This window comes from Pristiophorus japonicus, chromosome 21, assembly GCF_044704955.1.
Source record: "Pristiophorus japonicus isolate sPriJap1 chromosome 21, sPriJap1.hap1, whole genome shotgun sequence".
NCBI classification, from domain to species: Eukaryota; Metazoa; Chordata; class Chondrichthyes; family Pristiophoridae; genus Pristiophorus; species Pristiophorus japonicus.
The window spans coordinates 9802939-9947117 of NC_091997.1; the positions used below are offsets into that span (position 1 = coordinate 9802939).

At 44.3% G+C, this 144179-nt stretch overlaps 2 protein-coding genes across 2 annotated transcripts; both read right to left on the minus strand.

Annotated features, from left to right (window-relative positions):
* Positions 1-2644: 2644 nt before the first annotated feature.
* etv4 (ETS variant transcription factor 4) lies at positions 2645-116524 on the minus strand. The gene is made up of 13 exons (XM_070864001.1): positions 116167-116524; positions 94802-94914; positions 94384-94471; positions 94200-94247; positions 89593-89646; positions 62633-62759; positions 56066-56245; positions 53245-53498; positions 38760-38828; positions 31188-31256; positions 18402-18571; positions 7946-8047; positions 2645-4001 (listed from the first exon to the last, which is right to left on the minus strand). The coding sequence occupies exons 2-13, from the start codon at positions 94856-94858 to the stop codon at positions 3780-3782; spliced, it is 1440 nt and encodes a 479-aa protein (XP_070720102.1). The 5' UTR covers positions 94859-94914; positions 116167-116524; the 3' UTR covers positions 2645-3779.
* Positions 116525-127404: 10880 nt separating this feature from the next.
* LOC139233685 (THO complex subunit 4-like) lies at positions 127405-128155 on the minus strand. The gene has a single exon (XM_070864094.1). The coding sequence runs from the start codon at positions 128153-128155 to the stop codon at positions 127487-127489; it is 669 nt and encodes a 222-aa protein (XP_070720195.1). The 3' UTR covers positions 127405-127486.
* Positions 128156-144179: the final 16024 nt, after the last annotated feature.

Here is a 144179-nt window from a genome sequence, read left to right on the forward strand (position 1 = left end):
AAAGCCTGTGACCACATTAGCACCTTTTCCTTCAGATGAGCTCGGAAATAGGACCAAGGCAACGACCGGCCATCTTGCAACTAATGTGTCACAGTGCAACATGCCCGAAGTGATTAGTACATTGCTATGTTTGAAGTTGTCAATCTACAATACACCATGGATAATTTATATATTGCTATATCCATTGCTCAACACAAAAGGTGGTTTTAACCATTCCTCTGCCCTCGGGCCACCAGTACTCCACACTCAGCTTAATCACCAATAATACACCACCTCTCGATGATTTGGGCACCCATTACGTGAGCATCAATAAAAGTTTTAAATAAAACCTTCTATACGGCAGAGACTCTAAACTGAAGCTGTGTGACAGAGTCTTTACTCCTTATTTTCTGGTAACACTCGGAGACTGCCGCAGCTTTGCTCCTCGTAGTTTTGCTCCTCAACTTATTTACAACCTGTTGCCTCACTGACTGCTGTGAATGATCCCATTTTCATGCTGCACTTGTTCAATTTCACAAGTAAGTTATTTCTCCCATGAGGCACATGCTGGAATTATTCAGTGATGGTACAGAGAGTGTGGCATGAATAACGTGAGCAACACGTGACTGAGCAACACTACCTCAGGACCTCATAATCTGGAGGCACGGAGGGGCAAGCAAATCGATTGGGGTTCATCCAAACTAAAGTTCAACTTGAACTGGTTGCGTGGGAAAAATGGAAAGCACAAGATAACAAGGGGCCTATACTCATTGGAGTTTAGAAGACTGAGAGGTGATCTTATTGAAACGTATAAGATTCTGAGGGGATTGAACAGAGTAGATGCAGAGAAGATGTTTCCACTCATGGGGGAATCTAGAACAAGGGGGCATAGCTTCAGAATAAGGGGCTACACATTTAAAATGGAGAGGAGGATGAATTTCTTCTCTCAGACTGTTGTGAATCTTTGGAATTCTCTACTCTGAGAGCTGTTGAGGCTGGGTCATTGAATATATTTACGGTAGAGATTGACAGATTTTTGAACGATAATGGAATCAAAGATTATGGGGAGCGGGCAGGAAAGTGGAGTTGAGGCCAAGATCAGATCAGTCATGATCTTATTATGGTGGAGCAGGCTCGAGGGGCCAAATGGCCTACTCCTGCTCCTATTTCTTATGTTCTTATTATGTAACAAATGGGAATGAACACATCCAACGCAGCCAGAAACACGATGGATTTTGCTCTGATCAAGGTAAGAGGTGTGAGGGGGAAAGGAATACTGTGTTTCGAACACCCAGTGCCAGCATCAAGCTTGTCCAGGTCACTGCATACTGAATGAAACTCCCTCCATTCTGTTCCAACAATGGGACCCAACCCCAAACTCAGAAAATGTTATTGCTTCCATTTTGCACACCAGCCATCCAGTTGGTTCTTGGAGATTGTTAATTAGTGCCAAATGTTGTGGAAGTTTTGTGTTGTGGGCCTGCGCTCACTAGGAACTAGATACATAGCGCAATGAAAAAAGTATGGTCAGAATACAGATAACAGCGTTTACATCCGGCTGGATTCCATCAAATCCCTGATATAAGAGCTGTCCCATGTTTGTCCCTAGCCAGTGGACCAGTAATTTCATTTTCAATAATCTGCCGCTCATCATTGTTCTATGCTTAATGTGTGAGCTGTAAAACATCTAACTGTACAGCTACAAGGTAATCACTAACAAATACTGGCAAGGCCACAACCCAGAGAACAGAATTCTAAGGCGAACTAAAGGTACTCACCCCCAAATTTTCTGTGCATTCTAGAGAATAATTACAAAGGCCCGATATTTATACTACATCATTCCTAATTGGGAAAAAAAAGTTTTAAAAAGGTGTGCACGTGTCAAAGGTTGGACTTACTCAAGACCTCGTTACATGAAGTGAAGCAAGCGGATGGCCAGTCAGCTGATCACTGAGAACGTGGACTGGGTGCTCTAATGTCTGGACCTGGAATTCGATCTGATACGAAGTGATTTAGCGCACTCAAATTTCATGCATGGAGTGTTAAGTGGAATTTCCACTGGACTTACACCGTCGGGTTCTCCAGAATAGAAAATCTCCGCGTGGCAACTATAAGTTGCTTTTCTGCTTACTGCAGCAATGCAGCAAAGCAATGCCCCTGCTTTTCAAGTAAATGTTGAGTTTTGCTTCTCCACTTCTGATTTTCCCAGCCTTCTCTTCCATTACAGTCTACTCCTCTTGATTCAAGGCTGCTTAATTCAGAGTATTAGATAATTCATTCTTGTTAAGTATTCAATTTCTACTTTGCTGTTATTCACATTCAAATTATTAGATCATTCATTTTTTTAACAGCTTGAATTTATATAGCGCCTTTAACGTAGTAAAACGTCCCAGGGTGCTTCACAGGAGTGTTACATGACAAAAAAAAAATCGACACCGAGAAATGAGGGCGGATGACCAAAAGCTTGTTCAAAGAGAAAGTTTTAAGGACCGTCTTGAAGGAGGAAAGAGCGGTAGAGAGGTTTGGGGAGGGAATTCTAGAGCTTAGGGCCTGGCCAGCTAAGGCATGGTCACCAATGGTTGAGCGATTATAATCAGTGATGCTCGAGAGGGCAGAATTAAAGGAGCACTGATATCTCAGGGGGGGGGGGGGGCGGAGGGCAGGGGCAGAGTTGTGGGGCTCATGGAGATTACAGAGATAGGGAGGTGCAAGGCCATTGGGGGTATTGAAAATAAGGACGAGAATTTTGAAATCGAGGCGTTGCTTAACCGCGCACCAATATAGGTCGTCGAGCACAGGGGTGATGGGTAAATGGGATTTGGTGCGAGTTAGGACACAGGCAGCCGAGTTTTGGATGACCTCAAAGTTTATGTAGGGTAGAACGTGGGAGGCCAGCAAGGAGTGCGTTGGAATAGTAAAGTCTAGAGGTAACAAAGGCACAGATGAGGGTTTCAGCAGCGGATATTAAGCGCAAAGCCACCTTGTGTTATGAGGATCAGACAGCATCTCCAAAGCAGATTGGCCCTCCCCTTTGAGAATATAGGGAGTAAAGTATTCCTTTCTAAAATCCGTTTCTTCTGGTGTGAGTCCAAATTTCAGATTTTTGGTGAGTGCAACATTTGTTTGCCGGCCAGTTTTCCAGCCAAGTGTCAGCCTTTGTCTGCCACACACAATTGTTTTATACTGTATACAGCAGGAGAATTGCCACAGAGAAAATAACAGGAGACCCCAAATCTAAAAACCAACCCTCCAAATGGCTCTAGTTAATGTTGATTAAAGAAGAGTCAAAGTGGCAATAAAGTAAAGATGCTCCCACTACAGAGGGAAGTGAGGAAATAAGGAGTATCAGTGACGAGCCTTTGAATGTCGGGTATATTTCCTAAAATGTTCTGACGGATTTCACGAGGAAACTTACGTAACGAAACTCAACAAAAAAGCACAAAATAACAGTCTTTTCAAAACATATTGAAAAGAATAAGCAAGAATATTTAACGGGCTAGTGTCTGGATCAACTTGCTGCCTGTTAGGGACAAATGAAAGAGCTAAAAAAACAGCTCTGCCTCAACCTACAAAAGTAAGTTGCACAATGTGTATATGTAGTGGGGTGAGATTTATGCAAGAAAGAAACAGACAAACCAACCAATGTTCTAAAATCATATACGCTATGACTTTATATCCCCAGTTATTTGATATACGTATGTCCGAAGCAATAGATTCTAACTTATAATTACTACCAGTTTCTAATAGTTATTGCAGTGCAATTAGAGAGATTAAAAACCAAATATTCTCCTTGTTGTTGATCAATACATGTATCCTTTGTTGTAGTGCTGTGAATTGACGCAGCCAGTGTCTGGCATATAAGCGGTGTTCTCATCCAGGTGAGACAGGGGTACAGTGTCTTCTTCATTCACATGCCGATCGAACTCAGACTTCAGAAGTGGCCGCTGATTGTCAGGGAATGCCAAAGAGAAGAGCGCTTCAGGTTCACAAACAAACTTGTACACGTATCGCTCGCCAGCCACCTGTAAACAGCAAAGGCCATTGGAGTACACTGGAGGACACTTATCTGTTCTATACAAGGACAACAGCAATGCTTCACTTCAGAGCTCGATGCTGGCTTCAAAGATAAGAACATAAGAACCTAAGAAATAGGAACAGGAGTAGGCCATACGGCCCCTCAAACCTGCACCGCCATTCAATAAGATCATGGCTGATCTGATCATGGACTCAGCTCCACTTCCTCGCCCATTCCCCATAACCCCTTATCCCCTTATCATTTAAGAAACTGTCTATTTCTGTCTTAAATTTATTCAATGTCCCAGCTTCCACAGCTCTCTGAGGCAGCGAATTCCACAGATCCACAACCCTCTGAGAGAAGAAATTCCTCCTCATCTGAGTTTTAAATGGGCGGCCCCTTATTCTAAGATCATGCCCTCTAGTTCTAGTCTCCCCCATCAGTGGAAACATCCTCTCTGCATCCACCTTGTCAAGCCCCCTCATAATCTTATACGTTTCGATAAGATCACCTCTCATTCTTCTGAATTCCAATGAGTAGGGGCCCGACCTACAATCTTTCCTCATAAGTCAACCCCCTCATCCCCGGAATCAACCTAGTGAATCTTCTCTGAACTGCCTCCAAAGCAAGTATATCCTTTCGTAAATATGGAAACCAAAACTGCACGTAGTATTCCAGGTGTGGCCTCACATAGCTGTAGCAAGACTTCCCTGCTTTTATACTCCATCCCTTTTGCAATAAAGTCCAAGAAACCATTGGCCTTCTTGATCACTTGCTGTACCTGCATACTATCCTTTTGTGTTTCACGCACAAGTACACCCAGGTCCAGCTGTACTGCGGCACTTTGCAATCTTTCTCCATTTAAATAATAACTTGCTCTTTGATTTTTTTCTGCAAAACCGTACATTTTTCAACATTCCATCTGCCAAATTTTTGCCCACTCACTTAGCCTGTCTATGTCCTTTTGCAGATTTTTTGTGTCTCCTCACACATTGGTTTTCCTCCCATCTTTGTATCGTCAGCAAACTTGGCTACGTTACACCTTCTTCCAAGTCGTTAATGTAGATTGTAAATAGTTGGGGTCCCAGCACTGATCTCTGCGGCACCCCACTAGTTACTGGTTGCCAACCAGAGAATGAACCATTTATCCTGACTCTCTGTTCTCTGTTAGTTAGCCAATCCTCTAGCCATGCTAATATATTACCCCCAACCCCGTGAACTTTTATCTTGTGCAGTAACCTTTTATGTGGCACCTTGTCAAATGCCTTCTGAAAGTCCAAATACACCACATCCACTGGTTCCCCTTTATCCGCCCTGTTTGTTGCATCCTCAAAGAACTCAAGCAAATTTGTCAAACATGACAAAGATGCTCTGGTTTAATTCATCACGTCATTTAGTTTGCAAGGTTCCTCCCCCTCCTCCCTTGTAGGTTAATGGTGAAATTAATCTTGCGTGATTGCCAGCAGCCATTTTTCATGTGTGAGTTTCGGCATGAGGGCATAATCTTAGAATAAGGGGCCGCCCAATTAAAACTGAGATGAGGAGAAATTTCTTCTCTCAGAGGGTTGTGGATCTGTGGAAGCTGGGACATTGAAAACATTTAAGACAGAAATAGTCAGTTTCTTTAACGATAAGGGGCTAGGGGGTTATGGGGAGTGGGCAGGGAAGTGGACCTGAGTCCATGATTGGATCAGCCATGATCTTATTGAATGGCGGAGCAGGCTCGAGGGGCCGCATGGCCCACTCCTGCTCCTATTTCTTATGTTCTCATGAGGTTTGGCATGGAGTGCGTCACAGAAAGCCTCAGTCAATTTCCACACAAACATGCAATTTCCAGCTGCATCACTGGGTAGTGAACAGGCGTGAAAGTCTGGATAATTTCACCCCTCTCCAGTACAGGAATGCCAAGGACAATTGTCGTGGCTCAGATGAGATCAGATAACAGCACAGAACAGGGATCTAAGCTGACTCAGTTCCACACCAAGTGGTGCACTTACTTAATGGAAGGCCACCCAATGTTTAAAGCAAGCCCTAGAGTGGAAAGGACATCTACAATAGGTTGCAACATTTTGGCACTTGACCTCAGTTCCTGGGCCAGGGAATTGCCTTTTACCCTTTTCTTTACCCATCAAAAAAAATCATTACTGATACAGTTAGGAAGCAGTCTCAATCCAACTACCAGGGAGTCTATGGTAAGTATGGCACGGGCCAGCCCACTGCAATATGTGTGCGCACTAGGTCCGTGCAGCAGAGCTGGTCTCCAGTCATCTTGGTTATCCTTTGCCACTGGACCAAGACCTGGCTCTGTCAAGCCCGTGTGATGGCTGGTGTGCAACGGTCACCACACGTTAAAAAAATCCACGCACTGGCATCTTCCACCCTTCAAGATTTAGTTCAGGACCTGGAATATTAGGTCCTTCATTGAAACACTTGTGAACTTTTTGGCATGAAAGCAAGTTATCCTCGACTTGAGGGACTGCCTATGATGATGATGATGGTAAGTATAGAAAATAAACGCATTCCATCATGTTTCCAATTTATTTTAAAAAATGCATTTCTTCCATTCTTTTCCCCACCTGACTACTGACCATTGCCTATTCCTGCCAATTTCTCTCCTGGACTCAGTCAGGCAACTGTTAGGTAAACGGGCAGGTTAAGAACTCCAAAAGGACATGCAAGGAAATGTGCAGTTCAGCCATGCAAGGACACTAGGCATCCTGATCCCATCATACAAACACCTCTAACTCTGGAGTTTAAGGGAGGGGGAAGGAGAGTGGAAACATGCTTTCTTTATTAAGATCACAGCTAAAGCTATAGCTTTCTCCCCGATATATTTATCCTGACTACATATCCCTGTCCTTTTGTTCTCCCCTAACCCCACCCCTCCTGACAAGATGGATCACTCTGCAACCTTGCTGCACCCCTACATAAAGTCCCAGATAAACCATGCTGAAATTCACTCAATTATGATATAGGAGATTCAAATATGGGAGATTAAATTGAAAGCCAAGACTCACTGGGCTGCAAAGCCAGCGTTCTCCTTGGTGTAAGCGTTGCAGCGGGTCTGTGACCTGGCTCCTGGGAACTGTAGTCTTGTTCGGTGATGTGCAACAGAACATGTTGCAGTCCGAGATGAAAATTGGTGTCAGGAGACCTCCAAAGGTAGAGGGTTAGCTAGCTGGGCAGGGACCAGGAGGCTTAGAGGATTGTCATGCTAGTTGTGGAAGGGGCGGGAGGGAGGGGAAGAATTATTGGGGCTATGTTTATAGACAAGCATTTTTTTCTAAATATTTTATGTAGAATTACACAGAATGTACAGCACAGAAACAGGCCATTCGGCCCAACAAGTCCATGCTGCCATATATACTCCACTCAAGCATCCTCCCATCTTTCTTCATCTATCAGCAAAACCCTCTATTCCCATCTCCCATATATGCTTATCTAGCTTCCCTTTAAATGCAGCTATACTATTCGCTTCAACCACTTCCTGTGGTAGCGAGTTCCACATTCTTACCACCCTCTGGGTAAAGAAGTTTCTTCTGAATTCCCTATTTGATTTCTTGGTGACTATCTTAAATTGATGGCCTCTCGTTTTGCTCTTCCCCACAAGTGGAAACACTCTCTCTGTATCTACTCGATCAAAACCTTTCATAATTTTAAAGACCTCTATTAGGTCTCCCCTCAGCCTTCTCTTTTCAAGAGAAAAGAGACCCAGCCTGTTCATCCTTTCCTGATAAGTCTATCCTCACAGTAAATCTTTTTTGCACCCTCCCCAGTGCCTCTATGTCCGATATTATACATTTTATTTTTAGGGCTATATAGTGGGTCTTCAATGTTTAACTCATAAATAAGAAAATTGACAGTCTCGACAGTCTTGATGCAGACACTAGTCATGATAAGCAAGGAATTTCATCATAAAGATGCTTATTTTAATAATTGTATTAAACTAACCTTTTGCATAATGCCCTTCTCATAATAGTAGCGAAGGGAACGGCTAAGTTTATCATAGTTCATGGCTGGTCTGTTCTTTTGCATTCCCCAAAGCCTTGCCACCTGTAAAATCAAATCAAATCATTGGTACAATGTATGCACAAAGAATGAATGATTCTGGTTTTCCCTATTAAATTATGGACGAGAAGCATCAGAACTGTTCTATTGTTATGTGGACAATGAGTTCTTCTCTGTGGTCCAACTTTGTGAACTCAGAAGTTTGTGTAGGTTTAATCACCTCAGCAACACTGAAGTACTGTCATCAAATAGGATAATAAAGCAGACCACCTGGGGCCTAGCTACAGGCTATAGGAACTAAAACATCTGTCTACATTCACCTGGTAGGTTAGAATTTTGGATCTGCTGAAGAGACAACTCGAAATGTTAACCATCTTTTTTCTTAAAGACGTACATTTATATAGCTCCTTTCACGACCACCGGACATTTCAAAGCACTTTACAGCCAATGAAGTACTTTTGGAGTGTAGTCACTGTTGTAATGTGGAAAACGCAGCAGCCAATTTGCGCACAGCAAGCTCCCACAAACAGCAATATGATAATGACTAGATAATCTGTTTTAGTTACATTGATTGAGGGATAAATATTGGCCAGGACCCCAGGGATAACACCTCTGCTCTTCTTTGAAAAAGTGCCACAGGATCTTTGGAGAGAGCAGATGGGGCCTCAATTTAACATCTCATCCGAAAGACGGCACCTCCGACAGTGCAGTACTCCCTCAGTACTGCACTGGAGTGTCAGCCTGGATTTACATGCTCAAGTCGCTGGAGTGGGACTTGAACTCACAACCTTCTGACTCAGAGGCGAGTGTGCTACCAACTGAGACAAAGCTGATACTGTTGATGTACCTTTTGTATATTTCCAGCCTTTTTTGTTTCCTTTCAGGTTGCCAACATTTGCGGATTTAAAAGAATACACTTGGTGCTTTTAAGTATTGTTGTACCCTGCTGAGCTGGATACCCACGAAAAACTTTCGATAATAAGTGTTGCCCTCACTTTCATGGTATGAGTAGAATATTACATTACTGTCACTTAGGGAAAATATCTGCCTGTGGTGTGACCGACATAACCAACCCACATGACCGTGGGTTTATGAGGCCGAATCGCTTTGAGAATATTTTCTATATCCCACAGATCAATATAGTTAATGTAACAGCATCTGAAAAAAAGGAAGATTTGCATTTAAATAACGCCTTTCACAACCACTGGGTATCCCAAAGCCCTTTACCGCCAATAAAGTATTTTTTAAGTGTAGTCACTGTTGTAACGTAGGTCTGTGCAGAAATCATCACATCTAGATATGATCTGGAGATCAAAGAACCAACAGACTGCTAAAACCACAGCTATTAAAAGCATGGGTGGCCAACAACAAGATATGAATATGAATCTTGGGCAGCAAGACATTCGTTGAGAGGATAAATTATCGGAAGTGTCACATTGAACATTAACATGGCAGGTCAGGTTAATCGTACAAAACTAATGCAAAGGGGCTGTGAGCTAATGTGCCTGGGACAGTAAAATGACGTCAGTGCTGCTGGGTTAGAGAAAAGAGAAAAGCAAATCTGCTGACTCCAGCTATCCATGGCACTTGCTGCAAGTGTGGGTTTGGCTGTAAAATTGTCTGCCGACACTCACTATCAAGGCTCAGCCATAATGAGTGGTCACTTGGGTAAGATACTGGATAGCAATCGACACCTATGGAACCAGAACCCTGCAAGGAGTTGAGACAAGGGAGAATATTAACATGGGGCAACAAATTACAACGGAAGAGATGGCAGGAATCGCTCAGTGGTTGGGAACAGAAGCAGCAATTCAACACTACGTCTAAGAAATGGCAAGTTAGGTGAAGGCAATAGTTAGCGCTCATTGTATGCAAAGAACTGTCTTCAAGATGCTGTTAAATTAATTATATTCATCTGTGGGATATAGAAAATATTCTCAAAGTGATTTGGCCTCATAAACCCATGGTCATGTGCGTTGGATATGTAAGCCACAGCACAAGCAGATATCAAGAATAATTTTCTCCTTCAAATTTTATTCCTTGCTTCCGTCCTCTCATGAAAGCACCACCTGGGGTGCAGTTTGATGGGTTTGCCTAGCTGTCCAATATCTCAGGCAAAGGACCATACTTCAGGTGTGGCCCTGGACAGTGAGTGGTCTTGGCTATTGACCACTAGGTCATTAATATTACCCACAGCTACAATGAACACATTGTAACGGAGTTGGTTACGTTACGGGTGTTTTAACAATCTTTGGTGAATAAACAGGGGTCAGCATTATCATTCACCTCTACCTGTCCCCCTAAAAGAACAGTACAAATTTAGATGTTCCAAGGGTTAAACCATTTTAGTGCATTAACCAGCGTACCATCAAGTATTCGTTTAACAATATGCCCCTGAATGTATGATGTTCTCTGTAAGCTTTGAGCACCAAGGGAGATTAACTTTCTTAAATGGAGTCATCAATTACACATTTGACACTAATGGGCATGTCACTGATCTTATCAGTTTATTGCTTTGATGTAAATGTTATGATTTTTCAACTGTCAGCACCTGGCCCTGGGTAGAGAATGATGCCATTTCTATATCAGCAAATAAAGGTGATGCATAGCCAGCAGAAAAGCAATAGCTCATCATGGGTTATGTGTGGGCCCCAGGCCTAAGTGTAAAGGCAGACTGTGCAATGTTAGCAACTAGTGGTATCTCCGCTATTGGCTTAGTGAGTAGGTGCGGAACTGAGCCAAGCAGCTCAGGAAGGACCCGGGGCCAATTGCCTATGTGCGAAGATAGTTCGGGGGTGAAATTGCCCTTCAGACAAAGACCCGTTAGCGCCTTTAAGAGGCGGCAACAGGGCTGTAAGGCCTTCCCAACCGGGGGTAGGCGGTGGGGCTGACCCATGGCGGCAGGAACGGTTTCCGCTACGGCCCATGTTTCTGCCCCGCCCGGCGCGCCGACTCGTCTTCCTCCCCGCGGGGGAAATTGCACCCCCCCCCCCCCCACTCCCCGGGAGTGCGGCGGCTGTCAGTCAGTGCCCCTGACAGCTTTGCGCGGCAGGAAGCCTTTAAGGGGAGGGCACACCGCCGAGGCTGCCATTTTGTTTTAATTGTCGGCCGACTCGTGACTCGGCCTGACAATGGCGGCCGCCGGTTAACTGGGCCTCGCAGCCTCCTTCCCCTTTAAGCGAAGGGACGTTGCGGCTCGCCTGCGTGACATGGCAACCCGTGTCGCGATGACGTCATCACCGCCGCGCTGATGGACACCGCCTCAGTCCCGACCCGATCCCACACAATTAAAGACCTGGATTTTCCAGCTCGTCCCTCCGACTCCCGCTGGCCGCTAAATTTCTGGCTAATTCCAAGTTCTCGCTGAAGGCAATTTCGGCTCCTTCATCTCAGTAAGGACCCTGTTCTGAAGCCTTGGGCTAGGGAGAAAAGAAATTCCCTGAGAATTCCCACTTCTCCTGGCTATCCAGAAAGTGCATTTGTGCAGACAGAATGAGTCAAGGCTGTGATGCATGCCCACAGTTGAATAGCCTGCCTATGCGCACAGTCTCGGTTCTCACAGTGGCTTTTTTGGTAGAATACCAGCAAAAGCAAGCGCCTTTGGAAAGGAGAAGGGAGAAATCTTCGTACAAGAGGAGGAAGACCCCTTAAATCACAAGTGGTCAGGCATTAATTAATGTGCTAAATGGCAGGCACGTCAGTGATTCCAACATTACAGTGCAGTGTGGACACTTGCCCCGCCGGAAAGCAGGAAAACATTCCAAGGGTACATCGTCACTAAGCCTTTTCTATTGCTTTCCAACAGCCACCTCGGCAGCATCGCAAACAGAGTCTTCGGGAGAATCTGACAACTATATGCATCGGAAATAAGTGGCCTGGTGAGATGAAAATGGGAGAAAAACTAGCGACTGTAAAGAAAGAAAGAAAAAGACATGGATTTATATAGCACTTTTCACGACCACCGGATGTCTCAAAGCGTTTTACAGCCAATGAAGTACCTTTGAGTGTAGTCACTGTTGTAATGTGGGAAACGCAGCAGCCAATTTGCGCACAAGCAAGCTCCCACAAACAGCAATGTGATAATGACCAGATCATCTTTTTTTGTTATGTTGATTGAGGGATATTGGCCAGGACACCGGGGATAACTCCCCTGCTCTTCTTCGAAATAATGCCACGGGATCTTTTACGTCCACCTGAGAAAGTAGACGGGGCTTCTGTTAAACGTCTCATCCGAAAGACGGCACCTCCGACAGTGCAGCACTCCCTCAGCACTGCACTAAAGGACTATCATGCTTGACGCAGTTCCATGGATACCAGTCATCATCAAGTGGCCATTCTTTGGGTCGTGTCACCGGCTGTTCAACCTTTAGGCATCACAGCCGAGCTCAAGCCTATCCTTGGCTGATATCCACACCCCTGTGTTTGCCAGCAGAGACCACTGGATAGACACTAGGACTGAGCTCCACAACTAATTCCTCCCCTCCCTCCTCGAGCCCCCATTAACTGGCTCCCTGCGAGTGTCGCAAAATCAGTGAGCTACTGGAGGACAGAAAATGTTCTTGAGTAGAACGTACTGAGGAAGACTAGAACTAGAGGGTACGATCTTTGAATAAGGGGCCGTCCATTTAAAACAGATGAGAAATTTCTTCTCTCAGAGGGTTGTAAATCTGTGGAATTCGCTGCCTCAGAGAGCTGTCGAAGCTGGGACATTGGATAAATTTAAGACAGAAATAGATAGTTTCTTAAACGATAAGGGGATAAGGGGTTATGAGGAGCGGGCGGGGAAGTGGAGCTGAGTCCATGATCAGATCAGCCATGATCTTATTGAATGGTGGAGCCGTCTCGAGGGGCCGTATGGCCTACTCCTGCTCCTATTTCTTATGTTCTTATGTACAGGGAGGAGCCAAATGACCAGCACAAGGAATTGCATAGCATTCACAGAAAATCAGCTGACACTCAGCGTTTGGGCTGTAAAGGGCCACATGGACGAGGTACTGGAGGAGTGTGAGCAGCTGCGGAACTACGCCCTGAACAGTGAACAATTGTCAGCAGAGGATAGAAAACTGTGCACGCAGCTTTAGGTGGATGGTGACTAATTAATGGGCAAAGGTATCCATATGTGCTTAGCTTTTATAGGCAATCCTGATCTGAGCGGACCATTTCTTGACAAACTACTTAAATGGAATCATTTATCAGAATTTAACTGTGTATTTTATTTCATGGTCTGAAAGTTCCTGCTCGAAAATTCAAATTTACATTCATTAATAATCATTTCAGATATCTCTATGTTCTCTCCTTGTCCTGAAGAAATGTATTTGAAATATTACATTATAATGGGTATTATAAATCAAGTAGAAAGCTAGCTAATCAAGTTGCAGTCTTGGCAAGTCTACCCTCTATAATGAAACTTCGCAAGAGTACCTTTCAGTTGTTCTGTTCTAATCAGACCATCCGAGCTTTAAACAGCACTGCTGGGAAAATCGGCACTGTTGCACGCAAATCCCAAGGTGGGAAAATCAGCGGCATTGTCAGTTCTTAATGGAAATTGGCAGATAATCAAGTCTCCAAATTGCACTGATGAATGTTGCTCTGACTGATGCCGCTGCCTCTCCCCACCCTCCTGGCCCAGGGCGCGTCGAGCAGCACTCAGCTCTGTTACTCCAGCCAGCAAATCAAATGATGCTGCAACAGTTGATCTATCAATGGATCTGCTTCGTAGATATCCCCCAGTGCACCCACCTGCAACACTGACCGATGGGATACATCACAGAATCAATCAATACATTTTATTAATTAAGTGGGGGGAGATTTAGAGGGGAAATTTCTTCACTCAAAGAGGGCGATGGGGGGGTCTGGAACCCACTGCCTGAAAGGGCGGTAGAGGCAGAAACCCTCACCACATTTAAAAAGTACTTGGATGTGCACTTGAAGTGCTGTAACCTACAGGGTTACAGACCAAGAACTGGAAAGCGGGATTAGGCTGGATAGCTCTTGGTCGGCCGGCGCGGACATGATGGGCCAAAATGGCTTCCTACCGTGCTGTAAATGTCTATGATTCTAATAAACCTCCCCTCCCCCGACACCGAGCACATGGGCCGCCCAGCTACGGAGGTGAGCGAATGTGTGACTAATGGCAACACGTAATCAAAGGTTCGCTGTAACATCTGGATCTACAAGGTGGACAACCTGAGAAGATTCCCGCCCCCACCCCCTGCCCGCCCTTTAGCCCTAAATTAAACAGATGCTTACTCTATTTTTTTTGTTGTGCTTCCAAGAATCAGCAGTCTCCATACCGGTTTCCCAGTTTACAATGGAAATGGAAGAATTTGTTTTAGAAAACTGGGAGCCATTAGCAGTGCAAATTGGGAATTTAGGCACAATAGGTTGGAAATCTGGGGAGTGCGTGGCCAAATTCCCAAGATGCACTCTTAGCAGATGCCATTTTGTAAAGTTTGTCTTCGATTGTTTATACAAAGCCTCTGGAACCAGATTTGTTGATTTTGGACCTGCCTCAAAATGCAGAGTAGCAGAGTGTGAATTGCAAGATCAGAGCAAGTGTAATCTATGATTTAGAATTGAACCCCAGAAAGTCTGTTTGTTTAAAAGCTGAATTTTGTACCACTTCTCTTTAAACTATAGTTTAAAATTCAGTTTAAGCATTCTTCCTATACAGTCAGGATTGTGCTCAAATATTTGAGATTCAGGCCAATGATATATGTGAGATATTTGACATTGTCACATTATCTCAGTTGCGATTTTGGCTGACAGTGTGATTTTCATTGTAATTGATTCATTTTCCAGTGCTAAGCTGGTTATAATGGCTCCCTCCTCGAGTCTGTTTTGGCTCTTACAAGGGTGACATCATAACCGAGCAAAAATCAATGGTAAACTTTGAAAAAGGCTTGCTTTTAATTATTCTTGAAAATTAAACAGTTTGAAATTCAAACTACATTTCTTTTTGAGAGAGTGATAGATTGAGCTAGCTCTCTCACATACAGAAACAAACGCCTGGAACAGATTCTGTGCAGGTTAGAGGAGGTTAAAAACTCTGGCGTAATTTAAGAACCAGTTGGCTGCTGTGTGGGGGTGGGAGAACACTATCAGGCTCTTTCCAGATGGATAAGCAAGCACCAGGCCGAATGGCCTTCCTCAACTGTATCTATCTTGCACCTCCCTTTGCAGTGTCAGCTGTGGCTCAGTGGGTAGCACCCTCACCTCTGAGTCAGAAGGTTATGGGTTCAAGTACCACGCTAGAGACTGGAGCACAAAAATCTAGGCTGACATGCCAGCGCTGCACTGTTGGAGGTGCTGTCTTTTGGATGCGATGTTAAACCAAGGTGCTCTCAGGTGGATGTAAAAGATCCCATGGCAGTATTTTGAAGAAGAGCAGGGGAGTTATCCCTTGTGTCCTGGTAAATATTTATCCCTCAATCAACATCACATAATACAGAAAATCTATCATTGCTGTGGTGCAAGTTGGTTGCTGCATTTCCTACATTACAACAGTGATTGCACTTCAAAAAATACTTCATTGCGATCTTTGCATTCTTTCTTTCTTTCTTTCTTTCATCACCTTTCTTTAACTAAGCTACTCTATAATTAGTTGCAAGAAGTTATAGAGAAAGCCCAACATTTTTCGCCACAGACTGGCTTTTGGAATATTTATTTGGAATGATCTAACTGCTCACCGTAATGTTATCAACATAGATAATATATTATGGCTGTTCTAAGTCCCTAATGTACAGCGATACATTGGCAGGTAGTGTGCAAGTGAGCTCTGCCAGGCCCTGTCCAATCATTTCTTTATTATTTCTTTCAAATGTGTATTTTCTTTTCAATCTATATCTGTTTTATTTAAAAGTTTTGCCAATGTGCATGTTTCCTGTAAGTGTCACACTTACCTCCTGTAACGGGGCTTGCTGCGTCCAATCCCCTCAGTTTTTCCACGATGTCTCTCTACCACGTTTTTCTGTCATGCTTAAAACTCTCTCCCAGCTGCTGCTCTTCTCTATCACTACTGCTCCCCCGCTGTAAGCACAATCAGACCCCCACCTCAAGCACCGAGGATCCCACCCAGATACCAAAAAGGGCATTCTCAGTTATTGCTGGAAATCACCTTAAAATTCTTCAAATGTTTAAAAGCAGCGAAAGCACCCGTGATCTATTGTAAGCTGGTTCCTGGTAATCGCTGGCAATGCAGCTTTATAGGGATTGCAGGTGAACAAGTTAGGCCTTCAAGTTTGGGGTTGCGGGTCCAATCTGGGCAGAGTGGGTTCTGGTCAAAGAAAGAAAGTGTGATGGTAGAGAGGTGGCATTGGAGGGGGAGAGGGGATTTACTTATAGGTTTCCACCTGGGGTTGTGTTTTGAATAATACAGGTTCATCCAGGTCATGCTGGGGAAATACTTTAAAGAAATCCACCCCCCACCAATACCATGCCCCTCAACTCAAATACCCATAACGTTCCCAATTCCAAGCTCCCTCCTACTGTCTCTCACTGCTTCTACTCCCGGCTGAGCTCTCATATCGTCTATGCTCCCCTATGCCGACCAACCCTTGAAAAAAAATCCTAGCATCGTACTTTTGACAGCAGAACTCTGTAAACCCCCTCCCCTGCCATCCCATGACTGACATGTCCCAAGTTCTCCCTCCCACTACTACCATGCCCAGTAGCCTCTCCAACACCCTGGGACACCCCTTCACATTCCTCCTGCACGCAAAGGCTCTCCCTGGTGCCACATCCAGACAACCCTTCCACTCCTATCAGACCCTGGTATCTCTTTCCTAGTGCTTTCGTACATCACAACAGCCCCTTCCAATGCTCCTTGCCAATCTCCCAGACCCATACACTCTTTCCAATGCTACCATACCCATAACCCTCAGCCACAAACTGCAGGACCATCCAATTAAACTGTATAGCTCCGTGATGGCCATATGTTGTTCCTATAAACCGGATATAGGCAATACAATTGACTATATAGTTTAAACAAACTTTTAGTGGTGATCAAGGCCAGTGATTTATAATTTCTACACAAATATACACAAAATGATATCTTGAGTTCAATCATTAACACTCCCAGATTACTTCAACAAAAACACAATTTCACTTAAATCACTGGGATAAAATAGCAACTCGCCATAAGCAAAGCCACAGGAGATTTGTCAAAATATATTTTTAATAGTTTAAAATGTTGTCTGTTCCATCTACCCATCTGATGTCTCATACATGAGATCTCTGATTGGTTCAAGGAAGGCTCATGTTGGAGCCATGTCTTTGAATCCCACCGCAAACTCTGAACACTTGCCAACAATTCCCCCTTCGTGGCCACTGTCTCGAGCTGAACCAGACTGTTCACAATCCCGGCGTCCGATTCAACCTCAGGCTGAGCTTCTGACCCCATGATTCTCATCTTCACAAAGACCACCAATAACATCGCCTGTATCCACCCCTATCTCAGCCCATCCACTGAAACCCTCATCCATGTCTTTGTCATCTCCAGACTGACTATTCCAATGTTCCTCTTGGCCAACTTCCCATCCTCTGCAAACATCAGCTCATCCAAAACTCTGCTGCCTGTGTCTTATCCCACCCCGGGTCCCGCTCATCCATTACCCCTGTCCTCGCAGACCTACGCTGGCTCCCAGTCCCACTGTGCCTTAAATTTAAAGATCTCATCCTTGTGTTTAAATCCCTTCCTGGCCTCGCCCCTCCCCATCTCTAACCTCCTCCAGCTTTGCAGCCCCTACCCTGCCCCCACCCGGACCTTGGTTCCTCTAACTCAGGCTTCTTGTGCAACCCCTCATCTCTTTGCCCCATCATTGATGCCTGTGCCTTTCGGCCCCATGCTCTGGAAACCCCTTCCTAAACCTCTCTGCCTCTCCAGCACCCTCTCCTCCTTTGAGCCTCTTTAAAACTCACTTCTTTGATCAGGCTTTAGTCAACCCTCCTAACATCTCCTTCTTTGGCACAGCATTGAAGCTCTGTGACGCACTATTTGATGACTTTCTACATTAAAGGCCAGTTGTTCTTTCCAATGTTTGGCCCAGCCAACACATGAAAGAGACAAGCATTAGCTTATCTGCAGATCACCTGGACGCCCACTGCCAGCCCCACGACCACCTACACTTCCTGCCTCTACCTCCTCAGGCATCCCACTACTACCCTCGATTTTCTCGTGATCTAGAGTTCCCACTTGCACTTGCATGCCGTTAATTCCATGCCCTGTCTCCCTTTGCAGCAGTAGCCACTCCTTGGCCTCATGCTGCTGCTTGATCCCCAGTCTGTCTCGGCTGCTCCTTTGCAATGGCTTCCAGACTTTTGTTCCTTAACCCATGAGCAATGCCTCGGAAAATGTGCTACTTGTCTTCCAAGAAGAAAAATCTTCAACCTATTGTCTCACCTCTTCTGGCTCAACAAGTTTGAATTCCATGCCTCGGCCTGTCCAAGCAATGAAGTTGGAGTTGGATGGATCATCCAGGAGTGCAACTAGGAACTGCCACAGCTGGAGAGAACCCCGACGCTGGTATAAAGGACCCTCGCGATAGGTATTGACTTCTTGTTTGATATCATCTGTCAAATGAAAACAAAATACTAAGTCCACCTTGCTCAGTGAAATCTCCAGACAGACGAACAATATTATATTGTGAGCTGTCATGTAACAGATCAAGTAACATACCAATAGTTGGCTTTTCCTTTGTGTACAGAGCTAGTCTGTGCATTTATTTATTGAGAAACCTAGGTGCAGGGCAAAGGTCCAGAGAGCAAGGCAGCCTATGGTCGAAAAGAACACGAGACAGGACGAGATAAATTAAGCAATAGTGATTAGGTGACACTAAGCTTGGTTGTTTTTTTAAACCATGTAGATTATAGGAGGAGGTATACAGAGGGATGGATGTCAGCAGTTCTACAGTTTTGAGGTCCTAGGAACGAATGATTTAGAGTAGGAGACAACAAGTACTTATTGAATTGATATAGTGCCTTTAACATTGAAAACGTGCCAAGGCACTTCGCAGAGAAATAAAGGAGCCAATGCTGAGCCATGGGAGAGGGGTTAGGGGAGACAAGTTCTGAGAAGGATAGAAAAATCGAGAGGCGGAGCAGTTTTAGGAAGAAGGTCCAGTCAGTGTGGCCGAGGTGATTGAAAGCCACAACACCGATAATGTGACGCAGTGACAGGGATGAAATGCAGAGGAGGGGAGAGGCAGAGGACCAGAAGGTGTGGGGATGGGTGTAAGTCTGAGGAGGTTGCAGAGGTCAGAATTTAAAAACAATAAATTGAATGTGTTAGGGGCCAGGGAGGATGGGAGTGATGGGCAAGCAAGACCCAATGTGGACACAACGCAGGCAACTGCATCTTAAGCAAGTTGGAGTTTAATGAGGATGGGAGGTCAACGAAGAGAGCCTCGGAATGATCTGGTCCGGAGCTGACAAAGAACCTCCAGGGTTACAGCTGCATTGGGTAACCTAAAGGTCACAGCAGCACTGGGGCTGATGTCGGGATCGAGGGGGTTAATGTTAGAGAGGTGAAAGTAAGCATGCTTAGTGATGGAGTGGATGTGGGGCATGGAGCTCAACTTAGGATTGAACAAACGCCCTTTTGTTCAGTCTGAGCGAGGAGCCCAGGCAGGAGATGGCATCGGCTGAAAGTGAGGAAAACCATGGCTCTGTCCATCCCAAAGGTCAGCTGAAGGAAATTGTGATTCTTCCCAGACGGATTGACATTAGTGGCGGAAAGCTAGTGCTGGGTGCTACCAGCATAGAGTGGAAACGGACCTCTGGAGGTGACTGTAGGGGTGGATAGAGAAGCCATCACTAGAGATGCAATGGCTGCATTGGAACAGGCAGTGGAGCCATGCAAGGGCAGCCCCACTGAGTTGGACAACAGGAGAGGCAGTGGAAGAGGATGGCAATGTTGAACCATGTTAAAAACTACAGCCATGCCGAGGAGGACAAATAGGAATAATGCACCATGGTCATAGCCAGAGAGGATGTTTTTCATGGAAAATATAAGGTACAGGGTTAGATCACCAAGAAGTAGTGCTTAGTTGATGCCAAGCTTAGTGTTTTAAAGTTTGTCAGTTGTAATAGGAAAGAAACACTGAAGGTGTGGCATTCCATAATGAATTTATGCACCTGTGAGTATGCTCCCAGGTTTGTAGAGCTGTTGCCATGTGAGCAGTTCCATGCAATAAGTTTTTAAGTCGATTCACAGACTCCCAGGCCATCTGTAATTTCTGCAGTCTGGAAGAGTCCGTGTTCCATGTTTTTATAGAATGCGCGAGGTTGCAGCCCATGTTCAACTATTTAAAGGGACTGCTCCTGAAATTCTGGCTGCACTTCAGTCCCACACTCCTGATCTTTGGCCACCCTGTGCGGAAGGGAGCGGGTAGGTCCGAGGGCCTCCTCGTAGGACTGCTCCTGGGCACGGCCAAGGGTGCCATCAGCCTGTCCAGGCAGCGGGCGGTCGAGGGGGTCGTTCAGCCTGACTGCCTGCCTCTCCTCCGCGCTTACATCTGGGCCAGGGTGTCCTTAGAAATGGAGCACGCGGTGTCCACCGGTACGCTCGTGGCCTTCCGCGAGAGGTGGGCACCGGAGGGACTGGAGTGCTTCATCACCCCTGGCAACCAAATTTTAATTTGATTTTATGTTTTAAAGTTTAATTTGTTTTAATGCCGGGTTTCTGTGTCCCCCTCCCCTTTTATAGGGGGCACTTGTAAATTTTATGATTTTACTGCCCAAAAAAAGCAACAAAAAAAGGGCGGGTGAAAAGATCGGGAGGCACTTGATTTAATGTTTTTTTTTGTTTTACTCCAAAAGAGTTGTAGAGCTGTTACCACGTGAGCAGTCCCGTGCACTAAGTTTTTAAGTCGATTCACAGACTCCCAGGCCGTCTGCAATTTCTGCGGTCTGGAAGAGTCCGTGTTCCATGTTTTTATAGAATGTGCGAGGTTGCAGCCTCTGTTCCATTATTTAAAGGGGCTGCTCCTCAATTTCTGGTTGCACTTCAGTTCCACACTCTTGATCTTTGGGCACCCTGTGCGGAGGGGAGTGGGTAGGTCCGAAGGCCTCCTCGTAGGACTGCTCCTGGGCATGGCCAAGGGGGCCATCAGCCGGTCCAGGCAGCGGGCGGTCGAGGGGGTCATTCAGCCCGACTGCCTGCCTCTCTTCCGCAGTTACATCCGAGCCAGGGTGTCCCTGGAGATGGAGCACGCGGTGTCCACCGGTACGCTCGCGGCCTTCCGCGAGAGGTGGACGCCGGAGGGACTGGGGTGCATCATCACCCCCGGCAACCAAATTTTAATTTGATTTTATATGTTTTAAAGGTTAATTTGCTTTATTGCCGGGTTTTAGTGCCCCCCCAGTCAGGGGGCACTTGTATAATTTGCCTCTCGGTGCCCTAAAAAAAACACAAAAAAACCCCACAAAAAACCCAAAAAAGGGCACTTGAAAATTGTTTGCAGTGTCCCCCCCCCTTTAATCAGGGGGCACTTGATTTAATTGGTTAATTTGATTACAACCAAAAGAGTTGTAGAGCTGTTGCCATGGAGCAGTCCCGTGCAATAAGTTTTTAAGTCGGTTCACAGACTCCCAGGCAGCCTGCAATTTCTGCGGTCTGGAGGAGTCCGTGTTCCATGTTTTTACTGAGTGTGTGAGGTTGCAGCCCCTATTCCATTATTTGATGGGGCTGCTCCTCAAATTCTGGTTGCACTTCAGTCCCACACTCCTGATCTTTGGGCACCCTGTGCGGGGGGGGGGGGGAGCGGGCAGGTCGGAAGGCCTCCTCATAGGACTGCTCCTGGGCATGGCCAAGGGGGCCATCAGCCGGTCCAGGCAGCGGGCGGTCGAGGAGGTTGTTCAGCCCGACTTCCTGCCTCTCTTTCGCGGTTACATCCGAGCCAGGGTGTCCCTGGAGATGGAGCACGCGGTGTCCACCGGTACGCTCGCGGCCTTCCGCGAGAGGTGGGCGCTGGAGGGACTGCAGTGCATCATCACCCCCGGCAACCAAATTTTAATTTGATCCGGTTGATTGTCCAAAGTTTAATTTGTTTAATTGTGTCGGTTTTAGTGCCCCCCCCCCCCCACCTTTAACCTGGGGGCACTTGATTTACAGGTGCAACTTAAAATAGTTGTATAGCTGTTGCATTGCGAGTGGTTAGCCAGTCACGTGATGTTCACAAGACTCAATAAAACCCCAGTCAGTTGGGTTTAGGGGATCCACAATGAGGCATACAGTTGTGAGTCTAGTAGATGAACTGGTAATGTGTAGTGTGATTGTTAAACCTTTGTTAATAAACCAGCTAGTTCTTAATCGCAATGTGTTGCTATGTGTTGCAAAGAATCCATGAAGCAAATACATTATACATAATTTTGGAATCTAGGGAAACTATAGATTAGAGTAGGAGAATGTGAGATGAGTCCTGTTTTCAATATAGTGAGGGTGCAGGAACGAGAGTGTATAGGAGCTTAGGAAGAATGTACCATCTTTTCATCATCAAATTTAATCACCTACTAGCATCGGCAAGTAAATTATAAATTAAATGTTTGCGTTTTAAACTTTTTACTTTAAAGTTAAATCTCAGAAGCAAAGAAACAGACAAAATCAGACCACACATTGATGGTCCAATCCAATAAACTGACCAGCAGAGGCCTGGAGGAAGTCTGAAACAAACACTTCCCTCATAGTTCAGGCAAAATATGGTGTTGGAAGAAAAAGCTGAATATTACACAACACAATAGCTATGTTCACACTTCACTGTGAGGCTCCTGTGTTGGTCTGCATTCAACAAATGGTAATAAACTCCATTCCCACTGGAATCAGGCTGAGCTACTGTTTCCAATGGAAAAATTCACTTGGGTACGTTAAAGGAAATGTGCCCAGCCAGGAATAACTAGGTACAGCTTGGTTTGTGAAAGAGCTGTATTAACAGCTTTCACTTGGATCGCTCACAAGGTTTAGCGATGATGGTGCCAAGGTAAAAATCAACTCTCACCGCCTTCACTCCTCCCCCTCACCAAGATTTATTGTATGGTGTAATTGGGCCAAGTAAAAAGAGATTCATATCGGTGACATCTCCCTCGTCTTCCCACTCCTTCCACAATGACACGAACAAAAATATCTGTACAACTTGATATTGAACTTAGGTTAGGCAAGACACTCATCAAGCTGAACCAATTAAGGGTTTGATTGCATTGGCTGACTTTGCACTGTTTGAACTGGATGGAGTCACTACTCTAGGCCATTCATTCATTCCCACAAATTATACTTGATGTTTCAAAGCTCGCTGTACACGTGGAACACTGTGTAGCTATAGCGCATTCTGGAGAAAATGGAAAATTCTTGTCACCTGTATTGTTTGTGGCGGTGATGCAAGAATCCTACTCTCGTCCTCAATTGGTGAGTTGGTCTTACCGCAGGAGAAGGGTCCACAGCCAGATAGGGAATGGAAGACCAGCAGGAAGAGCAGTGCAAGAAAGATAGTGCAGGGGTCCCCTGTGGTCATCCCCCTGCAAAACAGATACACTGCTTTGAGTACTGTTGGGGAGGATGACTCATCAGGGGAGGGCAGCAGCAGCCAAGTTCATCGCACCGTAGGTGGCTCTGCTGCAAAGGAGGGCAGGAAAAAGAGTGGGAGCGCGATAGTGATAGGGGATTCGATGGTGAGGGGAATAGATAGGCGTTTCTGCGGACGCAACCGAGACTCCAGGATGGTATGTTGCCTCCCTGGTGCAAGGGTCAAGGATGTCTCGGAGCGGGTGCAGGACATTCTGAAATGGGAGGGAGAACAGCCAGTTGTCGTGGTGCACATTGGTACCAACGACATAGGTAAAAAAAGGGATGAGGTCCTACGAAAAGAATTTAAGGAGCTAGGAACTAAATTAAAAAGTAGGACCTCAAAAGTAGTAATCTCGGGATTGCTACCAGTGCCACGTGCTAGTCAGAGTAGGAATCGCAGGATAGCGCAGATGAATACATGGCTTGAGCAGTGGTGCAGCAGGGAGGGATTCAAATTCTTGGGGCATTGGAACTGGTTCTGGGGGAGGTGGGACTAGTACAAACCGGACGGTCTGCACCTGGGCAGGACCGGAACCAATGTCCTAGGGGGAGTGTTTGCTAGTGCTGTTGGGGAGGAGTTAAACTAATATTGCAGGGGGATGGGAACCTATGCAGGGAGACAGAGGGAGACAAAAATGAGGCAAAAGCAAAAGACAGAAAGGAGATGAGGAAAAGTGGAGGGCAGAGAAACCCAAGGCAAAGAACAAAAAGGGCCACTGTACAGCAAAATTCTAGAAGGACAAAGGGTGTTAAAAAAGCAAGCCTGAAGGCTTTGTGTCTTAATGCAAGGAGTATCCGCAATAAGGTGGATGAATTAACTGTGCAAATAGATGTTAACAAATATGATGTGATTGGGATTACGGAGATGTGGCTCCAGGATGATCAGGGCTGGGAACTCAACATCCAGGGGTATTCAACATTCAGGAAGGATAGAATAAAAGGAAAAGGAGGTGGGGTAGCATTGCTGGTTAAAGAGGAGATTAATGCAATAGTTAGGAAAGACATTAGCTTGGATGATGTGGAATCTATATGGGTAGAGCTGCAGAACACTAAAGGGCAAAAATCGTTAGTGGGAGTTGTGTACAGACCTCCAAACAGTAGTAGTGATGTTGGGGAGGGCATCAAACAGGAAATTAGGAGTGCATGCAATAAAGGTGCAGCAGTTATAATGGGTGACTTTAATATGCACATAGATTGGGCTAGCTAAACTGGAAGCAATACGGTGGAGGAGGATTTCCTGGAGTGCATAAGGGATGGTTTTCTAGACCAATATGTCGAGGAACCAACTAGGGGGGAGGCCATCTTAGACTGGGTGTTGTGTAATGAGAGAGGATTAATTAGCAATCTCATTGTGCGAGGCCCCTTGGGGAAGAGTGACCATAATATGGTGGAATTCTGCATTAGGATGGAGAATGAAACAGTTAATTCAGAGACCATGGTCCAGAACTTAAAGAAGGGTAACTTTGAAGGTATGAGGCATGAATTGGCTAAGATAGATTGGCTAATGATACTTAAGGGGTTGACTGTGGATGGGCAATGGCAGACATTTAGAGACCGCATGGATGAATTACAACAATTGTACATTCCTGTCTGGCGTAAAAATAAAAAAGGGAAGGTGGCTCAACCGTGGCTATCTAGGGAAATCAGGGATAGTATTAAAGCCAAGGAAATGGCATACAAATTGGCCAGAAATAGCAGCGAACCTGGGGACTGGGAGAAATTTAGAACTCAGCAGAGGAGGACAAAGGGTTTGAGTAGGGCAGGGAAAATGGAGTACGAGAAGAAGCTTGCAGGGAACATTAAGGCGGATTGCAAAAGTTTCTATAGGTATGTAAAGAGAAAAAGATTAGTAAAGACAAACGTAGGTCCCCTGCAGTCAGAATCAGGGGAAGTCATAACGGGGAACAAAGAAATGGCAGACCAATTGAACAAGTACTTTGGTTCAGTATTCACTAAGGAGGACACAAACAACCTTCCGGATATAAAAGGGGTCAGAGGGTCTAGTAAGGAGGAGGAACTGAGGGAAATCTTTATTAGTCGGGAAATTGTGTTGGGGAAATTGATGGGATTGAAGGCCGATAAATCCCCAGGGCCTGATGGACTGCATCCCAGAGTACTTAAGGAGGTGGCCTAGGAAATAGCAGATGCATTGACAGTCATTTTCCAACATTCCATTGACTCTGGATCAGTTCCTATCGAGTGGAGGGTAGCCAATGTAACCCCACTTTTTAAAAAAGGAGGGAGAGAAAGCAGGGAATTATAGACCGGTCAGCCTGACCTCAGTAGTGGGTAAAATGATGGAATCAATTATTAAGGATGTCATAGCAGCGCATTTGGAAAATGGTGACATGATAGGTCCAAGTCAGCATGGATTTGTGAAAGGGAGATCATGCTTGACAAATCTTCTGGAATTTTTTGAGGATGTTTCCAATAAAGTGGACAAAGGAGTACCAGTTGATGTGGTATATTTGGACTTTCAGAAGGCTTTCGACAAGGTCCCACACAGGAGATTAATGTACAAAGTTAAAGCACATGGGATTGGGGGTAGTGTGCTGACTTGGATTGAGAACTGGTTGTCAGACAGGAAGCAAAGAGTAGGAGTAAATGGGTACTTTTCGGAATGGCAGGCAGTGACTAGTGGGGTACCGCAGGGTTCTGTGCTGGGGCCCCAGCTGTTTACATTGTACATTAATGATTTAGACGAGGGGATTAAATGTAGTATCTCCAAATTTGCGGATGACACTAAGTTGGGTGGCAGTGTGAGCTGCGAGGAGGATGCTATGAGGCTACAGAGTGACTTGGATAGGTTAGGTGAGTGGGCAAATGCGTGGCAGATGAAGTATAATGTGGATAAATGTGAGGTTATCCACTTTGGTGGTAAAAACAGAGAGACAGACTATTATCTGAATGGTGACAGATTAGGAAAAGGGAAGGTGCAACGAGACCTGGGTGTCATGGTACATCAGTCATTGAAGGTTGGCATGCAGGTACAGCAGGCGGTTAAGAAAGCAAATGGCATGTTGGCCTTCATAGCGAGGGGATTTGAGTACAGGGGCAGGGAGGTGTTGCTACAGTTGTACAGGGCCTTGGTGAGGCCACACCTGGAGTATTGTGTACAGTTTTGGTCTCCTAACTTGAGGAAGGACATTCTTGCTATTGAGATAGTGCAGCGAAGATTCACCAGACTGATTCCCGGGATGGTGGGACTGACCTATCAAGAAAGACTGGATCAACTGGGCTTGTATTCACTGGAGTTCAGAAGAGTGAGAGGGGACCTCATAGAAACGTTTAAAATTCTGACAGGTTTGGACAGGTTGGATGCAGGAAGAATGTTCCCAATGTTGGGGAAGTCCAGAACCAGGGGTCACAGTCTAAGGATAAGGGGTAAGCCATTTAGGACCGAGATAAGGAGAAACTTCTTCACCCAGAGAGTGGTGAACCTGTGGAATTCTCTACCACAGGAAGTAGTTGAGGCCAATTCACTAAATATATTCAAAAGGGAGTTAGATGAAGTCCTTACTACTCGGGGGATCAAGGGGTATGTCGTGAAAGCAGGAAGGGGGTACTGAAGGTTCATGTTCAGCCATGAACTCATTGAATGGCGGTGCAGGCTAGATGGGCTGAATGGCCTACTCCTGCACCTATTTTCTATGTTTCTATGTTTCTATGATTCCAAACGCCATTATTGTTGGGTTCCAGTTCCAGGGCCATTTCACATTCAAATTTAAATGCCACAGTCCGCTAGTTAGCCACTGTCTGGGATATTCCGCCTCGGGTACGGAGGGAAAATATTGGCATTTCTACTCTTAACTTTACTCCCTCCTGCTCACGCATGGCTGAACACCATTTCAGGTCACTCATTAGATGATTTGGGGGTTTTCTTTTTGGTTTTGAATTGGGCTAATTCCACCTGAAAAGTCAGCTGCAAATCACACTCAGTTCTTTGATCAAAACTAATTTGAATAATTATTCACAGCTCAATCGGTCTAGGAAAGACACTGCAGGAGGTAATTTTCACCTTTGCCCCTTGGGTGGCAATCTGGCAGAGTGGATCACCTGCACTTTATAGGAACTGCTCAATTTTTATTAATTTCCGCCAGTTTATTGCCCAAATGGTAACGGTGAAAATTCCCCCTCAAGAGATGGGAAATGAGAATTGTGTGTAAAATAAATTTAAAAGACAATTAAAGGAGAGAGTCACAACACCACGGAGGCAAAAATTCAGCAACTTTTTGCAGATCCTTCAAAGGCATCTCAACCCATGACCCACCTTTGCCAGGCCTGAAGGGGCAGACTAAAGTGAAGCGAAAGGGAACCCTAGATATAGGCATGAGTCTGCAGACATGAGTCTGAAGGAGCACCGCAGCACCCGACCCTTGTTTACTGGCTGCTAATGTTGAGGTGGTGCTTGCAAAGAGGGTTGCTCTCCGTGCCACTCCATGACACCACTCCCAGAGGTCATCATTGCAGCATAACTGCAAGGAGGTGCAGCCATGTTTTAGACCACAGCTAACTGTTACTGCTCCTGCATGTGCCAGTCCCGTGCTTCAAGGTTTCTGGAGGTGTTGTGCAGCAGATGGCACACCCTGCTGACCCAGATCCTAAGAAGACAAGTCCCATGGCTCCTCTCGGGTAAGTGTACCAGGTCCTGACGATAATGGATGGTGGCTGTGACAAATCAGGTAACGCTGGCTCTTGATCACTCTGACATGCCCACTTGCACGACATTGCGTAATTGGGATGTTTCTGAAGAAGCTTCATCTCATAGTGCTGCCACCAAGGTCTGCTGGTACAGCTTTCTTTGGGAAGAGGAGCTTCCATCAGCACAGTGTCTGCCAAAGCTAGGCCATTTCGCTTCTCACTACAGATGAGGGAATGCGGGTGCTGATAGGAGGGCTGCCTGACCAGCTTAGCCACCCAAACACATCAGTTGGGAAGATCCCTATTGGCAAATGGAGCTGTGTCTGTTAATAATAATAATAATTATAAATTTTATTTATATAGCGCCTTTAAGGTAATAAAACATCCCAAAGCACTTCTACAGCAGTGTTACAAGACAAAACAGATAAATTTGACACCGAGCCACAAAAGGCAGATAACCAAAAAAGAGGTAGGTTTTAAGCAGCGTTTTAAAGGAGGATAGAGAGGTATAGATAGGCGGAGAGGTTTAGGGAGGGAGCTCCAGAGCTTAGGGCCCAAACAGCTAAAGGCGGCCACCGATGGTTCAGCAGTTATAATGAGGGATGCTTAAGAGAATTTGAGGAGTGCAGACATCTTGTGGGGTTGTAAGGCTGAAAAATGATTACAGAGATAGGAAGGAGCGAGGCCATAGAGTGATTTGTAAACAAGGATGATAATTGTTAAGTGTGTGGGACGAAAAGTAAATAATTAAATAAGTCAAAAATATTTAGAAAGTACTAACTGATTTCTTGTGGTCTAAGTAAGCACATTCTGAGGTCAGCTGGAGGCTAATTGTTGTTGTTGCGGGGGGACGCTTCTCTCAGTGGGCTGTTTGTGAAACCCCACCTCTTCCCTCTGGATGAGACATGGTTATCAAGGTCAGAAAAAAACAGCAGGAATAACTGTATTTTTCCCTCTTTTAAAGTATTTTTTATCAAAAGATTATTTGGTCAAGGTTACCGTTTTACAATGATGATATTTAAACTAGTCAGATGAAAATGTGACGTGTAATTTAGTTGTCTGGCATCAAATGTGATGGATGTGTGTTGGACGCAAGACTATTTAAAAATATACTTTATGTGCATCAATTTAAAAGAAAACTGACAGAATTCCTGTAATTGAACTGGAATGAAAACTGTTTAAAAAGTATAGTAGAATATTCAGGCTGGGTCCAAACAACAATTAGTCTTGTGCTCGTTGGCAGCATAGGTTTCCCTTAATTGAGGAAACACAGTCGACTGCTCCTTATTAATCAAACTAAGGCACAGTGGTGCTGAGATCTTCAAGATAAACTGCCAGGAATTTTTCTGTAACTGAAAAGCCGATCCACTCAATTATATAGTACTTTCTTTTTTCCCTCATAATCCCAATTAGATCCAGACTTGTCCCCACACTACAGCACAAAAAACATTTCTGCCAGAGACTATGGTGTTAAACCCATAATTTTCATTGAAGGATATAATTTCTTCAGTAGATGATCAGTGTTAATCTGAACTCTTCATTCATTCAATTCCTCAATATTTTTGAACAGCCGGTTTCTAATCCAACAGGCGTAGGGTTGGACACCAGTGCCTGCTTTTAGAATGGTTCAATTTTCATCAGTAAGCCATTGGCAGACGTGCCTTCAGCTGCCAAGGCCCTAAAAGCTCTGGAATTCCCTCCTTAAACCTCGCCACCTCTCTACCTCTATCTCCTCCTTTAAGACGCTCCTTAAAACCTACCTCTTAGTCCAAACTTTTGGTCACCTGTCCTAATATCTCTTTATTTGGCTTGGTGTCAAATTTTGTCCAATAACACTCTTGTGTTTTACTATGTTAAAGGCGCTATGTAAATTCATATTTACAACCATAGAAGAGTTTGCATGCAAAACACCTCATAGTTAATGCACTGATTTATGGTTTTCAGAAGAATGGAGAGAAGTGCAGACACCTCAAAACACCAGCAGAAATCTCAGGAATAAAAAATATGGAAATTTGGCCCTGCTTATAGTGCAGGTATTCTGCACAATTTGTATTCTCACAAAGCAACATTTGTTTTGTAATGACACAAGAATCACAGCGTATTCGCAGCCAAACTGGCATCAATTCAACATCAGGTGTGAGACCATCCCCAAGCTTCACAGTATGACAGCACCTGGTACAAAGACAAACTTTTAAATGAAGATCAAAGTTAACCTGAATGCAGATAGTCCATTGGACCATCTTTAAATCGAAAATTTCACCAGCTGGCGGAGACCAGTGAGTGGAGCTCTGTGCATGCGTTTAAATTGAACATGCTTTCCCCTGAGTGGAGAGCGATGTGAGTGAGCAAGTAATAATTTAAAGTTGTATGTTTGAACCATGACAATTTGCATTTATATAGCGCCTTTAACGTAGTAAAATATCCCAGGGCGCTTCACAGGAACGTTATTGGACAAAATTTGACACCGAGTCAAATAAAGAGATATTAGGACAGGTGACCAAAAGTTTGGAACAAGAGGTAGGTTTTAAGGAGCATCTTAAAGGAGGAGATAGAGATAGAAAGGTGGCGAGGTTCAAGGAGGGAATTCCAGAGCTTAGGGCCTTGGCAGCTGAAGGCACGTCTGCCAATGGCTTACTGATGAAAATTGAACCATTTTAAAAGCAGGCACTGGTGTCCAACCCTACACTTGTTGGATTAGAAACCGACTGTTCAAAAATATTGAGGAATTGAATGAATGAAGAGTTCAGATTAACAGTGATCATCGACTGAAGAAATTGTATCCTTCAATGAAAATTATGGGTTTAACATCACAGTCTCTGGCAGAAATTGTTTCTTCAAATTAAGTTTAATTAATATTTAGAAAAATAAATGCTATTGCAAATAGAATTAGTAAAATTTTAACATTTCACACCATAAACCAGAGTTTTGGATTCTCAGTTTATTGAAAGATTTGTCTACCATTCACCCATTGTGATATAGTTAAAGTCTAACCTTCAAGTTTGTCGGGAACCACAGACGCATCGTCGCTGTAAGGTCTCAGCTGTTTCTCATATGAAAAGCCTGGAATATAAAGAAGCAACATTATCAATTTTAGTATTGTGTCTAGGTACCGCAATCCAATGTCTTGTTCATCGCATCTCATTTGAACAGTGAAAGCTGATTGGTGAAAAATCAATCTCAGGGACTGACTGAAGACACAAGGAGAAATTGGCCCGGTTCACGCCTCCCATTAGCACCTGCGGGGGGGGCGATAACGAGGCACTAAGGGGTTACTGACCGGGTGCTGTGAAATCACCGACACCCGTGAACGTTCCTGGCGGTTTTGCACTGGTGCTAACACTTACTGCCTCAGTCTCTTGCGCCCCGTAGATTGTGACGTCATCCGATTGTGCGCAGTGCCCCGTTACAGTCCCGAATGTGATATTCGCTTCCGTCCCCTGCAGCATCATCGGGCATCAACAACAGCAGCTGCAGAAGGCGTTGTCACCTCGGCTGGCCACTTGGGGAGTGCTAATTAAAGGCAGTGTCATTAAAGGCAGGCAGGGCAAAAAAAATTGATATCCCCAGTCTGGTGCCTCCTTCTTTCTTTTGCCCACCCGACACAGCCTGTGGATTCATTCAACGCAGCATTGGCCCTTCCCTTTAAGGGAGGAAAGGAACCTGTAAAACCAGCAATGCTGCCCTGAACATTGCTCAGTGCTCTGCCGATACCGTCTCCTCTCTCCCTTTAGTGCTCTAAGGGAAGTGGTAGCGCTTAACTTAGCACTCCACTTCCCTCTAGGAGCGCTAAAGCGGAAGTTCCCAGCAGAATCAAATCTTTCTAGCCCAAGAGATGTGCTGAGGATAGATTCAGGGTAACACCATGGCGTAGACCATTCAGCCCTTCAAGCCTGTCCCACCATTCAATTAGATCATGGCTGATTTGTACCTCAACTCCATGTATCTCCCTTTGTTCCATATCCCTTGATACTCTTACCCAATAAAAATCTAAGTCCAATTGACCCAACATCCACCGCCTTGTGGGGAGAGTTCCAGATCTCCACTACCCTTTGCATGAAAAATGCTTCCTGATTTCACTCCCAAAAGGTCTAACTCGAATCTTAAGATTATACCTACTTGTTCAAGATTCCACAACCAGTGGAAATAGTTTCTTTGTATATACCTTATAAAATCCCTTTATCATTTTTATCACTGTCCAGACTATACTGTTTTCTATATTCAATACCCAGAGAGTCGAGAGAGTCGGGATAAATGGGTCATTTTCCGGTTGGCAAACTGTAACTAGTGGGGTGCCACAGGGATCAGTGCTGGGGCCTCAACTATTTACAATCTATGTTAATGACTTCGATGAAGGGACCGAGTGTATTGTAGCTAAATTTGTTGATGATACAAAGTTAGGTGGGAAAGCAAGTTGTGAGGAGGACACAAAGAGTCTGAAAAGCGATATAGACAGGTTAAGTAAGTGGGCAAACATTTGGTAGATGGAGTATAATGTGGGAAAGTGTGAGGTTATCCACTTTGGTAGGAAATGAATAGAAAAGCAAAATATTATTTAAATGGAGTGACTACAGAATGCTGTGGTACAGAGGGATCTGGATGTCCTTGTATATGAAACACAAAAAGTTAGCATGCAGGTACAACAAGTAATTAGGAAGGCAAATGGAATGTTGACCTTTATTGCAAGGGGGATGGAGTATAAATGTAGGGAAGTCTTGCTACAACTGTACAGGGCATTTGTGAGACCACACCTAGAGTACTGCGTGCAGTTTTGGTCTTTTTATTTAAGGAAGGATCTACTTGCATTGGAGGCAGTTCAGAGCAGGTTCACTAGGTTGATTCCTGGGATGAAGGGGTTGTCTAATGAGGAAAGGTTGAGCAGGTTGGGCCTGTACTCATTGGAGTTTAGAAGAATGAGAGGTGATCTTATTGAAACATTATTGAATTTAGAACTAGGGGGCATAGTTTCAAAATAAGAGGATGCCCATTTAAGGTGACGAAGAGGAGGAATTTCTTCTCTCAGAGGGTTGTGAATCTTTGGAATTCTCTACCCTAGAGAGATGTGGAGGCTGAGTCTTGAAAATATTCACGGCTGAGATAGACAGATTCTTGAACTATAGGGGAGTCAAGGGTTATGGGGAACAGGCAGAAAAGTGGAGTTGAGGCCAAGATCAGATCAGCCATGATTTATTGAATGATGGAGCAGGCTCAAGGGGCCTACTCCTGCTCCTATTTCTTATGTTCTTATTTTACCTTTAGGCTTATTTACCATATTCATGTCAATACACTATAAGAAAAACACTATTATAACTAATGCTTTATTGTTGTGCCAATACATTTATTTTATGATTATCTTAATTATATCACCTCAATTGCACCCATTACCAATGATAAACCTGTAACCTTCAGCACTTCACCCTTCTGTTATGTGACTAGAAATAGTCTCTCCAGATACAACCCAAATTTGGAAGGACAAAATCTATAATTCTCCTCCTTCATGTATTTCCACAGCTCGAGGAGACATAGAAAGGAAATTTCACATGCCCAGCATTGCACTTCACAAATGCTTGTGAAAAAAACAGCTAGAGTGGCCGTATGAAAATTTCATTTATACACTGTTACACTTTGATGCAATTCTAAAGATCACTTTCCATCATTATATGTATCGACATATTATTCTCCTTTTGGGGCCTTACATGTAGGATCATCTGGAACTCAGTCCCTGTTTAGTCGGAGTTTATATGAAGGGCCAAGCATCAGTGAACTGAGTTGCTGCATTGTGCATTACCACTATAGGAAGTCTTGTAACTTGTCCATTAGTGCCCTGTAAAATTCTTCTAATTTTTTTCCAACCACTCAGCAACCACTGTGAAAAAAGTTATCCTTTGTGTAGTTAAGTAGGAAAAAACTTGCATTTATTTAGCAGTTTGCCAAGTCCTTGGGATATCCAAAACACTTTACCAACAATCGATTCCTTTCAAGGTGCAGTCGCTGCTGTTATGCAGATAAATGTGGCAGCCAGTATGCACACAGCAATGTCTCTCACAGAGCAAATCTACGTTGGGGGATCTAAGGCTTGGAGGCACAGTCTAAAAATTAGAGCCAAGCCTTTCAGGAATAAAGTTAGGAAACAGTTCTACATGATACAAAGGATGGTAGAAATTTGGAATTCTCTTCTGCAAATGGCAATTGCCGCAAGGTCAATTATTCATTTTAAATCTGAGGTGGATAGATTTTTGCTAATCAATGTTATTTAGGGATATGGGGCAAAAGCAGGTACATGGAGTTAGGTCACAGATCAGCCATGATCTCATTGAATGGCAGAACGGGCTCGAGGAGCTAAATGGCCTACTCCTGTTCCTATGTTCTTAGCAAGGAATGAATAAGCAGCTAATCTGATGTTGGTCTGGATGTTGGCATAACTCCCTGCATTTCTTCGCATAGTGTCATGGGCTTTTTTTTACATCCAGTAGAGCAGACAGTTTTAATTTCTCATTCAAAAGACAGCAATTCTATTTGCACCCTTTTGGTTTAATTACCACATCATCAAAAAAAAAACAAGTGACATTTTCTATTGTAATCTTAAAGAATCTGCACTATTTCTAAGCACAACAATTGCCTGGTGGGCTCAGTCACTGCACCTAAACTAGCAACCTGCAGCTATATAAATCAATGGATTAACCACAATCAATTGAATGCGGGCAAATAAAACATCAGAAGAGCAATGAAGACAATGGAGATGCATTCAAGAAGCCTGTTGCATTCTGATTAGATCTCAATAAGCTGGGTGCATTACGTCTTGGTAAAATTATAGATGGTCCGGTTAACCGACTGAGGATCTTGGATCTCCAGTTGGTTCTATAAAATCATTAAACTTATCTTCCACCTTGTGTTTTCAATTATCTTCTGATTGATAACAACCCACCATCTGTGCAAGTGAGGAGGGTTTGTATTTAGGCTGCGAGAAAGAAATTTCAGGTAGCAAAACAAAAATTGCTGCAGGAGCTGATTAATTGACAGGAAGCTTGGACATGTGGGCGAGGTGGCTAGGGGCGCAGGCGAGAGAAGTTACTGCGGGTTCAGAGAGGTTAACGCCAGCGTTGGAAGGGAAGCAACAACCCTCTCGGGAAGGGAAGTGGCAGCCGTGGAGGTGGAAGTTCAGGATGGGTTGCCATGGCAGTATGTGGGGAAGGTAGCAAGGGCCTGAGGCAGGAAGTTGGCTGTTCCCTTGGCATATTAGCAGAGAGGTCGTCCAGGGTCATGGGGACAAGATTCAGTCGGGGGAAATGATTTGGAAGATGCTACACTCTGGGCCCACTACCATCAGCTGTTTCTCAAGTTGCCTAAAGATGGTGCAGAACCCGCATTGGAAACAAGTGCATCCCTGTATTTTTTTTTATTCTTTTCTTCAAGATTCTTACTTAAACAGCTAATGCTGGCATGGCAGGAAGTTGTCAATTAATTCAATGTGTTTAGACAGCTAAAGTAATGACAAATAGTTCATTTTGTCAGTTTTCTTTCATTCTGTTAGGCTCAGCAATTTCACTGCACTAATTTGCCCCAGTGTGGACATCAACAGTCATTCTTTATACACAACAACAACAACTTGTATTTATATAGTGCCTTTAATGCAGTAAGACGGTCCAAGATGCATCACAGGAGTGTTATAAGACAAAAATTTGTCACCGAGCCACGTAAGGAGAAATTACAGCAGATGACCAAAAGCTTGGCCAAAGAGGTGGGTTTTAAGGAGCGTCTTGAAGGAGGAAAGAGAGGTAGAGAGGCGGAGAGGTTCAGGGAGGGAGTTCCAGCGCTCAGGGGCCTAGGCAACCAAAGGGATGGCCACCAATGGTTGAGCAATTATAATCAGGGCTGCTCATGAGGGCAGAATTTGAGGAGCGCCAGAAATGTATAATAAAAACTAAAATGGGTTATTCAATGGGATGCACAACTTTCTTATCCTTTCCCTGTGGAGTTACAACCACTCTTTAATATTTGTTTCTTCTGTAGTTGATCCCCTCCAGCTACCCTAATAGATACACACAACCTTCAAGAGAGGTGAACAACCTACCATCCCTCACCCCGCCCAGTCATGACGCACATAAACTCTGACGTCCGCAGCATGTTGACGTTTTCTCTAGAATATTCTATTTAAAAAAACAATCATCACCCTCTCTAAATTCCCCAAATGCAAGAACATTTTTGCTTTCGTACAAATTATTAGATATTGCTTCAAAAACGGAAGTCCTTCATTTTTAAAAGACACATAACTGGCCCAGTTATAAATATTAACCAACACCTAGGTTGTTGTTGATTTGACTTGTAAGCAAATACCCTTCTGGGTAAACCAAAGGAAATCTTTCTGTCAGCAACAATGTTTAAAAAAAGATTTATGTACAATGAAAGCTCTATTATCCGCTTGCTTTACTTTACCCACCAAAATTTTTGCAGCCTAAGCCTTCTGAGGGAATTCATGTGCTGACATAAATGAACCTCACAACTCAACGATTAAACTCAATCTGTTATTTGTATTATATATGACTTCATTTCCATGCTTAGATTATTGCTGTACCATTCACACAAGACCAAAGTTTGGGGACTTTTGACTTTTCATCAATTTATATTATCCACCGGGGGCCCATTCCATTTGAGCAGGTAATGGAGGTTCCATTATAACTGTTTTTAATATCTCACTGATGGAGACTCTAAGATTATGGCTGAAGGAAAGTATGTAGTATTAAGATTTAAACCATGTCTTGTATTGTGGGTGGTTACTCTGCCTCTTCAGCCTTGTCCCACTCCCTCAGACAGTACTCTGTACTGTGTGGCTGCCTGGATAATGATTTTTGACAAAATAAATGCATTAATTTTGAAGATCGAGTCTAGGATGTCTGTGCTGGTACTTCTGCCAGTTGCAGAGCAGAACAATCTTCCCACTCGACGCCAACAAGCACAACACAGAACAGCACCAGTGGGAGTTTTTGCAGCTCACACTGTGTAATTTTGTTCCAATTGGAGCAGATTGGGGGTAGTTTTGTGCGGTGGACTAACCGGCAGGAACTGGATTGAGACTGACCAAGCTCATTCTGTCAGTTTGGGATTGATTGAACACTAAACTCCAGTGGCAAAAGGCCAGTGCCTAACCCACCAGTTGCCGCAGACTGATATTATTAAAAAGCGGTTCTGCTTGGAGAATATGACTTTCAGGTTCCAGAAGCCAAGGAGAACCGTGGATTGTGGCATCTTTATAGGCTGGTCACGAGCTACACTTTACCATGTTTTTTGACGAGACTAATTCACATAGTAATGGATAATAGAGCAAATTGTGGGCCTCTAACCAGAAAGCACCAGTGATGCTGTGTGCCAGTTCTCCAAGGAGACTTCGATATGATGTCAACAAACTCCACCCTTTGCTGTTAATGTCAGACTGGTGCTGAATGCAGAGTACAAATTGGGAAATGTTGAGAGATATAAGGTCTACTGAATCTGCTGCTCAACAATAATATTCTCCTTTATAATACGTTCACATGCTCCCAAGAAGCTCAGTTGGTAAGTGCACTAGTCATGTAGGAATGAACGGCACAAGGTCCGTGCAGAGTTAGCTCATCTCTGTCGAGATAGTACAATTGGCTTCTTGAGCTTGGGCCAGGGAGGGGAACAAGTAAAGCCAAGGTTCATGCTTCTAATTTATATCCAGTGGGTGGATGCCAAATGAGGAAAGGAATCAGGCTTGGCTGTGACGGCCCCTCAACATCATGTAGTCGGCCAACACTCACATTCTAAATTGACACTGGAAGGCTCATTACTTGGTTATTGGGCACATGAGGCAACTCATTCAAAATGGGAGGGTAGTTGTTTGGAAAATCTTCCACTTCTATACTTAATTTGCTACAGAAATGATTGCACATCTTCAAAAACATGTTTATGATTGGCTGCGAACTATTCAGGAAACCTTATTAATACAGAAGACTCAAAAAGTAAATTCATGAATGAACTGAAAGTCAGTCAGAAGAGTCGCTACACCTGTGCCTATTAGTTTCACAAGTTAGTTTCATTCCATTCCTTCACACATACCAATGCACTGAAACATAGGCAATCTTCTTATTAAATCATATTTTTAAACGAGCACCTCCCTGAACATTGCAATTGTGCTAAATCTTAAATATATATTAGTCACTCTCTAAGAGACAAAATAGAACATACATGTATTGTGGAATAAAATAACAATAATGCAAGCTGACTCTTTAAATATTTACTGAAAGAACTGGGGGGGGCAGGGTGAAGGGAAGAATAATAGGAAAACAATATAATACAGGCACATAGGAATGTACAAGACTAGAACAGTTCATTGTGGTCCATCTGGCTGGTGCCAGTATATATACATATGTATAAATACACACACATATACAAGATATGATGAATAAATGCTGGACATTGAACCCAATTCCCGAGGACAACCTGCACCATTTACAGACTGATACATTGCTCATCTGTGAAATGGCCATTCTGATTTTGATAAGTTAATATTCTGACAGAAAAGTCATTCTACTGAGTCTATGATTTTACCTTCGCGGTTGCTGGAGTGAGTTGGATAACCTTCATTAGGCATGTACATGGAAGGACAGCCAGGAATATCTAGGGGAAAGAGAAAGCATTACTGGTTATAATGAAGTCCTGCAGTTGCACCAGTACATCACAAGCATGAGTAACTTTAAACCTGTCTTCTTTAACAGATTGATCAATACACTGTATTTCAAACTAGGCTCGATAGTAGCTATTAATTCATATCAATCTTAAAGCAGTATAAATATAATGTCAAACACCAGCAAAAGGACAATTTATCATTGACACAAGAGCAGCAGAAGCAAGGTACAAAAATGTAATGTGTAAATGCATTTTATATATAATTCCACCCTTAATAAAAAGCTCCATTATACAAGGAGACCAATTTGAGATTGTTATGTCGCTATTGCATTGTTTTGTTGATGGTGATGATTATTTGCGATTATGTATTTTCTTTAGTTCTGGACTGAGTGCTTTAGATGTTACACTGTGCATAAAATCACCACTGGTGACTCACTAACCGCTATTCTCCCCCTCGTAACCATAGAGATGCAGCTCATGCTCAATGCCTTACCATCTCTTATTCCTCCGCTCCCCCCACGCCAACGACAATGTGACCAATACTAAAACTTGCTGTGTGGGGAACCCACGTGACACAACTGCAACAAGACTGGACACTGTGATTGCACTGCAGGCGGGAATCACGTCAAAAATCTGAATGTGCTGCAAGAAGAAGAAAGCTGATCCCATCCCCAGTCCAAAAAGGCGCTACCTCTGTACCTGCACCGGTACTGAATACCCTCTGCAACTTAAAAAAATTTGCACCTTCCTTATTATAAGATCTGATGTTTATTATTGAATAGCACAAAGCATAATGAGTCTGACTTCATAGAAATTTACAGCACGGAAGGAGACCGTTGCGGCCCATCATGTCCATGCCGGCCAACCAGGAGCTATCCAGCCTAACCCCACTTTCCAGCTCTTGATCCATAGCCCTGTAGGTTACGGCACTTCAGGTGCATATCCAAGTATTTTTTAAATGTAGTGAGGGTTTCTGCCTCTACCACCTTTTCAGGCAGTGAGTTCCAGACCCCCACCACCCTCTGGGTGAAGACATTTCCCCTCATATCTCCTCTAAACCTCCCCCAATTACTTTAAATCTATGCCTGGTTGTTGACCCTTCTGCCAAGGGAAACAGGTTCTTCCTATCCACTCTATCCAGGCCATTCATAATTTTATACACCTCAATCAGGTCTCCCCTTAGCCTCCTCTGTTCTAAAGAAAACAGACCCAGCATCTCCAAACTTTCCTCATAGCCAAAATTCTGCAGTCCAGGCAACATTCTTGTAAATCTCCTCAGCACCCTTTCCAGTGCAAGCACATCTTTCCTGTAATGTGGTGACCAGAACTGCACACAGTACTCCAGCTGCGGCCTAACCAGTGTTTTATACGGTTCAAGCATAACCTCCTTGCTCTTGTATTCCATGCCTCGACTTATAAAGGCAAGTATTTCATATGCCTTCTTAACCACCGAACCTACCTGGCCTGATACCTTCAGGGATCTGTGGACCTGCACTCCAAGGTCCCTTTGTTCCTCTACACTTTTCAGTGTCGTACGATTTAATGTGTACTACCTTGCCTCATTAGACCTCCCCAAGGTAAGCTAGCTAAGACAGTGAATACATGACCAGCAAGGTCCCTGGCTTGTCTTAACTGCAGCAGAAGAGGTGCTTATAATTGACCTCAATACTTTTTGGTTAGAGAATGGCAAAATGAGCCAAGATCTCCTTGATTATTATCCATTGAGCCCAGCTGGATGTCAGCATCAGGTCCTGCTGTGATGCCCCATGAGAATGAATAGCCTGTAATCACTCACTATCTATGAAGAGTGGTAAAGGGTCCCTGGCTTGTGGAATTGCTTGTGGAATCTTAACCCAGTAGAGTCAACACCTTCAGGAAGGTGGGAGCGAGGGTGGAGGTAGGGGCAGGGATGTGTGGTAGGAAAAGAGAGTAGGGGGAAAAAGTGTTTGTAGTCCCTGAATAAACCAAATGCTAATAACAGCGGCATTGACTTTACTGTTATCCATTTTTAAATTGGTTTCCTGAAAGTAAATCAGAATTAAGCATTAAAGCTAATTATTTAAAAAAAGTTGAAATTCTTAAATTAGAATAATAAATGCCTGAATGATCGATTTATTAATCTTAGTTCAGTGATAGCACTCTTACCCCAAGTCAGAAAGTTAAAGCTTCAAACCTCGCCTCAAGTACTTGAGCACTTAATCCAGGCTGGCACTCTGGTGCAGTGCTGAGGAAGGGCCTGCACGATTGGAGCTGCTGTTTTGCAGATGAGAGTTAAATTGAGGTCCCACCTGCCTTCTCAGGTGGACGTAAAATAAATCCCATGGGCACTATTTGAAGAACAGCAGGGGAGTTCTCCCGATGTCCTGACCAACAGTTATCCCTCAAACAGAACCAAAACGGATTATCTGGTCATTATCTTTGTGGAACCTTGCTGTCACGATTCCCTACATTTCAACAGTGACTGCACTTCAAGAGCAGGTCATAGGCGGTGTCGTGCTTTGGGACGTTTTAAGGTCATGTAAGGTTCTATATAAACGCAAGTTTGTTCTTTCTTGTACTGCACCTGCTCCACAGGCTCATCTGTTTGAAGCCTGGCAAAACTCAGTCACATAAAAACTACAACACAGACAGAATAGAACTGAGTTCAAAAAAAACTAATCATAAAAAATTAACCATAAACTGATGTAATAAGTGAGAAAATACATTTAGACACTATGGTATATGTTTTACGAGTCCAGAGAGGAGCTTTGACCAGCGGCAGTGCATATTGCAAATTTATAAGCACTACTAATAATTTCTCAACAATTAAAATTAATGGTCAGAAAATCATTGTCGGCATTAGCCCCATGTTCCAATATACTCTGTCTGCAGGCGATACTCCTCACAAGCTGCATGGACTTGTAAAATCACCGTACGTCTATTTCCCTCCTACTTTCATCCTTTTCCTCATCGACCCCTGATGGCAGTGATTCACCGTGGTGGCCATTTTAATGCCTGAGCTTGGAAAGTGGATGGTGGAGGGCTATTTGAGCGTGTTGAGTGGGGAGAGTACAGTGAATGGTGGAGGGCTATTTGAGCGGGCGGGGAGCGTACAGTGAATGGTGACGGGCTATCTGAGCGGGCTGGGCGGGGAGCGTACAGTGAATGGTGACGGGCTATCTGAGCGGGCTGGGCTGGGAGAGTACAGTGGGACCTTATACTGATCTTGCTAATGCCCGCCTATGCAAGTGCTTCAGTGGCCTTCAATGGATAACAATCAGGAGCTGAATCTTTCTGACCTCCCAACCTGAGGTCAATTATAAGACATCTGCCACTGCTCCAGGTAAGCTTGGTTAACTCAGCACACAACAGAGCTCACAAGCTGAAATTGGCTGTCAGTATGGCCCAGCACAATACATGGTGTATCACTAAGCCATTCGGGGGTTGCATATATATAGTTTTTTTTAAAAAGCTCAATTTACCGCCGTTTTTCAAGAACATTTTATTATTTTTACACTCCCCAGTTTTATCCCCTCCTCTTCCGAAGACCCTAACCCATGCTGGGGTCTGTTTCCATAAGCACTGGACACCTTCCAGAACCTTGCCCAAGTGGCTCCTCTTCAGGTGGGAGAGCTGGATAATGCGTATCAACTGGCTATAAAGAAAGACAACTTCAAGACGTCCCAAAGTGCTTTACAGCCAAGTACTTTTTGGAATGTAGTCACTGTTGTAATGTAGGAAACACGGCAGCCAAGTTGCGCACAGCAAGCTCCCACAAACAGCATCTGTTTTAGTGATGTTGGTTGAGGGATAAATATTGACGGGGACACCGGGGAGAACTGCCCTGCTCTTTGTCGAAGTAGTGTCACAGGGTCTCTTAAGTCACCTGAGAGAGCAGACGGGGCTTCGGTTTAACAACTCATCTGAAAGACGGCACCTGTGACAGCGCAGCACTCCCTCAGTGTTGCACTATAAAGTGTCAGCCTAGATTTTTAACCGTGGAAAGCACCAGAGAGACAAACCTGATCCTGAGCTCAGCCAATGACCACATACCTCCCTGCAGGAGTCACTAGCTAGTGATGAAGAGTGGCGGGACCTATTGTAACACGTCTACTGCTGCTCCTGATTGACATCAACGTGCTCAGCACAGGCCAGTGATCAAACCGAGTACCTTGCCAGTCTTGGGCTCAGTTCCACATAGGGCCGGGCACTTCCTATCTGAGCCATTGGGGGAACCTGAATGCACATCGAGTCAGAAAATAAATACGCCAGCCCTGTAGTCGTTAAAGGGTTAATCAAGCTGTGACAATTGAAGTGTGTGTCCGGGCTAAAGCTCGTGTATAAACAGTTTATGTATCCATAAATTCAGACCATAAAAGGGAATCTATTCAATGCAAAGGTTGCACAATAGGAAATTCCTCTCTAATAGCTCTCCATTCATAATGATTTTTTTTCCACGAAGGCAAAACACTGACCATAAATCAAAAAATCAACTCTGTGCTAGATTTCAGGGAGAATTTGTAGATCGTTACAATAAATTATGTGTACTGAAGTATAATTATAGAATACTGTAGCTTAGTCATCACACAACGATACTATCGGTCCCTTTCAAATACAAGTCTGGAAGTGTTCCATTTGCACAATTCACTCATTTTACTTGGGATTCAGTGAGGTTCTATTATTGGCCTTGCCATTCCTGATGTAGAAAGGGAAAAAGTTGCTAAAGTTTCTATTTTAGGAAATTGGGAAGTGGGGGCGGGCTAGAAGATTCTAAAAACATTTTTTTTTTAATGAAATTTTGCAGGAAATATGTGTCAAATTATTCTCTGCTTGGAAGCTAGTTTGTTGGGCCACCAAATCTTCTTGGGTGACAATGTCATAAGGTCTTTCGAACTTGACGCACAGGGCTAGATTTCCTGATCCGATGGTGGTTCCACCCATTCACTCCCTGGAATGCTGACATGGTGGATGGGATTTCAACATGCCCGTCAATATTTCTGCAGTCAACGGTCCCCAGCACGAGGTAAGTGGCGGGGGCAGAGGGTTGTCTTGAGGGCCCTGAGCAGCATATCGGCGATTTCAGCTTATCCGAATCTCTGCTGCCCGTATATTGACTTGTACCAAGTCCTGTACGCCTATCACCCCTGCCTTACATTGGCTTCCAGTTAAGCAATGCCTCGCCCCTTCTGTAGCCTCCACCAGCCTTACAACCCACTGAGATAGCTGCGCTCCTCCAAGTCTGGTTTCTTGCGCATCCCCGATTTTAATCCCTCCACCATTGGCGGTCGTGCCTTCAGCTCCCGAGGCTCTAAGCTCTGGAATTCCATCCCTAAACTTCTCCGCCGCTCTACCTCTCTTTCCTCTTTTAAGATGCTCCTTAAAACCAAGCTCTTTGACCAAGCTACCCTAATATCCCCTTATGTGGCTCAGTGCCAAATTTTGTTTGAGAACGCTCCTGTGCAGTGCCTACGTTAAAGGCACTATATAAATGAAAGTTGTTGATGTTGTTGTATCTGCCACACTTCCTACCCCTGCCCAAAATTGGGCAACAACAGTGTGAAACATCTACCCATACGGTCTTCTCTATGGGGTTTATGCCTCTTGCATGTTGCAGAAATCTCGGGAGTGCATTTTTACCCTTCCGGTTTTATCGCTCCCTCTCTTGGGGGCAATAACTCATGCTGAGAGTCTGTGAGTGCATGAATTAGTAAATGCAAAAGCAAAAGAAAGCGATTGCACCCATTAATGTGAATGGAGGTAAGTGTGTGGCATCAGCAGGCTATTCCACTGTAGAGAGCAGCACTGCCTACCCAGATCTTGCTATCGCCCACTGAAAAGTGACCAGATGCGGCAACTCTGCCTGATTTTATTGCGCTCTCTAGCCCAGGAGGGGAGGTGAAATCTTTCTTGGCATGGGTTATTTTCCCTTTCTTCCCTTGCAGAAAATGCTATAATGTGCTTCATGTCGTCCCCCACACTCCATCCAAACTTTTACACGCGATCGTGTGCCCGTGTAGGGTTACTACAAGTGGCTTTAGTATCTCTGGACTAAGGAAGGAATATCAACCTGGGTTCCTGCCCCAGGTTGCTATCCAGTGACTCCTGCTGGAACTGTAAGTGGATGGTAGATGAGAACATACTCGGGCTCTGCTGTGAGGCCCCCTGAGAATGAATAGCCTGTAGCCACTCACTGTCTCGGCTCACGGGTGACGAAGGGCCAATTGGATGTGGTGCCAGGGGGTTCCTGGCATCTGTGGAACTGTGCCCCCAGCAAAAGTCAGCACTTTCCAGAGAGAAAAGGAGCAAATTGAAGGCAAAAGAAAAATCTGTTATTTAAAAAGGAAAGCTGAGGCAAATCAGCTCCAGTGGGCTGTCGCTGAACGAACATCTGGTCAAGTCTTTAGTAGCTGGGCTGTTTAGCACCGTCTCCAGTTTCACTGGGCATGCTCATTTAACCCTGGTGAAGTCATGTGCCCTTATAGAGGAAACGTCTGGTGAAATACTACACCGCAGAAATTCCAGCTGGGAATTCTAGTCTTTCAGCCCTCCATTTTATGAATGAAACACTGCTGCCTCCATTCACAGAAAAACAAGCTCGGACTGGCTGGTCCCAGAGGAGGGGCAGTCACTGAGGGCGATGTAAGAAGTCAGTGGAGTGGATAAGTGCTGCAAGCTTCCATTACCTGAAAGGCATCAACAGCAGACAGACAGGCTGTCTGTTAACAGGCTGTCTAATTAAAGTGGCCACGCAAATTTGGCAGAAAACAATGGTGCGCAGTCTCTGAAAGGTGAAAGAATACAAAGAGAACAAGAAATGAAACCACAATCTGTCAGCAACCATCAACCCAAATATGTTTAAACCATAAACGTGGAGGCTTTTCTATGAGCCGCAACATATGGATTTGAAGTTTACCAGTTTTGAGTGCACAGGATGGAAATCAAATCAGAGCCACGTTTCCCCATATTATCGGGACAGATAATGGAGAATTCTGAAAAGAATGACATTAAAAGATGAGAGATCCAGGATAATGGCAGGCTGGCAGGATGTTATAAACAGCAATTGAGCAGAGCCAGGCTGCTGATTTCACAGGTTACAAGAGAGAAGTTTGAGCGTTTTATGTCAGCAGACCCTTGGATCACACTGCCTTTTGTTATTATACGAACAAAATTGACCGGGCATATCAGACCATGCAAGACACTGTTAAAAAAACATTGTAGGTGATTGTCTTGTAGTTGCCAATGGCGCTTTTGTATTGTTTGAAGTCAGATGCATTTAGCACTTATGTTACTACACAACATTATCTGCACTCGCCCCCAAATTCCTCCATGTTCCACCTCGTTTGGCCTGGAGCAAAGCATGTCTGGGCGATGTAGATGCAATTTGCTTCTCAGTATATTATATATTGGCAGAATTGGGGTCCACATTGCTGATTTCCTAGTGGCAACTATAAGACAAATCATTTTTAAAAGCACAATTTTCTGTTCGGGTAATCTCCCCCACTCCCTTTAGTGACAAGATGCCGCTCTGAAATTCTGGGCCGACCCAGGGCCGGATGCCTGGTAATAGTATGTGTGCCCGACCCCTTCAATAACTCTGCGTCCCTGTGACTTAGGAAAGGTTCAGCATCGCGGTGGCTGGGGCAGATATAAGCCTCACCCGCAACACTTTTGTGGCCTACCTGGAATTCTGAGGCTACTTCAGCCGTCAGATTTGTCTCACAGATAGCGCTCTCGCCCCTGACTCAGAAGGTCATGGGTTCAAGCCACATTTCAGGAGCTTGATCTAGGCTAACACTTCAGGGTAGTACTGTGGGAGGTACCGTCCTTTGGATGAGATGTTAAACCGAGGTGCTGGCTTCCCTCAGGTAGATGTAAAAGCTCCCATGGCACTATTCGGAGAAGTCCTGGATTTGTCCTGGTGTCCTGGGCAACATTTATCACTCGCCCAATATCACTAAAAAAAACAGATTATCTGGTCATTTGTCTCATTGCTGTTTGTGGGATCTTGCTCTCCGCAAATTGGCTGCTGAGTTTCCTTACGTTGCAAAGTGACGACAATTCAAAATACTTAACTGGCTGTCAAGTACCCCGAGACATGCTGAGGTATAAGTATCTTAAAAAAATGTTAAAAAATATATATTAACCAAAACACAGGCTGGAGTAGGTTTCACGGAGGGCAAATCTTGGGATTGAGGTGATGGCTCGGACTGTGGTCTCTGCGTTTATGACATCATTTGAAGCACTTGTGTTATTAAGACAAGGGATTAGGTACAGTGTGACATCTTATGATAAATCCCTTATATACTTCTCAGGGCCCCACATAATGGAGCTGAATTGAGGCACCTACGGTTGTGTATGAGGTGTGTACGAGTGTCCGTGGGGGGCCCAGCATGTTCTGGATTTAGGCAGGCACTGCGCATGCGCTGAAACCAGAACTTGCGATCTTTTCACAAATCGTACGAATCTGAAAGAAAGTGGGCCTCCGCGGGTGGAGAGTTGGGCTGTTACGCCTGGTAAAAGCAGGGGCGTAAGGTCTACTTTTACCAGCGTTAAGAGTTTTTAAAAAAAATAGAAAAATAACATTTTAGCACTCATTAATACATTAAAAACCATGTCCAATAAGGTAAGTTATTTTTAGCCCTGTTGAAACATATAGGAGCTGAATTTGCAGCCTTAACAGGTGCTTACTAGGTGTGCACCCGCTCGTAGGGGTACCGCAAGTTACGGGTTTAGACATGCACTGCGCTGAAACCTGGACCTTGCGTTCTGTTAAGAATCATCTTGACAGATTGTACAAATCTGACAGAAGTGGCCATTTTCTTGCGGAGAGTTGGGCTATTTGCCCAGTGAATGCCCTTGAAATTCTTATGCCTGGTAAAAGCAGGTGTGAGGCCTGTTTTTACCAGCGTAAGAGTTTAAAAAATAAAAAATTAAATTTTTTTCGCTCATTTATATACTAAAAACCCGATCCATTGAGGTAAGTTTATTTTTTTAGCTCCGTTAAAACATAACATTTCATAAGTTTTAAATATGTCATGTGTTTTAAAAATGTATTTCATGTGTTTGTGTATTTTTGGAGGTATTTCCATTCATACTTATGGCAGCTCCACAAAACGGAATTACCACAGGTATGAATGGGGTTCCCCTTACTTTCATTGGTTAGGCCGATGCATGTGATCCCAGGGGTGCTTGCAAAGCGCCTGCAGCCCTGGGACACATGGGCCTCTACGCAGGCCTACTCATAGAGCCCAGGACCGCAAGTCATCGAACCTCCCGGACCTCCAGGTAAGTTCGTAGATTTTTTTGCAGGTCGGAGGCATCCGTCCTCGGGAAGCCTCCGACCGCAATTTCTACCCCGGCATCCCTGTATCGGGGACCATTCCACTGCCCCCTGATTTTTTAACAGCCGGGCTGCCACTTCCTGACTGTATTGGTCAGGCTGTCGGCAAGCGGCATGTTAATAAGACCCGGCCATTTAAACTGGCTGAGCTTTCCTGCTACTGCTCCCAGATAGGCTGGCCTGTGTACCCGCCCGGGAGTTAAAATCGGGCCCACTGCAACAAACCCCGCGATGGTTTTTTATGCCCTGGTTATTCTATACTCGAGTGTACCACACTGCATATATCGCAGAATGGAGATGCCTGGAAAGACATTACAGGTCTGTTCATGTTGCTTACAATAAAAGCTTCTCTCAGTGTGTAATCATCTGCAGAACTGTATTTTTACACCGCCTCTCAGATTTGATACTTACTTGGAATAATTCTGTTTCCCACATCCTGAATGTTTACAGCCACAGAAACACACTAGTTATAAAAGCACCTGCTGGTAATGATAGGCTCATCTCCAGCATTGACACTTACTTACAGTACTCTATTAGGAAATCACAGTTCTTTCAGCTTCACCCGACAGTTACATTTACATTTTACAAATAAACATGCCGCAATTTTCAGCTCAGGAGGTTCGGTGACTTGCGGTCCTGGGCTTTATGAGTGGCTGAATGTACACAGCATTAAAGACAGGTGAGTAGTAAATTCCAGAATCAATCCATTACATAGTTATTTATTCAATACTATGAATTTTGCCTACTTCAAAACATATTTGGAACAACATGTGGCTTTAAAAGTCAATGACAGTCATAAGCAGAGAAGCAAAATATCTTTTGCACGATTTTTGCACATCCTCCAGTTCTTTCCCAGCTCTTACAGTTTAAAAAAAAAATCATTCCTGGGATTTGGGTGTTGCAGCACAAACTCATTTTTTAAATTTCTCCCCATCTCTACTGATGGCCTCATCCACCATTGGAGGATTATTTTATAACACTTGGCACCTTGCTCAAATGGACAATTTCACATGAGCTTGGAGAATGTGTATTACCGGGCTATTCAACACTGGGGGGAGTGATCACAAATAAATCTGATCCTGTCAGTGCATAAATATCCACACGTGCACACTTTCCCATCACTGAGCCACTAGATAATGGATCATGGGTGGAAACCCTCACTCATTTTCTCTCTCTAGTCCAGAAACATGGAGGCCAATTATTGTGCTCTCTCCACAGTTGCTTAAGATACAAGTGATCGATCCTGGGAACCTCTCGGCTGAGCACAAACAGGCTGTGCTTGCAGGAGCTTCGTTCAATGTACAAATGTATACAAGCATCAGGAGGATCTTCTTCAGTCAATGCATTGCTGCTTTGGTCTGCAATGCTTTGGGGTACAGTAACATAGAAACATAGAAACATAGAAAATAGGTGCAGGAGCAGGCCATTTAGCCCTTCTAGCCTGCATCGCCATTCAATGAGTTCATGGCTGAACATGAAACTTCAGTACCCCCTTCCTGCTTTCTCGCCATACCCCTTGATCCCCCGAGTAGTAAGGACTTCATCTAACTCCCTTTTGAATATATTTAGTGAATTGGCCTCAACTACTTTCTGTGGTAGAGAATTCCACAGGTTCACCACTCTCTGGGTGAAGAAGTTTCTCCTCATCTCGGTCCTAAATGGCTTACCCCTTATCCTTAGACTGTGACCCCTGGTTCTGGACTTCCCCAACATTGGGAACATTCTTCCTGCATCCAACCTGTCCAAACCCGTCAGAATTTTAAACGTTTCTATGAGGTCCCCTCTCACTCTTCTGAACTCCAGTGAATACAAGCCCAGTTGATCCAGTCTTTCTTGATAGGTCAGTCCCACCATCCCGGGAATCAGTCTGGTGAATCTTCGCTGCACTCCCTCAATAGCAAGAATGTCCTTCCTCAAGTTAGGAGACCAAAACTGTACACAATACTCCAGGTGTGGCCTCACCAAGGCCCTGTACAACTGTAGCAACACCTCCCTGCCCCTGTACTCAAATCCCCTCGCTATGAAGGCCAACATGCCATTTGCTTTCTTAACCGCCTGCTGTACCTGCATGCCAACCTTCAGTGACTGATGTACCATGACACCCAGGTCTCGTTGCACCTCCCCTTTTCCTAATCTGTCACTATTCAGATAATAGTCTGTCTCTCTGTTTTTACCACCAAAGTGGATAACCTCACATTTATCCACATTATACTTCATCTGCCGCGCATTTGCCCACTCACCTAACCTATCCAAGTCACTCTGCAACCTCCTCGCAGCTCACACTGCCACCCAACTTAGTGTCATCCGCAAATTTGGAGATACTACATTTAATCCCCTCGTCTAAATCATTAATGTACAATGTAAACAGCTGGGGCCCCAGCATAGAACCCTGCGGTACCCCACTAGTCACTGCCTGCCATTCTGAAAAGTCCCCATTTACTCCTACTCTTTGCTTCCTGTCTGACAACCAGTTCTCAATCCACGTCAGCACACTACCCCCAAACCCATGTGCTCTAACTTTGCACATTAATCTCCTGTGTGGGACCTTGTCGAAAGCCTTCTGAAAGTCCAAATATACCACATCAACTGGTTCTCCTTTGTCCACTTTACTGGAAACATCCGCAAAAAATTCAAGAAGATTTGTCAAGCATGATTTCCCTTTCACAAATCCATGCTGACTTGGACCTATCATGTCACCATTTTCCAAATGCGCTGCGATGACATCCTTAATAATTGATTCCATCATTTTACCCACTACTGAGGTCAGGCTGACCGGTCTATAATTCCCTTCTTTCTCTCTCCCTCCTTTTTTAAAAAAAATAGTAGTTATGTTACTGGGCGAGTTATCCAGAGCCTAGACTAATGATCCAGAGACATGATTTCAAATCCCACCGCGGCAGCTGGGGAATTTAAGTTCAATCAAATACATCTGGAATAAAAAGCTAGTAATGGTGACCATGAAACTACCAGATGATGAATAAAGACCCATCTGGTTCACTAATGTCCTTTAGGGAAGGAAATCTGCTGTCCTTACCTGTTCAGTTACATTGGAATGAAACCAAATCACGAAAGCACCACGAGTGATGGGTTTGAAAAATAGCACCACCAGTGATTTGGGCGGATTATATTGTACTCTGGAGTTCATCCAACTGGGTCTATACGTGACTCCAGACCCCACAGCAATGTGGTTAACTTTTAACTGTCCCTTTGAAATGGCCTAGCAAACCACTCCGTTCTATTCAAGAAGGTGGTTCACCACCACCTTCTCAAGGGCAATAAATGCTGACCTTGCTGACGATGCCCCCATGCTGTGAATTCATTCTGGTGCATTGTATCTCTCTCCTGATGCTGATGTGGTAAGGCATAAGAAAAAAAATTACCAGCTAGGTGTTTTTTTTTAAACCTCAATGCAAAATGTTGGAAAGTGATCAATGCAGGTACAGATTTGGTGTAATCACTTTGCCAAAATCCTGTTTGTATAAAATCTAATAAAATTAAAAAGAAAAACACTCCATCGGTTTCATGTATGTAACCAGCAGTTAGCTGCTGCCACTTCAGTTGAAGACAGGTTGCTTATAATCTCTCCAAAATATTTAGTGGCTGCTATTGAGCAAGCTACTTTGAACTATAGTTTTACTACTTACATTAAATGATTAAAAATTAATTTGCATTAGGAATGAGATACTTAATTGCCCTGATAGCTCAGAGGGAGAGATTTCATCGCCGAACCACACAGAACTGGAAGGTCCAAGTTTGGTGTGCAGTCGGTGGTGAATTAGCTACAATTGACTGTACTGCCCCTCAGTTAGTGAAGGGAGAGCTGGCCAGGGTTCCTACTCCCGATTGCTACTGATTGCCTGTGGATTTGCGGGCTTGCTGAGGACAGGTTCGGGCTCAATCGTGATGTCCTCACAGTCAGATGGCGTGCTGTCACTCACAGTTGAGGGTCACGCTTAAATATAGACAACTGGGGTGCGGCAGTGGAGGGCAAGCATGGACTGGGAGCTATCGTATTGAGGGAGTCAAGGCCTTCAAGGGAGGAAAGGAAAAAATTAGTGCGGAAAGCAGGATAGATATCAGGGGAGATTAATTTACTCTTTAAAACAGGCGATATTTGAAGAGGATTCTTTTCTGCAAGTCATTTAGTTCTTGAAATACTGCCTAATGGTGTATAAACCAGATAAGGGTGTGGTATCCCAATTCCATATACAGTGGCGTGGAAGTTGGATTAACTCCAGAGTACAATATAATCCACCCAAATCACTGGTGGTGCTAGTTTTCAAACTCATCACTTGAGGTACTTTCGTGCCAGTACTGATTTGGATTCATGCCAATGTAACTGAACAGCAGACTGGATGGCAAATCGTCTGCCTTATGCTTGTAGTGTGCACGACAGTGTCTCTGCCTGCTGGATTTTAAATAACTGTGCCCACATGTACACATATTGACCTGCGGATGCAAGACAAGCGTGCAAAAAAAGGTGTGTGGCAATGTCTCTGAGACCAACCAGTGGGATTGGAAGAAGTGCTGAGAAGCTCACTGTAATCAGTCAACGGGCTGAGGTCAGATTACGATACTGTGTTTCAGTAAGGTCGAGCCACTATTACAAGAATCTTCAGGCAGGGTAGGCTAGACTCTCAACTTTAGTTTGAATGTGGATTCAGTTTCCTAGCATCACTGGTTTGGATGTATTCTTGTATAGCTGGGCAGAGAACGACTTAAATAAGGGCAAATATACCAACTGCTTCCCCCGCTGTATTCATTCTTCTGCAAATTTGCGAGCCCCCATAATTTTTCAGAACTGTCATTTGAATTAACCTCCTCCCCAGTTTCTGAGCTCCCTGTACTCACACTTTACTAAAGAGAAAAATATTTGCATTTATATAGCGGCTTTCACGACCTCATGAAACATCCAGTTGAGGGCTCCTTGCTTTCCATTGGCACAAGAAATGGTTCCACACTATACTCATGCCGAATTCAGCTCACTGCAGTCAATTGCTGTCTCTTGCCACCTTCCTTCCTTACCTCAGACTGGCCGAGATTTGCCAAACAAGTTTTTCATCCAGTTGGTACAAGTCATCGCCTTACCTGGATCATATGCATAATCTGGAGGCTCTTGCTTGATGACCATTGAGTGCGAGAAACGCTGAGCGCTACCACTGCTGATTGGGTTTCCCTGCTCGTATATTGGGTCGTGATACTCCTGCTTGTAACTTTGCTGCGGGTATGGCACACAGGGCTCGGACATTTGCCGCTGGTATCCCAGAGTTGCTTCCCTGTTCATGCCCTGGGAGGAGGGGAAACGATGACAAAGCTCCAACGGCTGTTGTTGAAATTGTGAGCTGAGAACAAATAACAGTTTGACGATTAAATAAAGTACAATAGCTCATTTTGGGGACTGGCTCCCCCCCCCCCCCCCTGCCCTCAGTGAATTCATAGAATCATAGAATGGTTACAGCACGGAAGGCCATTCGGCCCGTCGAGCCGAGCCCATCCCACTCCCCCGCCCTTTCCCCATAGCCCTGCAATTTATTTTTCCTTCAGATACTTATCCAACTCTCTTTTGAAAGATTAGATTGAGTCTGCCTCCACCACCCTTTCAGGCAGTGCATTCCAGATCCCAACCACTCGCTGTGTAAAAAAGTTTTTCCTTACTTTAGGATCATTGTTGTTGCTTTCAAAAACCTTCAACCACCTTGAACCGTCCTATCTTAGCAATCTCCGACGGTCATATGTCCTCACACACATTTCTCGCTTTAACTGCCTCCAATTTTTTTTTAATTGTTCTAAATATGAACCTCATTATGCTGATGAAAGCAAGAACCTGGAAGACTTATAAGACCATAAAGTCTGGAGTAAGCAAATGCCATTCAGCCCATCAGGCCTACTCCATTCAGAGTCCATGCATGATTATTCTTTCATAGACTTTCTCCCTCCAACACCACCTGTTGATCTCCAACGTTTTTGCCTATTTTTGTCAGGCAAGGGTGTTAAGCGTTACAGAACCAAGGTGGGTAGATGGAATTAAGAGACAGATCAGCCATGATTTAATTGAATAGTGGAACAGGCTGCATGGCCTACTCCCATGCCTATGTGAAGGAACTCAAAGTTCCTTTTCCTAACTTGCCTGAAAAATATCAAGTATATGAAAATGCTGGCAATCTCAGCAGGTCAGGCAGCATCTGGCGAGAGGAAGCAGAGTTAACGTTTCGAGTCGATGACCTTTCGTCAGAACTGGAGCGTGTTCAATAATAACAGATTCTTAACAAGCACTGAAAGGGGGAGGGAGGGGGAGAACAAACAAAAGGGAAGGTCTGTGATAGGGTGGAAGACAAGAGAGATTAGAGAGACAAAAGGGATGGTGGCCCAAATTCAAATGGTAATGCCAGGAGTTAGAAAAACATTAGTCAAGATAGGGTGTGAATGGTGGGATAATGGCAACTGCCATTAGAGACAAGGAGTAAAATAGTAAAAAAGAAAGAGGCTCGAGGGAGGGTGGGGGATGGGTAGGTGGGGGGGGGGGGGGTGGTGGGGGTGGGAAGGGAGCCAAAGATCGGCAGTTGGTTACGCTCTGAAATTTTTGACCTCGATGTTGAGTCCAGAAGGCTGTAAAGTGCCTAAACGAAAGATGAGGTGCTGTTCCTCGAGCTTGCATTGAGCTTCGTTGGAACAGCGTAGGAGACCGAGGACGGAGAGGTCAGAGTGGGAATGCAGTGGAGAATTAAATTGACAGGCGATTGGAAGCTCAGGGTCACACTTGCGGACTTAACGGAGGTGCTCCGCAAAGCTGTCACCCAGATTTTATTCCAGATTCCAGCATCTACAGTATTTTGCTTTTGTATGAAAATGATAGGTAAGGATATACCAGCTGGTCTATTGAACATGTTCCATCCCACCATAACGCAATTTAACACCATAATCATCGCCCCCTGCCCTCCCGCGCCCCCAATTGCCTTCACCATCCGCTATGTATTCTGCTGGGAGAGGCAAAGAACTAAGTATTAATCCAGTTATGTGTTAAATTTGTTACAATAAAGTTAGACAAAAGACAAACAATTATCTTTTTGACATGCATCACAACAGCACAGGTATATATGATCAGAAAACAATGTTTTTTAGGCTATGATGCTGTGATACGCCTATTGTGACCTTATAGACGCTACTCTTGAGGTTTTAAAGGACAAAATGAGGCTGTTTATGAATTTACAGCTCTGCTATCCATTCTGGAGCTATCGTCTTCTCCACACAGCTTTTTTCAATGTGTCTAAGATCGAAAATACCAAAGCCAGAAAGAGTCAACACGTAAAGCCTTCCATCAATTTTGTTACTATACAACTGAAGAACAAGTCTGACCTAACTGAGTCTGAAAGAGCAACATTCGGTTTCTTCATGAGATAAGGACCTTCTGCCAGTCTAGATCAGGTGTTCCATCCCATAACCAAGTAGACATTAGGCGAGGGGGACATGTAACATGTAATTCTGCGATCAGTGGAAGTGTCCCATAATAGGTTTTTGTGTAACATATTCTAGGCCTTCTCAAAGGAACTAATACAAACCTTTCGCAGTTCAGAACAAAAACTTAGGAGTCACATACTGCAAACTAATAGAACCAGACATTTTTTACATTAGAAATTCCTAACCTAACTCAAACACAACAGAACTACCTCTAATGACTACTAGTGGATTCACTCCATAATTCATTGTGTTAAATATATCTTCCATCAAACGAATTAAACTACAGCAAATGGTGTTATAGTAATGGAATGCAAAATCAATAGCACCAACAACCCATCATCGGACGAAGAAGCATTTTATCATTAAACTGTACAAGAAGCAATTAAATTGCTCTTGAATCAAGCCTGTAACCAAATAGAAATACAAAGAGGATTGGTTATCGCTGAACCTGTACCTGTGCTCCATTGGGAATCTGCCATTGGGCATGGGCTGGGTGGGTGTGTGGAGATTCACAAAACCGTGATCCCGTCTGGGGTTCACCGCGGATTTATTGCAGACCTGCTGTAATGGAGTATTCGGAGGGGTCCCTGGAGTTGGGGAGTTGAGTCCAACTTGTGGCTTTTTCTCATAGGCACTACATAAAGAGAGGAATAGCATTTTGGTCAGCCAAGAGTTTTCTTTAATACCTCAATATTTGTCTGTTACAGCTGTCCTGCAATTATTCAACACCTAGAATCATCGAATCACAGAATGGTTACAGCACGGAGGCCGTTCGGCCTGTCGAGCCTATCGAAAGGCAGTTCAGTTTTGTTTTGGGGAATTCCTTTAGGCAGTCACAAAAAATATATTCCATCGCCTCTAATAGTTTCTTCTCCTGTTCTCATGGCCATCTCCAAGGCTTCATCATGGTTCCCTCCCCTTCATCATTTATATGGTATTTCTCAATTATATCCTCTGGAGGCATGGGTCCAGCTTCCACAAATACGCAAATTTCACCCAGCTTTGCCTCTCCCTCCATCAATCCCATGACTGCATTCACCAACCAATTGTCCAATATTAAGAACTAGAGAAGATGCAATTTCATCCAGCTCCATGTTGGCAAAGCCTCTATGGCTCTCATTAGCAAATGTATGCTTCTGGGGCCCAAAATTCACTATTAGCTCCATTTTTTTTGAGCTAACAGTGTTTTTTGGAGCTAACTTAATTTTGCAAGTTTCACCAAGGGTATAATGCTGTATTTAACAGATAACGACCGTTTTTTTAAAGTACCGTTTTTCTGACGTCACTCAGGGTCAAACCCACCTGTAACGCCATTTTTGTCCAGTTTTGCGAGTTTTGCCAATAAGGATTTTTTTTAAGTAGCGCTGGGGCCACTTTGTAAGACCTTACCGTACCAAATCAGAGTCCCATCAAAACCGGAGTTACCGAAGCCATCTTCATTTGTTGTGTTATGTTCTTATTGAATGTAGTGATGCAATATTATCTTTGAATTACTTCATTATAAAAGAAAGTTGTTTTATTTTTAGGACTTAATATTTACTGTGATGAAACACTCGGTGGGCCATTTGGTCAGGGATAGGGGCGACCGCGACAGGCCATTTGGCCAGGGAACACCTAACATGCTCAGTGACTGTGGAACAGTAAAACAACAAAGAAAAGTTGAAGGATGTCATATTAGCATTGCACAGTACAGTACTCATTTGCGAGCCTTCGGCAGAGTCCAGTGGCTCGGACGGGGAGTTCACGTTTCAGCATCAAAACACTCCCAGGGTAGGTGCAGCACGGGTTAGCTACAGAGTAAAGCGCCCTCTACACAAATTTTTAAAAGCAGCGCTCAGCCCACATTTCCTTCCTCTGGGAACCGGAGAGAGACAGCTCCTTCCCTCCCATTGTGCCCCGCGTTACCCTGGAAACCTAACTGCTGGGGCATGTGGAGAGAACGGGCCTCACTTTTTCGGCGCTAACAATTAGCTCCACCCTCAAAACCAAGGGTCTTTCTGCGCTGCGCCAAAGTGAAAACTAATTTTGGCGAAAGTTCGGACTTTTTCTGGGGCGTTATTTCGGACAAAATAAACAGCCGTTAATCTGAAATAACACCAAAAAATGACAATGTAGAATTTTGGGCCCCTGGTCTGGATTCCAAGAGTCTCGCCAGCTGCCAACTCATGCTAATTCCAGATGTGTGGGTCTTGGTGTAGTGTTCAACCTTGCACTTGGCATCCTTCAGTTACCAAGACCATTTTTTCTACCTCTGCTACAGCACACACCTTCACTCTACCTCATCTTCTCTGCTAATAAAACTCTAATCCATGCCTTTAAAACCTTAAAAGACGTGACTTTTAAAAGCTTCATGGCTAGTCTTCACCTTTGACAAAATATAACATTCAATTCCTCAGCCATCATCCCCATCAGCTCTACTGACTGCCCCTCCACGTACCCCCCTCCCCTCTCCCCCACCTTCCCACCCCAGTGAATTCACTTTAGAATCCTTGATGTTGCTTTGAAATCCTTCTGTGGCCTTGACACGTCCTATCTTGGCAATCTCCTCTGGTCACACCCTCCATTCCTCGCTTTACTCTTTCTTCACAATTCTTTCTGCTTCACTATTGGTGACCACTCTTTCAACTACTGAAACCTTCTTCATTGGAACTCGCACCCCAAATCCTTGCCTTGCCAATCCTTTCTTTTCAAAAGTCTCCTAAAAACCCGTCTTTTTGATCATGCGTTCAGCCCTGCCTTCTAACGTTTCTGTTTTCCTCCTGCTCAGTGAAGAGTCTGATAGAAATGGTGCTGTTGTTTATAATGCAGTGGCTCCAGACACTAAGTTTATTTCAATACTACCACTTTTACTGTAAGATCTGCTTTATTTGGACCACAAAAGTCTAAGCCAGAATCACTGAGCTCCTCAATTTACATTCCAGCTCTGGCATTCTGAGCAGAGCAGTACATATTGCTGATACAGAGATCATTTCTGGCTTGCATAAAGGAGAGGAATGATTGACCAAATCAAATTGTCACACTGAAGTCTTCATTTTAATTTGTAAAAGAAAGATAAATGTAATCTTTATCCAGGGTCCTTTTTCTGTGATGTGTCAGTGCATAGAGGAAGGAAGCTTAATGAGTCTTGCCTTTGAGAGGGCAACAGCAACAGGAAAGTCTTTTGTGGAGTACAGTCTCTGTCCAATGCAACTGGACCAATAGTTCCTACTTACTAGTAATGAGACAGGCCTGGAATCTGTTAACAATGGGGATTTCAGCCAAAACACACATATAACTGGGACTGCAAGCAAAACACTACCATGCTATTATTGCCCTCACCAACGGGAAGTTATTAATCTTAACTCAATTTTTTGGCCTGCTACAATAATGTGTTATGATATGCATGAAAAATTCCTCATTCATCCGTTACTAATATATCCTGTTGTGGATTGAATCACATTCAGATGGAAGTTCTGTCGGTGATGAGCTCTAATACTGGGGATACAAGAAAATTCAAAAAAAAATACTGACTAAAGCGAAAATATAGGAAGTGTAAGGGTATTTAAATATGATTATCGGTGTTGTCTCTATTCCTAAAGCCATGAGTGAATGCCACTGGAGTAACAGTGCAGGTCTTGATAAGCTCTCTGCCTGTGTATTCAAAGTAGTTAGGATATGAAAAGCAATATGCAAGGCTTGGGGAGGTTACAAGGCTGCAGATAGTTTATAGTACGAACTTTGGCTGAATGAAGTTTTAAAAAAGATATTAATTTCACAATGGTTCATTTTCTCTCAGACTGCATCACCACTTGTGCAGTTGGAGCAAATTTTCACTGAAGACTAAATGCTCAACTAAGTCACAGTGTTATTTCTTGATGCAGTGTGTCCCGCTATCATTCTGTTGCCGAGGCCCCAAGCTTTGGAATTCCCCGCCTAAACCTCTCCGTCTCTCCACCTCTCTTTCCTCGTTCAAGACGCTCCTTAAAAAATACCTCTTTGACCAAGCTTTTGGTCATCTGTGCTAATTTCTACTTCTGCGGCTCGGTGTCAAATTTTTTATCTCATAATACTCCTGTGAAACGCCTTGGGACGTTTCATTACATTAAAGGCGCTATATAAATACGAGTTGTTGTTGTTGTAATGTTTAAAACACTGATCAATGAGGGGATAAGATGCAGGAAGTCTAGGTCACATGATGCTGGATCCCCATCTACACGTGGAATGTGATTTGAGTTTTTTGTAACTTTCTTTCTGTTATTTTGTCTCTGCGATTCCTTTCCCTCCTGCATAGCATCCATTCCACCATCGCTGGTCTGGAATATGAAATGCTTTAGACCACAGGCATCTCCGCAAGTGTGGTCAATGCTGCTCTGAGGTCAACCTGCTAGGAAGTATGCTGAATGATACAAGAAAGTGAATTTTCTCCATGTCCCAAGATGACTCCGATAAACTGTATCTATTGGGAAGCCCGTAGTGTAAGAGTTTGTTGAAACGGAGATTGAATCTTGAGTCTCCTAGTCTAACTGAAGCACCACTTGTGTAGGTACCAGGCTCCATTTGCAAATCTTGTTTAAACTAGTTTTTACAATAAATAAATACCATACATGATAGAATGCCAATACCGATTTATTTGTGTTATGCAGGCATACCCTGGCTCACTTTCTATAACTGTTTACAGATTAATGTGAACAAAGTGGCTTATGTATTAATCCCAAGCTATTTCGAGCAGAATGAACTGCTACCAGGTGAACAACAGAGTTATCTACATGTTCCATTTCCTTGGGAAAAAACAATTTTTAATTATTTTTAAAGCCACTAATATCAGAAATAGTTACAACCACTGGAAATGAATTCCAAGGAAATGATTAAGGAGGCTCTTGTGCGGAAGTGTAAATTACATTTACATTTAGAGCCTGTGTCAAGGTCACCTATTGTTCTTTGATTTCCTTCATAAAGTGAATTTTGTCACACAGCCTGATCATGTGTTTTTATAGACCCAAAGATGGGGAGATGGAGCGATAAACAGAACTAGCCCATTGGTCTCGATGTTAAATCGGATCATGGCATCGGCAACTTCAGTGTTGTGGCTGGCAAATGCAAAGTTCTGAAACCACTGAGAGATTAATTCAGGACATCAGACTAGGTGGAGGTTCCCCACCTCGTTCCTGCTCCAACATTAGGTTCACCCTTTCCTGCTGCAATCCTCAAGTTTTTAAATGCAAAGCCAGCCGGCACAGGTAACCCCTACATCTCTATTTATGTTGCCTTCTATCCCACTCTCTGCAACCTTCCTTTGTGCTGTCTTAAACTATAGGCTTTGGCCCTTTTTCTTAGATTTTGCCATAAGAAAAAAAGTAAGTAACAGCCGTGACACCATTTAATAAATGAATATTAAAATTAAAATGGAGGGTCTAATGGTATTAATGGGCTGAAATTAGTTACAGCTGCTTTTTAACATAGGACATATGGCACAGAGACAGGCCGTTCAGCCCAACCATTCATAACATAAGAACATAAGAATTAGGAACAGGAGTAGGCCATCTAGCCCCTCGAGCCTGCTCCGCCATTCAACAAGATCATGGCTGATCTGGCCATGGACTCAGCTCCACTTACCCGCCCACTCCCCGTAACCCTTAATTCCCTTATTGGTTAAAAATCTATCTATCTGTGACTTGAATACATTCAATGAGCTAGCCTCAACTGCTTCCCTGGGCAGAGAATTCCACAGATTCACAACCCTCTGGGAGAAGAAATTCCTTCTCAACTCGGTTTTAAATTGGCTCCCCCGTATTTTGAGGCTGTGCCCCCTAGTTCTAGTCTACCGACCAGTGGAAACAACCTCTCTGCCTCTATCTTGTCTATCCCTTTCATTATTTTAAATGTTTCTATAAGATCACCCCTCATCCTTCTGAACTCCAACGGGTAAAGACCCAGTCTACTCAATCTATCATCATAAGGTAACCCCCTCATCTCCGGAATCAGCCTAGTGAATCGTCTCTGTACCCTCTCCAAAGCTAGTATATCCTTCCTTAAGTAAGGTGACCAAAACTGCACGCAGTACTCCAGGTGCGGCCTCACCAATACCCTATACAGTTGCAGAAGGACCTCCCTGCTTTTGTACTCCATCCCTCTCGCAATGAAGGCCAACATTCCATTTGCCTTCCTGATTACCTGCTGCACCTGCAAACTAACTTTTTGGGATTCATGCACAAGGACCCCCAGGTCCCTCTGCACCGCAGCATGTTGTAATTTCTCCCCATTCAAATAATATTCCCTTTTACTGTTTTTTCCCCCAAGGTGGATGACCTCACACTTTCCGACATTGTATTCCATCTGCCAAACCTTAGCCCATTCGCTTAACCTATCTAAATCTCTTTGCAGCCTCTCTGTGTCCTCTGCACAACCCGCTTTCCCACTAATCTTTGTGTCATCTGCAAATTTTGTTGCACTACACTCTGTCCCCTCTTCCAGGTCATCTATGTATATTGTAAACAGTTGTGGTCCCAGCACCGATCCCTGTGGCACACCACTAACCACCGATTTCCAACCCGAAAAGGACCCATTTATTCTGACTCTCTGCTTTCTGTTCGCCAGCCAATTCTCGATCCATGCTAATACATTTCCACTGACTCCGCGTACCTTTATCTTCTGTGTGGCACCTTATCGAATGCCTTTTGAAAATCTAAATACACCACATCCATCGGTACACCTCTATCCACCATGCTCGTTATATCCTCAAACAATTCCATGCCAACCTTTGACTGCATCAGAAACTGTTTGAATTTAGAGTGATTGGGATAATAAAACCTTTCACTTAATTTGCCAGATGCTGGATTGCATTAAGTATTCTGTGTTAAGAGCCACCCGTACTTGTCATCATTTTCACTAGGATACAACGTACCTTTTTGCTTACTTTCTCAGCCTTGGTTCTATAAAATTAAAGATCGATGTTTTTTTGGGATAATGTATTGTACATGGCACATTAACTCCTTCTCCCGCAGTATCCTTGTGAAACCTATGATGATTATCCCACAACACCAACCTGGCATAAAGGCACTGCTCCCCATTGCTGTACTGAAACGGCTGCTTGTGACGACAGGACAAGTTTGGATTCGAGATGGGACTCTGTGGTTCCTTTTTAATCTTCAGTGTGGGGCTGTGAAAAGCCACTGTTGGGGAAAAAAAATTAATGTCCATTATAAATTGTCTTTACAATTCTATTCTCTTCGAGTTCTATATGTTCAGCAGAATTCTGATCAATATGTGTCAGCATTACCTTAAATGAATGACTTCCAGAAGCCATGGGAACCTTAATGCCGCTGCTATATATCTCAGAAAGCAATAACGGAAAGCTCCCTTCAGCAGCAATGAGCCATTCAGTTTATTACTGTTGATATTTGAAACCGGAACTACAAAAAGTGAATATGCACAGATACCTCTTTAAGACCACTGCCTCCTGATCTCAGTTTAGACTGAAATTCTACAACGTACCCTTGTACAAGAAACCACGCTGATTTTTTTAGTGTTACTGTTCACTAAAATGTATTTGTACAAGAGGGAAAACAAGCATAACAGTGCTGATTAATTGATTACAGTTAATTGTAAAAGATTAAATGATGCAGTATCACAATTGACAAGAAATTTGCATAATTGGCTAAAAATGAATATTTTGCAGACCCGTACAAGCAGAGGCCACTGATTCCAGACAGATCGGATATGCTTGTTGAGCCTATTATACAGCGCTGCCATAAAACACACAATTGCAAAGTGTACATTCCCTGTCTATTAACCAAATAATTGACATGTGTTCCAGATGAAAATAGAATCCGAAGAAACTGAGCCAGAACATGATGGTACAAGACTCAGCATCTGGGACAATGCCATAATTAGTTGGTAATTACTATGCTTGGGACAAGCCAAATGATATTACAGACAGCACAATACTGTAGCTCCCTTCTCATTCGTATAGGTCAAAGATGTTAGCTGTGGCTCAGTGGGTAGCACTCTTGCCTCTGTAGCCTGAAGGTTGTGGGTTCAAGTCCCATTCCAGGAACTTGAGTGCAAAATCTAGGCTGACATTCCAGTGTAGTACTGAGGGAGTGCTGTGCTGTCTTTTGGATGAAATGTTAAACGGAGGCCCCGTCTGCTCTCTCATGTGGATGTAAAAGAAGAAGAGCAGGGGAGTTCTCCTCAGTGTCCTGGCCACTAGTAATTCCTCAACCAACATCACTGAAATAGATTATCTGGTCATTGTCTCATTGTTTGTGGGAGCTTACTGTGTACAAATTGGCTGTCATGTTTCCTACATTCCAACAGTGACTATCCTTCAAAAGTACTTCATTGGCTGTGAAGCACGTTGGGACGTCCTGAGGTCATGAAAGGCACTATATAAAATCAAGTCTTACTTTTTCTTTCAAGTCCTGTTTACAGTTTCACCCTGTTGAGATTGAATAGATTATTGGTCGGGTTGATTGGAATTAAAGGAACTCCTTGACTGTTTACACTGATAGCTGACTGGAGTTACTTTGTGTGCCAGGAGATAATATATTGCTTGCACTGAGCCTGCTGTTCCAGCTGAATTCAGCAGGCAATCCCAAACAACCGCTCATGCCGATCTTCTGCTTCACAGCTCCAAGTGCTGGGAGCTGTCACCATGTAGTCTGATTGTAGTAATTAACTCTGCAAAGTTTATATTAGTTCAGTTTTCATGATTTTACTGTAATTTTTCAGCAAAACTTGACTTGGTAATACAAATGTGAACAGGTAATTAGCTGGCTGGCAATCAAATCAGGCAAAAGTGGTGCAAATTCAGTTTGTTGGACCTTATCTTACCCACTTACCATGACTTTAATCTGCAGTATACCACTAAAGGGATGGGGACTGTATTATGGTGTGTTTATAGGATAGAACTGCTTCAAGTACTATTCAGTCTTGTAGTACCCTAAACTGCTGGGGCTATACATTATAGCCTGTTTATATTACAGGGTAGATTGTATAATACTGACAGCAATAGACAACCTCACAGTCCCATTAAAGTTTTGATTTACGACTCGATTTCCTGGTTACCACATCTCCCACATGAGATCATTTCCACTATGACATATCTACAGTAAGCCCGCAAGAAGACTGTGTTAAACATTGATTGGTAAGAAGCTGTGAATGTTTGTTTGCAGAATTATACATACTTTGGAATATGAAATAGGTAAACCAATGATCTCAAAGTTATGTCACTTAACTCAATTGGCAGAACTCTTGCTTTGGGTAAGAAGACTGTGGTTTCTATTGCCATACCAGGAATTTAAGCTCATAATCAGAATCATAAACTGATGCTTCAGTACAGAGAGAGTGCTGCACTGTCAGAGGTGCTAAAATTCAGATGGGAAGTTAAAGTGAGGCATTGTCTTCCTATTCTAGTGATTCTGGCAGATGTTAAAGATTCCATGGCATTACTTGATGCAGAGCAAGGAGTTCTGCTGGTGTCCTGCTCAAATTTCCACCCTCAAATACCAAAAAGAGAAAAACTGAGCACTTATTTCATTGCTACGTCTGGGGTCAGAGCCCCTATTTTCGCCACGATTGTGTGCCGTGTTTTGGCGTCCAAACGTTTTTTGGTGTGAAATACTCACTTTCCAACTTTCGCCAATGGCTGGACACCGGCGCCAACCGTGTGCTCCAGTTTAAAAGTTTTTGGTGCCGACCCGAGTCAAAATGGGACCAGGCACCGTTTTTGTGGAATTAATCAATTTTGGCCGTCCACATTTTTTTCAGCGCGGCGCACACTGCCTAAAAGCCCCACAAAAAAAACCCCATACGTTAACTTAAGGAATCAGCGCGGCACACAAGAGGACAGGTGTGAGGCAATAAGAATACACAATACCTTCTTTTTCCACAGGGAACTCTTTTTGGAGCAAGGGAAGGTTACCCGGCTGAAAGGACTGCTCCCCACTGGCTGGACCCGCTGCAATACCGAGCCGAATGGCCCCCCTGCTCTCTCTGCGAGCTGAAGCTCGGGAGCGGAAGGGCCATTCAGCCGGGATTGCAGCGGGTCCAGCCGGGGAGGGGGGGAGCAGTGGCCGCGGGTCCAGCCGGGGGCAGAGGTCCTTTGTGGCCCTTTCGGCAGTGGTGGGGTAGCAGTCCTTTCGGGGGAGCGGGCTTCAGCGTCTCTGTTTGCCCTGGCAGCTTCAGCTTTTTGCCCAGAGAGTTTTTAGTGCAGACTTGAAGCTCCGCACCCCCAGACTAACTACGGAGAGCAGTGCGCCAAATTCAAATAATTCTTTGGAGAAAGTCCCAATTTTTTTTTTCTGGCGCAAACATACACAGAAAAAATTGTACGTTAACATGCGCGAGCGCCAAAAATCCAGCAAGTGGAAAATAGGGGCCCTGCTATGTAAAACGGGTCCTGTGCTTGCTTATATTACAGTAACTATTTCAAAGCAACTCATTGTCTGTGAAGCACTGAGACACATGATAAGGTGCTATATAAGCAAATGTTTTACCTTCCTTTACTGAAAGGCATAGCCTTCAAATGCTGGTGAAGATTGGGGGACTTACAGAACCTGATCCTCTGGCCTGCACCAGTTAGATCTGCACCACACGAAAGAACAGCCCTGCCAATGGTCATTAAAAAGTTAATAATCTGGGCCTTTTTCCCAGCTGAAGAAGGTCGCAAGCAGCTGTGAGGAGGGGAAAAATACAAGAAATGTAAAAGAAATATGAAGAAATGCAGAAAATATAGTGCTAATGTGTTGAGGATGTCTGCTCCCATTTTAATCCAAATTATAACCATCGCTGCCCCAGTGTGTACATAGTGTGGTGTTGAGGCATTCAGACCAGGATGGTCTCAGATTTGATCTCCAGTCTGTGTCAAGCTAGCTGATTTCATCAGGAGCAGTGGTAGGAGTCCTTCAATTGTCTTCAGTACTCCTGGGCTAAGGAGAGCTGGGGCAACAGCCTGTTGCTGATTCCTATGCGGGGACTCCTGTTGGAAAATGCATGCTGTTTTTGACATTGGGTGAGAATGGCAGCAAGCTTCATGGTTCGAAAGGCTTACAGCATTCACCGCCTAGGCTCACTGATGGAGAATAGCCATTTAGGCAATATACCAGGGTGGAACTACTGTCAGGAGAGAAAGTACAATGAAAACAAAAAAAAAAACATATCACACATTATCCCAATGTTCTCGCTGATCATTCCACAGTTCGTCAACTTTTAATAGTAATGTCAAGTACAAAATACATTGTCCTTGGGCCAGTTATCTGGTAAAAACATAATATGCATGTCTTCACTATTTAATAGGCTGGCTCACTTATTTCAAATCTGTTTAATATATTGGTAGCTGATTGATTTGCCTGTCCCTGTTACTCTGCTCAATCAAGAGGAACTATGCATGGCTGGCTCAACAAACCCTATGACTTGGGCTTTGAGATTTAATAAAAATGGAGACAACGATTTCACTTTCGTGCAGAAATGATATTGGCTGGTGAAGATTTATCATTTGGGCCGTTATTAGAGAGGAAAAGGATTAAAACCAAATGATAAACAGATGGATTTGCTTCCTCCTGCAGTTTGGGTCACACAATTAGCCAGTAAAGAATACACTCACTATTCCTACTACCGTACACCTCAGAGTACAAGTAAAGCCCTGGAGAGCACTTATGTCCCGTGTACAATCTTTGCTTCGGTAACATAATCTGGCCAGTGCTGGACTTATTCTAGACTTTAATACAAAGTGAATGTGTAAGCTTGGAGATGCTCTGGACTTTGATATCATGGACTTTCCAGAGAGACCCGTCTGTTGGATGGAATCCCCTACCGCCCACTTTCTCTTCGGCAGTCCCTTGTATCGAGGATGACTTGCTTCCACGCCAAAAAGGGATGAGTTCACAGGTGTTTCAATGAACGACCTGATATTCCAGGTCCCGAACTACATCCCCAAGGGTGGAGGAGGCCTGTGCGTGGATTTTTTTTTTAACATGTGGTGACCGTTGTACACCAGCCACCACACGGGCTTGACAGCGCTAGGTCTTGGTCCAGTGGTAAAGATTAACCAAGACGACTGGAGGCCAGCTCTGCTGCATGGACCTAGTGTGCACACATATCGCAGTGTGGGCTGGCCCGTGCTGCTTCTGGGCCCCGAACTCACGCCTCTCCTGGGCCCCGATCACGTCGTTCTGCAGTCTTTCGCCACTCCTTTGCCCCAACCTCACCGCTCCTGCTATGCCTGCCCATGCACCAATCACCGACCTGGATTATGGTGATGTTCAATCCAGTCGAGCTCTTCACTGCCGTTGCCCTCCTGCACCAGCCCGTGCTGCTCGCTGGAGTGACATGCCGCCTCGCTGCTCAGTTTAAGGCCCCGACCTGCTGCAGATGTTCCTCGCAGATGTTGTTACCACCCGGGGGCAGACTGGTCTCTTGGGTAATCAAGAGATTTCCTGAGCACACAAATGAATGGCTCCATGGCACTGTAATATTGGCGCCCATCCCCTTTTCCATGAGGGGAGAGTCACTTCAATACTGCTACCAAAATATCTCTGCACACATTAATTTCGTTTCAGAGCACATGAGGTTTGAGGGTTGTGGGACTGTAGGGTATATGAATTAAAATGGCCTTGCTCATTCATATCCGTCTCATGTTCTCGTGAAGTGAAGCAGGGCAACAATTCACAGTAACCAGATGGATCCAAACCACCAAAATATTAGCTGGCATCTAGATTTGAAATAGACTGTCTCTATCAGATGGAAATGATACATAAAAGGTGTACTAAATGGCAGACCGAAAAATTCAGCTCTGTAACACCCCATCTTGGCAGACTATGGGTGCCATTCTGTGCCTAAAATGTCGCCCGCACCGTACGCAGACTACTAGTGCCTGTTGCGGCGGACTCCATCTTGGTGAGAGTGATAGGGCGGGCATTAGCAGCTGTAAATATGCAGTGTGCACAGATCGTGATGTTGATCAGCGTGCAATGCTGATTTGACATCAGCACTGCCATTTTCATCATCAACGCTGGAGTTAACGCACTGTGTTAATCTCGCACAGCTGAACATGCATTCAGCAGTGTTATTCAATGAGGTCAGCAACCACTCTAAGCTTAGTAGCTGATTGATTTCTACTGGCTATGTGTAAGTTTGTGGAAATGTTTGGAGCTTTCTCGTGTTGTTTAAAGTTGGTGAGGCGACAGGGAATGGTGCTGCAAGTGAAGAAGGCCTTGCTTTCGACTAAAAGGATTCTGATCAGGCCACTTGCTCCCAGTCATGGGTGCCCTAGGTGTGATCCTCCTTGTCCTGCAGCATGACAGGGAGATGGAGCAGAGGCAGCAAGGAAGAGGACAAGCTGCTCGAAGGGCTCTCAGTAGGAAGCCTTACCTATCTAGGGTCTTCCGAGAGCGATTCTCTTACCTCAGCCTGAGCCAGGAGCAATGTGCGAGGTGTCTGCGCCTTACGTTGGATGTGCTCACAGAACTCTGCCGCCTCTTGCAACCAGACCTGCAGCCTCACACCAGGGCAAGGACAGCGCTGCCAGTGGCTGTAAGGGTGACTGCGGCCCTGAATTTCTTCGCGCCGGGATCCTTTCAGGCTGGAGCAGGCGACATTTGTAACATCTCCCCGTTCGCCGTCCATTGCTGCATCAGAGAGGTGACAGACGCCCTTTATGCCAGGAGAGGGGACTTCATTGTCCTCTCTCTGAACAGAAAGAAGCAGAGGAGTGTGCATGTGGTTTTGCCAGGATAGCGGGCTTCCCCATGCTGCAGGGTACCATGAACTGCAGGTGGCTTTGTGGATACCGCAACTAATACTGAGATGTACCTCAACCACAAAGGTTTCCACTCACTGAATGTGCAGTTGGTGCGCGACCATGCTCAGCACATCATGATGGTGAATACCCGGTATCCTGGCAGCAGTCATGATGCTTTTATTCTGCGCCAGTCCGCTGTTCCCTCAGTCTTTGAGCCCCCAAGACAAACTAGAGGGTGGCTACTGGGCGACAAGGGCTATCCGCTGACCACCTGGTTCATTACTCCGCTCCTCAACCCAACCACACATGGGCAGCATGCGTACAATGAGAGCCATGCTACCACATGGAATCTGACAGAGCAGACCATTGGGGTGCTGAAGCAATGGTTCTGCTACCTGGACCACTCTGGAGGAGCCCTGCAGTACTTGCCAGAGCGAGTCTCAAGATTTGTCGTGGTCTGCTGCATGCTCCACAACCTAGCCATCATGAGGGCACAGCCCTTGTCACAAGGCATATGGTGACCAACTGAGGAGGAGGAAGAGGAGAAGGAGAAAGCAGGAGAGGAGGACGAGGAGGAAGTTGAAGGGTGGAGGCAATCCAGATAGCCCCTTTCTGCCCGGGATTTCCGTGATCGACTCATCCAACTATGGTTCCAGTGAGTGCAACCCCATTTCGCATTCACCAATAGTCCCATACTTTACCATCCCTCTGATACGGACCAACACAATGTCCTCTTGGCCACAAGGCTGAAAGAAAGCCACCACAAAACAAGCATTCCAATTCAACATTATACATCAATCCATCCAATGTTACATAACAAAGTCAACTAATCACCCTTATGCCCTTCGTGTGCCTTGGGTATGGAGAGAAAGCAGGAAAGGGGTACTGAGGTTAAATGATCAGCCATGATCTTATTGAATGGTGGTGCAGGCTCGAAGGGCCGAATGGCCTACTCCTGCACCTATTTTCTATGTTTCTATAACATGGCTGGTTGAAGGCTGCAGGACAACTTCGAGCTGTGGACCTGGAAGGCCCGGCTGTATACTGCACCATGGGCAGCAGCAGTCTGGGCTGGAAGGCAACAGCAAGGGCACTGGTGGAGTGGCAGTGGTGGATGTACGAATGCTGTCATCCTGAGAGAGGACAGCAGGTTCAAGTTCCACAGAGCTATTGCCACTCCCACGGGGCGACGTCTCAGCATTGCTCGAAATCTGTTGCAGGACAGATTGCTGGTCTGCTGCCACACCCTGCAAGCCCCTTTCCACACTGGTAAACGCAGCCACAATGGCAGCAAGCTGAGCCTGTATGAGAGCAGTCTGAGCTTCCACTGCAGCACTCAGACGTTGGGTCACTTCTGCTTTCAGTAGTGATCGGGAATAGGAATCCTGGCACATTATTTCCCTCCCCTAACCCAGGCTGTTCAGACCACTGTGTATATCCCTTACAATCACATTGGCTGCGTTAGCAATCTAAGCATTAATCACAGAGCACACAGTGAGTGCTGCAGTGGAAGGTCAGACTGCTCTCATGTTGTTTGAATGGCTCAGTGCCTTTCCCAACTGAGCCACAGGGAGAACCGGGTTCTCACGTCCTTTTATTCACCTGCGAACTGATTCTAATTTGTGGCTTATACAATACAATAACATTTTGCAAGTCACTGCACTTATATTCATTAGTGTTAATGATGACTGTTAATTGGGGAATAGCTGGGGTGTGGTAGAAATCATTTTCTTACTTTACCCTACAAAGAGATGGTTGAAGATACCTTCACTGATGGGTTTTCTATTGTGTATGTTTAAAACAGATTGATGAGGCCCTGTCTACCTGCTCAAGTGGACGTAAAAGATCCCATGACACTGTTCAAAGAATAGCAGGGAATTCTCCCTCAACCAAGACTACTAAAAACAGATGATCTAGTTAGTCATTCGTATGATGTTTGTGGAACCTCAGTGTGTGCAAAGTGGCTGTTTCCTCTACCCACATAACTGAAGTTCAAAAAATGAATCAGTTGGTTGTGAAGCATTTTTAGGATGTCTTGTGGGTGTGTTAAAGTACTAAATAGAATCATAGAATAGAATCAGAATCTTACAGCACAGAAGGGGGCCATTCGGCCCATCATGCTTGTGCCAGCTCTTTGAAAGAAATGCAAGTTTGATCTTTTCTTTACGAATTTAAGATGTCACATCGGGATCTCCACTAATAAGGTGGAAGTGTGCCTACAGTAACAATAGTTCTCAAAGTACCGAGGAATCATAGAATCTTGGAATCATACAGCACAGAAGGAGGCCATTCAGCCCAATGTGCCTGCGCTGGTCTTTGAAGGAACTATCCAATTCCTGTCCCCTGCCCTTTCCCCATAGCCCTACAAATTGTTCCCCTTCAAATATTTATCCAATTCCCTTTTGAAAGTTATCACTGAATATGCCTCTACCACCCTTTCAGGCCGTGCATTTCAGATCAAAACAACTCGCTGCATAAACAAATTCTCCTCATGTCTCCTCTGGTTCTTTTGCCAATTAAGTTAACTCTGTGTCCTCTGGTTACTGGCCCTTCTGCCACTGGAAACAGTTTCTCCTTATTTATTCCATCATAATTACTATGTTATGTTAATTAATTATTAAACCTGTATCTTAATGAAGTACAGGTATTTGATAAGAAAAATAAGGAGGTCACATATTACTTGGAAAATAAGAATCTAAATGGGGTGGGAGAGCAAAGGGATCTCGGAGTACAAATACATAATTCACTAAAAGTAGCTGTTCAGACCACTGTGTATATCCCTTACAATCACATTGGCTGCGTTAGCAATCTAAGCATTAATCACAGAGCACACAGTGGTCTGAACAGCCTGGGTTAGAGGAGGGAAATAATGTGCCAGGATTCCTATTCCTGATCACTACTGAAAGCAGAGAGTGGTGAGAATGTGGAACTCGCTACCACAGGGAGTGGTTGACGCAATTAGTATAGATGCATTTAAGGGGAGGCTAGATAGGCATATAAGGGAGAAGGGGGATAGAGTGTTATGCGGATAGAGTTAAATGAGAAAAGACAGGAGGAGGCTCGAGTGGAGCATAAACGCCGGCATGGACTGGTTGGGCCGAATGGCCTGTTTCTGTCCTGTACATCTGATGTAATCCAATTTAACTATAAAATTGAATTATTTCATGTTGATTTTCATATATATCTAATTGGATGCACTTTTCCTTTTGTCAATTTTTTCCACCAACTCCCCCGCCCTCTCGAAACACTAACCCTCGCTAGGTCTAGTTTCATGAATGCAAGCTCCAATAACAGATCCAAGTGGCCATTAATTGCATTGTGAGTCGTGACTGGAAGTGGCAGCTGGCTACTTGACTACTTGTGGGCAGTGTAACAGGCGAGCCCTGACCTACCCTCAGCCACTTCCAGCAGGAGTCGCACAAACCCAGACTGATTTTTCCCTTCATAAATCTGAGACATGGAGCCCTCTGCCACTGCTGCTGCTGAGATCAGCGACGTCAGCACAGACTAGGGACCAAAGCTGGACCCTCCCGGTCTGTGCAGTTCAGCAACTTGCGTGTAGACTTGCTGAGCCACCGGGGGAGCCAACTGAATGCATCTTAATGAAATATACATAATAAAATTAGAATGATTGAAATTAACTATATAAATAGAATAATTACATTTTTTTTAATTCATTCACAGGATGGATAAGCATCATACTTGCTCCTAGGAAGCCCATTGCATCAAAAACTCTCAACCAAGCACAACCTTTGTTCCCAGTCTTTGTTCCCATGACTTCGGAGAGGTTTGACAGTATTGACATAGTAATATTCCCAGTTAATATGCCATTGTACCCACCATAAAACTCCAATGCCAATGTAATCTCTGATTAAAGAGTGGTGTTTAATTCCCTCATGTGCATACACAATATAACTTGGGTGGATAATGCTTTCATCGTGCTTGATAATTAGCTTCATCCTTGCTTTTAAATGACTACCTATGCCAGATTTTTGCGAGTGGGTGCAGAAATAGTACAGTAATAAGGGGTTAGCTGCATGAAATTACACGACTTATAAAAGTCTGAGAATATTGGACGTATTTTTAGCAGCTGGGTGTGTCAGAAATAATTTGCCTCCAGCGAAGTAAGAAAGGAACCTTGTGTTGTAAACCGGTTGTCTCTCTGTAGCACCGCATACCTCCCCCACCCTTTAACCACTTCCATGCTGGGTCTCAGGCATTTGGGTTTTTTTCTTGCCATTTGCTGATGTCGACCGACTTTTCAACACATCCCAACATGTCCAAACCTGACCAACAGAGAGCTTGCCAACTGATAGGCAAGCCTTCTCATCTCTAGACATCAATCTCTCTCTTATCTTTAAATTGACAGAACTGTGCTCATTGCTTCTTTGAACGTTCCTTTCTTCTTGTTCCTCAGCTCCACCCAGCTGTTCCTTCTCCTGTATCATCTCCTGTGCCGACTTCAAAACTCACTGTACTGTCTCCTAATTACATTCCTTTATCCCCCACCCCGGACCGCAGAACGGTGGAAACCCTCACCTTCTTCAATCTTCCTTCTTCTTACAATCAATAGTGCTTAAAAGCCAAGCTTGGCATCACTTAACCACACGTCTTGATTTATGTAAGTCTTCTTTCCTATTCTTTTCACACTTGGTGATGTCCTGCACTTTGTTCCTACACCTCAGCTTCTCAATGACTTAAAAAAAGGCTGACTCAGTATTAACCACTTGCACTCATATAGCACCTTTAATGTAACAAAATGGCCAAAGTGCTTTAGAGACAAAACTGTAACCCAAGCAATGAAGAGAGTAAAGGCGCTATATAAATACAAGTTGTTGTTGTTGAGGGAAATGTCAGGGGAGGTGACTGAAGGCATGGTCAAAGAGATAGGTTTTGAGGGAGGGAAGAGAGGTAGCAAGGAGAAAGGGTGAAGCGGTTTGGGAAAGGCATTCCAGTGTTTGAGGACAAGATGGCTAATCATAGGCGGTCCCTTGAACGAGGATGACTTGCTTCCACGAATTCACAGGTGTTTCGATGAAGGACCCGATGTTCCAGTCCTGAACTCCAATTGAGGAGGTGGAAGATGCCTGTGCATGGATTTTTTTTAACATGTAGTGACCGTTGCACACCAGCCACCACACGGGCTTGACAAAGCTAGGCCTTTATTCAATGGCAAGGGTGAACCGGGACGACTGGAGACCTGCCCTGCTGCACGGACCGAGCGCGCGCACACATCGCAGTGTGGGCTGGCCCATGCTACCTCTGGGCCCTCGGCTCTTCTGGGCCCCGTACCCTCATCTATTGCACCTCCGCCACGATCCTCAGATGGCTAAATGCTCTGATTGAGTGTGGAGTGTGGAATGTGGTGGGAGGGTGGGGAGGATGGGAAAAAGGGATACAATAGCAGCCAGAGTTGGACAAGCAGAGGGTGTGCGTTGGCACATAGGACTGGAGGAGGTTACAGAAGTAGGGAGACCATTTGTAGTAATAAATGGGAATTGATAACACAGAGAGTTCAATTTACGTCATTGAGGCACACAAACAGAGAAGGTCCCTGATTTGATGGATGATCTGAGATAAGGTAGCTATGCTTCTGTATTAAGACAGATTTCAGGACTGGCGTAAGAATAATCTAGAAGACACATGCTGCATTTTGAACTGATGTAATGATTTCCCAATTGGTCTCTTAGCTCCCAGGTGCAGTGAGTTGTGTTAGGTGCATTACCAATTTTCCACCATCTTCTTCCATTCAAAATAAGCACCAATAATGCCTTTTGTAACATATAATTAACTCATTTAGAAAAATACTGGTTTATAATTAGGTCGTTAGTCCTTCACTTAATCACTCATCTCTCATAAGGACAATTTAAAGTCATGTACTTCAATTCTGCTGGTTAATGTTTAATGTGGTGTTAAATTGTCCAATTTAGACAAGCAATTAATGGGTCTGCTTAAAAAGGAGCCATTCATCTAATGTTAAAAAGTATGTGGGTTGCAAAACTGCATACTTAAATAAAAAAGACTCATTAAAAACTTAAGTGAAAAATAAATAGAATTAAATTGAATTTGGGAGGGGGAGGAGCTAATGTTTCATAACCACAGTTGGAAGGAAGTGATTAACAGGCTGTCAAGTTTATTGGTATTAAAGGAAAAAAACTGCAAAAAGTTGACAGGGTAAAAAAAATATACCGCAGGTCTGTTAGTTTCTATAAAGATAAAGATAACACATTGTGGGACCTGAATGATAAAAAATAACATTTTATCAGGAACTTCTCTCCCCCCTTTTCCTTTTTTCACCCCATTGGTATTACAGTGCTGACTTCTGTCTCATTTTTCAGATCTAATGAAGGGCAACACCCAATGTTCCTTCCGATTTTTGGGGGCTGCGCGGCCCCTTTAACTGGCTGTGCGGCACTTTCAAATTTTTGTCGTGTGCATTTTTCCCCATTTAAAAGCCGGTGAGTGGCCTTCACGGGATGTCCAGACCGTGAGCAGCCCTGCAGCTTAACGCAAACGCTGGTTACATCCAATATACTCAGTTGTCTTTCTCTTTCCAGATACTGACAGACCTGTTCCATTGTAGCCTTTTCTGTTTTAGTTATTAGCACATAGTGTCAGCTGTGACTCAGTGGGTAGCACTCTCGCCTCTGAGTCAGCAGGTCATGGATTCAAGTCCCACTCCAGGAACTTGAGCATATAAATCCAGGCTGACACTCCAGTACTGAGGGAGCCTGCACTGTCGGAGGTGCTGTCTTTCAGATGAGTTGTTAAATTTGTTCTCTCAGGTGGATGTTAAAGATCACATGGCACTATTTCGAAGAAGAGCAGGGGAGTTATACCCAGTGTCCTGACCAATAGTTATTCCTCAATCAACATAATGAAAACTGGTCATTATCACATTGCTGTTTGTGGGAACGTGCTGTGTGCACATCAGCTGCCGTGTTTTCTACATTACAACAGTGATTACACTCCTAATGTACTTCATTGGCTGTAAAGCGCTTTGAGACGTTCAGTGGTCATGAAAGGTGCTATATAAATGCAAGTCTTTCTTTCAATTAGGCTCAATAGATTAATTCAAACTGAAATTGCCATTTAGTTATAAAGTAATGAAAAGTGCGATGTTGTGCGGAACATAGAAACATAGAAAATAGGTGCAGGAGTAGCCCATTCGGCCCTTCGAGCCTGCACCGCCATTCAATGAGTTCATGGCTGAACATGCAACTCCAGTACCCCATTCCTGCTTTCTCGCCATACCCCTTGATCCCCCTAGTAGTAAGGACTACATTTAACTCCTTTTTGAAGATATTTAGTGAATTGGCCTCAACAACTTTCTGTGGTAGAGAACTCCACAGGTTCACCACTCTCTGGGTGAAGAAGTTTCTCCTCATCTCGGTCCTAAATGGCTTACCCCTTATCCCTAGACTGTGACCCCTGGTTCTGGACTTCCCCAACATTAATAAGAACATAAGAATTAGGAACAGGAGTAGGCCATCTAGCCCCTCGAGCCTGCTCCACCATTCAACAAGATCATGGCTGATCTGGCCGTGGACTCAGCTCCACTTACCCGCCCGCTCCCCGTAACCCTTAATTCCCTTACTGGTTAAAAATCTACCTATCTGTGATTTGAATACATTCAATGAGCTAGCCTCAACTGCTTCCTTGGGCAGAGAATTCCACAGATTCACAACCCTCTGGGAGAAGAAATGCCCATATATGAAGAACATATGTCCATGTAGTCATCTTCCTCATCATCGCTCTCACTTTCCAGTGATGACTCTTGGCTCGACGTCTCCAGGATTTCCAGTGCCGGCTGACACAGTGCCTCGTTGGCAGCAGACTGTGCAGACAGGATGGCAGTCTTTAATTTTTGCTTGGTTTCCTCAGACACACTACCTTTCGGTGACAGTAGGGTTGGGGTTGGCGGTGTGACGGTTATCTCTGGTGGAAACTTTGCCACAGACGATGGAATGAAAAGCAGCCAGACCCTGTATAGCAGACACAGGCTAACCGAACAAACTACATCCACCCAAACAAATGCTTTAAAGATAATGTATACATTGTTGCTTGGTCCTTTTGTGCATGAATACAATGATACTTGGGGGTGTCTTGTCATGTTGCTGGCAGATAAAAGGATTTACCTGCGCTGCTGCCAAAAATGAAACTGAAAAAGAGGAGCCCTAATCCTCAGAATAAAAATCCCCAAATGGATTGCAAATCCCAGTTACAGGGCTGAACTGACCAAGAGCATTTACTGTACTGTTGCTTCACATTCGACTAAAGGCTTAATTCAGGTGCCACCTTTGACTGAGACGATGCAATATGAAAAAAAATAATCAGGATATGTAAACCATACTAAGTTTGGTAACTTGCAGCTGAATTTAATGCATAATTAATTCCAATGCTCTAAGCACATATCAATACAGGATGTACACCTGACAAAGTGGGAAGCCCTTTTCCCTCGGAAGGGGCAAAAGCAAAGTTGAAGAAAAGGGTCTTAAAAAGACTTTTGGAGAGGAGGGAAAGACACATCGTGGCAATGCTGAGGGAGGTTCAGAGGGCGGGGCCACAATGGCTGGAGCGGCCATTACTAATGGAGTGGAGCTTGAAAACTGAAGTACTTTAGCCTCAGCTCTTTAAATTTTATTGTATAGTGTAGTGATTGGCCCAAAACCATCAAGCAGCAGCCTTTTCTAGCCCTACAGGCTCAGGAAGTTTAAAGTGCTACAGGTGAGCTGTAACTGAAATGGATTTATTCTCTTAAAGAAAGAACTTGTATTTATATAGAATCTTTCACAATCTCAAAATATCCCAAAGCACCTCACAGCCAATTAAGTACTTTTTAAGTGAATTCATTGTTGTAATCTATGGAAATGCAGCAGCCAATTTGTGGACAGCCAAGTAACTGACCAGATAATCTGCTTTTGGTGGTGCGGTGTTGTCGAGAGATATATGTTGGCCAGGTTATCAAGAACAATCGCCTGCTCTTCTTTGAATAGTGCTACAGGATCTTTAACATCTACCCGAGAGAGCAGAAGGAGCCTTGGTTTAATATCTCATCCGAAAGACGGCATCTCCGACAGTGCAGCACTCCTTTAGTATTGCACTGAAGTGTCAGCTGAGATTATGTGCTCAAGTCTAGTGGGGCTTGAACTTTCGGACTCAGAGGCAAGCGTGTTACCATTGACCCCCGGCTGACACACTTAAAATAAGAAGCTGGGGTCGCATGAAAGGAATTTGCAGGCTGGATTTGGCCACACTTAGCAGGCTAGACACTCCGGCCTTAGGGCGTAAATGCATCGCCCGATGTGATACAGATCCGTACATATCAGGAAGATCTTCAGTTCAGTCCTTGGTGTCGATCTGAGCAAAGGGTGGTAGTACCCTGTAGTACAATCCTGTCAATGTCCCTTAGCTAGGGGAGGAAAACCCAGCCAGATTCCAGCACCAGCCACCTTTCCATGTGCGTAGATTGTCAAGTGAGGAAATGATAGGAGGCTCCCATACTCAAAGCCACCAATGCTATCTAGCCTGGCACTAAGAACGGCTAATTGGGCAAGATATGAGAGGGCTGCCAGTGCTGGTGGAAACATATTCCAATGTACATCACTGCGAAGGAGGGGAAGGAATTGTGAAGAGGACAAGCAAGAGCAGTCCAATGGTGGTCTTCAGCAGTGATCAGCACAATGGTAATGTTATTTAAACATTAATGTTTCTGCAATGACTGAGACCACATTGGCCCATTTACCAATGGCTGTTTAAATATAACGTTAATCTGGGCTAATGATAAACCTATTGGTTTTTGCAAAAAATAAAATTGGCTGCTAAGTGGCTACTTAATGAAGGTTTTATTCTGTTCATTTTTTAGCGGAAAAGATATTTAGACTTATTGCTGCAATTCATTCACGGGCTTTTCTGAAGCTCCATCAGTGCTGACACAAAGATTATTGGCGGGCTGAATAAGAAGCAGTTTAGGAAACAGTCCTAATAAAGAGGGGGGTTGCTTCTTTTAACAATACAAACAGCCAACATTACAGAGACTGCAGCAGACATTATGGAATTGCATGTTTGACATGGCTTGCAGCCCCAGGAAGTGGGGAGTGGATTGTTAGCGACATGCATAATTAGATACAGATCTGAATATAAAACCCTGGAACATTACTCAAATAACTCATCCCCCGCGCGCAAAGTTTTCCATTGTACCATGCCGAAACAAAACACCATTGTAACCTGAAGCAAACATTGGTTTTGTCCACCTTTCATCTGAATCAATGGGCCTTGCATCCTCACACCCCAGACTTACACATTAGGATGTTGACATAGGGCTGCAAGCCAGCGCCATGTAAATAAGTGGGCATCTTTCCTAATTTTGTTTTCTCTCTGCAGTTTTTGGCACAGCGATGCATCTGGAACCCAGTACTGGAGTTTTGACTGAATTAAGATGTTGAGTTAAAAATGCTAAGCTGCATTGACAGTGAGGATTTAACGTGGAATTAGCATTGCTTCCATTACTGCTGCATTTAAACACCATTCAGACTCAGTCCACAGTCAAAAGCACCATTCATAATCCGGCAGGAAATTATGCTTATGCTACAAGTAGATTTGAGAACTGAATCAAACTGAGTAATGCGCTTTTTTTTGATTGGGGAGCTCCAGAAAATAAAGCTAAATCTGAAATACTGTTGATTTATTTAGGAGTTTACTATTTTGTTGGGACAGAATTTACAAGTACACCGTTGAACAGTTTGACTGGACTTTAAAATCAAGCCTTCTTTCACAATTGTAGTAGTGTTTGTGTATCACCCTGCACACACACTGTGGGGATATGAGAGACATTTGTCTTGAACAGGAAACGGCCATTTTGGTTTAAATTCAGCCAACCAAATCTCAGCTGGCTCACTGTTAAATTTAGACTGAATGCAAGGACATTGTCAATTTTTGTTGTGAAAATTACACTGGACAACAGCACAATTATGACATTTTTGAATATAGATCGCACTTATCATGTCACCAATGTTCTTTCTCCAATGGTCACAACTTGCACAGTAAAAAGGTAGGGTCCACGAATTTAGCTCCACTTTACACAGACCTGGCTTCACATTCAAATCAAAGTGAAACCCAAGGCAGGAAAGGCAAATTTCAGTTCCAATTTATATGCTGATTCCATGCTTTGCATTTAAACTACCCTTAAATCTAATCTAAACCTCAGCTACTATGGCACAAGGGGGCAAGATCCATTCCGAAATCGTCTCCATTTCCTACTATAAGCAAGCTGATCTAATCATTCCTGACTTGCACTGCAATCAATGATACCCTCCTCACCAGTCCTGATTCAGATAAATGATAAAATAAATATGTGCCAGACTCACAAAGCTGAATCCTGACCCTTTAATATTCTTCTTCATTCCCCAAGTTCTGGTTAATGACAGTATTCTTTTTCAATAATAAATTTGCATCTTTATCCATATGCAATGTTTAAAAGAACAAGCCGGCATCAAGATAACACTGGCAGACAAACTGACACCAGAAAAAGGAAACAAAAATTCCCAAATCCTGACTTCCTTTGTTTATAACATGAAGAAAGAAAGACTTGCATTTATATAGCACATTTCACGACCACTGGACGTCTCAAAGCATTTTACAGCCAATGAAGTACTTTTGGAGTGTAGTCACTGTTGTAATGTGGGAAACGTGGCAGCCAAGCTCCCACAAACAGTACTGTGACAATGACCAGATAATCTGTTTTTGTTATGTTGAGTGAGGGATAAATATTGGCCAGGATACCGGGGATAACGCCCCTGCTCTTCGAAATAGTGCCATGGGACCTTTTACTTCCACCGGTTTAATGTGTCATCCGAAAGACAGCACCTCCGACAGTGCAGTACTGCAGTGTCAGTCTAGTTTTATGTGCACAAGTCCTGGGAGTGAGACTGGAACCCACAACCTCCTGACTCAAGAGACGAGTGTGGGGTGGCACTCTATGAACGCAAAGGCACAGAATAACACACAGAGTGAAGATACTGCGTGAAGTTCTCTGAGCAGGTTTGATGAATCAATCCATGTGGATTTGTTAAGAACTAGCAATGACTTAATGAGTTTCTCCAGTAAATAGCTGAGCCATATAGATTAGGAAGTTCCCAGGTTTAATCGCAAGTCTGTACTGAGTTAGTTGATCTCCAGCAGGGTGGCGGTAGAGCTGCTAGAATTAGTGCCGCTGGGTCATGCAAGGGAAAATCAGCCCTGATCACCACCCAACAACCCACGCTGGAAGTGCATGGGGTCAAATTTCGGGCCGCGCCTAGAACGGCGCAGCCCCAACATGGACGCCTGTTTTTCGCGCCTAAATCACCTGTTGAAATCAGCGAGTGCTGCTTTTCACTGCTAAACTTCCAGAACAGGTGCTGCATAGGTGCATGCAAATTAAGGACTGTGTGTTTTGAAAAAATAAGAGTGTCAATTCAATACAGCAATGGAACAACGTCCACCAAGAACAAACAATTTCTTGCACGAGGAAGTGGAGATATTAGTCAACGTCATTGAGCAGAGATGGCAGGAGCTAGATACCAGCAACAGAGGTCGCATAAAAGTGCCACCTAAAGAAATGAAGAAACGTTGGAACCAACTTGCAGAAGATTATTGCGCAGTGGTGCATACCATGAGATCTGGAAGTCAGTGTAAAAAGAAATAGCATGACCTTGGTCAAGTAGTTAGTGTAAGTAATATTTTCATTTTTTAATGTAATCGTAATTGTAACATGACTATCTGTATGTCCCACCCTGCAGCAAGAAGCACTCTGTAAAAAGTTATATTTTACTCTTTGCAGAAGTAATTGGCCCACAACAAAAGGGAAGCAACTCGAACAGGAGGAGGCACGCCCAATCTGCATCCACTGACACCCTTGGAACAGAGGGTAGTCGTACATGGAGAAAAGCAATCAGTACAGCACAAGCTGGGCCCGCACGCGGGGAAGAGGGTAAGTCCTGAAAATGCATCGTGGCCCTTCAAATCAACCTGCTGCCTGGCCAGATACGGACGATCCAGACTGGATTCTGGCGGCGATGACTGAAATGTCTACAGGGGAGAGCTTCCAAATTAATGTTTATGAGCCCCCATTAAGGGGCATCAGAGTTTCAGCCCTTTGCATAGGTTCTGGTTCCACCTTCCATGGTTTTGATTCCGATGTTGCTGGTCCCAATGGTGCTGCTGGTGTAATGCACCAGTTTACAGCCAGTGCACTACCGTCCAAGCCTGCGCTTCCCACTCGCATAGGTTCTGGTTCCACCTTCCATGGTTTTGATTCCGATGTTGCGGGTCCCAGTGCTGCTGGTGATATAATGGGGCAGTTTACACCCATTCACCCACCATCCCAGCACACGGCGTGCACTCGAGTGCTGTCGTCCCAGCCCGTGCCTCTCTCTCTAGTACTGCCGGCTCCAACACCGAGCATCGCACCGTCCCTGCCCGCGCCTTCCAGTGTAGTGGGGCCGCGAGGCAGACCCAGGCAAAGGAGAAGGAGATTGGAGATACGCTCTCCTGAGATGCAGCGTGCAACAGATGCGGCTCAGGTTGTGGCATTGGGTATGAAGACCAATGAGCTTACCCGATCGCTCATCGGTGGTGTCAGTGCAGTGGGTGAAGAGGTAATGGTCCTGACGGGAGAAATAGCAGTAATGACACGGGAACTTAGGGAGGGAATGTCCGAGGGAGTGCAATCCGACGGCACAAGCCATCAGGGAGGGCATGCAAGTGACGGCACAGGCCCTCATGGAGGTAGCTGCTGCAATAAGGGCACACAGCCCCGCCAATCAAATGACACCTCCATGAAGAAGTGAACATTCACTGAGATGTGGATGATAGATGGTTGCAGCCTTTCTTTGCTGCTTTTGTTCTTGTTCTTGATGTAGCTGTAGTAGCGTTTTTCAAATGGAAACTGTTTTGTAACTTTACAACTTATAAGTGATCTTAGGGTTTTTAAGTGATCTTATAGTGTAAATGCTCTCACATTTTGTATCTTATTTAATTTTGCACCTAAAAAGTGATCTTGAAGTTTAAGTGATCTTAAGAGTGTAAGATTTTTCACATTGAAATTGTTCTGTAATTTTACAAGTTTATAAGTGATCTTAAAGTTTTTAAGTGATCTTCAAGAGTCATATTAAAAAGTGAATTTTGATACAACAAATATTTTATTAGTGACGTTAACTTTTCAATAAACTATTTTTTAATTAAAACTGATTCATCTTCCATTAACACAACACAATGTAGGAACAACTGCAAAGAATAAACATGTCCATGCGCAACAGTGGTCGCAGAGCCCTCAGGCATCAGTAGTTGAAGCGTTCACGGATGAACTGCTGGCGCAGGGCTCGAGCAATCGTTAAAGGAGCACGATGGACGGCCCTCCTCTGACCTCGTGCTCCGGCATCAGGCGCTTGCATGCTTTCCTGATCGTCGTCATCATCCTCATCCTGCTCTTCCAAAATACTACCATCAGGCACAGGACCCTCACGTGGGTCTTCTGGTTCCACTACCAGCTCCTGCTGCCTCATGATGGCTAAGTTATGGAGCATGCAGCACACAACAGTGAAGTGACCGACAATCTGAGGAGAGTATTGCAAGTGGCCTCTGGAATGGTCCAGGCATCGGAAACACTGGTTCAATTTGCCAATGGTCCTCTCAATGATGCTGCGTGTCGCAATGTGCGCCATGTTATATTGACGGTCAGCTTCTGTTCGTGTCACACATAGGGACGTCATGAGCCAGGTGGTCAGGCCGTACCCTTTGTCTCCCAGTAGCCAGCTCTACCCTTCTGGCTGCTGCTCAAACATGTCAGATATAACGCTGTCATGTAGGATGAACGCATCGTGGGTGCTGCCAGGGTATCTCGCATCAACTGACATGATGCGCTGCTTGTCGTCACACACGAGCTGCACATTGATGGAGTGGAAACCTTTCCTATTCGTGTACTGCTCAGAATCCTTCACAGGTGCTCGCAAGGCTATGTGAGTACAATCAATGCAGCCCTGTACCTTTGGGAAGCCGGCAATCCTGAAGAAGCCCACAGCCCTCTCATGGATCACTTGTGCGGTCATTGGGAAATTGATGAAGTCATTCCTCCGCGCATACAGTGCAGCCGTGACCTGGTAAATGCAGGCATGTGTTGCACGCTGAGAGATGGCGCACACATCTCCAGTTATAGCCTGAAACAATCCCGAGGCATAGAAGGCAAGTGCAGCTGTTACCTTCACTTCAACAGACAAGGCAGCTGGTGTCCTGCTTCTGGGCTGCAAATCTGCTCTCAGCATATCACAGATCTCAACGACAACTTCTCTGTGGAAATGCAGCCTTTTGACACAATCAGCCTCGCTCATGTCCAGGTACGAGCACCTGGCTCAATATTGCCGACGTGGGTAAGGTCTCCTGCCCATCAACCTACGGACTATGACGTTCCTGGTGCGGTGAGCTCTAATCAATTCTCTCCTATGCAGTGAATTGCTGGCGAACTATTGCATAATCTGTGGTGTTGACAATGCAGCACCCATTCTGCAATTACAAATTTAAGTTTCAAACTGGCTATCTGGCTGCCTCTCCCTGTCCCTGGCCGAATAGCCTCAGCTTCCCTCGCAGCTCGAAGGCTGCTTCCTGTGTCTTTGGCCGCCGTCAGCCACTACCGCCGCCCCTATCCCATGGCCGAATAGCCTCAGCTTCCCTCGCAGCTAGAAGGCTGCTTGCTGTATCGTCGTCTGCCGTCAAGCCACTGATGCCGCCCCTGTCTCCTACATGGAAGGCCTGCCTGAAACACCGCAGCTCGAAGGCTGCTGTTGCTTCACACAGGTAGGAATATTCAATATTTTGTATTTGCTTTGTTCATAATTTTTTATTCAGGATGGATCTTTATTTGTATAAGTAAGACTGTTGAATGCTTGTAAAATTGAATTACTTCCCTTCCCCCCCCCCCTCCCCCCTCATTCCCTACGCCTGATTTGTAACCTATGCCTGATTTCTAAAGTGTAGGCAAGGTTTTTCTGAGCGCACAAAAATCTACACTTACTCCATTCTAAGTTAGTTTGGAGTAAGTTTTCACTGCCTAAACTTTCAAAACGGGCCTAAGTGGCCGTTCACGCCCCCCTTTTGAAAAAAAAATCTGTTCCAAAATGAAACTGTCCTAACTGACTAGAACTGGAGCAAACTAAATGCCGAGAATTGCAATTTCTAAGATACTCCATTCTAAACCAGTTGCTCCAAAAGAATTGGAGCAACTCAGGATGAAACTTGACCCCCATATGTGTGGATGTTGGGTTAGGATAGAAAAAGTGTCAAGTGTAATATTCTCTGCAGCCAAATAGCCTGCCACTCACTGTGAAGACTTATACGTGTATAATAGTCACTTGGGCAAGGTACCAGAGGATGCCTAGTGCTTGCAGAACTGTACCAGCAAAGAGCTTTCAGGAGAGGAGATGGGGAAGTTGGTGAGGACATTAAGCTAGTGTTACAAGATCAGGGACTTACAAGATCACAATCAGCATAACTTGTCAAAAAAATATATACTGAAGGAGCAGAAGATACCTCTGATATTTACAACCGGACAATCAGATGTACCAAACTGAATTCAGCTAAAGGTTTGAAAAACAAAGTTATTAAGAGTGAAAATTGCTGGTGGGAAGTTTGCATCTCCCGTTACCTTGGCCGACTGTCCAGCTTCATGTATACTAAGGTGCAACCATGTTAGCAGCTCTCATGCAGCTGAGTGAAATCTGATATAAATCTACTGGATTCACTAAGGCTGGCCACCAGGAAGACCAAATAAAGGCAGATCCTGGCAGGTTTACTTTGGGTTCCAGCAAGCAATGCGGAGCCTGAATGTTGGGACTAGCATGGGTCTAGCATTGTACAGTTAAGTGTCCTGAATCCGGCAATTTCGGAACCGAGGCGGAGTCGGTTTTCATGCTTTTCCGGACCTCAAAACGTGTTTCTGATGTCCGAAATCTGGAAACACCTGAGCCCAGGTTCGGGTATTTCCGGATTTCGGAATGTCAGAAAGTGTGGTTGAGGGGGGGGGTGGTGGCGGGGGGGGAGTTGCTCTCCGAGGAGCTGTTCGGGTCGCCGGCCCCGCCCAGGAGGTTGTCGGGCGGGACCCTGTCGCCGTGGAGGTTTTTGGACGGACCCCGCCAAGGTTGTTGTCGGGCCAGCGGGGCCCCATCAAGGATTTCGTCATCAGGCGGGGCCCTACCAAGGAGGTCGGCGGTGGGCGGGGCCCCGCCAAGGAGGTCGGCGGTGGGCGGGGCCCCGCCAAGGAGGTCGGCGGTGGGCGGGGCCCCGCCAAGGAGGTCGGCGGTGGGCGGGGCCCCACCAAGGAGGTCGGCGGTGGGCGGGGCCCCACCAAGGAGGTCGGCGGTGGGCGGGGCCCCGCCAAGGAGGTCGGCGGTGGGCGGGGCCCCGCCAAGGAGGTCGGCGGTGGGCGGGGCCCCACCAAGGAGGTCGGCGGTGGGCGGGGCCCCACCAAGGAGGTCGGCGGTGGGCGGGGCCCCACCAAGGAGGTCGGCGGTGGGCGGGGCCCTGCCAAAGAGGTCGGCGGTGGGCGGGGCCCCGCCAAGGAGGTCGGCGGTGGGCGGGGCCCCGCCAAGGAGGTGTTTGGGCGGGCCGGCGAGGAGGCCCCGAGGTAAGGGCGGCGAGGAGGCCCCGAGGTCATACAGCGGCGAGGCCCCAAGGTCGTCAGGGTCATCCGGTCCGGATTTCAGAACATTTTACGGATTCCGGATGACCCTGCCACGGATCGTCCCGGAGTCCGGATTCCGGAACATTCCAGGTTTTGGACGCCCCACCTGTATTAAACCAGCTTTTAACAGCAGACTTTAGCTGGCTACTGCAGAAATATCTCTATGGCAAGGTTGATGGAATGCTACCTCAAAGTCTTGCCTCTAAGACAACTCAACCCCTTTAAAAGAGGTGTGCAGTCAAGCCAATTCATGCCTGTGGAAGGCTGTTGGTAGCCTAACTTCCGCAGCATGCTGTGTACTATGGAGTGTGGTCACAGGCCCTAAGCTCTGCTTCACTGAATTCCCAATGTCAGTGATCAGATCACAGGAAACACTCAGTGGGAGGCCGGGTACTTTCCTACCGGGTGTAGAATAGCAAGACAGAGTGTTGTTCCAAGGCCAATTTTGCAAATGTCTTGGCTGATTCAGACCATCACTGGTGGGCAGTTGCCTGGGCTGCAGTTGGTTGCGGAGTACAAGGTGACCAGGGGGAAAAGGAAAGAGAGAATGTAAACAGAGAAAAGACAGGGCTAGAAATTCGGCATCGCCCGCTTTGAGGCGGTGATGTCGCCAGGACGCTATCTTTAGCGCCGGATGATGTCTAACGCCCCAAAATGCCAGATTCAGTTGCATCACCCCAAGAGGAGAGTGGATGCTAAGGGAAGCTTTGCACAATCCTCTCAGGGCACTAAAGGCCCATTGTGGGGTGGTAGCGCGGAAGTGCTTCTCAAGTTGCGGCGTTACAATACAGGCATTATAGCGCTTAACGAGACGTCAACCATGTTAAAACTTGCAAAAAAAGTGGAAGTTAGGCTACCAACAGCCTTCCACAGGTACGAGAGGTAAGTAATTGTTCAAAATTTGACTCAACATTTACCTCTTCATTCCCTGCGATATCGCCCCAGGATCCTCTGCTTCCCCCTGTCGGGAGTAGCGCCAGGCGAAAGCAGTCAATTTCGGAAACGCGTTGCAAAGGGGGCGTTGCACACTCCTGACATCACCACGTGGGTGGTGCTAGAGTGCGCAGCGCTAAGTGACAGCAGCGCCACTAAACCAGCGGCAAAGTTCGCGGCAGGCTGTCACAGCACGGCGCTCGGGTGGCAGGTGTTTAGCGGCCCCTCTGGCGTTAATGGGGGCGCTAATCAGCCGAATTTCTCCCCCTTAAACTTTTATACAAAAAGGTAAGTAAACTTACAGAAGCTGATTTGAACCAAAACAGCTTTAAATGAACAAAATGCTTTCTTTCCAGATTGGCTATGGAATCGTGGTTGTGTTAATGCATGAACCCGTGCCAAGTCTCTGTTAGTGTTGGTGCTCTGAGACATTGGGGGGAAAAATCAATGCAAAATGTAACTAGAAAACAAATCTGTCAATCCGGAAAACCTCTTGCTGTAGAGCGGGTGAGCTGTAAGGGTAAAATATAATCCATCTGGCTGCGCTTATTAGCTTTTCCTGACAACACACGTTATGCAATAAGTCATTTCTCTAGCGAGAGGCACTTGTAGACCTGTCAACCATTCATCACCAGTAAAACAAACTAATGACCATATATGGAAGCATTTCCTGCTCGTAATGACCTGTTGCAGCAAGCTCTTACTGTTACACATTACAACCAACCCATTCATAAAATGCGAAGGGCTGCCTGCTTTCACTTCATGGGTCAGTGCTGGGGGAGGGGCACTGCTGCTATGGCAGATCAGATGACAAAAATGCCTCCTGATGGAAGAAAACAACTGATTAAGCAGATGTAGACTGGTTGGATGTTTGTCATTTGTGATGCATTTACATTACAGAACGGCTGCAGGGTTCAATTATTCAATGCTAGCTGCAGCTCCTGGTGTAGAAACTCTCTCATTTATAGGTGTATTTTACAACGTAGGAGTACAGCCTCCGTTGAATACACATGGCAAGTTTCTTATCCCAACACCGTTCTAGGCTCAATAAAATGTAGGTTTTATTACACAGTCGCAACTATGGTGGAGGCAGTGGTGGAAGAGGATATCATGTTCCATTCGCTCAATGTTTTTGACTTGAATTATACTCACCTCTTCCTTCCATTCCAAATCCACAGATTGTCCTGACTTTCCCCCCACCCACATACCCCATAGAATCATAGAATGGTTACAGCACAGTAGGAGGCTATTTGGCCCTTTGAGCCCGTGCCGGTTCTCTGCAAGAGTACTTCAGCTAGTCCCACTCCCCCACCCTTTCTCCGTAGCCCGGCAATTTTTTTTCCTTCAGGTACTTATCCAACTCCCTTTTGAAAGCCAAAATTGAATCTGCCTCCACCACCCTTTCAGGCCATGCATTCCAGATTCTAACCACTCGCTGCGTTAAAAGTTTTTCCTCGTGGTTGCATCCGTGGTCTATGGTCGTGATAAGGGAAGGAGTTTTAGTAACGTAAATGCAGGGAAGTGCTTGCTTTCTGTGGAGCCCAATTCGCAAACACTCACTTCCTGAAGAGATGTTTCCAAGTCACCAAATACAGTCAATGGCAAAGAGCAAAGTACTCACGGCTTTCACAGTGATAATCCGGCACAAACTGCTCATCGCTGTCTGGCACCTGAGCTGGAATATGGAGAGAAGGAAAATGTTAGAATTGTAAAAACTGTGCTCCTTTTTTCCAGTCTAAACAGCACTCTGGTTGTACAGGAAACCTATTCTGTAGGTACAACTGGGAGCTTGCCCAATAGCACTGCGGAGACTCCCGTCAGGGTCTGATTCTACAGGTGAGTATTGTCCAAGTAGCCATTCTAGACAGACAATGATGACAGACTATTCGGCAATGGGGATAATCACTATTAAACCAGACTCTGCCCTCTGCCAATATTTGCACGCGCAGCCTTTCCAGCAAGGGCCATGAGTAATCAGGAGAGGGAACCCTTTGTTGACTCACTCTTGCCCCTCAGTCCAGGCTGATTGCAGCGTTCTGGCAGAGATCAGCTAACAGCACAAAGCAGGGATTGTACTGGATTCTCCTAGTCTGTATGGCTTGGTCGGATAATAAGTGGCGCATTTACTCACTGAGTCACTGAAGGAGTCCTGGATGCCTTTTATGCTGCTTAAGGAACACAATTCACATCACAAACTAGCAGCAGCCATGAACACAGAAAAACCTGGTTGTTACTAAGTTTGCAATATAACTTTCAGCTCCTGATCAACAGCTAAAGAAAATAAAAGGATGCACGGCTCGATTTTTTTGGTAGAGATGCTGCCCGGCAGGACCTAGCAGTGGCACGAGCATTGTACAGCACTCTGATAAGACAGCAGCCTGCCAGCAGCTGTATAATGGCCATTTAGTACCAGACTAGTGCAAACAGCCAGGAGTTTGGGAAAAGAGTGACTGCAAAAGAAAAGGTGAAGAATACTTTACATGGAACGTGCCACCCCGCCTCCTCACAGCAACTTACTACTTACATTAATAATATCCACTTGAGACTATATGGGGCTAAATGAAGAGATATTCTTTAAACCAAATGGAGCACTGAATTCTGAATGTACCTAGAAACCAAAACTCCATTTCAGCTCTCTACCAGTGAACATACGTACAACAACAACAACAACTTGTATTTATATAGCGCCGTTAACGTAGTAAAACATCCCAAGGCGCTTCACAGGAATGCTGTAAGACAAAACAAATAAATTTAAAACTGAGCCATGTGAGAAGAAATTATAGTAGATGGCTAAAGGCTTGGTCAAAGAGGTAGGTTTTAAGGAGCGTCTTAAAGGAGGAAAGAGAGGTAGAGAGGTGGAGAGGATTAGGGAGGGAGTTCCAGAGTTTAGGGCCCAGGCAGCTGAAGGCACGGCCACAATGGTTGAGCAGTTATAATCGGGGATTCTCAAGAGGGTAGAATTTGAGGAGCGGAGAGACGTACATGTAGCCCTAGAATAAATATTTAAGTTACAAGCAATTTTCTCTCTCCCCATCACACTACTTTATAATGCAACAGCAGTCACTGTTTATAAATACTTGCTGCAAAGTTACAGTTTGAAATTACAGCACACAAGATACTGATTGCTAATTGATGAAACATTTAGCCCAGTAGTGAGTGTTACTATTTGGCTACGTCTTTGGATTCACTGCCCATATGTATGTCACACCCAACATCTTCGTTCAGTATTGAAACTGCAATCTGTTTTCTGAAGACTAGCAGATTTTCCTTGTACTTGGCAGAAAGGATGGTCCGGGCGCAGTCCGGAGGCATATATTGAGCAGGGACGATGGCCATTTGATATTCCTCCCCATTTTAATTAACAACAGGGAACTATGCCCTTAGATTTTGAAATACCTTAACATGCACTAAATGGAAATAAGAATATGGGTGAACTGTTATGAGACCCACACTGCTGGTGGGATCTCACATGCAATAAACAATTCGTCAGATAATTGTGGATGCACTATTTGCAATTTCTCATCCATTAAAAATCACAAAGAAATTAGAGCTGCGCTTTTCAGCATTTCTCAAATTTCAGATGAAGTTAAGTTTGCAGGTCTAAGTAAATTTGGTACTCAGAAGGTCGGCAAAGTATTTTTTTTTAAATTCAATGAAGATAACACTACTCCAGGGCAACTTCAGGATCATCCATGCTAACTTCCTTCTTAAAGCAATAATCCCTTTCTAATGGTCTGAGCTTTGGCCATTAATTAGTAGAATCACCTATAACTTTTACCCATTCGATCTAACAAAGTTGCTTTTTCGAAGTGCATACTAATAATACAGATAAGCATCTGAAATAGCAGTATACACATAGGAAATACTTGAACAAACATTAATAGTCTTCTCATTTTTACCAAACATTAATCTGTTAACTGTTCAGTGAAATCACCTGTGTTTAAAAGGAATTACTGTCCTGTTGCATTTTATCCAATGTAATATATGTTTAAAATGTTTATGCTGACTGAAACTGAATACACACACAGCCAACAAAATCTTTAGATGTACAAGTAATGATAGAAGAAATCAGTTTTATAATGCAGAGCTAGGTAAAACTCGATCAATAAATAGCATCAGCCGGCGTAAATAAAATGTTGAAAAGGAGCAGCAAGAGGAAAAACTTGGGAATTAAGGACATTTTTTAAAAAACAGATGCTGAAAATCTGAACTAAAAACTGACAACGTTGAAATACAGAACCAGTCTACCAGCAATGGAAAAAAAGGACAGATTAACAGTTTAGATAGAGACCCTTGTCTGCAGCTATGCTTTCAGACACCAAAAGACCTGCTGTGTACGTCCAGTATTTTATAGGAATTAAGGTGTTTTCCTAGGTCATTAAGTACAGCACAGGGAAATGAGATATTGAAAGGTACATCTCTAAGCGGAAGCCAAGCACCATAGGAGCATGCAAGGCAAGAATCGGGGTTCAAATCTAGTTGAAATAATATATTTTCCATCCTCCGGTGCTGAAAGCGCTGGCTCTTGTCGGATTGTATTTCCACAGGCGTTGGCAATTCTTTAGCGCCTGACCCATTCTTCATCTGTGAGCCAAGGCAATGAGCAACCGCAAGCTATTTGGCCATGAGGGCATTCGGAGCCAAACCTGAAGCGGTCTTCACCTGACATCCACTTCCTAGCAGGAGTTCCTGGATATACCTGGGCACTGGGGGCAACTGTCATAGAATTTCACAGCATGGGAGGAGGCGATCATTTGGCTCATTGGGTCCAAGCTGGTTCTTTGGTAGCCCTACCCACTTAGTCCCACTCCCCTGACCTTCCCCCATAGGCGACTATTTTTTTTTCTTTTTCAACTGCAAGGCACAGATTGGGCAGATTAATGATTTAATCCATGCCAAGTAATGTTTTTTTTAAACTTTTAAACGTAACATTTTGTTTCTTTGGCAAAGAAAATCAACAAGGCAGGGCCACACGACTGTATAAATATACAGGTACCAACTTATTTGGCACAGGGTGGGCAAATGTACATAAAGAATTCATTAAAAAAAAGCACAGAAGCAAGCTTGTTGGTCGCCAGCAAAATTCATCATTCAGTGAAAGAGCTGTAAATAAAGACTGACCCAGTGAGTTCTTTTCCTCCCTTTTTGAAAGATTCTGATCCTGATGTAATCCTTTTAAGTAATTCATCCAGAAGAAAGGTATACAGAAATAAATGTTGAGAGACATCTAGGTTTGAAAAGTGATTAATTAGGAGTAACACTCCTTTTAAGCGGGACAGGTTGACTTCTTGTGTTGTCTGAACTTGTGTCTCGTGAAGCGTTTTTTTTGACGGTTTCCGATTACCACCCAGGCAAAGCAACAATAAAGAGGACACTTGTTCCTTTAAACACCCTAACCTTCGCATCCAGACCGTTCGTGCCCATGCACAAAATGAACTCATAGCAAATGGCAAATTTGGAGCGTCTCATCCCTCACCCCCGCCCCACACACACTCTTATAAGAAGCTGTGTATACACAAAGGGACACTTAACGATTTCAGGAATTCTCTGCTATTCCTGTGCACACAAATCAAACTATAGGGGGTGTACTTTTTAAAAAAAAACAGCGATTTGCGTGGTGTCGGGAACGGGACCCACATTTAACTCACATGTTCTCCACGAGTGTAGCCATCCGTTCATTCAACAAAAAACCTCCCCCCCCAAAAAAAAAACTCCGCATATGTTTCCCATTAGTCGTAAACAGTGTGTTGATGTTTTGAAATTCGTGGGCATAAAATCTTGGCAGCACAAAAGTCGATTTCAAAAGTCTTTTGGAAGATGCTAAAGATTAACATGTTGTGAGCTGTCAGTTTCAGCGACTTTGTGCAATTACTCTGTTACTTCACTCGGAACTTTCAGCAGCGCAGAAACTGAACTGACTGCGGATTAAAAACAAACTTTTTGTTGCCACTGTCAATAATAAGGAAGTGTTTCCTACTGGAGGGCTGTACAGTGCACGGGGCAAGTACGAAGCACGGCGGCCGATGCACAGACAGGTCTACCGATGTCCGGGCTGTCATTAACCAATGGGGAAATTATTAATTGGCAAGGAGTAGAAAGGAAGGAAATGATAGCGAGTAATGCAGCAAAGATATTCACAAGTATCAGAGTTTAGCTGTACTTACGGAATGGCAGGATAAAAGATGTAGAAAAAACCCACTAACATTCTTGTTTTGTTTTTAAACTCACCTTCTGCAAGCCAAGTCTCTTGAAGTTGGCTTAAATCCTGGAAGAGATCTGAAAAATGAAGAATTAATAGATATATATATATTAGGATTACGTTTAAAAGTGCAGCTTCCGCAGTCTACTTCTAGTACACGTTTGACTTTAAAAAAAATATTCCCGCAACGCCAGCTCCCAGAGAGTTAGTTACCTTCTGAATCCTGAGTTAATTCTTTGGTGATGTATTTTCTCTTTCTGGCAATCACCGCCCGCTCGATCGTCCCAGTGTCATGTACTTTCTGCAGGTTCAAATAAGCAAGGAGTGTTAACCAGCTCGGCCAACTTTACCTGTCAGTCACATTCATTGACGCCACTCGCGTATTTCAAACAGTTAATATCCCCCCGTCATTTCTTGCTGACTCCTGTTCGCTTTACAACCTTCGGTGCCATCGATGTACAATTGTATCTAATTTCTCAATGATTTTACAGATTTAATCTTCCCCAGACATACACACACACGCACATTCAACAAGATCGCGCGACTAAAAAAAAACCCACTTTTTTTTTAACCATTCATTGTTTTCAAAGCTCAACAGTGGCGCTAAATTTCTCCGAATGACCGTACTCACATTTGGAAATGTGTAAGGCACTTGCTGATCCAAATAGCCATCCATCCTGTGTTCCATTGTTAACCGTTTATGAGCATTTAGACTGGATTTGACAACAACAAGCTTCGATCAGCCTGCGGAGATGGTGGGGGGGAAGATCATGAATGAACGAGCGAAGCATGCATAAATAATAAGCTCCATTCACAAAAAAAATCCAAGAGACAGCCCGCAGGCATTGAACGGCTGGCCTCCCAGAGAAACAGTCTCTTAAAGCGAGGATGTCCCCATTTAAAGACGTACTTGTCTCACTCAACATTCAACACATTTGCTTTTTAAATCGATAGATATCAACTCTCGGGCTTCAATTTTAAATTTCTGCAGCCTGAGCAACTGGTGGAAGTGTTCAGCCATTCTACCAGGTAGAAAGTGTAACTTGTTAGAAACTATTTGAAAGAACGTGCAATAGAGGCTCTGCTAAGAATGTATGTACATTGGTATATCCATGGATTGCATTATAGCAAATTTACAGTAACAATACGTGGCAGATTGCCCCAGTGGTAATACTCTCGCTGCTGAGTCAGAAGGTCATGGGTTCAAGCCCAGTCGAGGAAGTTCAGCACACAATCTAGGCTGACGCTTCATGAAGTAAGTATAAATGAGAGGGTTCTGCACTCTCGAGGTGCCATCTTTCCATCAAGACATTAAACCGAGGACATAAAATGTTCCAAGGGAGTTGTCCCAATGTCCTAGCCAGCCTTTTATCTTTCAATCAGCACTTCTAAAAACTGGTCATTTATCTCATTGCTGTTTGTGGGATCTTACTGTGTGCAAATTGGCTGTCACATTTTCCTACAAAACAACAATGATCATACTTCAAAAGCTGTAAAGCATCTTAGGACACCCTGAGGATGTGAGAGGTGCTATACAAGTAAGTTAATCTGTTTGTGTTAACACACATGCAGCAGAATTACAGCCTAGGGCATGAAGGGGCTGTACTTGAAATGTTAACTTGTCTGCTCTCTGCACAGATGCTGACTGACTTATTGTTGGCAGCATTTTCTGTTCTTATTTTAGAGCCTAGAGTTTGGCCACTACTGCTGAACCCATCTTTACCCACAATTAAATTTGGGGAATTAGCAAAATGTCTGTGACTCCTTTCAAAACAAGGAAGTGCTCTATTTATAAAAAATAATCCAGCATTTCAAAACAAGTTCTCCAAAAGCCAGCCTGTGGAAAAAGTTTAAATTCAGTTAAGTTTCGGTTAACAGAGGGGGAAACACAAATCTCTCACAACACAGGTATTATTGATACAGTGCATTTGGAGGGATTAACTTATGGAAATGGAAACAATGTGCAACAAACATAGACTCAAAAGAGCTTCAATCGAGTAAAGTGAATTAAACAGGTGAGAGGAATGGCTGTTGCATATCTTGATTTGAGCCTCTAAGGATAAGATTTCACGGGAGAGCCCTTTAACAATAGACCAATTTATACCAGATGTATGGGTTGAGTATCACTAGTTTACTTGTGAGGGTTATTGCTGAAGCAGGCGCTTTCTGTGACTCAATGTATAATACTTCATCTGACACAATATACACATTTGCCAGTGGCCGCAGCCTTTTAAACTGTCTTTCCTTGTAGCAATACTCTTTGTCAGTTATAATTATACAATCTTTCGTACATGCCCAATTTTTGAAGATAAATGTAAACTTTCACCACTACTCACTACACTACCACTCCATTGTGTGCATGGTAGAAAGCTTCCACATTAAACCCACCAAACACTGCCTCATGGAGCATCTTTTACAAGTCCCTCCAGAAAAAAACGCTGTAAGGTTATCAATGTGTGATATTAACAAAATATACACAACAGGAATCAGTGCTTCACTGAAAAATAAGATCACCAATGAGTGGGGCCCGCACAACCCTCATATCTCTGTCCCTGCCTTCTGAGTAATTTATTTTTTGATAAGCCACATGCTCCTGTTGTGTGTCCCTTATATTCACCAGTGGCAATAACTAGGTCTTAATAGAGAATGAGGGACTGACAAGAAAAACCCATAATGACAATATTATATATAGAAAGAAAGGACTTGCATTGATTTAGCATTTTTCACCACCTTGGGATGTCCCAAAGCTCTTTACAGCCAATGAAGTACTTTTGGAGTGTGTTCACTGTTGTAATGTAAGAAACCCGTTAGCCAATTTGTGCACAGCAAGGTCCCACAATGAGAAAAGGACCAGATAATCTATTTTGTAGGTGTTGATTGAGGGATAAATATTGGCCAGTACATCGGAGAGAATTCCCCGACACTTCTTTGAAATACTGCCATAGGATCTTTTACATCCACCTTAAGGGTACGGTAGCATGGTGGTTATGTTACTGGACCAGAGACCTGGAATAGTGCATCTGGAGACTGGAGTTCAAATTCCACCATGGCAGCTGCGGAATTTAAATAAATCTGGAATAAAAAGCTAGTGTCAGTAATTGTGACCATGAAATTGTTGTAAAAAAATCCATCTGGTTCACTAATGTCCTATAAGGAAAGAAATCTAACATCCTGACCTGGTCTGACCTATATATGATTCCAGACCCACAGCAATGTCATCATCATCATAGGCAGTCCCTTGGAATTGAGGAAGACTTGCTTCCACTATAAAACTGAGTTCTCAGATGGCTGTACAGTGCAATGCAGGAATTACAGTCTCTGTCACAGGTGGGATAGACAGCGGTTGAAGGAAAGGATGGGTGGGAGCCTGGTTTGCCGCATGCTCCTTCCGCTGTCTGCGCTTGATTTTAGCATGCTCTTGGCGATGAAACTCGAGGTGTTCAGCGCCCTCCCGGATGCTCTTCCTCCACTTTGGGTGGTCTAGGGCCAGGGATTCCCAGGTGTCGGTGGGGATGTTGCACTTTATCAAGGAGGCTTTGAGGGTGTCCTTGAAACATTTCCTCTGCCCACCTGGAGTCTCTGGAATCTGACTTCAACCTTCTGAATCAGAGGCGAGAGTGCTACTAGCTGAGGCATTGCTGACAGAGACTGAATTATATGAAGGAAAAGAAAGGCTAGCCATTAAATAGGGTGTTAATAAGCACAAGTGATACTGACTGGATAACTCATGAGAGCAAAATTGTAAATGAATTGGATTTAGCATCATTGTGGAAATATAAATCATATTTCATATTTTTGGGGGATTCTCTACCCCTGAGAGCTGTGGATGCTCAGTTGTTGAGTATATTAAAGACAGAGATCGACAGATATTTGGATACTAAAGGAATTAAGGGATATGGGAAGAGTGCGGAAAGATAGAGTTGAGGTCGAAGATTAGCCATGATCTTATTGAATGGTGGGGCAGGCTCGAGGGGCCGAATGGCCTACTCCTGCTCCTATTTCTTATGTTCTTATATTCTTATATTGTATTTAGACCAGAAATTCAAAAACTTGTGTTTATATAGCACCTTTAATATAGCAAACATCCCAAGGCACTTCACAGAGACACAAACAGGCACTGAGCAATAATAGGAAAAGAATGAGGAAAGATGACTTAAAGCATGGTCAAATAGGGAAGTTTTGAGGAGGTTGGGGAATGTGGTTAGAGGGGTACAGAGGTTTATCGAGTGCCAGAGTGTAAGGCCAAGATTGATTGAAGGTTCTGACACTGAAGATAGAGCAGAGGGATGCAGAAGAGTCCAGAGACAGAAGAGCAGAGGGTGTGAGCTGGCACACAGGGATGGAGGAAATTGCAGAGCTAGGTTGGAGCAATTTATAGTTTAGGCTGAGGAGTTTGAAGTCAATGCTTTGGGTGGTGAGATTTTGGATGAATTGGGAGTTTATGTAGGATGGAATTCAGAAGCTAGGCGAGGAAAAATGTTGAAGAAATCGAGCCGAGAAGTGCCAAAGATATGGATAAGTGTTTCAGCAGCAGTGGGGCTAGATGTAAGGGCAGATGGACAATGTTGCAGAGTGGAAAAAAGTATTATTATATGTATAGATTTTAATTCATTTGAAATATCCTATTAGCAATATGAAATTATTTTAATTTACTTTCATATTCCATGAACTGTTTCTCAACTGTCTCCTGGGGTGATTAACAGCCTTCTTGAAAATTCTTGTAGAGAGGGACTAAATGCATTACTGTCTCCAGGTGGTCTTACTGTGATGGAGTGCTTTCAATGGTACATTTTAGGATAAGTGAATCTAACCATTGAGGAGAGCTGAACATGGGGAATTTTAGAGTTTCTGTTTGAGTGCCTCTCAGTTGGCACCACTTATATGTAACATAAAAATGCCATCAGAATATTTTTGCCATTATAGATTTTCAGATCTTTGAGTTGCTACATTTCTACTTGCTCTGTGACTCCTGTTTATTTGGGATAGGAACTAAGATACAGTAAGAAATAACACACTGTTATTGCAGCCGAATAATTCACATTGTGAAAATATCAGAAAAAATAAATTGAAGAACAGTTCCCAGACCCTAAATAGAAGCCATGTGATGTCTGAGTGTGAAATACCCATTTATACATCTAAAGAACATTGGAGCAGCAACAAATTAATGGAAAAAAATGAATAAACAAAGGCAGTAAATAAGCAATAGGATCTATAGCCTGTAATTTGCTTTTGATATTAGTTGACAAATATTTAATATGTTTGTAAGATGTTCCTCTTTTCACGAACTCATTTAAATAAACAAGCTAATCCCGCTACTAAAATAGCACACAGACCATCATGTGAATTAAGCATTTGCACGCTAATATCACAAGCAGTCATTAAGCATTTGTATGTTAATATCACAAGAGGTCATTTCAGTCCTTCGCATGAGACGTCTGCTCTCTCAAGTGGACGTAAAAGATTCCATGGCACCATTTTGAAGAAGAGCAGGGGAATTATCCCCGGTGTCCTGGCCAATATTTATCCCTCAATCGACATAACAAAAAAACTGATTATCTGGTCATTTATCACATTGCTGTTTGTGGGAGCTTGCTGTGCGCAAATTGGCTGCCGCGTTTCCCACATTACAATAGTGACTACACTCCAAAAATACTTCATTGGCTGTAAATTGCTTTGATACGCCCGGTGGTTGTGAAAGACACTATATAAATCCAAGTCTTTTTAATATCACGAGCAGTCATTAAGCATTTGTATGCTAATATCAGACCTAGCTCTGTCAAGCTGGTGTGCAACAGCCACCACACATTAATAAAATCCACACACAGTCATCTCTACCTTTCAAGATGTAGTTCGGGATCTGGAATATTAGTTCGAGATCTGGAACATTGAAACACCTGTGAACTCATCCCTTTTTGGCGTGGAAGCAAGTCATCCTCGCTTTGAGGGACTGCCTATGATGATGGCTAATATCACAAGCAGTCATTTCTAGGGTTATATTTGAAATATTTCATTTTAATTTTGGGAATTAATAGACCAGAGTCTTTATGTGTGAATGCTGGATGATGATAAGATTATACTCCAGTGTGATGCCCCGAGAGCCAAATAATCTGCTAGAAAGTCATCCATTGTCCATCGTAGGCAGTCCCTCCAACAAGGATGACTTGCTTCCACACCAAAAAGGATGAGTTCGCAGATGTTTCAATGAAGGACCACATATTCCAGTCCTGAACTCCAGGGGTGGAAGATGCTTGTGCGTGGATTTTTTTAACATGTGGTGACATACATAAGAACATAAGAATTAGGAACAGGAGTAGGCCATCTAGCCCCTCGAGCCTGCTCCGCCATTCAACAAGATCATGGCTGATCTGGCCGTGGACTCAGCTCCACTTACCCGCCCGCTCCCCATAACCCTTAATTCCCTTATTGGTTAAAAATCTATCTATCTGCGATTTGAATACATTCAATGAGCTAATCTCAACTGCTTCCTTGGGCAGAGAATTCCACAGATTCACAACCCTCTGGGAGAAGAAATTCCTTCTCAACTCGGTTTTAAATTGGCTCCCCCGTATTTTGAGGCTGTGCCCCCTAGTTCTAGTCTCCCCGACCAGTGGAAACAACCTCGCTGCCTCTATCTTGTCTATCCCTTTCATTATTTTAAATGTTTCTATAAGATCACCTCTCATCCTTCTGAACTCCAACGAGTAAAGACCCAGCCTACTCAATCTATCATCATAAGGTAACCCCCCTCATCTCCGGAATCAGCTTAGTGAATCGTCTCTGAACCCCCTCCAAAGCTATTATATCCTTCCTTAAGTAAGGTGACCAAAACCGCACGCAGTACTCCAGGTGCAGACTCACCAATACCCTGTACAGTTGCAGCAGGACCTCCCTGCTTTTGTACTCCATCCCTCTCACAATGAAAGCCAACATTCCATTCGCCTTCCAGATTACCTGCTGCACCTGCAAACTAACTTTTTGGGATTCATGCACAAGGACCCCCAGGTCCCTCTGCACCGCAGCATGTTGTAATTTCTCCCCATTCAAATAATATTCCCTTTTACTGTTTTTTTCCCAAGGTGGATGACCTCACATTTTCCGACATTGTATTCCATCTGCCAAACCTTAGCCCATTCGCTTAACCTATCTAAATCTCTTTGCAGCCTCTCTGTGTCCTCTACACAACCCGCTTTCCCACTAATCTTTGTGTCATCTGCAAATTTTGTTGCACTACACTCTGTCCCCTCTTCCAGGTCATCTATGTATATTGTAAACAGTTGTGGTCCCAGCACCGATCCCTGTGGCACACCACTAACCACCGATTTCCAACCCGAAAAGGACCCATTTATCCCGACTCTCTGCTTTCTGTTAGCCAGCCAATTCTCTATCCATGCGAATACATTTCCTCTGACTCTTCTGCAGTAACCTTTTGTGTGGCACCTTATCGAATGCCTTTTGGAAATTTAAATACACCACATCCATCGGTACACCTCTATCCACCATGCTCGTTATATCCTCAAAGAATCCCAGTAAATTAGTTAAACATGATTTCCCCTTCATGAATCCATGTTGCGTCTGCTTGATTGCACGATTCCTATCTAGATGTCCCGCTATTTCTTCCTTAATGATAACTTCAAGCTTTTTCCCCACTACAGATGTTAAACTAACCGGCTTATAGTTACCTGCCTTTTGTCTGCCCCCTTTTTTAAACAGAGGCGTTACATTAGCTGCTTTCCAATCCGATGGTACCACCCCAGAGTCCAGAGAATTTTGATAGATTATAACGAATGCATCTGCTATAACTTCCGCCATCTCTTTTAACACCCTGGGATGCATTTCATCAGGACCAGAGGACTTGTCTACCTTGAGTCCCATTAGCCTGTCCAGCACTACCCCCCTAGTGATAGTGATTATCTCAAGGTCCTCCCTTCCCACATTCCCTTGACCAGCAATTTTTGGCATGGTTTTTGTGTCTTCCACTGTGAAGACCGAAGCAAAATAATTGTTTAAGTTCTCAGCCATTTCCACATTTCCCATTATTAAATCCCCCTTCTCATCTTCTAAGGGACCAACATTTACTTTAGTCACTCTTTTCCATTTTATATATCGGTAAAAGCTTTTACTATCTGTTTTTATGTTTTGTGCAAGCTTACTTTCGTAATCTATCTTTCCTTTCTTTATTGCTTTCTTAGTCATTCTTTGCTGCCGTTTAAAATTTTCCCAGTCTTCTAGTTTCCCACTAACCTTGGCCACCTTATACGCATTGGCTTTTGATTTGATACTCTCCTTTATTTCCTTGGTTATGCACAGCTGGTTATCCCTTCTCTTATCGCCCTTCTTTTTCACTGGAATATATTTTTGTTGAGCACTATGAAAGAGCTCCTTAAAAGTCCTCCACTGTTCCTCAATTGTGCCACCGTTTAGACTGTGTTCCCAGTCTACTTTAGCCAACTCTGCCCTCATCCCACTGTAGTCTCCTTTGTTTAAGCATAGTCCGCTCGTTTGAGACACTACTTCCTCACCCTCAATCTGTATTACAAATTCAACCATACTGTGATCATTCATTCTGAGAGGATCTTTTACTAGGAGATCGTTTATTATTCCTGTCTCATTACACAGGACCAGATCTAAGATAGCTTGCTCCCTTGTAGGTTCTGTAACATACTGTTCTAAGAAACAATCCCGTATGCATTCTATGAATTCCTCCTCAAGGCTATCCCGTGCGATTTGATTTGACCAATTGATATGTAGGTTAAAATCCCCCATGATTACTGCCGTTCCTTTTTCACATGCCTCCATTATTCCCTTGATTATTGTCCGCCCCACCGTGAAGTTATTATTTGGGGGCCTATAAACTACGCCCGCCAATGACTTTTTCCCCTTACTATCTCTAATCTCCACCCACAATGATTCAACATTTTGTTCATCAGAGCCAATATCGTCTCTCACAACTGCCCTGATATCATCCTTTATTAACAGAGCTACCCCACCTCCTTTCCCTTCTTGTCTATCTTTCAGAATTGTCATATACCCCTGTATGTTTAATTCCCAGTCTTGGCCACCCTGCAACCACGTTTCTGTAATGGCCACCAAATCATACCCATTTGTAATGATTTGTGCCGTCAACTCATTTACTTTATTTCGAATGCTGCATGCGTTTAGGTAGAGTGTTTTAATACTAGTTTTTAAACCATGATTTTTAGTTTTGACCCCTCCTGCAGCCCCTTTATATTCATACATATTGTCCCTTCCTATCACCTTGTGGTTTACACTTACCCCAGTGCTACTCTGCTCTGTTGCCTCCTGCCTTTTGCATTCTTTCTTGGGGTCCTGTTCATCTGAGCTCTCACCCACTCTAACGAGCTCAGAGCCCTCTCATGGGTTCCGAATACTCCTCGCATTGAGGCACAAAGCTTTCAGGCTTGCCTTTTTATTACACTTTGACCCTTTAGAATTTTGCTGTACAGTGGCCCTTTTTGTTTTTTGCCTTGGGTTTCTCTGCCCTCCACTTTTACTCATCTCCTTTCTGTCTTTTACTTCTGTCTCCATTTTGTTTCCCTCTGTCTCCCTGCATTGGTTCCCATCCCCCTGCCATATTAGTTTAACTCCTCCCAAACAGCACTAGCAAACACTCCCCCTAGGACATTGGTTCCGGTCCTGCCTAGGTGCAGACCGTCCGGTTTGTACTGGTCCCACCACCCCCAGAACCGGTTCCAATGCCCCAGGAATTTGAATCCCTCCCTGGTGCACCACTGCTCAAGCCACATATTCATCTGAGCTATCCTGCGATTCCTACTCTGACTAGCACGTGGCACTGGTAGCAATCCCGAGATTACTACTTTTGAGGTCCTACTTTTTAATTTAGCTCCTAGCTCCCTAAATTCGTCTCGTAGGACCTCATCCCTTTTTTTACCTATATCGTTGGTACCAATGTGCACCACAACAACTGGCTATTCACCCTCCCTTTTCAGAATGTCCTGCACCCGCTCCGAGACATCCTTGACCCTTGCACCAGGGAGGCAACATACCATCCTGGAGTCTCGGTTGCAGCCGCAGAAACACCTATCTATTCCCCTTACAATTGAATCCCCTATCACTATCGCTCTCCCACTCTTTTTCCTGCCCTCCTGTGCAGCAGAGCCAGCCACGGTGCCATGAACTTGGCTGCTGCTGCCCTCCCCTGATGAGTCACCCCCCCCTCAACAGTAATCAAAGCTGTGTATCTATTTTGCAGGGGGATGTCCGCAGGGGATGACCATTGCACATCAGCCACCACGCAGGCTTTATCCAGTGGCAAGGGTAAACCAGGACGACTGGAGTCCTGCTCTGCTGCACGGATCTAGCGCGCACACATATTGCAGTGTGGACTGGCCCGTGCTGCCCCTGGGCCCTTGGCTCTTCTGGGTCCCGTACCCCCATTTGCCACACCTCCGCCACGATCTCTCGCTGCTCCTCTGCCACAGACATTCGCCGCACCTCTGCCATAATCTCTCATCGCTCCTCCGCCACAATCTCTCGGCGCTCCTCCGCCACAAAACATTCGCCGCACCTCCACCGCGATCTCTCACCGCACCTCCGCACCAAACATTTGCCGCATGTGAGAGGACACCACCGCAGGTCGGGCGTATAAGGGCTGGTGCCTACCACTAAAGCTTCTAGCGTGAGCCGCTCCAAGTGTGCGAGTGCCAGAAACATAGAAAATAGGTGCAGGAGTAGGCCATTCGGCCCTTCAAGCCTGCACCACCATTCAATAAAATCATTGCTGATCATCACCTCAGTACCCCTTTCCTGCTTTCTCTCCATATCCCTTGATCCTTTTAGCCGTAAGCCGTATGGATAAAATGGATAAGAAATTGGCATAAAGCTGCAGGTATTTGTCAGTGGACTTATATTGGGGTGGGAGGAGATGCATCAGGGATCAGTAATGGGACCCCTATGTTTCTAATGTACATTAGTGACTTGAGCTCAGAAACTCAAAATCAAATTGGTTAACTTTGAAGCTAACACCAAACTCGGTGAGGCAGCTGATTCTGAGGAAATGGTTCAGCAACTTCAAGATGAGTTGGGCAAAATATACAAGTGGGCAGAACAATGGCAAATGAAAATTTAATATGTTGAAGAATAATGTACTGCATTTAGGAAGAAATACATTAGTGGTAAAAAATTCCCCATGAATAGTGTCGAAAGAGATCTGAGGATTTAAGTAAATTCAATGTTCAATATCTGTGCAGCAACTATCAACAAAATAAATACAGTGCTAATCCAGATAGCTAAAGCAGTATAGCATTTCAGAGGAAGTCATGTTCAAACATTATAGTGCTATGGTCAGACCACACCTTGACTGCAGCCTCCAGTATTGAAGGGAGACATTCAGGCCCCGGAGGCAGTTCAGAGAGGAGCTATGAAGCTGCTCCCTAGCCTCAGAGGATTGAGTGATGAGGAAAGAGTGGGCAAATCTGGGGGTTTCAGCCTTGAAAAGAGGTGACCTTATAAAGGCTTGAAAGATAGTAAAAGGTGAATTCAGAAAATCACTTCCTTTTAAACTGAGAGTGGGTCAAAGGAACATGGGTGCAAACTACTCACTAGGATGGATGTGAGGAGGTTCTTCACCTAAAAAGTGATCAACATGTAGAGTGGACTTCCAGGTAAGTGGTGGAAGTGAAAACCCTATCATTATTCAAGAAACAGTTGGAAGCCATGATAGGAGATTTTCTGGAAGCACGAATCAAGATAGGCTGAATGGCTTAACTCCTTCATATTTATCCTGATCTTGTTATGTATCAATCTTATGGGCAGTGGCACTGTTTAACGTGCAGATAATAAAATATAATCCCTTTTTTAACACAATAATGCTCTGGAAGGTTAACAATACAATTTACAAAAGTTTGTTCTCGAGTGATTGTTCTTCACCCCCACAAAAAGTCTGTCCATTGATTTCATGCTGGTAAAATGTTGGCACAGTGTAAGAGTGGCTGTGGAGTGACAGCAACATTCGCTGTTGATTTGTGCCATCACCAGGGAACAGGAAACACCAGAGCGCAGATATGATTTATCCACATTGCTATGTCTCTGGGCAGCAATGTGACTATATTCTGAGGTTTGCTATCTGTAATTGTAACCTGTAACCTGGTGCAAGCTCTATCAGAGGGGCACTGGTTACAATTGTAATGCAGATATTACAGAATTCAGAAATCAGGTCTCCCAGATACTGCAGGGATAACATTTGCCCTGCACAGGAACAACCTTCATATGGCCAGTTCCAGGCAGTTTTTTTTTGGGTGGATGCAAGACCTCCAACTCAGGAGTTTCACTTGACTATGAAGAGTGAGTTTCTGTGACACAAGGCAATGGGGTAAATATTAATTCTCATAGTGCACAACACAAATAAATATAAACCCTACACAAACTGTTTAAAAATAGTGAAATCTCATTTGTCTGTACTCCAATTATCTGCTTTCCCAACTATCTGCTAAAGCTTTTGCATAATAAAAGCTTCTGTGAAATTTTCCGTCATTGCACAAACCACCAACACTAATATCCTTTTGTCTGATATCAGTCAACCTCAACCAAGAAAGATTCAATTCAGTTTCTGTAATTTGTATTGCACTTGTCTTCATTCCTGTGCATAGGATACTACTGTATTTGTGTACGACCAAAATCTCTGGACACTCAATTATTCATCAGCTTCCATTATTGGCGGGAGGGGTCTCATTTATTATGGCAGATACATTTATATAGCAACTCTAACATAACAAAATGTCCCAAGATGCTTTCTAATTCCCATGGAGCTTCCACAGTAATGGGAATCCTATAACTCAGTAATCAGTTTTTATTTTTTAATAGCTTCCCTTGCTGATGGTTTCTTTAATGTTGATACGCTAGCATTTAAATAAAAGTGCTCAAGAGATTTATTTAAAAAAGGATGATTACAAGATCATAAGATAGCTTTGGATGAAGAAGGCTCTTCAACCATTTGATCTCATTTTCAGAACACCACCCCGCCATCATCCCATTACATTATTTAGCTGTCCAGTGTTCTGGCCATAGCCACTCTTAGGCATCTCATTCTAACTGTTAATGCCTTCTATGTAATTAATATTTCTTGATTATGGGTCTTAAATTTGCCCTTCACAACCTTGAACTTGTGACCCTTGCCCTGCTGCCATGCCATGTCTGAAAGTATTATTTTGAATTTACTTTATCCAGTTATGGTATCTATATACTTCCATATGATTCTTTCTGAGAAGTCTCTTTTTATAGAGATTTTAAAATGCATAGTATATAGCACTGCGCTAATTCTTGGTAATGGATTGTAGTTAAAGCCGACTAAACTTGGTGATTATATTACAAGCATTAATCTTGCAGTAAATACAACAGCATACCTCAACTGGATGGAATATTAGGGCACCGACATCTGCCATAAAACCAATACCAGCAAAACAAAACAGAACAAGAAAATAAACCAGCCCCCACCCTCTCTGTGATTCATTTATCAAACATAATAGATATACCTGGAGGGTTTCCTCATCAGTAATCTCAGCAAGGAGTTCACATGACAGTTATAGGCCAGGTGAGCTTCAATCTCTGATGTCACCCAAACCCCTCAGTGGGACTGCTGACAATAATGACTCTCTCAGGTATCCATTATTCTCTACGTTATGGGAAACTACAGAAAGCTCCTGAGACACATGGAGAGTTGCAATTTGTCTTAACTGCACGGGGATGGAGTGTGGGGCAGGATTCAGCAAAAGCATGTGGTCTCTTTGGCCTGGTACCAATTACAATCTGATGTTTTTTTCCCTTATTTCCTCCTCGTGTTTACTTCATGTGTTAAATTCAAACATTTGTGAGGATGTTGACTTGAGTTCAAATCTAACAAAGCACCTGTCTGGGCAGTCGGTACAGTTCTTCTTTTTTCAGTGACTTATGGGTTAAAGGTCCCCCCCTTAAACCCCATGGTTAGTGTGTTGAGTAACTAAACCTCACAGACCGGGAAGGTCCCAGTTCAATCTCAGGTCTATGCCGCATTGGTTGATCTCAACACAATAGCAGCGAGGATGTTGCAACTGGCTTTACTGGATTAGGGAGCTTGAAAATAATACACCAGATTAGCCACTCCTCATCAGGCCAAGACTTGGCTTTCATGGGTGAATAGCTTGCTAATATTGTCTAGGCTCACACTTGGGTGAGATGTTGGAGGGTAACCATGCAACTGTATGTACCACAGCAAGGAGTCAATGGCTTCAGGAACTAAGCGGAGAAAATTGGTGGAATAAATGATGGGTGGGGGGAGGGGAGGAATGTAAAATTCTCTTCATATCTATTATCAGGCTCTAGAATTATTCTGCAAAATTACAATTATTTTTTTAATTGATCTTTTTTTAAGGAATGAGAGAAACTGATGGGAACTAATCGTGATAATATTTTTGTTGCCTGCTGTTAGTTAAGTCAAAGAATGCCTGCTGTGAATAAAGCAGCAAGACAAAGCACAAATTAGAATATTGCATTCTTTTTTATTGGATCTAGAGAACCCCTTCATGCAGTTTCCCTTGTGGAATTTTATCGCCCTTTAAAGAGTAAAATAGTTTATTCCCCTCTTGTTCAGTAGGATATTCTTCAAAGCAGAGTGATGAATTATTCTACAAAAGCTGAAAAAAACAATATTCAATGTGTTTGCACATTTATACGGCCTACTGATAAACAGATTAAAATAATGTGAGTTAATTAGCACCACTGCAACGTTCGAAGAGAGAATCTGAAAATTGTCTGACAGTTGTCAAATGTTTTCCTCAGCTCTCCTTTCCCTGTTGCAGTATGGAATGTGTGGGAACGTCTGTTATGATCATTGTAATGTATGCATACTCACAGGTTTGTAGAGTTGTTGAGTTGGGAGTGGCTTAGCCAGTCACGTAATGTTCACAAGACTCAATAAAACCCCAGCCAGTTTAGATCAGGGAGATCCACAATGAGGCAGGTGGTTGTGAGCCTGGTGGATGAACTGTAACGTGTCGTGTGATTGTTAAACCTTTGCTAATAAACCAACTAGTTCTTAACAACAATGTGTTGCTATGAATTCTTAAGCAAAGAACCCATGAAGCAAATACATTACAATAATAGATAACAGTGATGAGTGGACTGAGCAGCAGATAGGGCTTCTTCTTCTTCTTCTTCTTGTGTCCTCTCGCCGTTCCCTTTGGGGAATGGTGTGAATTAGTGAAAGGACTGATTAACATTCTGACCGGCTGCGTTAATGCTCCTGCTATGGCCATATCATCTTTATACATAGGGTGGTTAGTGCTCGACAGTGGAGGATTTTATTGACTCCCACAACCCATACGATAAGGGGGGGGACACCCACCAGACACGAGTGCCCCACTGCACGTCAACCAGAATTCAGAGCCGCAGCTCCGACTCTGGGCTTGTCTGGAGTGGGGTTTGAACCCTATACCTTCTGGCCCAGAGGTGGGAATGCTACCACTGCACCAAAGGCTCACTCCAAGCAAATAGGGCATTAGTGCATAATAATATCAGATGCACGCTAAAGGCGCTATATAAATGCAAATTATTGTAGTTGTAGTATATGAAAAACTCCTGTAAATGAATACTGCAGTAGGTCTTAAAGGACCTGCACACCATTGCATTCTAACGAAAAATCTGGAATTTGCAAAGAATTAGAGCACAACATCCACTCTTTTCAGCTTAAAATACTGCGGTACTTTTATTACAGCTAAAGCATATTCACCTTGTGAGTCTATAACAAAGCAACAACATTTCTTCTTGCAAATCAACATTAATGTGTCTTCAGTGGTCAACCCTTTAGTGCCACAAGTCTGCAAATACTAATGTGAAAGCAAAATACTGCGGATGCTGGAATCTGAAATAAAAACAGAAAATGCTGGAAATCTCAGCGGGTCAGGCAGCATCTGTGGAGAGAAACAGAGCTAACGTTTCGGGTCGATGACCCTTCGTCAGAACTCAATACTAATTCATCTGAATTCGTCAGTTCTGATGAAGGGTCATCGGTCTGAAACGTTAAGTCTGTTATTCTCTCCACAGATGCTGCCTGACCCGCTGAGATTGCCAGCAATTTCTGTTTTTAATTCTGCAAATACTAAAGCTGAATAAAATGTATTCAGAAGGTAGGTTCTGTAATACATCTCTGATCTCCTCCCCACACCTGAAGCACTATCTATCTTCTGTGCCTTAATTTACATTCTGGGTCTATGTGGCACACTGACAAGTGATAAAGATCAGAGACTGATTTAAAATGAGTACTTAAAGTTTTCAATATAATTTTACTGTTTACTAATGCTTTGATACAAATATGCCCTCCATGGGATATAACTGAAAAAAATGTTGTTGTCAACACAGTGACGTGAATGGTCTTCTTTAATTTAGATCTGTTGACATTAATATACCTTCCTCTCCTCACCCACCTATCGCAGGTAGTAGGACTCTAGTTTGTTATGCTGCTGTGTTAATATTGTTAAATCTCCTAAAATGATCAGAAACTCATGAAAGTTTGGCATTCAGTTTGTATATTTTACACAACAGTCCCCTTTTTGAAACAGCTATAATCATTGCTTTACGGTGATTCCATTTATATTACTGGAGGGCGGGTATTACTACAGCCCTGTAGACCATGAGCTTGGTGGTAGGTTTGAGGGCCTGGTCTTCGAACACTCTTTTCCTCAGGCGGCCGAAGGCTGCACTGGCGCACTGGAGGCGATGTTGAATCTCTGCATCAATGTCTGCCGTTGTTGACAAGAGGCTCCCGAGGTATGGGAAGTGGTCCACGTTGTTGAGGGCCGCGGCGTGAATCTTGATGACTGTGGGGGGGGGGGGGGGGGGGGGGAGTGCTGTGCGGCGAGGGACAGGCTGGTGGAGGACCTTTGTCTTACGGATGTTAAGCGTAAGGCCCACACTGCGAGCATGAAGAGGTCAGGCGCAGGCAGCGGAAGAAGCGTGTGGTAAATCCCCCCACCCCCTTCCCCCGACGAATGTCTGTCCCACATGTGACAGGGTCTGTGACTCACGTGTTGGACTGTTCAGCCACCAAAGAACTCACTTTAGGAGTGGAAACGAGTCTTCCTCGATTCCAAGGGACAGCCTATGAATTAAAATATTACATGGGGAGTCGGGATTTGTACAGGTGTTTTGGGATCACATTCAATGAATCTGTCCATCTTTCTGGAAAAATGCAAATCAGTGATGGGCAGTGAAATACAGAATACAGCTCCAGGCATCAGAATACAGGCTGCACGCAGAGCACAGTCTGGGCACAAAGCTGCAGGATATGGAACACTGGATTGCTGCTCCATTTTGGTTAATTAACTTTAGTAACTATCGATGACCATTGGGGCAGTAACATTCATCGTAAAACTCATCTCTAAATTCCTGATCCTTTTCCTCATATGGTTGAATATAATCACTGACAATGAACAGCAAGAATTTCAAAAATATGCTTAAATATTATTGTTAAAAAAATGATTTATTTGGATAATTTAATTCAAAGTAAAACAATTGTCAGTATCATTTTCTGGTGACTTTTAGCAGGCTTTTCAAACTGGCCCTCCCAAAAAATATTAATATTTATTATTATACATGTGGCAAGTTATTTTTTGTCACTCGGCCCTGTAGTCTTTCTCAGATATTAATCAGAAAAAGTGACCCTGAACATATTCATTGATTATGTAACTTGATCAAGGCTAAAAAGACCCACAATGGCAGAAACAGAATTGTAAAGAAGCCGCCTATAAAACAAATAAATAATAATAACAACCTGTATTTATATAGCACCTTTAATGTAGTAAAATGTCCCAAGGCGCTTCACAGGAGTATTATAAGACAAAAAAAAATGTGACACTGAACCATATAAGAAATGACGGCAGGTAACAAAAGCTTGGTCAAAGAGGTAGGTTTTAAGGAGCGTCTTAAAGGAGGAAAGAGAGATAGAGAGGTGGAGAGGTTCAGGGAGGGAGTTCCAGAACTTAGTGCCCAGGCAGCTGAAGGCGCGAAAATAAAAACATTTATTCAAAAAAAGTAGGCAGATATTTAATGGAACTCAGAGTGAACAGTGAGAATATTTCACTTGATGTAAAATCCATGTAAAATCTTTCACTCTACAGTACTGGTGAACACTTGAACCTTTCACACCCATGGGGAAAAAAACCTCCCATCAGATTTATCCTCTATCTATTCAGCTCGGTTTGCAGCTTTCCTCCTTTACGGAATCAATACGATCTCACAGACAGCGCAGATACCGTTCCCAAAAACTTAACCAGAAAGTCTGAAAAACACAATTACGTGACAAGCTAAGAAATGTCAAACGAGAATGTAACTCCTCATCAGTCAGAATCCAACGATCATGCCCAGAATCTCTGTGATTTAACGTGCCAGTGAAGGAGTTAGAAATGGCTCTCCCCAAGCAGCACAGTAAAATGATGAACATGGAACTTTAATTAACATGGCCTGATAATATATGAGCAAAAGGACATTATTTTATATTAGAAATTTACATGAACTGTCAAAAGCATTTTCTAATGTAGTTCTAAAAGATGGAAAGGAGAAACATTGAGCTATCGGCTAACACAGACATAATTAAAAAGAAAGGGGGAGTATTTAATTTAGGGAGTATTACATTGTTTATGAGATTTTATATTTTACATTGGCAATTAGATTGTATTTTATGAAGTCCTGACAGATTGAAATTACTGGCAATGTCCTATAAATTTTTTTAAAAGCTCAGTGGGTAAATTTGCCACAGAATGTGGCTCTGAGCTATGTAGATTAAGAAGGTCCCAAATGTAATTATTGTCTATGCTGAGTTAGCTGATCTCAGCCAGTGGAGGGGTTAAACTGGTCACAGTGCCCAAGGACTAGGGAGTGGGAGAAAGATCGCAGAGCTCCTGCTCTTTATGTCTATTCAGTGACCTTTGCTGGAAAGCACATCCATGTAGATATCAGCTGACGATGGGGGTCAGGCTTAGCTGTAATGCCCTGCACAGTGAATTGGCTTATAGATACGCATTGTCTGAGTTAACATATAAAGAATGGCCACTTGTGAGAGGTAGCATAGGGCTGCTGGCACCCGTGGAATCATCCCTGAGCATGTCAGCAGCTTCAGAAAAGGAGAGTAAAAAAGAGTAGAATGTTTCTGCTGATATGCAACAATTAGCATTTATATAGCACCTTTAATGTAGTAAAACATCCGAAGGTGCTTATAGCAATATGGTGAACCTTCCTATATCTAGATATAGCAATATAGTTGACCATATCACTATATCTAGATATAGGAAGGTTGACCATATCACTTTATCTATCTATAAATGGTCAACCTTCCTATATATATATCCTATAAGGTTGTGGGTTCAAGTCCCACTCCGGGGACTTGAGCACAAAAAAAATTTAAGCTGACACTCCAGTTCAGCACTGAGGGAGCACTGCACTGTCGGAGGTGCCATCTTTCGAATGAGACATTATCTCGGACGCTCTCTCAAGTGGATGTAAAAGATCCCACGGCACTATTTCGAAGAAGAGCAGGGGAGTTATCCCTGGTGTCCTGGCTAATGTGTATCTCTCAATTAGCATAACAAAAAATAGATTATCTGGTCATTATCACATTGCTGTTTGTGGGAGCTTGCTTGTGCGCAAATTGGCTTCCACGTTTCCTACATTCCAACAATGACTACACTTCAAAAGTACTCCATTTGCTGTAAAGCGCTATGAGATATCCCCACTGGTCGTGAAAGGTGTTATATAAATCCATGTCTTTCTTTCTTTCTTTCTTTCTTTCTTTCTATTTATCTAGATATAGTGATATGGTCTACCTTCCTATATCTAGATATAGTAACTTTCCTTTCCTTCCCCCAAATATTGTATGCAATCGGACTCTAATATACTTTGTTTGAGCAGGCTGATAGGAGCTGAATGCTCTCGTGACACCTGGGAAGAACACTTAAGGTACGATGCTCAGTGTAGGATTAACCATTGTCAGGAATCAGCATTTTGCAGAAAGAGCAATTCCTGTTTATAAACAGGGCATCCTGCTGGGATCATTGGCTGACCAATACGTCTGAAGTACAGGAAGAAGAATTATATGAAGACTGCATCGTTCAAATTCATCTAAAAAAAAAAAATGACTATTAGGATCATAGAGAAAAATTGACAAGGGTTACCACTCCTGATCACTGCCCACCATACCCTGCTGGAAGAAGGTATGTGTAGATTTCAGGTGAGGACAAGAGTGGGTTTGATGCCTCGACATTCACCATGAAGAATAAGGAGGGAATAATTGTTAGATTTGGTACCAGAAGCTGACTGGTGCCCAGCAAAGAAAATTACAGCAACAAAAATTGGTGAGACAAAAAAAAAAGATTGTCACAAATTTCCATTTCCATGACCATATTGTTTAGCAATTTGACCCTGTCTGCTAAATGAGGCAGCCTAGTCAATCCAAAGTAATTATCACACAGCAACTGGCACCCAACCATGTTCTACTGAAAGAGGTAGGTCCTTTAAGACAGTGTTGAAACAATGAGCCCATTTCATGCTAACATCAGCACTTACGATAACATCCACAAATACACGAACAAAGCTTTTACAGGACTTATGCTGCACTTTCAGGCACTCTTAAAAAACTGCTTATGTTACTGAAGACAGGGCTGTTTAAGATCCCTTCGAGACCACTGCTAAAATCAGTCTGTTTCACATCATGACAGTGCACTTTTCCATCACTTGTGGATTTATTACCCCATGTTTCCTATTCCAAACAGAACACTTGTTCATGAAAAGAATAATTATGGCTAAGGCCTGATTTTTTTTTTTACAGCCCTTGAGCATTCTTCAGTGAAACATTTGTACCTTAATATTTCCTGCCACTTTGCTCCTTTATTGGTCCTCTTACTGGTTTCTAACACATCCAGGTCCTAACTAAAAAAATAATTTCTGCAGGCACCTCAGTATCTGCACAGTGAGACATCAAAAGTGGCACAGAGATTGAGGAAGAGAGAGAGAAGTGCTGTGTGATCTGACTGAACAAATGTAGCTGTGAGGTTTCAGCAACATAATCATAAAGGGGTAAGGATTAAAAATTACTTTCAGCCCCAATAACAGTAAAAGAAAGCAACAAAGGCCTGTTCCTGCCCTAATAAACAAGTTTTATTTTAATGGCTGGGAGCACAATCTTTCGTCACCAGATTCTCTAATCAGACCACAGCCGGATAATATTAAAAGTTATATTTAAATTCAATCTACAATCTGTATTGTTTTCCATCTGTATGAGTTTAGAACTGAATGACTAAAAAACGACGAGCTATTAATCAAATTGTCCTGAAAGTATGAATGAGCTTGTGGTAGCTAATAACAAAACAGTAAGAGAAAAGGAGTGGCGTTCATAATTCCTTCACTCTGAGCATCGCATCTGACTATACCTTGAGTCGCTTTGCGATAGTTCTAAACTAAATAAATACACATAAGGTTTTATTGGAATATTTGGGACAGTTGTAATAGGTAGGCGTCTCAAATCAAATGTAAAAGGTAATTGAGCTTTGATTAAATTTACAGTAAATTGTAATCGGGAGGAGGAATGGGTAACTAGCTCCTAACAATGTATTTGCAAACATGAAGTCTTTTAAAAAACATAATTCGTTATTTCCTTTTCAGTATCGTTACAAAGGTGGGGGTGGGGGAATTCTAACAGTGGGTAACCTTAAATAAAGATATAGACAACATTGGAAATATACAGAGGGTTGAAGGTGCAATGTTGCTTTTGGGGGAGGGGGGAATTGAAATGATAATTGATTTTGGTACGCGGTGTGTTTCAGGGACAGTGCAGCTTTAAGAGCTTTCAGTGTCTTTTGCCCAGCGCGGTTGATGTTTGCTCGGATCAGACTAATAAAACAAAGCAGATAGATCATCGCGTGATAAGCATCAAACGTCAGGGGTGGAGGGGGGCTGCTGTAACAAGAAATTAAACTTAATCTAAAAGTATGATCTCACCTGATTTATGGAAATACTTTGGGTGATACAACATAAATCCCCGGAATCGGCAAGCTGCATATGTAAAGTTTTCCTTTAATAAGCCTGTGCAGCCGACTTCAGTTTCAAAAGACTTGTTTTTCTTGCTTCAGTCAGTTGTTTGCCCAAGGGATTCGCCGATTGGTTCATTTCCTCTTTCACGGGCTCAGATTTCTCTTTTTTTTCTCTTTTTTTTTAATGAATGACCTGACTCAGTCAATGACATGACATTAGCAAAGATTCCAGCCTATGAGAGGTGAGAATCGAGGTGTTATATTACCTGGAGGTGGAACACCCACCCCAGCTCAGGAGCCAATCAAAATCCAGGCGCTCTGTTCCATTCATAGTTCTGATCCTCTGCCATGGCCTCTCATTCACAAAAAAAACCTTCAAGGGATCATTCATAAAATCTGGAAGCAGTGGAAGTGAGTATTTACTCAGACAAAATATATTAAACCATCTATTTTTTTTAGGGAGGCCTAACTGGGATTTCTTTAGAATGGCATTTTGCAAAACAGAGTTTCTATATCAAGTTTCTTAGTTATAGTTTCTTCAATAAGTTAATAATCAGTTCACAGGTATCCCAAGCTATTTGCTGCAGACCTGTCCCCAACATGCATACACACTGGAGTACTGTTTACAGAGAAAATCTGGAGTCAATTTGGATTAAGCCTTAAATTACATGGGGTTATGATGCATATGCACCAGGCATGCATAAGAGTTGCATCATACAAACATATCTCCTCCTCGTTTTCCACAGGCTGTACTTGATACATAAGCCGTGGCAAGGTTAACCCTTTAAACCATCCTACAAACATGGATTTGTGAATACGTTTGTGAAGGAGTCTTTTAAAGTGTGTTTTCATGGTGACTTAGTGGCAACATTACTGAAACATAATACTGATAGAGCAATGGCATATTAACAAAAGTCCCTCGATTCCGAGGGACTGCCTATGATGCTATGATTAACAAAAGTGATTCCTGTACATAGATAATGACCCAGATTTTGCAGTCAGCAGCAAAGTTTACTCGGAGAAAGCTGCACACAAGTTTTAGCTGATTCTGTGGCGTCAATATCTCTTTTTTTCTGACATGACTATCTATCTGACGCCATCTATAGGGGATCTGTGGTATCCAGCAACAGTGTGAGCAGCCAATCACATTGAAGCATTCTCACAGACATCAAACCAGGAAATAAAAAGCAGGTTTTATCATTCACTTTTAAATAATCTTACAGAAAGCAAAATAAAGATTGGGACAGACACATAGGATTAAGGTAGAAGTTGAAATATCATAAACAAACTCTAAAAAAATAAATTAAATTAAATGTTATTATTTTTAAAATCTATGGAAGTTTTATCATGGAATGGAGGAAATGACACACCACAATATAAAATTCATTTTTCAGGGCTAGAGAGGTTGTTTAGTAGTAATTTATGGCAGTATAGTATTAAAAACTCAGTTACACCTCATTCAACAAGGTTTAACTTTATCAAGGGTTTTTACAGTGCAAATAGTGCATAAAAAGTTGACGTTCATGTTAAATCAGTGATTTCTAATTCATCCCATCTGCAAAGACTGCAACAGTGCATCTTGTGGAGGAGTAAGGTATCACTGACAGCAGCTTCTGGATTTCCACGTTTAACTGCGCATGTGTGGACGCCAGAGGTTGCTGTCAGTTTTACACAGTAATGACAGCAAATGTTGACAGTTTCACTGTCACTACAACCGCAATTAACCTCAATACCGGTTTAATAGATAATCTATTCGAGATGTAACAATTTGGGTACAGAGATGGGAAATATTTTTGTTATTTATGTTTTGAAGCAATACACTTCAGAGAATTAGTTTTAGTGCAGTGAACAGGGAATTCCATGGGATAATTTTGTTTTGTTTAGGGGTTAGAAATGCCCTCAGAGCAAGCATTAACTCTTCAAGTGCAAGTTGCAACAACAACTTGATTTGTGAAGTAGTATTGAGCTCACCCTAGTGGACTACTGCACCACCTAGTGGACTACTGTGGTAATGCAACTACTGCTGTAGATAATAAAAGAGTCATGTGATATAGTCACATGATGTTTTGGCACCATCTCGTGTCGTGTGTGTGTTTGTGATGTTGTAAAGAATACATCACATAAAGAACATCCCAATTCTCTTCGCAGAGAGGCTTAAGGAAAACAAACACTGCACCAGGAAGACAGCTGAGAAAAGGTGACCAAAACCTTGGTTGAAGAGATGAATTTTGAGAAATTATTAAATGAACGTGAGAGAGAGAGAGAAGAAGAGGTTTAGGAAAAGAAATCCAGAGATTAGGAGCCAAGCAGCTGAGGGGTCTGCCATCAAAGTTGGGATGAAGGGAGAGGGACATACAAAAGGTCAGAATCACAGAGTGTTAGAGGGGAATACAGGACTGGAGGCGAATGCAGAGAAAAGGTGGGACATGATTGTGGAGTGATTCTGTGGATTAGTATTTTAAATTTAGTACTTGGGGAACAGGGAGCCTATGTGGGTCAGTGAGGCCAGGGTGATGGGAAAGCAGGACTTAGAATGGGACAGGATGAAACTGAGCTCATGGAATAGGACACCGAGATTGCAAATGGTCTGATTGAGCCTAAGACATTGGCCAGGGAGGGAAACAGAAGCTGTAGCAAAGGAGTGGAACTTGTAGTAGGGCCTGAAGTTTATGGCTTCGGTTTTCCCCATTTTGAGCTGGAGCAATTTACGACTTGTCCACGTCTAGATGTCTAGCAAACCGTTTGACAGCACAGAGGCAGTCGAGGGGATAGTGGAGAGGCAGAGCTCAACATACATGGGAAAGCTAACCCCAGGTCTGTAGATGAAGTCACCAAGTGGCAACATGTCAATGATAAAGAAGAAAGAGCAAAGGATAGGTCCTTGGGGATTGTGAAGTGTCAGTCTGGAGGAGCAAAGGGAAGCCATTGCTGGTGATCCATTGGCTACGCTTGGATAAATAGCAATGGAATCAAGCTAGGGCTTTCCCACAAAGCTGGATGATGGAGGAGTGGTGTTCAGAGGAAGATGACATGGTCAACTGTGTTAAATGCTATGAAGAGGTAGCGAGGATGAGATATGTATTGTGGTAACAATATGAAGTTCCGATTTATTCAGCAGGGGCAACCATACTTTGTAGTACTGATGGAGCACTGCAATGTCAGAAGTGCTTTCCTTCAGACAAAATGTTAAAATTGAGGCCCCTGTTCAGGTGGACGTCAAAGGTCCCATGTCACTATTCAAAGAAGAGCAAAGGAGGTCTTTTGGTGTCCTAGCCAACATTCACCCCTCAACCAACACCACCAAAAACAGATTAACCGGTCATTCATCTCATTGTTCTTTGTGGGATCTTGCTGTGTGAAAATTGATTGCCTGCAAAACACTAGTGATTGAACTTCAAAGCTTTCTGAGACATGATAAGATGCTGCATAAATGTCTGTCTGTCCTTCAGTCTTCCAGGTGAGCATTGATGCAAAGGAAATAACTCTGATTGGAATCCTGCGGCACGGAACAATAAAAGATGGTCTACATTCGGGAGGCTAGCTTGAAAAGCCTGAACTTATAACTGTAATTCTGAGAAAGGGAATATTTATCAGACTACTCCTTAATAAGAGGATGTAGGGTTATCTAGTTATGATGAATGCTATCGGTCAGTTATGTGTAATGTACGCAACGGCCATGAGGGGCAAAGTAGTCAGTGAGTACAAATAGAGAGGAATCAGTGCAGACTGGTGGGGACTGGGTACAGGGAGAATGTACAATCCTGGGAGACAGGTAGAAACTGTAAAATTACTTTTATAGTGTTACTTATTTAAGTAAGAATTCAGAAGACCAACATCTGTGGACTGGCTTCCGGCCTTTACACTTTTAAATCTGGTTTTCTTATCCTGGCGGTGAAAGATGCATAGACCCAAGGAATTATGTACCTGGTATTGTAACTATTGGGAGTGAACTCACAGAATCCAAACAAAACAAGCACAGTATAAAAACAGCATAAGAGAAGCACACTGGAATAAAATACTGCTTTTTATATCACATATCTGAGTCTATTCTATTACAACAAAAAACCCTGTTCCCTCCTGAATGTATTTCCAGGTTTTACCTCTCCCAGACTAGTTAAGTCACCCTCACGACATTGCTTTGGGTCCTCTCTGTCTTCCTGGGTTTCTATTCATTTGACTCCAAAATATTGTTCCAAGTACCCTTTCTGAGCCTGCGATTTGCTTTGAGTCTCTTTCCTCCCAGCAGTCCAATGTACCTTTATACACTGCTCATACCTGCTCTTGCTTTTAACATGAAGGATTTGAAGAATAGTATTAAGAATCAAGGAATATTCCACCCTCCGCATGCTCTGAAACTGGCCTCTTCATACTCCAGTGAATAGGTTGCTCAATTAGCTTATTGACCAGTTTCCATTATTTGTTGACCCATTGGAGAGTTGCAAGTCATAGGGGGGGGGGGAAATTGGGGGTGGTAACACTTGCGAGGCGTGAGACTTTGCGGCAGGCACAGAAGTCTCGTCTCACGCGAGAAATTGGGGTTACCGACTCGGAAAGAAAATGGAGCGCAAAATAAAGTGCTCCACTTCCTTTCAGGGGCAGTAGTGGGGCATACGTGTCAGGAGCAGAGTGCAGCTTTCGGATGAGACGCTAAACCGAGGCCCCGTCTGCTCTCTCAGGTGGACGTAAACGATCCCATGGCACTATTTCGAAGAAGAGCAGGGGAGTTATCCCCAGTGTCCTGGTCAATGTTTATCCCTCAATCAACACAACAAAAACAGATTATCTGGTCATTTTCGCATTGCTGTTTGTGGGAGCTTGCTGTGTGCAAATTGACTGCAACGGCTACACTCCAAAAAATACTTCACTGGCTGTAAAGTGCTTTGAGACATCTGGTGGCCATGAAAGGTGCTCGATAAATGCAACTCTTTCTTTCTTTATATCTGTAACTTTTCCCGGTTCGGGCGAAAAGTCAGAGACCTGAAACGTTAACTCTGTTTCTCTCTCCACAGATGCTGCCTGACCTGCTGAGCATTTCCAGCATTTTCTGTTTAATATTTCAGATTTCCAGCATCGGCAGTATTTTGCCTTTCCCTTTTGAAAGTATTTAGTTTAGTTATTTATTTTCTGAATTTCTCAGGAAATGTCAAGCAGTTTCTCAGTCTGGCTAATCTGCAAACTAATCAGCAAATAAATTTCCTTCTGTCATCGCATTGCTCAGTAAAATAAGTGAAGTACTGGACAGACGTGTTGATGGTAAGCATGCCACTGCACATTTTCATCGAAATTGCACAACTGGGAAAATCCATTGGTAACAACAGGAATGCAAGTCAGCTGCAGTATTTGTAATGATGATTTTAGTGTTTTTCAAATACTGATCTTTCTGATTAGCAACTCAATAAAGGCTGGACTTCCATTTCGCTCCTGAAATTTAGTTCCAACGATGATCAGGGGTAGATGGGAGTGGGCTGAATGGGGGTGGTGGGGCGTGGGGGGGGTGGGGCACGGAGGTAGAAGGCAGGGGAGGGGTGCAAGACATTCCACCGACATCTCTGTTTGTTTGTAGAGCTAATTTTTTTTTGTTGTCACATTTTTTGCTTGCCAACAGGAAGTCCCTGGCAATCCTCAGACTTTAATGACTTTCTGCAAACAAAAAGCACCAGTAATATTACTATTTGACGAGCTATAAAAACATATAAACATAGAAAATAGGTGCAGGAGTATGCCATTCGGCCCTTCTAGCCTGCACCGCCATTCAATGAGTTCATGGCTGAACATGCAACTTCAGTACCCCATTCCTGCTTTCTCGCCATACCCCTTGATCCCCCCAGTAGGAAGGACTACATCTAACTCCTTTTTGAATATATTTAGTGAATTGGCCTCAACAACTTTCTGTGGTAGAGAATTCTACAGGTTCACCACTCTCTGGGTGAAGAAGTTTCTCCTCATCTCGGTCCTAAATGGCTTACCCCTTATCCTTAGACTGTGTCCCCTGGTTCTGGACTTCCCCAACATTGGGAACATTCTTCCTGCATCTAACCTGTCTAAACCCATCAGAATTTTAAACGTTTCTATGAGGTCCCCTCTCATTCTTCTGAACTCCAGTGAATACAAGCCCAGTTGATCCAGCCTTTCTTGATAGGTCAGTCCCACCATCCCGGGAATCAGTCCGGTGAACCTTCGCTGCACTCCCTCAATAGCAAGAATGTCCTTCCTCAGGTTAGGAGACCAAAACTGTGCACAATACTCCAGGTGTGGCCTCGCCAAGGCCCTGTACAACTGTAGCAACACCTCCCTGCCCCTGTACTCAAATCCCCTCGCTATGAAGGCCAACATGCCATTTGCTTTCTTAACCGCCTGCTGTACCTGCATGCCAACCTTCAATGACTGATGTACCATGACACCCAGGTCTCGTTGCACCTCCCCTTTTCCTAATCTGTCACCATTCAGATAATAGTCTGTCTCTCTGTTTTTACCACCAAAGTGGATAACCTCACATTTATCCACATTATACTTCATCTGCCATGCATTTTCCCACTCACCTAACCTATCCAAGTCGCTCTGCAGCCTCATAGCATCCTCCTCGCAGCTCACACTGCCACCCAACTTAGTGTCATCCGCAAATTTGGAGATACTACATTTAATCCCCTCGTCTAAATCATTAATGTACAGTGTAAACAGCTGGGGCCCCAGCACAGAACCTTGCGGTACCCCACTAGTCACTGCCTGCCATTCTGAAAAGTACCCATTTACTCCTACTCTTTGCTTCCTGTCTGACAACCAGTTCTCAATCCATGTCAGCACACTACCCCCAATCCCATGTGCATTAACTTTGCACATTAATCTCTTGTGTGGGACCTTGTCGAAAGCCTTCTGAAAGTCCAAATATACCACATCAACTGGTTCTCCCTTGTCCACTCTACTGGAAACATCCTCAAAAAATTCCAGAAGATTTGTCAAGCATGATTTCCCTTTCACAAATCCATGCTGACTTGGACCTATCATGTCACCTCTTTCCAAATGCACTGCTATGACATCCTTAATTATTGATTCCATCACTTTACCCACTACCGATGTCAGGCTGACCGGTCTATAATTCCCTGTTTTCTCTCTCCCTCCTTTTTTAAAAAGTGGGGTTACATTGGCTACCCTCCACTCAATAGGAACTGATCCAGAGTCAATGGAATGTTGGAAAATGACTGTCAATGCATCCGCTATTTCCAAGGCCACCTCCTTAAGTACTCTGGGATGCAGTCCATCAGGCCCTGGGGATTTATCGGCCTTCAATCCCATCAATTTCCCCAACACAATTTCCCGACTAATAAAGATTTCCCTCAGTTCCTCCTCCTTACTAGACCCTCTGACCCCTTTTATATCCGGAAGGTTGTTTGTGTCCTCCTTAGTGAATACCGAACCAAAGTACTTGTTCAATTGGTCCGCCATTTCTTTGTTCCCCGTTATGACTTCCCCTGATTCTGACTGCAGGGGACCTACATTTGTCTTTACTAACCTTTTTCTCTTTACATATCTATAGAAACTTTTGCAATCCGTCTTAATGTTCCCTGCAAGCTTCTTCTCGTACTCCATTTTCCCTGCCCTAATCAAACCCTTTGTCCTCCTCTGCTGAGTTCTAAATTTCTCCCAGTCCCCGGGTTCGCTGCTTTTTCTGGCCAATTTGTATGCCGCTTCCTTGGCTTTAATACTATCCCTGATTTCCCTTGATAGCCACGGCTGAGCCACCTTCCCTTTTTTATTTTTACGCCAGACAGGAATGTACAATTGTTGTAGTTCATCCATGCGGTGCTTGCAACACTTCTACTGTAGCCGAGTTTTATGCCTCTTCCCCTTCTAATGACTTGCAGCGCCATTGAGCGATGGAGAGAAAGTGATTTTCATCAGTGGAACAGTGTTCACGGAGCACCCGGTTGTGGTGACGCATCAGCCCCCTGGACAGCACAGGAAATGCAGCTTTCCCGACAAGTTTCTGAATGGCAGGTCAGCCTGATAACAGGAAAGGCAACTTTCTTCATCAACCTACAGACAGCCCAACTCCTGGGAAAATCTATGATTTTGAAACAGGCAGTGTAAAAATATTAAGTGGCCGAAATTGCCACTTCCGATAAGGCCTGTGGGCGCCTGAAAGCAGCAGCCACAGGGCGGTGTGGAATGGCCGGCAACTCTCAGTGGAGGGGCCGCCATTTTGGAAATTGCCCCCTGTGAGTTTTGGAGCGGTGCCCGGGACCACTCCGCCCATTATCCTGCGTGCACGCGCCGAACCCTTACCGATTGGCGGGGACCCCTTCGTGAAATTGCCCCTCGGGAAATTGCCCCTTTCGTGGTATTGCCCCGCAGGAGCAGCCCCACCGCCGATCAGTGCCATTGTCGGGTACACTCTCTGTGGCATGGCGGCCCGGGGAGAGCACACTGCCGCGGCCGACAGGTTATTTTTTTTTTTGTTGGCTGACTGCCAGGCCGGTCCGACACTTATGGCCGTGGGTTCGGCCGGTCTTCCAACTAGCAGCCTGGCACCCCCCTCTTGGGTGCCGGGCCACTGGCCCAGCCGAAACTCTCCCTGGTGGCCCAGTATTTGCCACTAAAGTGGCTGCAGAGTTCACAGCGGCCCTCCCCTTTAACTGAAGGGCAAGAGGCATTATGACGCACCAGCGCAATGACATGATCAGCGCGGAGCTAATGATTGACAGCCTCGGCTACTCCACCCCCCCCCGCCCCCTTCCACCCCGCTATTGACGGCCACTCTGCCCCACCCCCACTTCCGCCCCCATGATGAGGCCACTTCCGCCCCGCTCGAAAAAAATCCCCAAAGTGCTGAATTTCAATGGTTCGGCCACCGCAATGATTGGGGCGGCCAGAACATATCGAAAATGGCAGGTGTGCCTTCTTTCCAGCGGTGGGCAATTTCGGCCCCTAAAGCTGAAACGCGATAGATTTTATGATATGAAAAAAAGTTACAATCGGAACAATTTTGTTTTCTGTGCAAATCCTGCGTTAATTCTCTGGGTTTCTGGGCTTTTGATTGCATTGTCCATTACTGGAGTGGGAAACTAGTCTGCTAATTTTTTTAAGCAAAGTTTATGCGCGTTGTATGTTGGTCGTACAGTGCGTGTGACACAATTTCGTATTCCTTCAAGCTTGGTTCTCTTGTTAAATTTGAAATGCAAAGTGGCTTAATTATTCTGATGCAGCTCCAGTCAACATAAGAACATAGAAAATAGGAGCAGAAATAGGCCATATGGCCCCTCGAGCCTGATCTGCCATTCAATAAGATTGTGACTGATCTGATCTTGGCCTTAACTCCATTTTCCTGCCTGTTCCCCATAACCCTTGACTCGCCCGCAGTTCAAGAATCTGTCTGTTGTGTATCTGTAAAGCATGCACTCCCATGTTTTGCCACCAGGGAGCTCATCCCCTGAAGTCCCAAGGGATCCCAGCATCCCTTGGGAGCACTGTATATAAGCCAGCCCCGAAGGCCTGTTTCTCAGTCTGGAGTGTCTTATTAAAGACTGAGGTCACTGTTACTTTAACCTCCCTGTGTGCAGCCTCATCTGTGTTAGGAATACAATAACTGGCGATGAGAAGACGAATCCAACGCAAAGATGCAGCAAACTGTGGGCATCCTGGAGAAGTTCTCGGAGGGTGAGGACTGGGAAGCCTATGTCGAATGGCTAGACCAGTACTTTGTAGCCAACGAGCTGGACGGAGAAGGAAGCGCTGCAAAAAGGAGAGCGGTCCTCCTCACGGTCTGCGGGGCACCGACCTACAGCCGCATGAAGAATCTTCTGGCTCCGATGAAACCCACAGATAAGTCATATGAGGAGCTTTGTCCACTGGTTTGGGAGCATCTTAGCCCGAGGGAGAGCATGCTGATGGCGAGGTATCGGTTCTACTTGTGCCAGCGATCTGAAGGTCAGGAAGTGGCGAGCTACGTCGCCGAGCTCAGGTGACTTGCAGGACAATGAAAAGAGATGGCGGAAGTTATAGCAGATGCATTCGTTATAATCTACCAAAATTCTCTGGACTCTGCGGAGGTAACAGCGGATTGGAAAGCAGCTAATGTAATGCCTCTGTTTAAAAATTAATTGAGGGAGTGCAGCGAAGGTTCACCAGACTGATTCCCGGGATGGCGGGACTAACCTATCAAGAAAGACAGGATCAACTGGGTTTGTATTCACTGGAGTTCAGAAGAATGAGAGGGGACCTCATAGAAACGTTTAAAATTCTGATGGGTTTAGACAGGTTAGATGCAGGAAGAATGTTCCCAATGTTGGGGAAGTCCAGAACCAGGGGTCACAGTCTAAGGATAAGGGGTAAGCCATTTAGGACCAAGATGAGGAGAAACTTCTTCACCCAGAGAGTGGTGAACCTGTGGAATTCTCTACCCCAGAAAGTTGTTGAGGCCAATTCACTAAATATATTCAAAAAGGAGTAAGATGAAGTCTTTACTACTAGGGGGATCAAGGGGTATGGCGAGAAAGCAGGAATGGGGTACTGAAGTTGCATGTTCAGCCATGAACTCATTGAATGGCGGTGCAGGCTAGAAGGGCCGAATGGCCTACTCCTGCACCTATTTTCTATGTTTCTATGTTTCTATGATTCATGAAAGGGAAATCATGTTTAACTAATTTACTGGAATTATTTGAGGATATAACGTGCATGGTGGATAGAGGTGTACCGATGGATGTGGTGTATTTAGATTTCCAAAAGGCATTCGATAAGATGCCACACAAAAGGTTACTGCAGAAGATAAAGGTACGTGGAGTCAGAGGAAATGTATTAGCATGGATAGCGAATTGGCTGGCTAACAGAAAGCAGAGAGTCGGGATAAATGGGTCCTTTTTGGGTTGGAAATCGGTGGTTAGTGGTGTGCCACAGGGATTGGTGCTGGGACCACAACTGTTTACAATATACATAGATGACCTAGAAGAGGGGACAGAGTGTAGTGTAACAAGATTTGCAGATGACACAAAGATTAGTGGGAAAGCGGGTTGTGTAGAGGACACAGAGAGGCTGCAAAGAGATTTAGATAGGTTAAGCGAATGGGCTAAGGTTTGGCAGATGGAATACAATGTCGGAAAGTGTGAGGTCATCCACCTTGGGAAAAAAAACAGTAAAAGGGAATATTATTTGAATGGGGAGAAATTAGAACAAGCTGCAGTGCAGAGGGACCTGGGGGTCCTTGTGCATGAACCTATTCCATGGAGTTACTAGACTACATTGTTCGTGTCCCTCCCACAAGAAAAAGTCAACCGCTGATGAGTCCATTTCAAGGTCACTTAACTTGTATCCATCCTAGCATTATAAGCATCCAATTGGGCATTCAGCTCTTCTGCTGAAAGCTGCTGCCTCGGATTTCTTCCACCCCGGCCGCCTCTTCCACCTCTGTTGCCTCCTCTGGATCGTCTATTTCCACCCCCAAACGCACTACCGCGGGTTCGGCTTATTCCTCGATTGCCACCGACAATCGGTCGTCTTTGGGCATCAATTTGTGAGGTAACCAGTTGAATATTCATTGGTCGCCCATCCAAGGGAACTCCATTATATTGCTTCATGGCCTTTAGAGCATCTGCCTTTCGCTCAAAGTGGACATCCGCTGTCCCCAAACTGCGACCCGATCGGTCATAATGTACAGCCGCTTTCTTCAGTGTTCCAAACTCAGCAAAAAGTTCCTGAATATCCGCATCAGACACACCGAAGTCCAAGTTCGACACCAAGAGCTTTCCACCAGTTTCAACACCACCGCTAGCTCCAAAACCACTGTCGAAAAGCTCATGCTGCCATTTGTCTGGAAGTTGTTTCGGCCTGCTGTACGGAGCCGGCCGGTTTCTTCCCTGCATTGCACTCTGTCTGTTGCGCATGAGGCCTACACCCAGGCCCCCGCCACCAGCAGTAGCGCCGCCGCGGCCGCCGCGGCCTCCTCCTCCTCCTCCTCCCGTTCCTCGCATGAATCTCAAAAAGTTAGTTTGCAGGTGCAGCAGGTAATCAGGAAGGCGAATGGAATGTTGGCCTTCATTGCGAGAGGGATGGAGTACAAAAGCAGGGAGGTCCTGCTGCAACTGTACAGGGTATTGGTGAGGCCGCATCTGGAGTACTGCGTGCAGTTTTGGTCACCTTACTTAAGGAAGGATATACTAGCCTTGGAGGGGGTACAGAGACGATTCACTAGGCTGATTCCGGAGATGAGGGGGTTACCTTATGATGATAGATTGAGTAGACTGGGTCTTTACTCGTTGGAGTTCAGAAGGATGAGGGGTGATCATATAGAAACATTTAAAATAATGAAAGGGATAGACAAGATCGAGGCAGAGAGGTTGTTTCCACTGGTCGGGGAGACTAGAACTAGGGGGCACAGCCACAAAATACGGGGGAGCCAATTTAAAACTGAGTTGAGAAGAAATTTCTTCTCCCAGAGGGTTGTGAATCTGTGGAATTCTCTGCCCAAGGAAGCAGTTGAGGCTAGCTCATTGAATGTTTTCAAGTCACAGATAGATAGATTTTTAACCAGTAAGGGAATTAAGGGTTACGGGGAGCGGGCGGGTAAGTGGAGCTGAGTCCATGGCCAGATCAGCCATGATCTTGTTGAATGGCGGAGCAGGCTCGAGGGGCTAGATGGCCTACTCCTGTTCCTAATTCTTACGTTCTTATGTTCTTATGAGTTTGATGGCTACCTGGGGCAAATGCTCAGAGACTTTTTTTACTGGGTATTGGCCACGAGACCTTCCTATGAAACCTTTTGACTGTAGAGACAACGACCCACAGTAAGGCCATTGTGATAGCACAGGCGTTTGTGTCCACCAGTGATAACACCAAACAAATCTCTCAGCACACAAGTGCTAGCAATGTTCATAATTTAACTGGAACTGTGTTTGCGAGCAGAAATGTACAGCGCAGAAACCATGAGTCTGCAACTGCCAGCAGGCCTCAGGTGACCCAGATGACTCCAAGTCCCCAACAAAGGATGAATGCAAGGCATATCACACCGTGTTGGTGTTGTGGAGGCTTCCATTCAGCCTATTCATGGCGCTTCAAAAGGTATGTTTGCAAGAGCTGTGGAACAATGGGGCACCTCCAATGAGCTTGCAAATGAGCTGCAAGCTCTGCAAAACCTGCTAACCACCAAGTGGCAGAGGAAGATCGGTCCATGGTGGATCAAAGCAATTTCGAGCCTCAGCGAGAGGAGGCAGATGCTGAAGTACATGGGGTGCACATATTTTCGACGAAATGTCCACCTATAATGCTAAACGTAAAACTAAATGGCTTACCTGTAGCCATGGAACTGGACACTGGCGCTAGGCAATCCATGAGTAAAAAAGATGTTTAAGAGGCTTCTGGTGCAACAAGGCATTCAGACCAGCCCTGAGCCCCATCCACACAAAACTGAGAACGTACACCAAAGAGTTTATCACTGTCCTGGGCAGAACCATGGTCAAGGTCACCTAGGAGGCCATGGTGCACGAATTGCCACTCTGGATTGACTCGGGCGATGGCCTCACACTGCTTGGAAGGAGCTGGCTGGGCAAAATCCGCTGGAACTGGGATGACATCTGAGCGCTATCACATGTCGATGAGGCCTCATGTACCCAAGTTCTTAACAAATTTCCTTCCCTTTTTGAGCCAGGCATTGGAAACTTTTCTGGGGCGAAGGTGCGGACCAACTTGGTCCCAGAGGCACGACCCATTCACCACAAGGCGCGAGCGGTACCTCACATGATGAGGGAGAGAGAGTGGAAATTGAGCTGGACAGGCTGCAATGCGAGGGCATCATCTCCCCAGTGGAATTCAGCAAGTGGGCTAGCCCGATTGTTCCAGTACTCAAATGTGATGGCACGATCAGGATTTGCGGCGATTATAAAGTAACTATTAATCGTTTCTCGCTACAGGACCAATACCCGTTACCTAAGGCAGACGACCTATTTGCGACGCTGGCAGGAGGCAAGACGTTCACCAAGCTTGACCTGACTTTGACTTACATGATGCAGGAGTTGGAGGAATCTTCGAAGGGCCTCACCTGCATCAACACGCACAAGGGACTGTTCATCTACAACAGATGCCCGTTTGGAATTCGGTCGGCTGCAGCGATCTTCCACAGAAACATGGAGAGCCTACTCAAGTCGGTACCACGCACGGTGGTCTTTCAGGACGACATATTGGTCACGGGTCGGGACACCATCGAGCACCTACAAAACCTGGAGGAGGTCCTCCAGCGACTGGATCGCGTAGGGCTGCGGCTGAAGAGGTCGAAATGCGTCTTCATAGCAACAGACGTGGAGTTTTTGGGGAGAAAGATCGCGGCAGACGGCATTCAGCCCACAGACGCCAAGACAGAGGCTATCAGGAATGCGCCCAGGCCACAGAACGTCATGGAGCTGCGTCGTTCCTGGGACTCCTCAACTATTTTGGTAACTTCCTACCGGGGTTAAGCACCCTTTTAGAGCCCCTACACGTGTTATTGCGCAAAGGTGAGAACTGGGTATGGAGAAAAAACCAAGTAATTGCTTTTGAGAAAGCCAGAAACATTTCATGCTCCAACAAGCTGCTTGTATTGTATAACCCGTGTTAAAGACTTGTGCTAGCATGTAACGCGTCGTCGTACGGAGTCGGGTGTGTATTACAACAAGCTAACGTTGCGGGGAAGTTGCAACCTGTCGCCTATGTTTCCAGGAGCTTGTCTAAGGCCGAGAGCGCCTACAGCATGATTGAGAAAGAGGCATTAATGTGTGTGTTTTGGGTAAAGAAAATGCATGTTTGGCCTCAAATTTGAGCTGGAAACCGATCACAAGCCCCTCACATCCCTGTTTGCTGAAAACAAGGGGATAAATACTAATGCCTCAGCCCGCATACAAAGGTGGGCACTCGCGCTATCAGCATATAACTATACCATCCGTCACAGGCCAGGCACCGAGAACTGTGTGGATGCTCTCAGTTGGCTACCATTGCCCACCACGGGGGTGGAAATGGCGCAGCCTGCAAACTTGTTGATGGTGGCACAGCCCGCAGATTTGTTGATGGTCATGGAAGCCTTCAAAAATGATAAATCACCTGTCACGGCCCGCCAGATTAGGACTTGGACCAGCCAAGATCCTCTGCTGTCCCTAGTAAAAAAAAACTGTGGACTGCATGGGAGCTGGGCCAGCATCCCTGTTGAAATGCAAGAGCTAATCAAGCCGTTCCAGCGGCGCAAATACGAGCTGTCCATTCAGGCAGATTGCGTATTGTGGGGTAACCGCATAGTGCTACCAAAAAGGGGCAGGGAGTCGTTCATCTCGGATTTCCACAGCACACCCCCGGGTATAGTAATGATGAAAGCAATAACCAGATCCCATGTGTGGTGGCCCGGTATCGACTCTGAATTAGGGTCCTGTGTACGGCAATGCAGCGTATGGGCTCAGTTGAGCAACGCGCCCAGAGAGGCACCACTAAGTTTGTGGTCCTGGCCCTCCGGACCATGGTCAAGGATCCATGTCGACTATGCGGGCCCGTTTCTCGGTAAAATGTTCCTGGTGGTGGTGGATCTTTTTCAAAATGGATTGAATGTGAAATAATGTCGGGAAGCAAAGCCACCACCACCATTGAAAGCCTGAGGGTCATGTTTGCCACCCACGGCCTGCCTGACATACTGGTCAGTGACAACGGGCCATGTTTCACCAGTGCCGAATTTAAAGAATTCATGACCCGCAATGGGATCAAATGTGTCACCTCGGCCCCGTTTAAACCAGCCTCCAATGGGCAGGCAGAGCGGGCAGTACAAACTATCAAACAGAGCCTTAAACGAGTCACAGAAGGCTCACTCCAAACCCGCCTGTCCCGAGTACTGCTTAGCTACCGCATGAGACCCCACTCGCTCACAGGGGTGTCCCCGGCTGAGCTACTCATGAAAAGGACACTTAAAACCAGACTCTCGCTGGTTCACCCTAACCTGCATGATCAGGTAGAGAGCAGGCGGCAGCAACAAAATGTAAACGATGGTCGCGCCACTGTGTCACAGGAAATTGATCTGAATGACCCTGTGTATGTGCTAAACTATGAACATGGTCCCAAGTGAATCGCGGGCACGGTGATAGCTAAAGAAGGGAATAGGATGTTTGTAGTCAAACTGGACAATGGACAAATTTGCAGAAAGCACTGCACCAAACGAGGCTGCGATTCACAGACTGCCCTGAACAACCCACAGCAGACACCACCTTTTTCGAGCCCACAACACACACCCAAAGGATCAACGACACCACGCCGGACCAGGAAATGGAACCCATCACGCCCAATAGCTCAGCAAGGCCAGGCTCACCTAGCAGCCCTGCAGGGCCAACAACACGCCAGCCCAGCGAAGGCACAGCCAACACACCAGAACAGACATTTGTACCGAGGCGGTCCACCAGGGAAAGAAAGACTCCCGACCGGCTCACCTTGTAAATAGTTTTCACTTTGACTTTGGCTGGGGGGAGTGATATTGTGTATCTGTAAAGCATGCACTCCCATGTTCCGCCACCAGGGAGCTCATCCCCTGAAGTCCAAAGGGATCCCAGCAACCCTTGGGAGCACTGTATATAAGCTGGCACCTCAGGCCTGTTCCTCACTCTGGAGTGTCTTAATAAAGACTGAGGTCACTGTTACTTTAACCTCCCCGTGTGCAGCCTCATCTGTGTTCGGAACACAATACCGTCTATCTCAGCCTTGAATATATTCAATGACTCAGCTTCCACAGCTCTCAGGGGTAGAGAATTCCAACGATTCACGACCCTCTGAGAGAAGAAATTCCTCCTCATCTCCGTCTTAAATGGGCGACCAAGCTGGTAGACTCTGCACACCCCTGTACTGCGTCACTTGATGTGAAAGAACGACCAAAGCACAGACCCATATGGCAAAGTAACGTCTAACTCATCAAGGCTGCATTCCCAGATATGATGAGATTGAAGGAATGAAGAGCTGCTTGACACGGAAGATGATTACTCTGTCGGAGTGGATGTCACCAGAGGCTGCACTTAATTCTTCTCGATCGTTTCTGAAGTGGGGCAAGCAGGAATGAAAGATGATTGATTAGTGGAAAGGGGGCTGTGCCAGAAATAAACGTTTTTAAATAAAATGAAAACAGGAAACAATAATTTTGTGATTTCGCAGGCCTCTCAGTAAAGCAATAAATTAATATTTGTCTTGATACAGTTTCGCAGTCGGACTGAGACCTTGTTAAGCAGCACTAAGTAATGACCCTAATCAGTAAAATTTAAACTATAAAATATTCAACCCTTGTTGTATTGTTGGAAGTTTTAATTTGCTAATATGTATAAAATGCTGTACTGGTCAATATGAAATTACAAAGTAATATGGTCTTAAACCTAATACAGGCCATGCAGCATCATTTCACTGCAATTAGACATTGCAGTAGAGTGCCAGCCTGTCTACTCCTGGGCTATCACTCTTAGGCTGACGCCAGCTTTTGCTTCCTCCGCAGTCAGTTCCCATTCACTGGTTAGATCTTTAGTCAGATCCCAAGCCCTATGACCTCAGCAAGGTTTTTTTTTCAATATAATTGTGCTCTTGTGAGTCTTGCATAGAGAACTTTGAAGTTAAAAGTCCTTTGTTTTGCACATCGCACATTAAATCTGTAGGTTGGCGCATCAAATCTATCTGTAGCAGACAAGAATCAAGTGTCACGTTTACTCATTGGCTTAAATAAGCAGTGTGACATTGCGGATTCGCTTAATATAGATCAGCAAAGATCTCATGGAGACCCAAATAAAATTAACCATTTGAAAGGCTGAAATTTCAACCAAATGCACTGCAGACTTATTTTCTTTTAATTGGTTCAAGACACCATTTGTATTTGTGACCATGCTAAATCTCTCACAGCACTTACAACAAGCATACAAAAATATCGTCCTAACATCATTAAGCATCATTAACCATACTGTTGCTCGTCTGATATTCCACATCCCTAAACTCTAGTTTGTTGAGACTTGCCTCTATTTTAGGGATCTGAGAATCACTTTTTCTCCTTGTCTGCAGCTTTATTTCTTCAGCCGGTCTTTGTTGCCCATTGTTGCTCCCCAGAGGATTGGGAAACTTTTAAAAGTCAGCTAAGAATGACTAAAAAAATAATAAAAAGAGGGAAGATAGATTATGAAAGCAAACTAGCACAAAATATAAAAACAGATAGTAAGAGTTTCTACAGGTACATGAAAGGGAAAAGAGTGGCTGAAGTAAATGTTGGTCCCTTAGAGGATGAGACTGGGGAATTACTAATGGAGAACAGGGAAATGGCTGAGACTATGAACAAATATTTTGTATCGGTCTGCACGGTAGAAGACATTAAAAACATCCCAATAGTGAATAATCAAGGGGCTATAGGAGAGAGGAACTTAATACAATTACTATCAGAAAAGATGTAGTACTCAGTAAAATAATGGGACTAAAGGCGGACAAGTCCCCTGGACCTGATGCCTTGCATCCTCGGGTCTTAAAAAAAATGGTTGCAGAGATAGTGGATGCATTGGTTGTAATCTACCAAAATTCCCTGGATTCTGGGGAGGTCCCAGCGGATTGGAAAACCGCAAATGTAACACCCTATTTAAAAATCGAGGCAGACAGAAAGCAGGAAACTATAGACCAGTTAGCCTAACATCTGTCGTTGGGAAAATGCTGGAGTCCATTATTAAGGAAGCAGTAGCAGGACATTTGGAAAAGCATGATTCAATCAAGCAGAGTCAGCATGGCTTTATGAAAGGGAAATCATGTTTGACAAATTTGCTGGAGTTCTTTGAGTATGTAATGAGCAGGGTGGATAAGAGTGAATCAGCGAATGTGGTGTATTTGGACTTTCAGAAGGCATTCGATAAGGTGCCACATAAAAGGTGAAAGTTCACGGGGTTGGGAGTAATATATTAGCATGGATAGAGGATTGGCTAACTAACAGAAAACAGAGTTGGGATAAATGGGTAATTTTCCGGTTGGCAAACAGTAACTAGCAGGGTGCCGCAGGGATCAGTGCTGGGCCTCAACTATTTAGAATCGATATTAATGACTTGGATGAAGGGACCGAGGGTAATGTTGCCAAGTTTGCTGATGATACAAAGATGGTTGGACGAGCAAATTGTAAGAAGGACACAAGAAATTTGCAAAGGGATATAGACAGGCTAAGTGAGTGGGAAAACATTTAGCAGATGGAGTATAATGTGGGAAAATGTGAGGTTATCCACTTTGGCAGAAAAAATAGAAAAGCAAATTATAATTTACATGGAGAAAAATTGCAAAGTGCTGCAGTACAGAGAGACCTGGGGGTCCGTGTGCATGAAACACAAAAAGTTAGTAATGCAGGTACAGCAAGTAATCAGGAAGGCAAATGGAATGTTGGCCTTTATTGCAAGGGGGATGGAGTATAAAAGCAGGGAAGTCCTGCTACAATTGTACAGGGTATTGGTGAGACCACACCTAGAGTACTGCGTACAGTTCTGGTCTCCGTATTTAAGGAAGGATATACTTGCATTGCAATCTGTTCAGAGAAGGTTCACTAGGTTGATTTTGGAGTTGAGGGGGTTGACTTATGAAGATAGGTTGAGTAGTTTGGACCTATACTGATTGGAGTCCAGAAGAATGAGGTGATCTTATCGAAATATATAAGATAATGAGGGGGCTCGACAAGGTGGATTCAGAGAGGATATTTCCATTCATAAGGGAAACTAAAACTAGGGGGCATAGTCTCAGAATAAGGGACCGCACATTTAAAACTGAGATGAGGAGGAATTTCTTCTCTCAGATGGTTGTAACTCTGTGGAATTCTCTGCCCCAGAGAGCTGTGGAGACTGGGTCATTGAATATATTTAAGGCGGAGATAGACAGATTTTTGAGTGATAAGGGAATAAAGGGTTATGGGGAGCGGGTCCATGATCAGATCAGCCACAATCTTATTAAATAGCGGAGGAGGCTTGAAGGGCCAAATGGCCTACTCCTGCTCTTATTTCTTATGTTCTTATGTTCTTTGGCCTACTGTCAGGCACAATCACAAAAGTACTGCGTGAGGCCTTATTCTCCACACATGCGTGATCTTTCACAATACCCTCTATTTTGTTTTAACTTTCATCTCTCAGGTTTTCATTTAGTGTCAGCTGTGGCTCAGTGGGTAGCACATTCGCCTCTGAGTCAGAAGGTTGTGAGTTCAAGTCCTACGCGTTATGCATGTGACTTTCTTTTACATGCAGGTGGCTACAGAAAGACGGGGGTGTTGTTCAGTTGCTGCACATCCACCTTTTTACCTCAAAATAAGGGACTGGCAGAGGAAAATCAGAAATGGGGGTGTTTCCACGGCAACCTCATGAATGCCGAAGGCCTGTCTGATTTAATTTCCCGGCAGGCCTGTAAATGCACGCACAGCACACTTGGCTATTTTGACTGGGAGGCTGTTTAAATATGCAGCTGGTTGTTGTATGCCTTTCTAGGACCCTTACTGCCATGTTGAAGTTTAAATGGGTGGAGTACGCATGCAGTGGACCGCCTAACCACAGCCCCTTAAAGGGACCTCTGGTGGCCACGCCACCAGAGGGCCCAAAGCCTCTTACTCTTTTCTTGTTGTAGAGCTGGGAGGATCATGTCATTACAAATTTCCCTTGGCCTGCTTGCCTCCCTCAGGTATTGGTTCCCCCCCTGCAGCCCCCCCCCACTCCCTCCCACCCCCCCACCCCCCACACCGCCTCCAACCCACCCGGCCCAATCTGCCTGTCAGCTCAACATGGGATCTGGCTACTTTCCCAAGCTCCCAGAACCAGCGAGCTATGAGGCCCGCATTTGAAAATGGTTCCGACCACTGGAATTAACTTTACACCCATTTGGGGTGGAAATTGAAAAACCCTCCCAAGAGAGAGACACGCACACAAATGGTAAAATATAATAATACAAGCAGGAATTGACGATGAATTAAAACCAGATAAACATTGAAACAAGTTATCAAGTATTACTAGAGAAGACAGGATTAAAGTGACAGAGAAAAAGAAAACAATTTAGAAGAAAGTGGCAACAGAAAAATAGTACAGAAAGGAAAAAGATAACAGGTGGAGAGAGCGAAAACAGGGAACTTTATATATACAGTACGATAACCAGTTAGCTCAGGTGCTCTGAATGTTGTCCTGCAATGTAAACAGGGCAAATTCCATATTTAACACATTAAAGCATTTCTATTGATAGCAGCTCTATAACATGCCAAATAGATGTCACCATAGCTGCTCTGTATCTGGATCCATGTCCCTGGCAATTATTTATTTCCCCGCCTATCATGGACTGCATGATTTCTTCCTCCATTTTGTTCCTGGCTATTCACACTTCGTTCATGGTATGCCTGTCCAGATTGTGGGTGGCTAATTTTTAGAAAGAATTATATCAAAATTGGAGAATGGAAAAAGAATGCCCATGTTGTCCATCCAATTCACTTCATCATCCAGGTTGTATCTCACACTCTAACCTGACTTTTTCAAAGAAGCCACTTTGCTCCATAATCGCTGCATCCCGAATAAGGGAGACATTGATCTAATTCCCTGTTGAATGTTTCGGTAAAGTCTGTAATCACTGCATTAGGTGGAATCCAACTCCAAGTACTGATGACTCTAAAACCTGAATTTTCTGATTGGCATTATTTTAACAGCAGCAGTCACTTAATTAGATTTACTATTGGCATTGAAGTAATGCCAATTTGAACATCTGGGTTTAAACTTGAAGGACTTCTTAAATAAAATTCAGATTGCTTGGCTCTGATTCTTGATCGTGATGTTGCATTAAAAGTGCCTCTTTATATCCAAATTTCAGATTCCCTTCATTACTTCAAAAGCTTGATCCTCTATCACGGCCCTTATCAGATTTACATTGCCCGACTTTTCTTTACGTCTTCAATAGGTAGGCGATGCATTACTCATTTTTAGTTTACAAAACTTCAATGAATCCCAGAAGCTCAGCTTGAAAGAACAGAAAAACTGCATTCACACATCATTATGTTTGTCCCAGGATGTGCACTGGCTTGTGAAAGGTCAGGGAGCACATCGTTTAAATCAGGTTACAATATGATGTCACAGGAAGTCCAGGCCAAAGTAGTTTAGCAGTAGTTTGACCAGGGGGCATTTTAACTTCAGGTACAATTCTACACATCAAGATTTTATCTGTGTGTTGTTGGGGAGGTAGAAAGGAGGATATTTAGGAACATAAGAACAGGAATAGGCCATTCAGTCCCTCGAGCCTGTTCCACCATTCAGTTAGATCATGGCTGCTCTGTAGCTTAACTCCAGCTACTCCCATTGTTTGCATAACCCATAACACCCTTGCCTAACAAAAAGCTATCAATCTCAATGTTGACATTTTCAATTGAGCCCCCTGGCTTCAACAGCTTTTTGGGGGAGAGAGTTTCATACTTGCACTAACCTTTGTGTGAAGAAGTGCTTCTTGACATCACCCCTGAACGGCCTAGCTCAAATTTTAAGGTTATGTCCCTTTGTTCTAGACTCGTCCACCAGAAGAAAAGTTTTTCTCTCTTTATCCTTTCAACACTTTGAATTGTCTTAGTTATTTTATGTTTAATCATCTTAAATCATTTATTACATGAATGTACATCTTCTTCACAATTTTTTTTCAGAGGCGCCAACTGCCCACCTGTCCCTCCCCCGAGTGATCATGTGTCAGCCAAGACAGCGAGCGTTAGGTGGTTATTCAACTGCAGAAAATGTTAACTCCAGCCTGATTCTGGCCTTGTTCACAGCCAGTAAGGATATTTTCCAGCAGCATACACAATATAATCTTAGGAGCGATACACTTAACCCCTCACTAGCATAAGACCAATTGCAACACCTTGCCACCTCCCTGAGATCAGCTAACTCAGCACAGATCATGGATCAAACCTCGGATCTCTGGCCTTTATGGCCCAGTTGAACATTGGATAGTGCATTCAGTTATCAGTGGAGCGGGGACTGTGCATTTTTGCGATGGTATTTAGTTCTGGTTCAGCACACAGCTCAGTTCTGAAGATTTGGGTCGAGAAGTTGATTCGTGCCCAGCCTCAAGAGCCTGGCCATCAGCACCCACGAACCGCCACGCCAAAACTGATCACCGCAACTGTTGTATATCCGTAAAGCATGCACTCCCATGTTCCGCCACCAGGGAGTGCATCCCCTGAAGTCCCAAGTGATCCCAGCATCATTTGGGAGCATTGTATATAAGCCGGCCCCTAAGTATTGTTCCTCACTCTGGAGTGTCTTAATAAAGATTGTGGTCACTGTTACTTTAACCTCCCTGTGTGCAGTCACATCTGTGTTAGGAACACAATAACTGGCGACGAGTATACGAATCCAACGCAAAGATACAGCAAACTGTGGGCATCCTAGAGAAGCTCTCGGAGGGTGAGGACTGGGAAGCCTATGTCGAACGGCTAGACCAGTACTTTGTAACCAACGAGCTGGATGGAGAAGAAAGCGCTGCAAAAAGGAGAGCGGTCCTCCTCACGGTCTGCGGGGCACCGACCTACAGCCTCATGAAGAATCTTCTAGCTCCGGTGAAACCCATAGATAAGTCGTATGAGGAGCTGTGTACACTGGTTCGGGAGCATCTTAACCTGAGGGAGAGCGTGCTGATGGCGCGGTATCGGTTCTACTCGTGCCAGCGATCTGAAGGTCAGGCAGTGGCAAGCTATGTCACCGAGCTAAGGCGACTTGCAGGACAATGTGAGTTTGATGGCTACCTGGAGCAGATACTCAGAGACTTTTTTGTACTGGGCATTGGCCACGAGACCATCCTATGAAAACTTTTGACTGTAGAGACACCGACCCTCAGTAAGGCCATTGCGATAGCACAGGCGTTTATGTCCACCAGTGACTGGGAGAAATTTAGAACTCAGCAGAGAAGGACAAAGTGTTTGATTAGGGCAGGGAAAATGGAGTACGAGAAGAAGCTTGCAGGGAACATTAAGGTGGATTGCAAAAGTTTCTATAGGTATGTAAAGAGAAAAAGGTTAGTAAAGACAAACGTAGGTCCCCTGCAGTCAGAATCAGGGGAAGTCATAACTGGGAACAAAGAAATGGCAGACCAATTGAACAAGTACTTTGGTTCGGTATTCACTAAGGAGGACACCAACAACCTTCCGGATATAAAAGGGGTCAGAGGGTCTAGTAAGGAGGAGGAACTGAGGGAAATCCTTATTAGTCGGGAAATTGTGTTGGGGAAATTGATGGGATTGAAGGCCGATAAATCCCCAGGGCCTGATGGACTGCATCCCAGATTACTTAAGGAGGTGGCCTTGGAAATAGTGGATGCATTGACAGTCATTTTCCAACATTCCATTGACTTTGGATCAGTTCCTATGGAGTGGAGGGTAGCCAATGTAACCCCACTTTTAAAAAAAGGAGGGAGAGAGAAAACAGGGAATTATAGACCGGTCAGCCTGACCTCAGTAGTGGGTAAAATGATGGAATCAATTATTAAGGATGTCATAGCAGTGCATTTGGAAAATGATGACATGATAGGTCCAAGTCAGCATGGATTTGTGAAAGGGAAATCATGCTTGACAAACCTTCTGGAATTTTTTGAGGATGTTTCCAGTAGAGTGGACAAGGGAGAACCAGTTGATGTGGTATATTTGGACTTTCAGAAGGCTTTCAACAAGGTCCCACACAAGAGATTAATGTGAAAAGTTAAAGCACATGGGATTGGGGGTAGTGTGCTGACATGGATTGAGAACTGGTTGTCAGACAGGAAGCAAAGAGTAGGAGTAAATGGGGACTTTTCAGAATGGCAGGCAGTGACTAGTGGGGTACCGCAAGGTTCTGTGCTGGGGCCCCAGCTGTTTACATTATACATTAATGATTTAGCCGAGGGGATTAAATGTAGTATCTCCAAATTTGCGGATGACACTAAGTTGGGTGGTAGTGTGAGCTGCGAGGAGGATGCTATGAGGCTGCTGAGTGACTTGGATAGGTTAGGTGAGTGGGCAAATGCATGGCAGATGAAGTATAATGTGGATAAATGTGAGGTTATCCACTTTGGTGGTAAAAACAGAGAGACAGACTATTATCTGAATGGTGACAGATTAGGAAAAGGGGAGGTGCAACGAGACCTGGGTGTCATGGTACATCAGTCATTGAAGGTTGGCATGCAGGTACAGCAGGCGGTTAAGAAAGCAAATGGCATGTTGGCCTTCATAGTGAGGGGATTTGAGTACAGGGGCAGGGAGGTGTTGCTACAGTTGTACAGGGCCTTGGTGAGGCCACACCTGGAGTATTATGTACACTTTTGGTCTCCTAACTTGAGGAAGGACATTCTTGCTATTGAGGGAGTGCAGCGAAGATTCACCAGACTGATTCCCGGGATGGCGGGACTGACCTATCAAGAAAGGCTGGATCAACTGGGCTTGTATTCACTGGAGTTCAGAAGAATGAGAGGGGACCTCATAGAAACATTTAACATTCTGGTGGGTTTAGACAGGTTAGATGCAGGAAGAATGTTCCCAATGTTGGGGAAGTCCAGAACCAGGTGTCACAGTCTAAGGATAAGGGGTAAGCCATTTAGGACCGAGATGAGGAGAAACTTCTTCACCCAGAGAGTGGTGAACCTGTGGAATTTTCTACCACAGAAAGTAGTTGAGGCCAATTCACTAAATATATTCAAAAGGGAGTTAGATGAAGTCCTTACTACTCGGGGGATCAAGGGGTATGGCGAGAAAGCAGGAATGGGGTACTGAAGTTGCATGTTCAGCCATGAACTCATTGAATGGCGGTGCAGGCTAGAAAGGCTGAATGGCCTACTCCTGCACCTATTTTCTATGTTTCTATGTTTCTATAACACCAAACAAATCTCTCAGCACACAAGTGCTAGCAATGTTCATAAACTGTGTTTGCGAGCAGAAATGTACAGGGCAGAAACCACGAGTCTGCAACTGCCAGCAGGCCTCAGGTGACCCAGATGACTCAGAGTCCGCAATAAAGGATGAATGCAGACAAGCTGCAAGCTCTGCAAAACCTGCTAACCACCACGTGGCAGAGGAAAATCGGTCCATGGTGGATCAAAGCAATTTTGAGCCTCATTTTGAGGCAGATGCTGAAGTACATGGGGTGCACACATTTTTAACGAAATGTCCACCTATAATGCTAAATGTAAACTTGAATGGCTTACCCGTAGCCATGGAACTGGACACTGGCGCTAGCCAATCCATCATGAGTAAAAAGATGTTTGAGAGTCTGTGGTGCAACAAGGCACTCAGACCAGCCATGAGCCCCATCCACACGAAACTGAGAACGTACACCAAAGAGCTAATCACTGTCCTGGGCAGCGCCATGGTCAAGGTCACCTACGAGGGCATGGTGCATGAACTGCCACTCTGGATTGTCCCGGGCGATGGAAGAAGCTGGCTGGGCAAAATCCACTGGAACTGGGATGACATCCGAACGCTATCACATGTCGATGAAGCCTCATGTACCCAGGTTCTTAACAAATTTCCTTCCCTTTTTGAGCCAGGCATTGGAAACTTTTTCGGGGCGAAGGTGCGGATCCACTTGGTCCCAGAGGCACGACCCATTCACCACAAGGCGCGAGCGGTACCTCACATGATGAGGGAAAGAGTGGAAATCAAGCTGGACAGGTTGCAATGCGAGGGCATCATCTCCGCAGTGGAATTCAGCGAGTGGGCCAGCCTGATTGTTCCAGTACTCAAAAGTGATGGCACGGTCAGGATTTGCGGCGATTATAAAGTAACTATTAATTGTTTCTCGCTGCAGGACCAATACCCGCGACCTAAGGCAGACGACCTATTTGCTATGCTGGCAGGAGGCAAGACGTTCACCAAGCTCGACCTGACTTCGGCCTTCATGGCGCAGTAGCTGGAGGAGTCTTCGAAGGGTCTCACCTGCATCAACACGCACAAGGGACTGTTCATCTATAACAGATGCCAGTTTGGAATTTGGTCGGCTGCAGCGATCTTCCAGAGAAACATGGCGAGCCTACTCATGTCAGTACCATGCACGGTGGTTTTTCTGGACGACATATTGGTCATGGGTCGGGACACCGTCGAGTACCTACAAAATCTGGAGGAGGTCCTCCAGCGACTGGATCGCGATGGGCTGCGGCTGAAGAGGTCGAAATGCATCTTCATGGCAACAGATGTGGAGTTTTTGGGCAGAAAGATCATGGCGGACGGCATTCGGCCCACAGATGCCAAGACAGAGACTATCAGGAATGCGCCCAGGCCACAGAACGTCACGGAGCTGCGGTCATTCCTGGGACTCCTCAACTGTTTTGGTAACTTCCTACCGGGGTTAAGCACCCTTTTAGAGCCCTACATGTGTTGTTGCGTAAAGGTGAGAACTGGGTATGGGGCCCGCCAGATTAGGACTTGGACCAGTCAAGATCCTCTGCGGAACCTAGTAAAAAAACTGTGTGCTGCATGGGAGCTGGGCCAGCATCCCCGTTGAAATGCAAGAGCTAATCAAGCCGTTCCAGCGTCGAAAGAATGAGCTGTCCATTCAGGCAGACTGCCTGTTGTGGGGTAACCGCGTAGTGCTACACAAAAAGGGCAGGGAGACGTTCATCTCGAATCTCCACAGCACACACCCGGGTATAGTAATGATGAAAGCGATAGCCAGATCTCACGTGTGGTGGCCCGGTATCGACTCTGACTTAGAGTCCTATGTACGGCAATGCATCGTGTGTGCTCAGTTGAGCAACACGCCCAGAGAGGCACCACTAAGTTTGTGGTCATAGAAACATAGAAACATAGAAAATAGGTGCAGGAGAAGGCCATTCGGCCCTTCTAGCCTGCACCGCCATTCAATGAGTTCATGGCTGAACATGCAACTTCAGTACCCCATTCCTGCTTTCTCGCCATACCCCTTGATCCCCCTAGTAGTAAGAACTACATCTAACTCCTTTTTGAATATATTTAGTGAATTGGCCTCAACAACTTCCTGTGGTAGAGAATTCCATAGGTTCACCACTCTCTGGGTGAAGAAGTTTCTCCTCATCTCG

Bases quoted from the DNA above. Each gene is read 5' to 3' on its own strand.
- LOC139233685 (XM_070864094.1), bottom strand. From the start codon at position 128,155: ATGCGAGGAACGGGAGGAGGAGGAGGAGGAGGCCGCGGCGGCCGCGGC.
- etv4 (XM_070864001.1), bottom strand. From the start codon at position 94,858: ATGGAACACAGGATGGATGGCTATTTGGATCAGCAAGTGCCTTACACA. The intron at 89,647-94,199 runs GTGAGTTTAAAA...TCCATATTCCAG, and splicing joins AGAGACTTGGCTTGCAGAAG to CTCAGGTGCCAGACAGCGAT. The intron at 8,048-18,401 runs GTGAGACAATAG...TTGATTTTACAG, and splicing joins AACTTGTTGAGCCAGAAGAG to GTGGCAAGGCTTTGGGGAAT.